This window comes from Caretta caretta, chromosome 5, assembly GCF_965140235.1.
Source record: "Caretta caretta isolate rCarCar2 chromosome 5, rCarCar1.hap1, whole genome shotgun sequence".
In the NCBI taxonomy this organism is placed as follows: domain Eukaryota; kingdom Metazoa; phylum Chordata; order Testudines; family Cheloniidae; genus Caretta; species Caretta caretta.
The window spans coordinates 21,132,468-21,254,363 of NC_134210.1; the positions used below are offsets into that span (position 1 = coordinate 21,132,468).

General features: G+C 42.4%; 2 protein-coding genes and 1 long non-coding RNA gene across 5 annotated transcripts; 2 read left to right on the plus strand and 1 right to left on the minus strand.

Annotated features, from left to right (window-relative positions):
- Positions 1-5,840: 5,840 nt before the first annotated feature.
- On the plus strand, positions 5,841-20,896 carry ST8SIA3 (ST8 alpha-N-acetyl-neuraminide alpha-2,8-sialyltransferase 3). 2 transcript variants are annotated; one of them, XM_075128395.1, is made up of 5 exons: positions 5,841-6,282; positions 7,654-7,776; positions 9,998-10,555; positions 11,493-11,734; positions 18,337-20,896. In XM_075128395.1, exons 1-5 carry the CDS (start codon positions 6,104-6,106, stop codon positions 18,345-18,347), a joined length of 1,113 nt encoding a protein of 370 aa, XP_074984496.1. In that variant the 5' UTR covers positions 5,841-6,103; the 3' UTR covers positions 18,348-20,896. The 2 variants fall into 2 exon arrangements, with proteins under 2 accessions (XP_074984496.1, XP_048706828.1); XM_048850871.2 differs by having other exon boundaries at positions 5,842-6,282; positions 11,493-20,896.
- A 25,535-nt stretch (positions 20,897-46,431) lies between these two features.
- On the plus strand, positions 46,432-103,125 carry ONECUT2 (one cut homeobox 2). The gene is made up of 2 exons (XM_048850936.2): positions 46,432-47,793; positions 92,961-103,125. Exons 1-2 carry the CDS (start codon positions 46,641-46,643, stop codon positions 93,245-93,247), a joined length of 1,440 nt encoding a protein of 479 aa, XP_048706893.1. The 5' UTR covers positions 46,432-46,640; the 3' UTR covers positions 93,248-103,125.
- Positions 103,126-107,229: 4,104 nt separating this feature from the next.
- LOC125636984 (uncharacterized) lies at positions 107,230-113,762 on the minus strand. 2 transcript variants are annotated; one of them, XR_012668375.1, is made up of 4 exons: positions 113,229-113,762; positions 112,172-112,243; positions 107,997-108,071; positions 107,230-107,360 (listed from the first exon to the last, which is right to left on the minus strand). It is a non-coding gene; the product is annotated as an uncharacterized LOC125636984 (long non-coding RNA). The 2 variants fall into 2 exon arrangements; XR_012668374.1 differs by lacking the exon at positions 113,229-113,762 and having other exon boundaries at positions 112,172-112,262.
- Positions 113,763-121,896: the final 8,134 nt, after the last annotated feature.

A 121,896-nucleotide genomic window follows, 5' to 3' on the forward strand; every position in this document is an offset into this window, starting at 1 on the left:
GAAACTAGTCTGTGACTTTGTAAAGGCTGGGGGTGTATAATACAAGTGAAATAAAAATTAACGTGGTATTTGGTATAAATCAATATCCAACCTTTTAAATATTTTTAGCCAAGAACCTTTAAACTGTCATCGCCTTAAATCTCACGTGCTAAACAGGATTGAACCTGTTTAGGATTTCAATGGGAGACTTCCAGTGATAATCAAAGTGGTTCCAAGAATTTTTACTGGTGCTTCAGAAACTGATTCTTTTCCCTGCATCTCAATGGGACCCTCACTCTCTCAATACACAAAGTTCAAGGGTAAGGGTAGTGATGCTGAAGTTGCTGCTTTTAGGATGAAACAAAACCAAGCTTCTTCTGGAGATGGTCAAAGTTCATATAGCTCTTTTTGCAAAACTAGTTGTGTTAGCCCCATTGTCCTGATCAAATCCCAGTTAAAGTGATTGAATTCTGCCTATGTACAATTCCCCCCATAGGTGCAATTGGATTCAGTCCCATGGTTCATGTAGTAAAGCCTTATACTATACAGAAATATTGTGTTGATAGTTGTAGACTGCATTATCTTCCTTACCTTAGTCCTTGAAAAGTATGGTCTTCGGTGTTTCAACAGTCCTTCAATCTCCAGATATTTTGGCATCAGTGTGATGTCAGTCTGGATGTACTGACTATACAGTTTGGCATTCAGATAACATCACAAGTCACTTACAGTAAAGCCTACTCTGTATCTTGGTTTACCAATTGTTACGAAATCTTCTTTGCCTATGTACCACAGACCAAGCAGAATGCACTGAAATTGATTTCACTGCTGCTGCTAACACCTTGAATTAATACATGCTTCCTTCCTGAACTATTGTTTGTACATAAATTGGAAATGTCCAACATATTTGCTTTATTTCATCATTTGTAGTGACATCATGTTGTTCACATACATAGAAGATGATGATTAAAACAACTGATGAAAAAACTATGCTTTCCATGAGCCAACATGAGGCAGTGTATGCAGAAGGAACTATAGATACAGCAGCATACATGTGCATAATTCAATAAAAGCCTCTTTGGTTGAACCACAAATACTGTGTAAAGACTTTTCGTGTTTTCTGTTTGACTTGTGATAAACCACATCTGATTCACTCATACTTTTCACTGGAACTCCAAGAATTAAATATTTAAAATGCATTGTAATATCATGTTAAAACTCTTTTCAGGGGTCATTTGTGGAAGGGATAGGCGCTACTTGGGCACGTCTACACAAACACTTTGTGACAAGCTGGGGTGTCAGTCTATCACACACTAGCATGCCATGCTTCGAGTGTCCTTGTGGAACCTGCTACCACACATCAAATGTTCCCTAGTTTGCTTTGAGCTACCCTGCTTTTAAACGTGGGATAGATTTACACTATCCGCAAATTAAATGTTTGAGTAGACAAGACTATGAGCAATATTCTATTCTCGCTCTTTAACTTCTATTAATGAGAGTGGGAGTTCTGTATAAAAATCAAGAGATGGTCCTATATTTCCTGTATGAAGCCCAAAAGTAGTGGTAGAGATGTGCTAAGACAGATACATACTGTTACTTTTATGGAGTCCTAAGGCCCAGGAGATACTTGGCCTTGTGGGGGCGCAAAAGTCCCAGAAGACTTCATCTGTTTGTCAAGATATTTATATGGCCCTCATTACTGTAATATCTGAAGGTGTAAGCTTGCTTTGTACTGGGATCGCCTAGTCTTGGAAGACTGATTAGGCACGCAAATGGTGCAGGACATTACCTTTTCCATGGCAAGGAATAGGAGAGTTGACCAGAGGACAAAGAAATCATATAAATAAGTCTATCCCTTACTTCCTAAGCAACCCTACTTCCTAATTTCATTAGCCTTTCTGGACTCCACTAAAGCCACTAAAGGTAGTCAGGAGGTACTATATCCGACAGGGCTCAGGTCTTTACACTGAAGCCTGAAGGATCAGTCTCTTTTTGTGCCATAGGGCCAGCCCCAGCCACTTGCTGGACTCTGGCAGGAGCCAAACTGTCTCTAGCTTGGGGAAGAGGATGCAGCGTGGGTGGGGCCAGGGCTTGGCTAAGGGGAGGCTTAACCTCCCTTGGCCTACTTATTTTAATTGGATGAGAATAACTTTATAAACGTGACATTGGATGATCCACTGGAAGGGTTGCCTTAGAGATCTTGGAGCGCAGCAGAGCCACGCTGAGCATAAGATCAGCAGAGCATAAGATCAGCCTGCTCTTCTGGTATTGTGCAAGGACCTGGCACATACAAAAATCTGTGTTGACATCACACTGAGCCAACCCCAGTCAACAGATTTTCCCTTGGATCAGGTGGGATGTTCCTCTTTAACTCATTCTCCTGGTAGGTGATTTTTCATATTGCAGCACTGAGACACAAAGAGGTGGTTTAGGAGGGCATTTCCATAAGAACATAAGAATGGCCCTACTGGGTCAGACAAAGGGTCCATCTAACCCAGTATTCTGTCTTCCAACGATGGCCAATGCCAGGTGCGCCAGAGGGAATGAACAGAACAGGTAATCATCAAATGATCCATCCCCGGTCGCTCATTCCCAGTTTCTGGCAAACAGAGGCTAGGGACACCATTCTTGCCCATTCTGGCTAATAGCCATTGATGGACCTATCCTCCATGAATTTATCTAGTTCTTTTTTGAACCCTGTTATGGGCTTGGCCTTCACAACATCCTCTGGCAAGGAGTTCCACAGGCTGACTGTGATTGTGTGAAGAAATACTTCCTTTTATTTTTTTTTAAACCTGGTGCCTATTAATTTCATTGGGTGACCCCTAGTTCTTGTATTATGAGTAGTAAACAACACTTCCTTATCTACTTTCTCTACACCAGTCATGATTTTATAGACCTCAATCATATCTCCCCTTAGTCATCTCTTTTCCAAGCTGAAAAATCCTAGTCTTATTAATCTCTCCTCATACGGAAGCTGTTCCATATCCCTAATTATTTTTGTTGCCCTTTTCTGAACCTTTTCCAATTCCAATATATCTTTTTTGAGATGGGGCAACCACATCTGCACACAATATTCAAGATGTGGGTGTACCATGGATTTATATACAGGCATCATATCGTCTGTCCTACTATCTATCCCTTTCTTAATTATTCCAAGCATTCTGTTCACTTTTTTTGACTGCCGCTGCACATTGAGTGGATGTTTTCAGAGAACTATCCACAACGACTCCAAGATCTCTTTCTTGAGCAATAACAGCTAATTTAGACCCCATCATTTTATATGTATAGTTGAGATTATGCTTTCCAATGTGCATTACTTTGCGTTTATCAACATTAAATTCCATCTGCCATTTTGTTGCCCAGTCACCCAGTTTTGTGAGATCCTTTTGTAGCTCTTCACAGTCTGCCTGAGTCTTAACTATCTTTAGTAATTTTGTATCATCTGCAAATTTTGCCAACTGTATGTTGAATAGGTCTGGTCCCAGAACAGACACTTGGGGAACACCACTACTTACCTTTCTCCACTCTGAAAACTAACCATTTATATCTACCTTTTGTTTCCTATCTTTTAACCAGTCACCAATCCATGAGAGAACCTTCCCTCTTATCCTGTAGCAGCTTACTTTGCGTAAGAGCCTTTGGTGAGGGACCTTGTCAAAGGCTTTCTGAAAATCTAAGTACGCTATATCCACTGGATCCCCTTGGTCCACATACTTGTTGACCCCCTCAGAGAATTCTAGTAGATTGGTGAGGCGTGATTTCCCTTTACTAAAACCATGTTGATTCTTCTTCAACAAAGTATGTTCATCAGTATCTGACAATATTGTTCTTTATTCTTCACTTCTTGCTCCCTCCCCCTTTTTTTAAGCAGTTAACCTGGGCTAGCAACCACCTCCAGCAAATGAGCTCTTTAAAGGATCTTCCTAATACTGCATTTGTATAATCTGTGTAAGTGTCTGTAGACTCATTGTTTAAAGGCCAGCCTCTAATAAGGCACATTAATTCTGCTGGTATTTTGGGGCTCTATTCTGCCCCACCCCCAATATTCATGGGAGTTCTAGTGGTCTTAATTCACACACATATGCCTTTGACTTCAATGTGACTACCTGTTAAAGGATCTGCAAAATTGGACCCTTGCATGATTGCTTAAAACAGTTTTAATGCACTTTTGTGTGTGCAAACCTTTTTATTTAAAGGTTACTCGTGAAAAATGTATACCTTGTGTGTTTATGAGACTTTACTTGCTCTTTGGATGATGGAGTCTGTAATGTATGTAGAACAGGATTTAGACACACTGTTTGTAGATGGGCAAGCAGTTTACAGAGACCCTTTAGAGGTACTGGGCAATTTAAAAACAGATGTTGACTTCAAAGTCTATTTCAAAATGTAGCATTTGGCTACTTTTTCTTTAAAACTTACCACAAGTCCTAATTCTTTAAACAAATAAATAAATGTAATTAAACTGTTTCATCGACAAATCACTGAGCAAATTTCACCTGAAACCTAAGCACATCTGAGTTTTGTAAGTGGAGGAATATTTGATGTTGATTCCTGCGCTTCCTTTTGCTCCACCAGCCTTCCATATACCGCTCCCCCGGCGGTGCCGCCCTGGCGGAGCTCCTAGCACCACATTCTGCTTTTTAAAAACTAGTCGTGGGAGCACCAGCATCATCCAGAGCTGAACCCCGCAAACCCTTCTTGGGGGGGGACTCTCAGTGGAAGTTCTGAACGCGGGAGGCCGATGGGCGGCCCGGGGCGTCTCCGGCCAGGGCGGAGGGAGGCCTCGGGCGTGGGGGGTTCGGACGGTGGGGGGGGGGCGCGGGCGTGGGGAGCTGTGAGGGGGGTTCAGGCGGTGGGGGGAGCTCAGGTATGGGGAATGGTGGGGGGGCGGCGGCGGGAGGGGGGCCACGGCCATGGGGAGCAGTGGGGGGGGGTTCCGGAGGTGGGGGCGCTCGGGCGTGGGGAGCAGTGGGGGGGCTTCGGGCGGTGGGAGGGGACGCTGGGGCATGGGGAGGGGGGCCGCGGGCGTGGGGAGCGGTGTGGGGGGGTTCGGCGGTGGGAGTGGGGTCGCGGCCGTGGGGAGCAGTGGGGGGGGTTGGGCGGTGGGAGGGGACGCTCGGGCATGGGAGAGGTGGGGGGGTTCGGCGCTTGGGAGGGGATGCTCGGGCGTGGGAGCTGTGCAGGAGGTTCGGGCGGTGGGAGGGGGGTCGCGGGCGTGGGGAGCAGTGGGGGGGTCGGGCGGTGGGAGGGGGGTCGCGGCATGGGGAGCAGTGGGGGGGGTTGGGCAGAGGGAGGGGATGCTCGGGCGTGGGGAGCTGTGGGGGGGTTCGGCGGTGGGAGTGGGGTCGTGGGCTTGGGGAGCGGTGGGGGGGTTGGGCAGTGGAAGGGGGGTCGCGGGCGTGGGGGGCGGTGAAGGGGGCGTCGGGCGGTGGGAGGGGTCGCGGGCGTGGGGGGCACTGAGGGGGGTCGGGCGCTGGGAGGGGGGTCGCGGGCGTGGGGGGCGGTGGGGGGGTCGGGCGGTGGGAGCGGGGTCGCGGGCGTGGGGGGCAGTGAAGGGGGGGTCGGGCGGTGGGAGGGGGGTCGCGGGCGTAGGGGTCACTGAGGGGGGGTCGGGCGGTGGGAGGGTTCCTATGCCTCTGGCGATCTGCATCCCTCCCCACCCATCTGAACGCAGCCCCGCCAGGCAGCGTGTGGCCACCGTGGCTCCTGCGTTCATTCGCGCCGCTCCCCCCCGGGCTGTTTGGGAGGCGAAGGTTTCGTCGTGACGGCCCGGGCACGCTCCTCCCCCGCCCGTGCCCCCGCCGGCGGGAACGGGCCTGGCCTGAGGGGCAGCCGCCTCGCCTCGCCTCGCCTCGCCCGCGCGCTCCCCGCGCAGCCGGCTGCCATCTCAGCGCCGCCCGCCGCGCCGGCCCCTCCATTTTATCCGTAATTCCGCCTCGTGCCCGCCCGCAGCTGCCGTGGCTCCGGATTGTCTCTCGGAGTTGCCTCCCCCGCCCTCGCCCCCCCAGCGCACACACAGCGCCATCGCTGCTCGCTCGCTGTAACGCCAATGGGCCGGTTTCTCTAGCTTCCCCCCCCCCTACACACACACCCCACCCCTTGCAACTCCATTGCTTTCCCAGGCATGAGAAACTGCAAAATGGTCCGGGTGGCGAGTGTGCTGGGGCTGGTGATGCTCAGCGTGGCTCTGCTGATCTTATCCCTCATCAGCTACGTGTCCCTGAAAAAGGACAATATCTTCACCACTCCCAGATATGCCAGCTCGGGGGTGCCCCGAATGTACATGTTCCATGCTGGATTCAGGTAAGTGCCTGCTGGTTCTCGCTCCGTTTTAAGGCGGACGGGTGCACACGGGGGCGGAGGGGGGTCTTGCATCTGGGCTCTCCCCGTTCGCCCGGGCATCCTTTGAGCGTTGCTTTTAAACTAAAACAACACCCTCCGAGTCAATCGATGTGCCCGCTCTGCTCTGGGCTTTCACATCAGTGGCCACAACCACAGGGCCCCTTGGTCTGCCTGTGTGGTGGGGAGGATGCTGCTGACTGACCTGGGGGAAAGGCTTCTATTAGTTGATGATCATGGTGGCTCCACGCCCGGTTCATATATATTCCAGGGGGCGAGCTAATGGCGCAGGCGCCCTGGTCCCCTGGATTGAGGTGGGGAAAGGCTGGGAGTTTCCCCCAGACGTCTTCCCTTGCAACCCCCTCCACCCTTTGCAATTCCCTCCACCAGGGAGATTCCAGCCCGGGGCCCAGCGCAAAGCCACTCCCGGCAGAGGGATCCAGGCTCGGGGCACAAGGTGCGCCCTGGACCCCTGCTCCCAAAGCGGTTCCCAGCTCTCCTTCCTCCCCAGCCTGCTGTTCTTCCTGCTGGAGGGAGAGAGAGAGAAAAGTGGCTCAGATCCCCATCTTGCGTGGCGCTTTGGATTCTGCTTTGCACTTCATGGGGAGCCGAGGGGACAGCACTGCAGCATCCCCCGGAAATCCGAGAGGCGAACGGGTCTGGGTCACAGCGGTGGGGCTGGAACTCCTTGCAAAAGCGCTCTGTGCTGGCTGATGCCGTCCGTGTGCAAAGCCCGTTGCATCTCTAGGGGACACATGGAGAGAGATTCCCTTCCCTTCCCCGCCCTGCAGTGCTGAGCTTTCTGAACAAGGGCAGACTACAAGCCAGATCCCTCCGAGAAATGCGGGACACTCTGGTGGAGGGGAAGGAGAGTTGTTAAACTGCTGGAGTGTCTGAGGCTGGAGGAGTGGGGGGTTGGGGGGAGAGAGAAAGGAAAGCAGGATGAAATGAACAGGCAGAACCCTCTTATCATAATAACCCAGGCCCAGGGAGCGGGGCTAGCTGCTGGAGACTGCCTGCTGGTCGATCGCTGTCCGTGGTGCTGATTTGCTCTCTGAACCTGCCCATCTATTTGATTTCAATTCCAGCACGGTAATATTTTTGACGGCCATTTTATGAATTCTGCAGTGCACAGAAATGTGTAAAGTCTCTCTTTCCCTTCGTTCAGATTGATTTAAACAGGGAGACCAGACTATGACGGGGGAAATGGAGGTTTTGTTCAGTTAGTTCCCTGCCCATTAAGTCATCCGCACTGAAACAGACAGAATCTTTAAACGCAGCCCTGAGCAATTTGTTAATTCTGTGTGTGTACGTGCGTGCGTCCTCATTTTTCAGGTCCCAGTTTGCACTGAAGTTTCTGGACCCTTCATTTGTACCAATTACAAATTCTTTGACACACGAGCTGCAGGAAAAGCCTTCCAAATGGACGTTTAATAGAACAGCATTCTTACATCAAAGGTGAGAGAGAATCAAACACAGGGACTGTTTTGTTAGGCCTGGGGCTCTAGTCTAGCCCCATGTAGTGCAATTATCACTCTCCCTATGTACCTGTGGTTGGTGTATATTTAGAAAATAAAATCAGACAATTATAAATACCGAACTCTGAGTAACTTGTCAGCAACTCTTGAGACAAAGAGTGAGTCTGAACATTTCCCAACAAGGTGAAGTGTTTAAAAAAATACAAAATAAAATACATCACTGTCTTAGGGTAATTTATTATTTCATTAAAGAACAGAAGTTGTTTTACAGCAATGGAATACTAATGGGATGTGACCAGCTTTATCAAAATGATAATTAATTTGCTATTATTTCAAGATAATTTTTTTAAAAACCTTTAAGAGTCAATATATAAAAATATCAAATATTATATTCATTAAAATACAAAAAATTGTTTTAGTGAAACTTCTCAGCCAATTTGCAACCAGTAATTCTGTAAAAATGCAGACTAGCTATGTCTTTATAACCATAGTTGTTTCTGGTTGTCTAAAACATGGGGAACATGATGGAAACATTTCTGATCCAATTAAAATTAATTCTTTCCATAACGATTTTCATCTCAACTTCACCAAATTCCATTTAACAAGATGACAACATGGCAATTGAAATTATTCCTCAGTTCCCTTCATTTCCTCAAAACTCAACATTTGCAAGAATTTAATATTAGCTGAAATGCTTTTTAGTTGATCATTGTTGCTCTTCTTGAACTTGTGATACTAATGCTGGTAAATGCTGGGCCAGTCTTCTTGCTTTCTTTATTTATATATGTGTTTAGCCATTGATCATCAGTCAGTGGAGATTTCTGCCTAGAGATTGATGTCACAATCTAGGCCAATAACATTATCAGAATACAAATTTTGCCTGAAAATTGCCCACTGTTTTTAAAGGCTAGATTGTGTCTTGGATTACACAACCAGGTAAAGGAGTAAGAACTTTCTTAACACCCCTATGCAGCCCACCCGGTCTTGGGTTTTGGAACAAAGGAGAGAGCTGAGCAATGTGCCTACTAACTGTTTCCTTGGAATGGGTAGGAGAGGTGGTGAACTTTAGCTCTGCTCCCTCTACTCTTTGGTCACTAGTCAACACAGCAGATGAGGCAGTGTGAGGCTGTGGGAAATAATTTCTGGCTGGTATAGCCCAACACTAAATTACAACCCTTCAGGGGCCAGAAAGGAGCAGAGAGGAAATTGTGGTTCTTCCCTGGGGTGTTCCTGGAATGACATCACAATGTGCCACCACTATGGCCTGTGTTCTTGCAGTACAGTCTACCCTAAAAGAAATAGCTTAGCTGCACCTCTATGTTGATGTTAGTTAATGCCTCAAGATCTGCCTTGCATTTGTCTGTTAGCAATAGACCATAATTAGGGTACCCACTGGGATTCCATTAATGCTTAGACATTTGAGGATGAGGAGCTGGAAGAGAGGTTGTTTGTTTTTCATAAACATGAGCAAATAAAGCAGTAATGGTTCATTTTCTAGTTTTATCCACTGCAGACGAAATTCCAGAGTGTTTTTAGGATTCATAATAGCCCTTTTCAATATTCCAGTTTGCTTGTCCAAATGAGATATTATGGTATTATGTTTATGTAAGGGAAGACAGTTGAATATCATTTGTTTTGTGACTCAAAGCTTCTTAATGAGGTACAAGAAGCACTTGTATTAAAAATTTAGCTACATTACTGTTAATACAATTGAATATTCTTGACTGCTTCATTTTGTTTTAAGTACATCTTGGCATATGAGAGCTATCCAGTCTCACCAAAGCACATCAGTTCACTACCACGGGTGAAATTTACCCCTATCCAGAGGATCAGCACAAGGCCAATGCATTGCCCTCAAGTTAGGGTTTAAATAGGATTTAGTCTTTTTGCTGAGTCTCTGCACAGCAGTGAATTTCATCCTGTGTAAACAGTACGCAGTTACAATCATATACCTCAAACTCAAATCAGCATCCTCCATTAAAGTCAGTGAAGTTATGAAGGTTTGAGGATCTGGTCTCACAGCTCTTGTCACTTCATATCCATTTGAAAACTGTTGCATTGCAACCCTCAGCTGGAATAACTTTACTCCAGTTGTTTTTTAAATAAAACCAATCATGACATAAGAAATAAAACCTCTATTTTGTATAAAGGAGAGAAATATAATGAAATGTTTTATTTTGTTCTTTTGTATTTTATTTTAGGCAAGGAATTCTCCAGCATGTTGATGTAATAAAAAATTTTTCTTTGACCAAGAATAGTGTTCGGATTGGACAGCTGATGCATTATGATTATTCCAGCCATAAGTATGTTTTCTCTATTAGCAATAACTTCAGATCACTGCTTCCAGATGTCTCACCTGTCTTGAATAAGCATTATAACATTTGTGCTGTTGTTGGAAATAGTGGAATCCTTACAGGGAGTCAGTGTGGACAAGAAATAGATAAGTCTGATTTTGTTTTTCGTTGCAACTTTGCTCCAACTGAGGCTTTCCAAAAAGATGTTGGAAGGAAAACCAACCTTACAACCTTCAATCCCAGCATCCTGGAAAAGTATTACAACAATCTTTTGACCATTCAGGATCGCAATAACTTTTTTCTAAGTTTAAAAAAGCTTGATGGGGCCATTCTTTGGATCCCAGCTTTTTTCTTCCACACTTCAGCAACTGTTACAAGAACATTGGTTGACTTCTTTGTTGAGCATAGAGGGCAATTAAAGGTCCAGCTGGCTTGGCCAGGAAATATAATGCAGCATGTTAACAGGTTTGTATTTTCCACGTATTTCACTCATTGAAACATATATCACTAGTCAACTACTTTATTGATTTTTCATTCACAATTTGCCTTGATGTGCAATGTCTAAAGGTTAGGACCTAATCCTGCTCCCATTGAAGGCAATTGAAGTTTTGCCATTGACTTCAATGAGAAGCACAATTGGTCCCTTAAGGTGAAGTTCCCCCCGCCACCGTGCAAAAGAGTAGCACAAGGTCGATATGGCATGCAATTCAGCATAAGTGGGATGTAAGTGGTTGCGTGGGTTTTGTGCTGTCCCACTGCACACAGGTGAATCACACAATGAATATAGCACTAGAGCACCATCAACCTTGGCTGTAAGTATTATAAGCCAGCCTATAGCCAAAGTGATCATATAAACAAGGTGGCTTGACATAAGCAGGGTTGCAGTTCAGACTAGTTTAAATTCTAGGCACTCTTATTCAGGTTGAAGACTGTAAATGCAATGCAATAATATTGGCATAAGTAGTGCATAGCCTTGTAATGGCTGTCTGCACAAGGGTTAATTTAACCCTACAACTATGATCCTGCAGTTGCCTCGACATAGGCATACGGAAGCCCATGTGTAGCCCAGATGGTGTCAGTGGGGTTCTGCAAAAGTGAAGGAATCTCTCTGGAGACAGGGAATATTTTGCAGGATTGGGGGACTAACAAACAGATGTCCTAATGGGCACCATTGCAGAGAGGCACAAAAAAAGTCTGTGATAAACTTGTGCAAGGATAGTGTTTTCAGTAACAGTATGTTATATTCATGCTATTTTAATAAGGCCTAACCTGAATAGTAACCCTAATATTATTCATATGATCACTTATGAATATTGACATTCTCCACCCGCTGTCCTGTTTTCTTATAAATCGTTATATACAGAATTGGTACCTGAATCAGCCTCTGCTTATTATTTCACAGGTACTGGAAAAATAAACACTTGTCACCCAAGCGACTGAGCACAGGTATTCTTATGTATACCCTGGCTTCTGCAATATGTGAAGAGATCCACCTGTATGGGTTTTGGCCATTTGGATTTGATCCTAACACCAGGGAAGACCTCCCATACCATTACTACGATAAAAAAGGAACAAAGTTCACTACCAAGTGGCAGGAGTCCCACCAGCTGCCTGCAGAATTCCAGCTGCTCTACAAAATGCATGGTGAAGGACTAACTAAACTGACTTTGTCACATTGTGCCTAAGAACTTAAAACTTGAAGTGCCAAATGATTGTTTAAAAAGTGCCCAAAACTGAATTAAACATTCTTTAAAATATAATCCTAAAAAAAAGAAAAAAACCTAAAATATTTTCCATAATATAAAGATGCTTTTTAATCGCCCTTTTCACAGCTCATCAAAAGGTTTCAGCATATTTAGCAATGCAGAAGTGTTTATCAAAATATACTGACACTATTCATGGACCAGGAAAGTTTAAACTCTTTAAGATAGATATTTTGCATTTATAGATATGCTACTAAATACATGTTTTAAAATATTTTCATATATATATTTTAACATTACACTAAATGCCTCTAACCTCCAAATTTTAATGTTCCATGCAGATTAGAATTAGAACCGTTAGTTTAAAATATTTTGCTTATCTTACAGCTATTACTATTAGTAGTGAAACATACACATGTTGCCATGGCTAATTGGAGAAAGCTAATTAAGCTTTCCATTTACTATCAAGTTCTAGTTCTTTAGAACAGACTCTGATTTTCACAGCTTGCATATGATCTGTGGTATTGTATTTTACATATTCCTAGGAATAGTATTAAAGTGATGGGCCTTGTCATAGCTAGATACATAAATTGTTCTTAGGTTACTTCAGTGTTTTAATTCAGTTTGAGACAAATCCTAGAGACGGACCCATTTAAATCAATGGGAATGTTGTCATTAACATCAGTGTAACAGAATTTGGCTGTTTGATTTTAAAATTAATGTATCAAGATTAATAATATAATTTTTTTTAAAAAAAATTCTTTTCTGTGATGAGGAGACCCCTGGAGACATCCAAGGAAGGACCCTTTCTAATCCTATCCAAACATCCCCAAAGGGGGCTGGCAGTGATTTTAGGAATATAGATCCTTTGGAAGAGGAGCACAGTTTATAATAGTCTCTTTGACCTAGGCTCTTCTATTCCTAAACTCCCCTTCATCAGTGTTCTTGCTGCACTCCCAGTCTTCACAAGCCTAACCCACATATTCTAAAGCCATTGCAAGAAATGGGTTTTCCACTTCATAGCCCATTCCATGACCAGCCAAAGCCCTGGTCCTGCAATGCATTCTGCGCGGCCTCTGGAGTCCACCCATGCAGGTCTCATTATAGGATCAGGGCTCAAGATAGAAATTAGATTTTCACATACATTGTTTCTTTTTCCTTTTAGTGCTACTGTACCTCAAGCACAGTTATTCTATGTGTTTGGGTGATACATTGTGTTACGTTCTAAAAGTCGCATCCATATTGGAAATACTATACCCCATCCTGTTGCTCCTTCTCCGTGTCCTCCTAAAAAAGATGTGCAGAAATTAGGGTAACCATTACATTGCTCCTGAACCAGTGCATATAGTTATGTCTAAAAAAAAAGTGTAATGATGAAACATAATTCAACAAAAATCTTTGATCATTTTATTTTTATTTGGGAGCAATGAGGATAAGCTCAGTGCCAACAATGGGAACAGATTAAAATTACTGGCTAAAATTTTCAAACGTAGGTGCCAAAAGTTATTCACCTAATTCCATATTTAGGTAAATAAAAATTCACTGAAGTCCATGGGAGATACAGGTTTCTAAACCACTTTGAAATTCAGGCAACTTATCTATGGACCTAACTTTTGGGGACTAAGTTTGAAAATGTTGGCCATTGTGTCTCAGGCCAATTGATTGTAATATTTTTAAATTAAAACCATTATACTTTAAAATATTCTAACAATTTTATATTATTTTATATGGCTTTAAGTGAAGAATAACTAATAATGATGTAAAACATCACACATGCTGCTATCTTAATTTTTCCAAGATTCTTTATCTACAAAGTAGAAATAGAATTTAAGAAAGGAAAACTCCAGGGTAATATAAAGAATGTTCTAATCAGTGAGGAATGGTCTCCCTCTTCCATGGAATCCACTGAAACCTCTGCACCTTGGCTTGAGATGGCCATGCCGGGACTGGTGAAGGATGGAAATGGGGACCACTGCTTTATTTAGCATACTCCCCTAAGCATCCATGGTGAAATGCTGACCCTAAAGAACTCAGTGGGAGTTTTGCCTTTGATTTCAATAGGAATTTCTCTCTCAGTTCTTTTCTGAGTGAAAATCTGCCTGAGAGTTAGGGTGAAATTCTGGCCCTGATCAGGTTAATGGGAGTATTAGCTCCCTTTCTAAGCGTTCACCTCCCTCAGGATTCCCATGTGAGGGGAGCACAGAGCCACTTTGCAACAACTTTAAAAAACTCTGAATCCCAATGCCTTTTGGTGGAAAAGCAAATTCTATCCAGCTGACTTTGCATCATCAGACTCAGCCTGTGCTATGTAGTGTTCTTAAAGTGGCATTTCCACCAGTGAAGGACACCAGGCCCATTCACTGAGTGGAAATCCTGAAACAGCAAGAGTTTTAAAACCATTTTCAAAATTCTTCTTTGATTGATGGAGAGGACATAAATCACCAAAAATTTGCTGGTTTTGTTTTGTAAATAGAAACTTAAAACTGAAAGTGTTCAGGAGGAGGTTAGCCTGTATCCAAACTCACAGAGTATAGAATATGCCATCATAGTGTTAATGGATGACTTCAGACTCTTCTGAAGTCTGAACATAGTATTGCTAAAGTTTCTTGCCCAGTTGTGTAAGCCTGCATCTGCTTTCCTGGTATCTTTTTCTGTCCTGCTCGGTATTCTTAAGAATTCATACACTAGAATATTATTACAGGTATTATTATTAAGTGGCCTCATAATGGTGCGGTACCAATGTATCATGGCTCCATATGATTAATTATTGCTATTTTACTTATTATTTGCATTGCAGTAACATGTGGGATCCCCAATCGGGGATTAGTTCTCCATTGTGCTAGCCACTGTTCCAACACAAGACAAAAAGACAGTCCCTGCCCCCAAAGAGCTTACAAACTAAGATATACTCAGGTTAAGGAGCTAGGGCCCAGCCCTGAAAACCTCTACCTTCTGACTAGTCCTACTGAAGTCAGATGAGTAAAGGTCTACAGGATTGGACCCATCCCTTGTAACTACTAATCTGCCATGTTACACTGTGAGTGTGATTGCTATGGTACTCCTGAAGTCCAGTGGGATTCACAGGCCACTTCCTTCTAGCCATGGAGTGGCATTGCTGTGTCCTTTGGGAGAAACTGCCTTTGATGCCTTGCAAAGTGAGGTGTTATTGTGACTGAGGAAAGAGTGTGGGGAGTGTTCTATTAATTTAGATGGAATAGATGGGCTAAATGTGTTAGCATAACCCAGGCACTGTCCAATATTAAACAGTGTTAAACAAGGTCTGGGGTTTGGTATGCAGAAACCTCAGCCTACTTAGTACCATGGCAACCACACTGTTAACTATCCCTTTTAACCTTTTATTAAAGATACAGCAAGGAGAGAAAAACAGTTAAAGGATGCAAAATACAAAGTATTGTGTAAGGCTTTCATGTTAACAACATCCCTTGTTCCCTTTCCCTTTAGCTGAAGAGAATTTTAGACAGAAGAAGAATCTTTGTTTGACAGTCATTAGATGGTACCAAATATGATGTTAACTGTCCTTTTGGGAAAAATTGATGAAGATAGTTGAGATGGGCTGGAGCTGTTGTTCCTGATACTATTGTTAAAGTTTGATCCTATTTCATCCCAGATGGTGTTTGGGATTCAGCTGGAGCCAAGTAGAGGTTGTGATGTCTTCTGGGTCTATCTCTCTCTCTCTCTGTCCTGGTCTGGTCAGGACATCTCTCAAGATCAGGATGATGAAGGCCCAGGGGTCCCAGGAGATGGTGGGGTGGCAGCCATGATGGTGAAGCTTGCTCTGGTAGCAATTTTTCTCCCCAAAGTCTTTTTCTTTTAAGGACCCCAAAAGTGGATGGAATAGCATGTGGGTGGAGTAGCACATCCCCTCATTATTTTGTCCACCAATTAGGCCTACTTCTGGCACACCAATTTGGGTTTACTAATTTCTGGTTCAACATTTTTCTTGCTTACAAGCAGGATCAAAACACAGTCCTTGAGTTATATCAGTAGGCCTTTTTGTATGGACTAATTCTGTCTTTCTCCCTTTCGTACCTTTTCCCATCAGCATTTGTTGCTATTGTGACATCTTATGAACTTACACTGACTTTTTACAATGGAACTCACAATTCAGGTAAATTTGTAGGCCCAGTTATCGCAGCTGGGGGTGCAGAGTGGGTAAAAGAGGAGCAACAGCCCCAGAATTAAGTTCTGAGCAATTGTGTTTTTCTGGGTGCCTGTGTCTAAGGAAGGTGAAAACATAATTTACATATTTTTCAAAAGGGAAGAATGAGAGTTAGGTAGGGTAGGGTTCTGCACTAATTATTAACTAGGTACGTCAATTAATCTTTTCCAGTGTACTTTACTATTGGATTGTACAGTATGTGTGTGTTCACTATGGAATCTAAATCCATTCTTGATTCACTGCTATGAATAATAGAATATTCTTAGTCTAATTTAATATACACACACAGTCACCAATACACACCTAATTCTGTAAACATTGTATCATATTTTGTACTGTGTGGAACTCAATCACTGGAGAACAGAAAATATTATAGGAGGGTTCATAGTTGGTAGCTGGCATTTTAATTAAGTGATGGATTATTAATTTCAACAGTGGGAAACTATAATTTTAATCTAGTTAAGTAAATATGAACAATTAGCATCATATTTGTTTTAATGCTGAGGCCAAAATGTTGTATATATTTTTCAGTTGCTGGCTCTCAACAATAAGAAATTATATTGGCCAACAATGTCAATGTTTGGCTACTGTACATTGTTTACATTACATAGTTATGTGCAAGTTAGGTACATAGTTATGTACAAGTTTAGATTACTAATGAATTTAATTAGATGTAATCACAAGCAAATATGTACTCGTCTAAATGAATGTTCTTTCCATCCAGTCCCGTAGAGCATCTTCAAGAGACATTTTCACAAAGGGGAACAATCTACTTAGGGCCAGATTCCAACACCTTTATTCTAGTTTAATATCACCTTACTGCATGGGTTATTCCACTGTCTTCTTTCCATTGACTTCAATGGGAATTCTCATGAAGTAAGGTATTAATGAATCTGAATAAGAGTATCAGAAACTTTTAAAATGCAGTGGACCTTCTTATGATGAAGTCATCATTTTTTCACAGTGCAGCATCACTCCAAGCAGAAATTCTCTAGATCCAAAACTTCGTCTGGTACATTTCAGTGAATTGAAACCATTTTGGATCTAAATCCACTTCACTATGGAGTCCCATGCTATCTGAGTTCACTGTAAATGTCACTGTTTAGCATAGTGGCAACATTTGGATCTGAATCTGTATTTTGGGTTGGTGTCCTGATCTGGAGTTTTGTTCTGCACTGCTCTACCATTCCTTGTTCAGAAAGTGGATTTATTTCTCCAGTAGAGCTAGTCAGAAGAACTTCAATGGAACTATTTTCCATTGGAAAAAGAGGTTCCACTGAAATCAAAATGCTTCATGAAATTGTGTTTGAAAAAAAAAGGAAAAAAGTTTCAAAAATGTTAAAATATCCCATTTTGATATTTTCAGAACAAAACGTTTCAGTTTTTCCTTTTGAAATGGTGTTTGTTTCAATTTTACATTTTGTATTCTATATTACATATATATTATAATATAATATCAAGTAAAAAGCCAAAATTGAAACGAAACATTTCATTCAGCCCCAATTCTTTGTTTTCTGAAATTTTCTTTTGCAAAGAATTCTGAACTGTTCAGGTTTCTTTCTTTATCAGAACAAAAACAAATTTTGAAAACTCAAAATCCTATTCAAAATGGAAATTCCAATCTCCACACAGATGTAATCTCCAGCTTTCTTTTCTCATAATTTTGCTTGCTATTATTTTCATCTGCGGGCTGGATTCTGTTTCTGTGCTTGCTCTTTTGCACCCACAAAATGAATTGCAAGTGAAAAATTATGGGGACAAACGGCTCTGTAAAAGGAAGGTCACTCTTCTAAAACTATATCCCTAATTGTTGAAGGAAGTAGACTATGGAGTTTTGCCACTTATACCAGGGCTGAATGTGTTTAGTTTAAACAAATGTTGCCTCCTTTATAGCCTGTTTCTCTTCCCCCCCCTTCCCCCCCCCCCCCCGCTATCCCTTGCAGTGAAGTTATGGTACTGTAGGGCAAAAGTCTCCTCTCAAAGGCACACAGTAGAACTAGACTCCAAGTTCTGCTCTCTCCACAGGAACAGAACTCCCAAGAGAAGAATATCAGGGGTGGGATCCACTCTGGGCACTTGAGAGGAGAATTTTGCCCTTGAAAACAGACTATGGTTTGATAAGCACTAAAGTGATGCTATAGCAGGGAGAAAGAGGCAGTAGGTGCTAAGTGAGAAACATAAATTGGTTAGTCTCTAAGGTGCCACAAGTACTCCTTTTCTTTTTGCGAATACAGACTAACACGGCTGTTACTCTGAAACCTATAAATATCTTTAAATATCAGAAACAGGAATTCAGAAAATTATTGACAAAGGGCCATATCATACCATTGATTTTTATGCATAACTCCCCATTGTTTTTTCAGAGCCCCATTGAATGTTTCAGAGCCATCGATTTCAGCTGGGAGTTCTGCTTCAAAATCAATGACACAATAAGACCCAAAGAAAATTGCTTTTTGGTATCAATATTCTTTGTTCAAGTTTGCTGCAATGTGGAAACCATGCTTTAAAACAATGTATTACTTGTATCCTTCTGTTTTTCTAGATGGTCTTTCAAATCTGCTTTTGTTTAGAGACAAAAGTGATAGGATTCATTATGCAAATTAAAGGAACCCTATTTTGGGGGCCAATACTCTTCTCATTGGAGTGAATGGAAAGACTCCCACATGATTCATTCAGAGCAGGATCAAGCCCCTCTTCTTGTCCTAAATCTCCATTTTCAAATCAGTTTGTTTGGAGAAACTCACATTAAGAGCCTGATCCAGAAGTATCTGTGCTGGTAAACTCCCTTTGACGTCAGCAGGTGTTTTGCCTGTCAGAACTGCAGGATTGAGATCAGTGTCTTTTTCCTATTGTGTCTCGCTCATGGCCCATGTAACCCTTTTCAGGGGGGTGAACCTGAAAAGAGTCAAAGGTCCTGTTTGACACCTCAGTGTTCACAAACCAAAGTCATTGAAGGTCCAGATTCTGCCACTTTTACAGTGAGTAGTTAGCACCTAACTCCATGACTAATCCCTATGGCAGACTCTGGTTGTGTTTTATGGAGAGATCAAAGCAAAGTGGTGCAGACAAGCAAATGAATGGGGTTGAACGGGGAAGGTGCAGGGCCAGGAGCACCCAATAGGTGTCCTGACTCAGCACATCTCCCAAGCAGACTGACAGGGAGACCCCACATAAATTAAAGCAACTCGTCCAGCTGCTTGCCTCCAGCCGATCAGATTCTTTGAGTGTCAAGTGGCAAAAATTGCACCCCATCCCAGGTATTGAGGAGGGTAAATCATGCCTACATTTGTTATCTTGTTGGCTACACTCTTCCTGCCTTTCTCTTGCAATCTGAATTCCTTCTTGTCTATATCAATCTAAATGGATTCCTAATGGTGAAGGGTAAATATGCACTAATACAAGTGAATGTTTCAATAGATAGGCATAGATGTATGACACTGTATGCACATATGTGTCATTTCAAAACATTTTTGTTTAAAATATTGAATCATGGTTACTGGTTCCAAGGAGAAGGGCATGAACTGTTCAAAACCAATGCAGCCCTGTCTCGTGAGGGTAGAATGCCTACCATGGGACAGGTAGCAAATGGAGACGAGGTAGGATAGGGTTATAAGGTTCCTGGGTGAGCACAATGTTGGGTTGGATGCTGTTCTGCAGCAGTTGACTGTGGTGCCATGGAGGGCTTTCAATGCACGATATCCATTAGGGTGAATTTTATCTATAAATAGTGGCCCTAAGCTCTTTCAAGCTAAAGTTTTAAGAACTTAGCTCTGATCACCTCAGGACTTGTTGATGTTCATGATACTGTTGCACAGTCCATAAAGGCCTAGCCTACTTCCAGTAAACTCAGTGACTGAATTTATGTGAGCAACTGCATGCCTATTTCCTTTCTCAGTGGGTATAAGCCACCTATAAAGAAGACCTGTGATGGAATGAGGATATGCATGTGTAAACTCACAAAGAAATGTGAGAGTGTAACACAGGAGTTGTGCTGATCTAGATGTTAGCTTGTATATTGGGGATTGGGCAGGAGAGCAGTAAAACAAAAAAACAAAAAGTGTACATAAAAATTGGAGATGTATGTATACTACTTCTGTTACTTTATATATCTTTATTTAACATTTTAGTATTTAGCATTTTTTCAGTGAATATTACATGTATGTAGGGCACACACAAAAAGTCATTCTGGCTATCACTTTGTTTATTTAACAGTTGAGTATACCAAAAAGTGAGGATTGTGAAATATAACTAACTGTGAATAGAGGCTGCAAAAAGAAATGATTTAGAAAGCAGGTTTTCTGTAAATGAATGTGTCTTTATTCCAATGACCATGCAGTTCAATGCTTGATGGAGTTGTTTTAACTAAAAAACATAAATATAAAAAAATTAAAAACAGATCTGCCATAATTGTAATAAAGCATTTATTAGTTAATGGCCATATTAGAAGTATTATTTATTTTTAAAATAGTATTAATGTCCATTATGGGCCAGGATATAATCTCAGGTGAATGGCGTGCAAAGCTGCACATGTTGCAAAATGTGTTGCATGCAAAAGCTGGTATTTGATCTTGCTCCCACTGAAGTCACTATTGGCTTCAGTGGGATCAGGATCAGGCCCCAGGGCATTACTTAATATGTACTTGATGTGGCCACACATCTGAGATTTGAATGTGGCCTGCACAGTGTAATGTATATGTAAATATGTTGTCATATTTGTGAACAAGGAACCTGTTTCCTTTTGTAGAGAAATCCTGCATATTTATTGTGACTGTAGTTTGTGGGGGGGGAAACACAATGATTCATTTTGAATCTTTTCACAATGTTATTGTTCGGTGTGAATGTGCCTGCAACATTGACTCATGTGCCAAAACACAATATTGAATGCATTGTTTTTAAATAAAATATTTTATTGTGCATTGGAAATCTGTGAAACTCAGCAGTGTTTATTTCTTCCTTCCTATATTTTTTAACTGTTTGTAGTTTGTATCCTGCGCTTGACTGCTTGAGCTGTGTCAGATGCCAACACTGTATTGAATTCCTTAACATCATTTTAATCAAAAATTATTTTATATTTTGCAGGACACAAAATAGGCACAGAAGTATCTGAGAACATATTATACAATAGTATGTCTTCTTGGGGTCTGATTTTAACATCTGAAAGCTACACACACCAAAATTAATTTCATTCTTACTGGGCGAATCAAGAGACTGATAATGGCATACGTAGCCTTTCATTTCAAGGTCATTAATATGGATTTCTCTCAAGAGGAAAGTGACCGAACACCTATACATGTTCAGTGGCCTAAGCACAATAGGGCTGATTTCCTCAGTCAAGGACATAGTAGACAGGTGTCCACAAGACTGTATTAAATGGTATCTTTTTAAACAGTTTTATCTGCGAGACCAAGGACTGAGCTGCTAAGCACTCCTAAGTACCATTGGTTTTAACAGGACTTGACGATGCTCAGCAGTTTTCAGGGTGGTTGTTGTCATTTGTATTCCAGTAGCACCTACAGGCTCAACTGAGATCAGACCCACATTGTGCTCGGGCTCATCAAACACACTGGAGAGGACAGGTGCCATCCCAAAGAGTTTATAGTCTAACTGAACACATATTATGGCTTGTCCGAGGGCACAATGGGAAATCTGTGGCAAGAGAGACAAGAATTGAACTCTGCTTTCATGAATCCCAGTTCGCCTTAACTCCAAGACCATCCTTCTTTTGAGGGCTTGAGCTCCTATGACAATAGCAGATGAACTAATCTCTCAGCCCTGGAGGTTGCCTCTCCCAAGTCAGAAGTTGAGGTACATTGTTGGGCTAATGTGGAACACTTGCTGCAGCTACTCTGTTTGATAAACAGTCTTCAGGCTTGTCAGGTCTATTCTTCTATGTTATTCTAGCTGGAGCTTTATGCCATGCCCAAGACTGTTATATCCGAGTGCATCATCACACCAAGATACTTCCCAAGAACTAAATTCACGCAGAAATAATGATTTAAAAAATTACCACCAGTAGTTCTGATCACTGCAAACTACTGTAAAATGACACAGTGATCTTTTTCACACACTTACTGCCTCAAGTTGATTAGCACAAATTAAATTTCATGATAATGACCCTGATCAGCTAATACACTATCCCAATATCAATTATTATTTTCTAATTGAAATAAAAATATGTTCAGATTATTTGCATGAATAAAGCTAAACTATTTTTCCCAGTGTACAATATTCGGATAGAAATATTTCTCTAAATTACAGAGCACAACAGAGATGACAAAAACCAACATTTTCAAAAGTGCCCACTAATTTTGGAAGTCTCCATTTGTGGGCACCCAACTTGAAATGTGTTTATTTGCAAAGATGCTGAATGCTCCCATTGACTTCCCATTGACTTCACCTGGAGTTGCAGGTTTTGAATCTCAGATTGTCTCAAATTGGGCACCTATAATTAGTGAAGACTTTAGTAATTTGAGGCAAATTTTTTTTCAAATGTCAGGAGATGGAATTTTATTTATTTTTTTCCATTTATGCAGTGTAGCTATCAATCCACCGCAAAGTCTACATACAACAGCATTTTAAACACTTTACATCAGCTAAATCAATGTTAACCAACACCAAAAACTCCCCCACTGCACTCAGAACTAATTAACTCTCTAAAATATTTGGTTGGATTAATGCCTGTGTGAACTAAATAATTCAGAATTTATAAAGTGGCTGTGATCAGATTGGCTCAGAAAGATCCCAGCCCAAACAATTGACTTCTAATGAATGCACATGTTCTAACTGTATTGTTTTTCTGTATACAAAGAGCAAAATATACTATTTCAATCTAAGGAAAGTCTCTGGGAAACAGCGGAGTGTGTGTCTTCTCTGCAGCTTAAAACAAAATGGCTTCTCAGCTCATAGGGTCTGACCCACAAGTAGCCTGTGACAGCAATCCACTGGTTCACAACCCACAGGTTGAGTGGAAAAACAGCATTCAGAGACCCTTGAACACTGAGACCTGGTGGCAGCGAGTAAATTAAGAGGAGGGAAGGAATACCTCTTCTCCTTATTGCTGTGTTCCTGCCTTGTTCTCAGTCCACCTCCAATCCACTCCCACTGGAGCTCCACAGCTTTATGTGGTGCTGCCCCCAGAACTGAGTGCTGTGTTGGCAGCACAGTGAGAAGGGGAGAAGTGACCCCTCTCTCCAACACCAGCACCCCTCCGCAACAGCCCCACCTGCCCCTACCATACACAACCCCAATCTCTACACTCAGCACAGACACCCAGCACCTTTCCCATAACCAGCAGCCCTGAACTCACCCATAATTCCAATGGCCTCCTCATTGTCCACTCCAAACATAGAATAGAATCATAGACTATCAGGTTCCAACCCCCTGCTCAAAGCAGGACCAACACCAACTCAATCATCCCAGCCAGGGCTTTGTCAAGCCTGAAATTAAAAACCTCTAGGGAAGGAGATTCCACCACCTCCCTAGGTAAACCATTCCAGTGCTTCACCACCCTCCTAGTGAAAAAGATTTTCCTAATATCCAACCTAGACCTCCCCCACTGCAACTTGAGTCCATTACTCCTTGTTCTGTCATCTGCTACCACTGAGAACAGCCTAGAGCCATCCTCTTTGGAACCCCCTTTCAGGTAGTTGAAAGCAGCTCTCAAATCCCCCCTCATTCTTCTCTTCTGCAGACTAAATAATCCCAGTTCCTTCAGCCTCTCCTCATGTGCTCCAGCCCCCTAATTATTTTTGTTGCCCTCCACTGGACTCTTTCCAATTTTTCCACCTCCTTCTTGTAGTGTGGGGCCCAAAACTGGACACACTACTCCAGATGTGGCCTCACCAATGCCAAATAGAGGGGAATGATCACGTCCCTTGATCTGCTGGCAATGCTCCTACTTATACAGCCCAAAATGCCATTAGTTTTCTTGGCAACAAGGGCACACTGTTGACTCATATCCAGCTTCTCGTCCACGGTAACCCATAGGTCCTTTTCTGCAGAACTGCTGCCGAGCCATTCGGTCCCTAGTCTGTAGCAGTGCATGGGATTCTTCCGTCCTAAGTGCAGGACTCTGAACTTGTCCTTGTTGAACCTCATCAGATTTCTTTTGGCCCAATCCTCTAATTTGTCTAGGTCCCTCTGTATCCTATCCCTACCCTCCAGCGTATCTACCACTCCTCCGAAACATCGGCAGAATCTCCACCCAAAGCCATTGTCATTACCATACTCAGTGCTTAAAGTGATCTGAAAAAGGTCAGTCATGCAGACAAAGAGTTTAGGCAGAGCAGTTTTGTTGAGAGCGTGCTTAAAGTGTTCAATTACCATGATGACTTTAATTTTTAACTAGGGCTGTACCCCTTTATGGACCTCCTCCTGCCCCCCCCCCCCCCCCGCACACACACACACACACTTTAAGCACTGACACAGTCCCATGATCTTTTGTACCTGCAAAGGATTGTGGGATTTGTATGTATTTCTGCAAGCAAGTGTGGGAGGATTTTAGATCCCAAATGAAAAAAGCTTGGGACTGGGAATAAGAAGCTTCTGATTTTTAGTTTGACATCAGATTCTCATATGGCCATGGGCAAATCACTTCAACAAACAATTAGAAAAGAAATCTCAACAACAGTCATCACTATTGCTCTCAGTATAATACTTTATACATTTCATTATATATTGCAATAGACTTAAATATGATGGGCTAAATTCTGCTCTACTGTGGAATGACAGGAGTTATATGGGTGTAAATCAGCACAGAAATTGACTTAGCAGATTTGTTCGTAAAAGTGAATTATGTTCTTAAGAGCATGTCATCATCCACTTCCATTACCTACAATATACTGGTGATAAATATTGATTGGCTTCCTCTAGTATGTGAGTTTTATCTCTCTTTGTTTATTTGTATTATAGAGTAATACACCTTAAAATCAAACTAGGGACACTTTGTGTCTAGTTTGAATAACTCTTTCACTTAGGCTGTCCTGTAGAGAATCAGAATTCCAGACCTCTATTCCCAGCTCAACCATTGACTTCTTGTGTGATCTTGGGCAGCTCGCATTCTGCAGTCACATAGAAACTACAATGGTAGACCAAGTCAGGGGTCCATCTAGTCCAACATCACATCTCTGACAGAAACCAGTACCAGTTGCTTCAGAGGACTAGCCCCTTCATGGACAATTATTGAATAAATTTCCATGGGGAAGTCTGCTAAGCCTGGCAGTCAGCGGTTGTTTGAATCATGAGGGTTTTTTCATATCCCTTATTTTTTTATTCTACCTGATGTAACTGTGGATATTCTCATTATCTAAATAAATGTTTCATCCATTTCTGAAGCCTATTAAGCTCTTAGCCTAACTGATACCCAGTGCCAGTGAGTCCACAGGCTAATTATGCAATTTTTTAAAAATAATTTCCTTTTTTAGCCTTTTTCTAATTATTGTCTTGCATTCCATTGGCTGTCCACTTGTTCTTGTGTTCTGAAAAATAGGACTGTCCAATTTACCTTCTCTATCTCATTTATTATTTTACATATTTCTCTCATCTACCTTCTAATTAATTTCTTTAATAAACTAAGCAGTCCCTCACTTATCAGTCTCTCCTTATATGAATCCTTAATCTAATCATTTTTGTTGCCCCTCTCTGAACTCCTTCTGTTTCTCTAGCTCTGTTTTGAGGTGAGGTGACCAGAAATGAACGTAGTGCTCCAGGTGATGGCCTACCATCTTTTTATCTAATGACATTCTTGTATTCTCTGTACAATATCTTGTCCCAGAGGTGGGCAACCTGCTGCCTGTGGGCCGAATGCAGCCCATCAGGGTAATCTGATTGCAGGCCGTGAAACATTTTGCTGACATTGACCATCCGCAGGCATGGCCCCCCGCAGCTCCCAGTGGCCATGGTTCGCTGTTCCCAACCAATAGGAGCTGCGGAAAGTGGAAGCCAGCATGTCCCTCACCCACCTTGTCTCTCTTGCATTTGTCAGAGCTGAATTGAATGTGTCATTGTGTTAGTCATTCATAAAGCTTTGTCCCTCACCCACATTGTCTCTAGTACCTTACATTTGTCAGAACTGAATTGAATGTGTCATTGTGTTAGTCATTCATACAGCCTTTGAAGTTCCCCATTCTTCTGTAACCTTGACTATCCTAAATAATTAATGTTATCTGCAGATTTTACCACATTATTGTGCCTTCTTCCAGATCATTGCTGAATATTAAAACACTACCAGTCCTAGAAGTGAACCTTGGGCACTGAACTGTTATAGTTTTGCCAGGTCAAAATTGATAATTTATTCTTACTCTTAAGTTTTCTGCCTCATAGCCAGTTTCTAATCTGAGAAAAAACATACTTCTTTACTCATAACTGCTTAGTTTCCTTACTAGCCTCTTGAGAGGGACTTTAACAAAGGTTTTGAAACTCCAAATAAATTAATAGTTTTATAGTTTTTAAGGCCAGAAGACACATTTATGTTCATCTAGCCAGAGCTCCTGTATAACACAGGCCAAAGAATCTCATTCACTAATTCTTGCATTAACCCCATATCTTGTAGCTGAGCTATAACATATCTTGTAGAAAGACATCTAGTCTGGATTTAAAATCAACTACATCCCTTGATAAGTTGTCCCCATGGTTAATTACACTTACAGTTAAAAAATCCGTACCTTATCTCTAGCCTGAATTTATCTAGCTTCAGCTTTCAGTCATTGGATCTTGTTATGCCATTGGTTGCTAGATTAAAGAGCTATCTACTATCAGAAATCTTCGCCTTGTATCTACCAGGTCTTCTTTACCCACCATTTTTATACCAGGTATAAGAATACTTAATTCCCTCACATGGATGTTATAAAATATAAGGGGGCTCTTGGCCCCTCACTGAAACTTAATGGGGGGTTTTGGTTGGCTTTCTCCAAAAATCAAAAGAAAGGGGAAGAGAAATAATCAGGAACCTGAGACTGACAGTCCCTGGGGCCAATGGGGAGAGACTAATTCTCCAGGTCAACCTGACTGACAGGGCAGGCAGACCAATGAGGGATTCAGGAGCCCGGGGGCCCAACCTCTGTGTGAACTGAAGCTGCCTGAACCAGAATGGGGCAGAGCTAAGGAGAGAGCAGCAGCAACCAGAACCAGAGGGGCCAGAGAAGCAGCCCAGAAGGCAGAGCTGGGCTGGATCCAGAGCAGCAGTACTGAGGCAGAGGAGCCAGAACTGGGGAGCTGAAGCAGCACCAGTATCGGGTTTACAATGGTGCCAGTGGTGCTGGGCCCACACTCAGAAGGGACCCTGGGGCCTGCAACGTGGCCCCACCCCCGCATCCACCCAAGGCCATGCCCCCCACTCGACCTCTTTCCCTCGAGGCCCCACCCACCAATCACTCCTCTCCACCCCTCCTCCCTACCCATCCGCAGCTTGCTCCTCTCCACCTCCTGCCCTCCATGTGAGCAAGGCCTTAGGAGGAAAAGGCCGAGCGGGGACGGGGCCTTAGGGCTAAGCATGGGTGGAGCGGGGAAAGACTGACAGTCATAGAATCATAGACTATCAGGGCTGGAAGGGACCTCAGGAGGTCATCTAGTCCAACCCCCTGCTCAAAGCAGGACCAATCCCCAATTTTTGCCCCAGATCCCTAAATGGCCCCCTCAAGGATTGAACTCACAACCCTGGGTTTAGCAGGCCAATGCTGAAACCACTGAGCTATCTCTCCCCCCACCACTGAGCTATCCCTCCCCCCAGGGGACAGGAGCCACAAAAGGTTAATCAAGCCCTGGGCTGCACAGACTACCCGCGCCGACGGTGAGCCAGGGCTACACAACAGCAAGGAGCTGCAGGGCCAGAGCCAGGATAGTGGACACTTGCTGCCCCACAGCTAACACTGCAGCCGAGCACAGTGAGCAGCGGGGGAGAATGAGGAGGGACCCTGGTAGAGGGGGCGCAGTGCAGAGAGATGTCACCAGACAAGAAGACCTTGAAGGCTGGATTTGGAGGGGGCACATGAACCCAACTGGAGGACCAATACAGTGCATCCAGGGCCTGAGAGGAAGGCCTGGGATGTGTGAGGAATAGATTGTGAGCTTTTCTTATGTCGCAGACACTGCTGTTTGTGGTGTTCCTTATGCCCAGAGAGTGGGGTCCCTTGTTCCTTTAACCTTTTCCATTTTTTCTTTATATTTTTCACTGTTGTTGTTTAATAAATTGTATTTTGTTTGAACTATAGCTATAGGTAATGGCCAGTGGGTCAGGGAAGCCTCCAGTGTGGCAAGAGTACCCCAGAGTGGGGACCCCTAGCCCCTATCCTAAGTGACCATGACCATGGGGGTTAAGCCTCCCATAAATCTTAGGCCCAGCCTAGTAGGGGTTGCAAGGACTCTGCCGGACAGGAGAGTGGAAGGGGAGTCCTTGTGATCAGGCAGGCCACCAGGTAAAGGGAGCTGAAGCAAGGACTCAGGTCCCTTCGCTATCAGATTCCATCAGGTAGTGCAGAAGCCAGGAAAGTTCGCCACAATAGCAGGACCATTCCCCAACTTACAAAAGATTAATATAATATCCTCTGAATTTAGATTCTGTGAATGAAATCCTGTCCCTGTTGAGGTCCATGGAAAAACGCACATTGCCTTCAGTGGGACCAGGATTTCATCCCTCAGTTGTTGGCTCCCCAGAGTAAGCAGCCAAAAAAGAGGATTTCCAGACTGGTAGGTACCTTTGAAAATGTAGGCCTAAATAGTTGTAAAGCATATTTAGATACTCATATGAAAACTTCCATATGAGTACAAACATTATAATTTATTACTAACTATTTATTGTTTTATTTTATTTATTGAGCCACTAGCCATCACTGAAGCCTAATCTACTGGCAAAGCAATTTACATGTTTAGGGTTCTTTTACGTGTATATATTTGCACAGAAAAATAACAAAAGTAAAAATGACATGAAGTAGTAGTTTGGGGACCCATCAGTATCTGTGGTTTTAGTAAGAAGCTGTCTGGACTAGATGGTTTATTAGAGAAATGGGCTGTTAGATAATCTAGTTCATCCCCTTCCAGTTCCAGGTTTGTTGTACTATATATTTTCTACCATTTTATTCAGTCTGGTTAATAAAAATATGTTTTATTACATCAGAAAAATGAACCTTGAAAATGAATTTATGCATAATGAAAATTAATGTCAGCTTATAAGGTTCTAACATACCATGATACACATGCATATTTCTATTTTGTTATATATATGGTGTAAAACCAAAATATAGAGGACCATATTTTCAAGACACTGGAATCCATTTTTGCAGGAGCAAATGTTGAACCAAATTTTGACCTGACACATATTTGCCCATGTAATTTAAGTCAAGTAGATACCTAAGCCCCTGAATTGTCTGTGCAGCCGTGTGGCTTGCCTAGCAGGTAAAAATAATTGCATCTGTAGCTTTGCTTTCTCAGAAGTGGAGTCATAGGCCAGATTGAGAACAAAACCTTCATTGCTCATAAAAAATCTGAGACATGCTGTGATGTTCTAAGTCTCTACCACTGTATATATCAACATCTGAAATAGCCAGTTTGGTTTGGTGCACAAATAATGATATGTACTACTCACTTCTTAGCGTATGACCAGATAAATACATTATTATGGTTGGAATGCTTTAGTGCATTCACCTTTATTCTACAGAGAGTTGAGTTTAAATCCTGGTTCTGGTCACAGCTAGTTGTAGTCTTCTGAATGCTACTCTGACTTTTTTTTTTAAAGACAGTGAGTAGATACTCGGTTTCCTGTGCTTGCGTGCATGTTTTTCATTTTACTTGCATAATCTTCTTACCCAGAACTTGCTGGGTAAGGCTAAAAAGAACATTTCTTGGCCCTGAGGACATTTTGAAATATACAGAGCATCCTCAGTTGCTGAAAATTGTCAAAGCTCCATTGAAGCCAATGGAGAATCTGCCCACAGGGTCCCTTGCACTTGTACACACGTTTGTTTACTGCTACATGCTCCCTAATTATCCTGGGCTCCCTGTCTCCATTCCCACCCGAGCATCCTTGATCCACAGACAAAATTTTCATTGCTGTTTGGTTAAGAACAGTGTTATTTGGCAAGAGGCTGAAGTCAATGGAGTGTCAAACAGGTGTAAGTGAGGACAGACTCAGGCCCTCTGACCTTGTTTGCTGAAGTTCTATTCCATTGAAGATTACTGTTCTCTGAATACCTGCCAGAATTCAAACCCATCTGAAAGACATACTTGTCTGAGCTGGCTTTTTCTTGATTTGTTCTGATGTGTAAATTGCCTTTGAGATGCTTGCATGAAATACACTGTATAAATGCAAGTGAGTTACTGAATGATTAGACATGTATTTTATGTCTGTGTGCATTAGGGACTCTGCTATCAATATTTTTTTAACCACACATGTCCCAATAAAACTAACAGCATGTGGTCCCAACAGATGTCCATGTTGATATCCAGAATACAGCCGATAGCTTGTGTAATCAGTTTGAAAAGTGGTTTAGGATCCATCAGGATGTACTGTGGTATAAATAAATGTGAGAACTATTATCTATCTAAGGTACTTATAGGCCCCCCATTACTGTAGAATCAAAGCCCATTGCAGTCTTTAATGTATTTATCCTCACAACACCCCTACGAGGCAGGGGGGCATGATTGTCCCTATTCTACAAATGAGGCAGAGAGATGAAGTGATTTGACCAAGGTGCCACAGGAAATCTGTGACAAGGCAGAGTATTGAACTCACATCTTTCAAGCTTCAGGGCAGTACCCAAACCATTTGGCCAACATCCCTCTTTATCATACTGTTACTTTCCCAATTCGAGTATAGATTTAATTTTCTAAATCCTATTCTGCCTCACAGCCAAATTCTGGAACAAATAATTTACTTGTTGCCCAGTACTGTTTTGCCAGTTGTTCTTATTACAAAATTGACTGTCCTGTGTGACCATAAAAAGGTTGGGAGAATCATTGCTGCTCCCTCCTCCTGAGTGAAACTCACCCCAGTGCAGGGCGCCCACACAAGGTCAAAAGTTTGACTAATGCCTCCATTATGGCCCAGTTCAGCTCTCACCTAACCAGTGAAAAGACTCCCATTGATTTCAATAGACGCTGAATCAGGTCCTGATGCCTTGACACAGAAGGGAAAGAAATTGCAAATGTTATGTAAACGTATTAAAAGAAAAGACTCAAAAAAGTCTGTTTAAAGGAGGCAAAAAAGACCTGTCTGTGTCTGTCACTTGCCAGTTTGTTGTTGCTGTTTTGGAGGCAATATTCCCTTTAGTGCCTGTGCAAAATCTCACATTTATGCTAACAGGACATGGCCATGTGTTGCATGGAGATCATGTGTTCCCTGGATAAAAGGAGAAACCAGGGATCTATAGAGCTTTTCTTCCTCTAGAGTTTGGGGAAGAGAGTAGATTTTGCCGTGCTGAAGGGCTGGTCCCATATTCCTTGGACATCAAAAGCTTCCACTAAAGGCAATGTGAGCTTCGGGTGTACAAGGGAATGGAAGGCCTGAGCTCTTGATGTACAAAAGGGAAACAAGGTAAACACGAAAAAACCCAGTGGAGAAGTAGCTGAAATGGTAATGAAGGGAGAATATATAGGTGTAATAGAGTCAGATCAGGTCAGACCCCAATGGTACATCAAATCCTGTAGGCTGCCTCAGGCACTGTCCAATAGCTGATGTTTCAGAGGAAGAAGAGAAAAAGAAATGATATTGTACGGAGCAATTGGGCATGGGGGAAAGGAGAATCCTTCTCACACAGAGAGGACGGGGGAAGGGATGAAGAGAGAAATAGGAAACAAAGAAATACAACACACACACATGCTCAAGAGAAAGAAGAAAAGCCCCTGGCAAATGCAGCCATGTGTCAAGGAAAACATCTCTTCCCACTGGATAGTGAAAGCTTGTTACAGTCTAAGCCCTAAGCTAGTTGCCCTGGGTTTCCAGCATCATCTCCTTCCAGTCAGCCCCTGTGCTCACTGTCAGTGACACCAAAGACACCACCAATTTGTTCAGTGATTTTACTGAATAGAGACTGAGGAGTTACTGTTATTCACTGACAGAAATTTATAATGATGAAACAAAGCCTTGGTCAGTCAGAACCCAGACTTGGTACAGAAGCAGATGGCACTTTTTTGAATGAAACTGCGCGCCAGATTTCACAAATGTGTGCTTATCACCCCTGAGAGGGGTTCGCATAAAAACCTGGTCCTCTAGTCTGATGGATGAACTGGTCCTTGATGTTGAGGTTTGCCTGCACTGGGAAATGTAACACATGTTAACTAATGCAAAGTAAAGCACTATTTAGCACTCAGCAGAGACAAGGACTATCATGTTTAAAAACCATTGCACCTGGTCAAGCCAGCTTCTGCTGCCATACAGAGCTTGTGCATCCTTTACTGTCACTTAAGCAGATCCCAGTATTCAGACTTCCAGGAACCACTCTTGCACCGACAGTCATTAGGGTAAAATAATTAAATCAATGCTCAGCCAACCTGTGGAACTCATTGCCAGGCTAAAAGCATAACTGGGTTCAAGAAAGAATTAGACAACTTCATAGAGGATAGGTCCATCATTAGCCAAGATGGTCAGGGATGCAACCCCATGCTCTAGATGTCCCTATGCCTCTGATTGCAAGAAGCTGGGACTGAACAACAGGCAATGGATTACTCCGTAATTTCCCTGGTCTGTTCATTCCCTCTGAAACATCTGGCACTGGCCACTGTCGGAAGACAGGATACTGGGCTAGATGAACCGTTGGTCTGACCCAGTATGACCATTCTTATATTTTACATTAGTCCTTTGAAGAGAGTATAATGTCCACTTTTCTTTGTACCCAGCCAGATCTGCTGGCCAGTGAGGGGGAGGTCGAAGGAGGAAGGGCCATGGAGAGGATCTTTGATGGTCTCTTATTGAGATGCTTGCAACTATCTTTCGAGAGGTAAGTACAGCTGGTGGTGCTGGCTCTGTAGTGTCCTGGGGTCCCTTAATAAAAAGATTACTGTTGTTCCTGGGACTTGCACTGTGGGGGCCACAAGATAGAAGGAAACTTTTTCTGCTCTCTCTGTTCCCTTTGTGCTCCCATGCAGAGGCTGAACACAATCTTGCCTTTAATACTTCAGTACAATACTTTGAGGATATAGGCCCAGATGCTTAAGTGTGCCAGAACCTTATTCCGCATAGCTGCATGGGGTAATCAAAGGCGGAGTTAAGTCATTTTTGCACTCCCTTGAGTCCTGGGAACTGATTGATTCCTCAGTGCAAGTTAGAGCAGCCTCAGCCATCTTGTAACGGCCCTGGAGGCTACTATGCCTGCACAAATTGTCAGAGTACATCATGTGCCATTTCCACATACGAAACAAATCTTACACCAGGGACAGTAAATCCCCAGATGCCCTGCTAAGGCAGCAAAGGGGCCAGAGCAGAGGCTGAGGATCTGTCCCATAAAGAGCTATATACCAATTTTGTTGTTTGGTATTTTATTAATTATAATTTTATTTTCTGTACATTATTATTTTATATGTATATTTTAAACTTTTATTACCAGCCACATTTGATGTAAATTTGGCGAGTTGCCTGTATTAGACATCAACTTAGACCACATGATGTAACTGCAAAATGCAATAATCGTAATAGCTGACAGCTAAAAAAAAAAATCAAAAAATCAAATTCAATGTTTATAGTCTGAATTTTGAAAATATCATTTTGTCAACAAGCTCATTTTCTCCTTTTTTCTAGTGTTAATCTGAAGAGAGTATAATTGATCTAAACAAAAGGCTCAGTCTGCTCCCATTGAAGGCAATACAAAAGCCGCTTGAAATTCAGTAGAAGCAGGACCAGACCCTAAAATCTTCAGATCACTTGGTATTTTCAGCAATATATATTTGAGACTGTTGCATTTGCTATTCTCCTAATGAAACTGTAACAGTTCAAAATGGTGTTTGTCTAGTGCATATTGCACAAATCAAGAATACATTTTTGGGGCCCTTTATTAAGCCTTTAAAGGAAAATAAAGGTGTAAGTAATGTAGCCAGCAGTCACTGAACAGAATACTTGTTATCATCATGATTACATTTGAAGCCCCCAATTCTGCAATAACATTTGATTGGACTATAGTGCTAGGGCTCCATGTGGGCTGCAGCAGCCCAGCCCTGCTCTGTAAATGGCAGGATTGTGGTCTTATTATACAATGCTCTTTGTAAAAAAAACCTCACAGCCTTAAAAGCAACAGGAATGCAGAAAGTCAGCTGAAAATGAGCTGAATAATAATAATAATTAATAATATTCAGGGTGTATATAGTGCTTTTCATCAGCAGCTCTCAAAATGCTTTACAGAGGAGGTTGGTATCATTATCCCCATTGTACAGATGGGAAAACAGAGGCTCTGAGAGGCAAAGGGATTTGCTCACAGTCACCCAGATGACCAGTGGCAGAGAGGGGAATAGAATCCTAGTCTCTGAATCCTAGTCCCATGCTCTATTCCCTAGGCAACACTGCCTCCCTGCAAACCCAAGGGAAAACAGATTTGAAATGATGACACTTCTTCTGTATTCTACCACCAAGTGGAAGAGCATTCCACTGTGGAGGGGTTTGAGTGAGCAGTAGATCCGCTGTTTTACAGTTACGGTTATACAGCCTTCAGCATCACTCATGCTAAACAGCAGCACTCTGACAGTATGGTCATATGAATGCTGTTAAACTGGGTGAGGTTGCATAACTCATTCAAGGGTCAAGCCTGCAGGGTGCTGAGTACTCTGGCACCAGTCCATCAAAGCACTTAAGTGCTTACTTAAATTTAGGCATATGCTTAAGTCCCATTAAAGTCAATCGGACTTTGATATCATAGAATCGTAGGACTGGAAGGGAACTCAAGAGGTCTTCTAGTCCAATCCCCTGCACTCAAGGCAGGACATGTGTGCTTAAGTTAAGCATATGCTTAGGTGATTTGTTGAATCAGGGCCTTAAGCAGGTGTTGAACTCTAAGCATGAGTTAGTTTCTCTAGTCCTACTGAAAAGAATACACATCCTTTTTCTTGTCATGACCCATTAACTGGTTTTCCCTTCTTTGTGGTTTCAAGTACCTGACCGGGTGATATGGTGAAAGCTTTATCTCCCATCCTGCTTAGGAGAGTTGGTATATTGCATACTTTGGTGGCTAATGATATTCTAAATGTTCAGGGTAGGACTGCTCCACATTGGCAGCAAAATGGCTCCAAGGTCTTGTTATAGCTGCCATTATTGTGATTTTTAGAAAAATAATTAAATCCATAATGTTCACTGAGAGGCCAGATGGACTAAACCCTCTGAAAACAATGTTTCCTAACTCATGGGGTCTGTTCAAAGGCACCCAAATGAATGGTGCACTAACAAGCCCCCCCACCATACCCAGGGCAAGGGACAAACCCCCCCTTCACCAAAATCTAGCCCATTGATTTCAATGACCCTGTGGAGTAAGGTACTTACTATGATGAGGGGGGACAGAATCTGGCCTTTATATGGAATTATGTGCACAGAGCACTGGCATGATCAGAACCCCCTTTTTGTAGCACCTAGATGTACACTTGAAGTCTCCTATCCAGAGGCTAGATTCTGCCACCCTTGACCACAATCGGTAACACCTTACTTCTTGAGTAGGGTACTACTCTCTGTGAGCAAGGGTGGCAAAATCTGTCTCTCAGGGCCTGATCTGAAGCTCATTTAAGTCAATTGATTTAGAGCACAGAGGGATCAAAGAACATTTTTGCATTACAGTTGAGATAATCCATCATCTCTGCCACTAATCTCAGATCTGGCTGATGGATCTGAAAAGAGGATACAAGTACTAGGCTTACAGCAGCTAACTACAGAACCTTAACAAATATGAACGCTGCCCCCAAACCAATTATAGGGTGATTTGTGGTAGCAGGACATAGAAGAGGAAGGTGAGGGAGGGTGGATAGTAGGCTCTTTAGAAATAAGAAAGAATCAATAAGCAATAATGTAAGGGAAGCACAGTTAATTTTTGTTCTATACAAATATTTTAATTCACCTAAATTATGCAACAAGTATTGTAACATTTTTACAAATTTGTGGGCCTGATATTCAAAAGATGCATAATCTTTTTGAAATAGCAGTTTATTATGTTCTATAGACGAATACACAGGTAGATATGATGGTGAGTGAATGCACAGTTAAATACATAAGCAGGTATTTTACAGTGATGTTTTCCCTTTTGCTACACAGAAAGGTACCTTTTCAGTATACAGGTAAGTAATTCACATTTTTCTCATAACACAGCTGAGGTCTTAAATCATTTTTTCCCCTGTTTTAGTGGGCAATGAGTATTATTTGCTAAGTGTTGTTAAGTGAATCACTATTTCATTGTTGTCTTATTTTTTCATGCAGCCATGAGGCCATAGCTTTTGAATTAGGAAATTGTCACTTGGAAAGTAAATCCCTTATTTTTGTTAAGGTGCACTTGCTTGGTATGAGCAGCAAATAAAATTGATAGAAGAGAATATTTTACTAGCCTCAGACCCAGGCCTCAGTTGTTTGCACTTGGGATGATGGTGGCTAGCAGTCACTTCCTTTGTTTCTTATCTATCAATGCTTATTGGTTGCTGTCAGTCTGGTCTGGGTTTTGTTTTATGTGGACCATGAGCAGTCTGTGTGTTGGAGCCCATTACTCTTCAGACAAGATCGGGGACTGTCTAGCTGGTCTTGTATAGTTTAACTGCACTGTAAGGCTTTTCAGTGTTGTTCTGTCATAGAGAATGGTGGTGTCACTTTGGGGAGCGAGGGTTGAGGGAAGCTGTAGGGAAGCAAACAACTCTACAAGCAAAACATTTGAATATCCACTTCAAAGACAGTCTGTGAGCCAGTGGAGCCAAGGAGCCTGCCACCCTGAGTAGAAGTAACCTACTCAAGAGCTGCTGAGGTATCCAGGCCCCACCCCTCCTGTCTTTGGCTTGACTTAATGGCTGCAGCCACCACCCTAATATCAGAAAGACACTGCACATACACTGCACCTTCCCGTCTCCACTGGGTGGAGCAGGTCTCCACAAATGGTTGGCAGTTAGAGAGACAGGGTAAACCCTTGCCCCTCTGAAGTCTACAGGAGTTTTGTAGTTGGCTACAATGGGACCAGGAGTTCACCCAGGGAACCTGAAAGGAGCCATGAGATCTATCCATCTATTCCATGGTCTGACAAGCTTCTGTGCCTCTTACTCAGACACAGTATTAGTTAGGGTCAGGGTTTGGCACTTTGCCTAGGATAATTGAATTTCTCCCTAAGAGATTAATGCTTGTTGCTTTTCTCTCCAGTACAATTGAAAATGACTTACCTTTCCCTGGCAGGCTTACATGGGCAATACCTGAGAACAGAATGTTAAGCTAGCTCTCAGGCAGGGAGACTGGGAATCCCGATATCACTCTAAGCACACACAATGTGCATACAATACAATTGCTGGTGACATGGCTGCATAATTTATTAATGTAATGAAGACAATCGCTTTGTATTGAAAGTTTGATTCTTCACTAACATAAATGTTTTCTATCAGTGTAATAAGCCTATTGATGCTGTTATTGTTTTATTTGTTCTTATTTGTTTTATTTGTTCTACTAATCTTTTAATCATTTATAATGAAATGTCATTATTTATCAGTAACAAACTAAACCTTCTAATAGAGAGTTTTCTCTTCTGCAATTCTAACCCTACAAAATATGTTGAAATAAAGGTTAGATGTGACTTGTGAGCTCCTTCCTAATGAGATAATGCATTCATTTTCCTTCTACCCAGGGCTCTCCAAAATGAAAGGCCCATGCTAATAGGAAAGCAAGTGCTGACCAGGCCTGAAGGTGCTGACCTTTGCTTCCCTGTGCCCTGGAGTGGGGGCGGAGGAGGGGGAATCTGGCAGTCCATGGATCAAGTGACCTCTGAGATGCTACAGCACAGTGTTCCCATGTCCATCCTTCTCAATACACAGCTCATCCTTGCCCAGTGAATGAGGGACATTGCCAGTGAGGGCGACAACTTTACTGGAATGGGTGGTGCCATGTTAGAAGGAAATTCTTCCTGTATACACACACAGAGAGACTCACAAAACCATTGGGAATTTCTGTGCAGCTGCTGTGAATATATCATGGCAGGCTGTGATCTATAAAGCTATTTACACAGGGGTAGTAGTAACAAGCAACCTGTTTTGAAGTTAACCTGATCTCTGTGCCTTTTCCTAGTTTGCTCTGTGTGTGTGTGTGTGTATTGCAATACAGACCTTGTTTTAAGTTCTGTTTTAGAGAGAAAGAGAAATAAAATAAAAATATATAAATTGCATTTTGCATATATTCATGTACATAAATATACAGAAGGAGAAAGAGGAATTGCACCGCAATTATTGATTTAGTTTTGTTGAAGGAAATAATACTTGCAATAGAGTACGGTGGAACTGAGACCCTAATGGAAAATAGTTTTACAGTGTACAGTGAGTCCTGAAGATTATCCCAGATCTCTCCCTGCCCGACCCGCAAAATCACCCGATCTAATTAGTTTCATAATGGGATGCTACTCCTCCAATTGCATCAAGGGATTAGCTGCTTTTAGGAGATATAGGATTATGTCCCTCACACACCAGCGTAGAGCGATGGAACACAAAGTTTTCAATGGTCCAAACCGCTGTTTCACCTGAGTAGGGGACAACCTGAGGACCCTTGTTAAGTTCTAGCCAAAACCGAAGCGATGGGACTTGCTGCTTTTCCACAATAATTGTAGCTGTCTGTTGCATCAGTGAATAATTAAATGGAAGAAGACCACAGGCCTCCTGGCATTAAGAAAGATTAGGAATTGGGTGGCGTGGTCTTCTTCTGGGATATTTCCTAACTTCATCAAATCTGCCTCTAGGGAAGAGGGGAAGGGGCCATTTATGCAAAATATTCTGCGTTAGAAAACCCAGGTGTGCGCTAAACACATTCGTTCTGGGTGGTTTCTTCTTTTTTCAGTTTGTCGCACGATGTCCTTTTCAATGCGTCCCTACCCTGGGTTGTGTTAGACATTTTATTGCTGCTAAAATCCAACCCAACCTGAAAAGTGGCTCTTCAGGGTGGAAGGAAGGAGTTAGTTTAATTCCCTGTAAAGCTGAGCTCTTCCGCGCTGTTACTATTATGCTTAAAGCAGCTGGGGAGTCGGATCCTGTGTTCACACTGGGAGCTCGGCTGAGTTATTGTTACTGGAGTTACCTCCCAAACTAATCAGGCCAATTAACCCAATTTTTGCTCCTTTAAGAGTGTGTGGCTGATTTTCCCCTCCCCCCATCCTTGATTGTTTGCAACAGAGTTGCAGAGATCCCCCCGTCCGGACTCTGGGATTTGCTTCTGGAGAAGATGAACACAAACAAATGGACATCCACAAAAGCGTGTCACAAAGTGTTTCCTCCCCGCGGCGGGCGTGCGGACATGCGCGTTTCTCCCATAGAAGTCAAGGGTGGCTTAGAGAGCCTCCTGGGGACCCAGGATCGGACCCCAAGTCTGAAAATGTTCCCCTTTTCAGTGGTTCTCAGGAGAGATCTCCCTTTTCAGTTGCCTGCGGCTACATCAGCAGCCTCAAGAACACACCTGGAAAAGGGTCTCTTGCTCGAAAACATTTTCAGGGTTGCTTTTCTTCCTTCCTTGTTTGTTTGTTTGTTTGCAGCCGGCGGTGCACTGTCCTTCCACTCTTTGCAGGTGCCTTTTTAAAAACCCGCTATTAGGAGCCTATACAGGCATATTCCCTTTGAATCAGGCATATTGCAAACCAATACTGCATGGTGCACCGGGGGGGGGGGGGGGGGGAGAGGGAGAAGCAGGCAGGGAATTAATAAACCTGGGTTGATTTTTTTTCCCCTTTTCCCTTTGAATTTGCTTTCTCCGACCTCACCCCCGCTTCCATGCCTTCTAATCCAAGATTTTTAGGTAGCTGGAAAACCATCGATTCCTTCAAACGCAGTGGTTTGGATCTGCCAGCATAATCCCCAATGGGTTTCTAAATAGTATTTCAAATCGTGAAAGAGCTTGTTACTGCAAAGTACATTTCAGAGGAATAAGTTTAATTGCATGTATATGTATATACAGCACTTCTATGCGTATTTGGTAATATATGTCTCTGAGTATGTACACAGCCACATATATTCTCTTATATATCCCATTCCCTATATATACTGGCTGATTTAATTAGAGGTGCCATAAATATCTTATTAATTTGGCCAGTAGAAATTAACATTTAACCACCGTTAAAAAGCTATTTATATATTTTCCCAAGGCAACAGATCAAGACGGCTTTCTGCAGAAACGGCTGCACTTTTGTGACTGTTTGAAAGTCAGTGAAAAGCTCCTAAACCTTCAGTCCCTTTTCAAAGTTTTGTACAACAGTACTAAAGACGAGCTGCGCTAACTAGCCGTCTTTGCTTTCCTGGTGAAACTACAGCCTTGTGGAAATCCGAAGATCATGGTAATTATGCGGCTAAATAACTAATCATACAGCTGTAAATGTCCTTAAGTGTGAAGGTTTTACATAGAAATCTTTGGATGTAGACACACGTAGATGTAGATATAGATAAATGTTAGCAAACGGTGTGTATACAGAGATATAATGTTAACAAAATGTTCACGTTTAAAATCGAAACAACTTTTTAAATGTTTAACATCAGTTGAAAAAAAAAAACAAACCAATAGTTCCACTTTCCTGTTAATGAATAACCGGGAAAATTGTCCATATAGAAGTCATTAGTTGATGCTGTAAGCATTCAATGCACAAACATTTGTATTAAACCTCTTTTTTTAAAGCACTTTCCTGTTAAACTTCTATTGGCGTGGGTCGGTTGAATTTCCATAGTCAAAAAACCCTGTGTGCTTCCAGGGCAAATGAAACATTTAAAGAGGCAATAAATTAAAAGCGACGCCAGAATTTAGTGTCTACGGCCAACTTTAGAAACATTTCCGCTTTCAGAGAGTTAAATTTGTCTTTTTTACAATCAACTGCAACTTTTGCCTTTCTTTAGAAAGGACAACAAAAAGATTTCACGCACAACTTGCCCTGAACAAAGAGACCTCACGCCAGTTTCTTCTGTTGTAGGCTGACAACAGGGGTGGGGGGAGGACCTAATTTTATACACACTTGGGGGGCTAGTTCTGAAAACTAACTTGAGCTTTATGAATGGCTATATAGGACAGATATACAGTTAAGTATCTGAAGCGCGTTGGGATCGACAGAGGAAAGCGCAGTATAAGAGCTAAGTTTTATGATAGGTAAAGTGTATGTAGCTACACTAAGTGTATCCGTAAAGTAGAATAAAATACATCTAGCTAGATAAATTAAATGTATCTGTAAAGTATATTAAAGTATATCTAGCCATATACAAAGTATATCTTGATATAAAGTATATTTATAGTTAAACCTATATGTCTGTTTTTCTGTATAGCTATTTACAGATATATATGTATGTAAAATGAAAACAGACTGGTCCAACTGCTGACCATTTGTTTGTTTTTTTTAATTAGGCGATGGACAATGTCTCCCTCAAAGTCACAACAATTATCCCTAACCACAGAAAAGGGATACTTTTAAACTTGCTTTAAATTGAATCCATGATGGATACATTTTAACGCACACCGTGAGAATTGGCAGAGCTGTAGTTTGCATATGCACAAACAGAACGGATACCAATTTATAACCTTTCCTTTCCTTTCCTTTCCAAAATACTGAGCTGCCTTAACGTTGAGGGATTTTTTTCTTTTCTTTTTCCTTTCTCCTATTAGGACTTTTCCTTCCTGATATTCTCAGGGATCCAAAAAAGACTGAACTTTCTCTGGTCCTGTCAAAAAGGGGCCATTTTCATCTGCCTCACCAAAATAAATAATTAAATATGGCTGCCACCCTAAAAAAAACCCCAAAGCTGATTATCAGGGTCCTCGATAAGATTAGCATAACGCACAAGGACAACGTTTCTCAAAGTTATCGTCTCTGCGTTACTGATTAAAATGGAGGAGGCGGGAGGCTGCAGCGGGCAAAAGCGTAACATTGGTGTACTGGGGAGCAGCGAACTCGGCACCAACGAAGATTCAAACAATCCCCACCGCCCCGGCACCCCGCTCCCTTCAGCTCAGAGCCCGGCTCGCAGCCTCCGCGAGATCAGGCAGAAGCAGCGGGTCCCGCTGGTGCTGGTTCCGCAAATGGCCTCCTATTCAAAGCCAGCAAGTCCCATTCCTAACTCTGTGCCTAATTTGCGTGTGGCACGATTTGCTCTTTTCCCTCCTTCTTTCTCGAGCTCCCCGACCCCCGCATCCCCTTCCATTTATCAAAGTTGTAGCGGGGGAAGTTCCCGAATCCGTGCGAAGGCCAGAGATGTCTCAGAACGGGCTCTGGTTACTTCCAGGTCCAACCTGGAGCTAAGAGAACTCATTGTCTGGTGGTCCAGTACTTTCCCGGCTTGGATTTACAGTCCAACCCCGACGTGATGAGTCCTGGCGAAGCAAAAGCATAGCAAGCAACAGTGGGATTCAAAACCGCACCCTTAGCCAAAACAAAAACTTCTCGCGTTTGGTTAAGGAGGGAGGCGATCCTGCACAATTCAGCCATTCCTCGGCTCCCAACAGTTACCCAGGGCAACAATTCTTGGTCGTGATCTAAATGATTTTTTGTCTCTAGGCTGATCACACATTTTTTCACTTGCAGGCTGGCTTTATGTACTTTTCCTCTCCTCTTACACCTATTGAATGGTTAGATATAAACAAGCTACATGTGTCAGAAGCTACAGGGATCTCCTTTGGAGATTGTGTGTGTGTATGTATACACCCCCGTACATATGCATATAAATGGCTGCACACTCTTCAGCATAGTCCTCTTACTAACATAGAATTTAGTGGTTAAAATGCAGCTCTTCATTTTTAGGTAGTATAATGATTCTTCTGCCTCTCCTAAAAAATTCCCCTACAATAGTGAAATTGAATTTGTTGTCAGATTAATACAAACGCTTGAGGCCTGTCTGGAAAACCATTATCATTCACTGGCTAGAAAAAAATGCTCTCATTCCTTTAAAACCCAACAACACAAACTTTCTATCTAATTCTCCTTAGCAGAATCAGAAAGGAAGAGGATTGACTTACCCCTGAATGGATGATTACGCTGGGGAAGGGGAACTTTTTGGAAGATGTTTGTTTGATAGCAGTACAGACAGATGCAATTCATTGGCGAAGCTGATTGCCAGTAACGCTATAGATTAGCATGGGGTCTGCAGCACACAGATTCTGATCAATACCCCTGCACTCACATGCCAGATGGTTTTGGTAAGGACAAAAATAAAGTAGCTCAAATCAACTCACTATTATTGTATCTTTTTGTGCTTCTCTCATAACCCTAGTTGGAGAATAAATGTGTTTCTGGTCTTTCTACATTCAAAGAATTGCAGGCATTTTTGAATATTCTGAAAATGGCTAAAATAGTCTCTAAAATAGGTGTTGTGTGTGTTATCAGCAAGATAAGTGAAGACTGTGAGATTTGTTTACTTCTGTAAATATATATGTAGTTTATTTTACATTAATCATGTATATCTGCCAAGCTTTAGTTGCTGATATATTTAATCTAGTTGGAAGTATTTATATCTCATTAATTTGCCCGATATCTTGATTTAAGAACAAAATAGAGCATGAAACACCTTATTTTCAAAATATTTGTATAATATCTTCTTTTATCACACTGTTATGCACTGTGATTATACCCTCCAACTATCTGTATCATATTTAAAGTGGAATATTACATGTGCTTTGCTATACTATTTTACAGGATAGTTTGGCCAAATATTATTAATGAAGGAATTGTATTGACCATATATCACAGTTTCTGCATTGTTTACCAATATATTGAAAAATCATTCCAACGGGGGAAATAACTCAATGGAATCAAGAGAGTAAAATATGGACTCTTAAATTCTGCAAAGTGCAGTTTGCAAAGCTCTTCTCGTGGCCTTTGGAGCTGTAGTTTTCATCTAACGGTACCATTACAAAACCCACAAAATAAATTAACACTTTAAAAAAATGTGACTGCTATCAAAATTGCCCCTGTATAAATGAACCTGAATGGGAACACACAATTCAATATTTTACTAAAAGGGGAGGAGAGACTTCATTTAAAACTAGGACCTTAGACTGTGGTTCATTCAGTCTGTGCATCTCTCATGTAAATGTTTGCTAAGGGTAAACCTCAAAATGTCCCGTTTCCATTAGAAACTAAACGTGAAACCTGTCGAAATCCTGCCCGGTTGATACACAAAGGAAGAAATAGGATTGCATGATTTCACAGAGAAACCCAGTATTGATCCGGAGGTGGGAGCGTGCAACAACTCACCTTTAAACTCCGTCACACGTGATCATTCCCAAGCCCAGAAGTGCAGCTCACAGGGTATATCCTGATCATGAGAGAAAATAGGTTTATTTTACAGTTTACACACTCCCACCCCCGCACCTCAAAACCACTCCCAGAAAAGGAAGAGAAATAATATGCTAATTTATTGATGTAAGAAGAGCTTCTTATTTGTGCAAGTGTGAAGTTAGTTGGGTTAGACCTTTGCATATGAAGCACAGATTACAAAAGCCATTAAGAACAGCTGTACTTCAGGATGGCTTTTTTAAAACTTCATGGTATGCTTCAGGAAATGTGCAAGCACCTTGGGTATCAATGGTGACACCAACCAACTAGGGATTATGACCTTGCAATAGCATGAGCTTTTGTAGTGAATTATAGATGCCTGACAACCAAGGCGATCCACCTTTATAAATATAGAGAATGAAACAATTTACTAAAAAGATCTGGCGCAAGAGGGAAGGAAGGGTCAGTTAAGAAAATACTTGCACTGACCAGAACTCTCTGAAGTTGACCCCATAACATTACTGTATATTCATGTGAGGGGATGTTTTCTCCCTGTGCAGATAGCAGGAGAAAGGGAAAGATCAAGGGAGAGTCAGAAGTGTTTTCCAGATTAATCAAACCTTTTTCTAGCCAAGGTGGCACATACAGTATTTTGGACACTTTTCCTTCTTTTCTTATCAAGTTTTCTCTAACAGCTGGAAGTGGTTGGAAGGGGCTGCCTTAAGAAGACCCCCTGCTCTTCTTTTGACAGCTGATAAAAAGAAAATAGGTCACGCTTTTCAAACTTATGTCCACCCTGCCCTTAATTACTGTCTCTGTAAACAAAGGCAACATCTGCGCAACCTCAGCCTGTTCAAACCTCCAGAATAACACAGGGAGAGCAACCTGCTCCTCAAGAATCTGTTACTTTGGGGGGCAGGCAGGGGCTGTTGGCTGCAATGCCCTTTCTCTTGGTGATTGTCTTTCTTCACGGTTTACAGAGGACACAGATTCAAGGAATAGATATGGAGAGGGGCTTTTGAAGAGAGAAGGGAAAAGTGAGAGACAGGCCCTGGTCATGCCTTCCGAATCCACTGATCCATTTCAGAACAGAATTAGGACTATGCAAAAAGTGTATTACCTTCTGGAACGCAGAGATTGCAGAGCCATATGGCAGCGTGTGCTGCATAATGCCTGGCTTTTCTTGAGAGAAAAAGTGGTACACAGCTTTTTAAAAAGTCAAACGAGCCCGAAGCAGGCTGTTCAGACGTGCTGCAGAACTGGGGGGAGCTGCAAAACTTCGTCACTACAAGTAATTAGAACATGAAGCTAGACTCTTTGGGGGCATTGTGTTTACGGGGTCCTTAACTTTAGTTTAAAAAAAAATCATATCTGGAGTGCCGAAAGATCCAGCTTTGTTTTGCAGTCTGCAGGGATCCAGAGAGACGGAATACTGTAATAAAGGAGCGATTTGTGAGAATAAACTTAAAACAATGCCTCTGTCCTAAGTTGGCTGGCGCTGTGCAAACGCCACCCGCCCAGACTTTGTGATGGGGTTAAAATAGTGACCCTCGGTTGGCAAGCACGGTGCAGAGACAGTTCAGAGGGGGGTGCCCTCTGTGTGACACTGAATTACAAGACAGCAGCAAACGGCCGCTTACACGAGTATTTGTGTCAAGTCACGATTGTAGCATCTTACTTTGGACTATTACTGAGAGCAAATTCTGCGTCCTGATTCGCGGCTGCTGGGGTGGAGGTGGAGGGGGGCGCTTTCCCAGGCTCGGAGAGACAGCGCCTGCCTTTCCCCCGGACAAGGGGGACGCTGCATCTTTAAACTCGCTCTCTCGCTCTCTCCTTGACGTTTGAGTCCAGTGTGTGTGTGGGGGGGGGGGGGGAAGGCGCTCTGAAATCTCAGCCAAGCTTTAAGCCTCCAGTCCCACCCTTCCCCTCGCCCATTGGAGGGCTCTCCCCGACAAAGCGAGGGCTCAGCATTCCCTCCCTGGGCTCTGGCTGGGCTGCCTGTCAGTCCTGGCCCAAGCCCTGCCCAGCCGGGCTAAGCTAGGTTGTTTGAGCAGCAAACCCACTCTGGACAGCTCCAGCTACCTAAACAGAAGACGTAAGAGGAGGAAAGCGCTAGGACATGGCGAGGGAACGGCGCTGGCCCGGCTGATAGAGACTGGTGATTCCCCCCCACCCCCACCCCTCACACACACACACACGCACACACCCATCCCCCTGCCCACACACACACACACACACAACTGAGAGGCCTTATTTCCCCCCCCCCCGCCCCCCAGCTCCGAGCATCCCGCCAGCCCAGCACCCCCATGGACTGAATGAAGACTGCCTACACCGCCTATCGATGCCTCACCAAAGAGCTGGATGCCTGCGCCATGAACCCGGAGATGACAATGGACAGCCTGGGCAGTTTGCACGGGGCAGCCAGCCATGAGCAGGATTTGCTGGGCAGCCCCAGCCCGCACCACCCCAGCCGCAGCGCCGGATCGCTACGGGTCCACCCTCCTCCTTCGCACCAGGACTTAGCTTCTGCCTCGTCCCGCTCGGCCATGGTGTCCAGCATGGCTTCGCTGCTCGACGGGGCAGGGGACTACCGCCCGGAGCTGTCCATCCCCCTCCACCATGCCATGAGCATGCCCTGTGACTCCTCGCCCCCTGGCATGGGCATGAGCAGCACCTACACCACTCTGACTCCGCTCCAGCCCCTGCCGCCCATCTCCACCGTCTCCGACAAGTTCCACCACCCCCATCACCACCCCCATGCCCACCACCCCCATCACCACCACCACCACCAGCGCCTCTCCGGCAATGTCAGCGGGAGCTTCACCCTGATGAGGGACGAGCGGGGGCTGCCGGCCATGAACAACCTCTACAGCCCCTACAAGGAGATGCCCGGCATGGGGCAGAGCCTGTCCCCCTTGGCTGGCACCCCCCTGGGCAACGGATTGGGGTCCATCCACAACACCCAGCAGAGCCTCCATACCTATGGACCCCCCAGCCACGACAAGATGCTCAGCCCCAACTTTGATGCCCACACTGCCATGCTGGCCAGGGGTGAGCAGCACCTCTCCCGGGGGCTGGCTACCCCCCCTGCGGCCATGATGTCCCACTTAAACGGTATGCACCATCCTGGACACCCTGGCCATGCTCAGCCTCACGGGCCCGTGTTGGCTTCCAGCCGGGAAAGGCCGCCCTCCTCCTCCGGAGCTCAAGTTAACAACTCTGGGCAGTTAGAAGAGATCAACACCAAAGAAGTGGCCCAAAGGATCACTGCAGAGCTGAAGCGCTACAGCATCCCCCAGGCGATTTTTGCCCAGAGGGTGCTGTGCCGTTCTCAGGGGACCCTTTCAGACCTTCTAAGGAACCCTAAACCTTGGAGTAAGCTGAAATCTGGCAGGGAGACGTTCAGGAGAATGTGGAAATGGCTGCAGGAACCCGAGTTCCAGAGAATGTCAGCCTTAAGACTTGCAGGTGAGTTCTGGCACCCGTAATACGATCTCTGTGCACATGCAAATAGACAAAGCGTCCCAGGGAAAGAGCCACTGAACAGTGTAGTGTGATGCTGCCGGTACAGGCTTTAGGCACAGCCTAGTGCTTGATGTATTCAAGGGGCTGTTTTTTTAAGGAGCTGCACGATGAGTAGATTGCCCTTGTCTTGGTTTAACGTCTCCCTTTAATAGTCTTAATCTGACTACTTCGAGCTACTGGGTGCTACCAGACTGGCTTGTCTGGTGGCACTGCTAAGAGGACAATGGTTTGGATGTTTTGTTTTCACCCTGCTCTGTAATCTTTACACATGATCTGGGCTAGAATAGTGCCGAGTTTTTGACATTTCCTATTGCACTTGGAAAATCCCCAGTACGCCCAGCAAAAGGCTCTTCAGTTTTGACCCACGATAAGGATGCATGGTAGGTACATTGCATCCTTATTTCTAGGGTAGATGTGTTTTGTTTTGTTTATTTCTCTCGGAAAACTTCCTTGGACATAACGAGAGGTCCCGGGGTGGTGTCGGATGTATTTTATCAATTTTAGGAGAGGAAAAAGCAACAGATCCTGGGAAATCTCTTATAAAGAATGACGCATTTTGTGAGGGGCAGTTTTAGAATAGCTGTTCTCCAGGCTTTGAGTGCTTCCGTTTGATATTTTTTACCCACAGCGCCAGTATCTTTCATTTCTGGTAGTAGTAGCTGTCGCATCAACGCATTTATTAGACAAATCACAAAATGTGTATTTCCTTTGCACGGCGGAGGTTGTGTGAATCATTTCCAAGTCTCCTAGATTCCTCAGTGAAAGGAAGCACATTAGGAGTGTGATACATTACGCGCCGAGAAATTAAGCTATAGATTATTGCATGCAAAAGTGTAAGGCTGCAATACCCTCTTTGCAGACACGGGCGCTTATTTTTGTAAAGAGCAGAGAGCTGGATTTGAAGCCGAGGGAGAAGACAATCACACTTGGTACATTGTTCTAATGTGAGGTGAGCTGTTTTGTGCTCCCTCTGCTGTAATCAAAGAGAAGTACAACCCTCTATTGTTCTAAGATTACAAGAAATCGTCCATTAAGGTTGCTATTCGAGGGAGAGTGGGGGATAATAATACAGATGGTTGGAAAATAAATCGCTATCTGGAAAAGTGTACATGGGATTATGTATAGATGTTTCTTTGCTGGATATAGTGTGCAGTGGAGGAGCGAACCGATAGAATATTTATGCTTCAAAAAATAGACTTGTCAAGACTGGAAAAACCTATATTCTGGGGAGGGGGGGAGATCTCTTTTCATACAGAGAGGAGAAAGTGACTGCCTAGAGGAACATCTGCAGTCCTTTGAGCATTGCTTTGGCTCTACATCTGGAAAGAAAGACATGCAGGCAAGAATTAACATATCTGCATTAATTGGAATTTGCTTCGCTGTCCCATCACATTTTAACATAATACATAAAATATTGGCAACCTGTTTTTGACACATACTAGCCCTTTACCACAAACTTGTTCCCATTATATATAATAGTGTGTGTGGCTCGTTTTTATAATGTGACAGCTGCATATTTACAAATGCATTTTAGAAGGGATTTCTACTCTGACAACTACCTAGTTCACCTGTGGTTGGATTGATTCCAATCTGTACCAAGTAATCGTTTGGTATTATTGATTAGCAGAGGGCAAATAGGAAACAACCTTTCGGAAAGATTACTTTTTGCTTCAAAATCCACCCTCCATTTGTGCGCAGAGGGGGTCGTGGTGGTGGTTGTGTTTTCCTGGTTGTGTCAAATCCTGAGTGAAGTTCTTTCTGGAGCTTCTGATATGATTTCTTACTAATTATAATTATTGATTAATATTAATTGTTATTATTACCTACTACATCGTGGAAATAAACGCAAAAGGTAGGGGAAGTTGTGTGCGTTGTTGTTCTTAACAATGTCCCATTGAAACCTGGTGTGAGATTTGAAATCCTTTGTTTCTAATTGTGTGTGTGTGTGTAGTTGGCACACTTTCTAACAAAGCTATTTGGAAACACTATACAATGAAAGGCAAGTTCCACTCCCTTCCTCTTTTCTCATGCGGTCTTAGGGACAATTCATGTGTGAGAAGTCCAGAGTGAATAGATCTCTTCGGCCTATCTCAGTGGTCGGTGGGATTCTTGCAGTGCGTCTCTGGAAGTGGTGTAGCTGATATGGCAAGCTTTGTGTGAACCACGATTCCCCCCCCCCCCCAAGTGCAACGTACAAAACAGAGAAGTTGGGGCTCTATTCCGATTCATTTAGAGATGCCGTTTGGAATTGGTCAGAGTTGCTAAATTTGCAGGATGAGGTCTGATCGTTCACTTGAAGTCCTGAATAAAGAAAAGAGGCGTATAAAATATATTGCTCTTGAGAGGCGTTTAAATAGATGCATACAAGTATCCGGATTGTATCTAGTATCTAAAGTAAGGTGAGATTTTGCCATTTATTGTGTGGTTTTATTAGCAACAACAAGTGGGTCAAGGACTTCCTGTACATCAGCGGAGACTATTTTTTCGGTCAATAGATCACACTCCTGTCGTAAGATATGCCGTAGCGGGGATTTGGGTGAGCAGGTATTATGTACTCAGTGTAGCTACAGGGGCTGGGGGCTGGGGGGAGAACAGAAGCCATCTCTCCATGCATTATTGATAGAAAACTCTGCACGCCCCACAACCGGAGATGCCGGCGTCACTTTGGTTTGGGTTAAACAGGCACAAACCCGGAGCCTCAGCTTTCGGATCTATATCCACCACTGAGGGCCTTAGAGATTTTCAGGGGGAAGGCGGCGGCCCAAAGCCACCTGGGTACATTCATTTTTACAGCAGTGCTGTGGGCTTGGTTATTTTTCTCCCTTCAATTCCTATGGCCCCGTCTGGCCAGGGGAGGAGGGAAAGAGCACGGGACTGGGAAGGTGATTTTGTTCTTGACTTCGTCGGCTATTAAAAATTCATGGTATCTTCTCTAACACACCCAGGGCGAGAGGGGGTTGTGTATTTATCCCTTCGCCTTTTCAGCATTATGAATGTATCTCGCCGCAGAGTCTGTGTGTGTCTGCGGCGCTGGGATCCTGGAAGTAGAATCAATTCTGGGATCTTTTCGGAGGGAGGCTCTCAGGAGTGCGATGTACATTTAATGTTACTAATCAAATTATGATGCCTTCGAAGCGGGAGAGATCACGCGTTAATGGTTTTCACCTTTGTGATACAATCACTTAGGCGCGCGCACACGAAATTGAACGATTTTCAATTAGGGAAACATCACTAGTGGAGGCAGAGGAGATCTGCATACAGTAATGTGGTGACGAATATGCCAGTCGCCTTATCTACGTCGGGGAAGAAAATTAAAACTAAAGCCAGTCATCTGCTATAAGAAAAGGAGGACTTGTGGCGCCTTAGAGACTAACACATTTATTTGAGCCTAAGCTTTCGTGGGCTACAGCCCACTTCATCGGATGCATGCAGTGAAAAGTACAGTCATGAATGCATCTGATGAAGTGGGCTGTAGCTCACAAAAGCTTAGGCTCAAATAAATGTGTTCGTCTCTAAGGTGCCACAAGTCCTCCTGTTCTTTTTGCGGATACAGACTAACAGGGCTGCTACTCTGAAACCTGTCATCTGCTTTTGCTTTCATGGGGGAGGGGTAACTTGCGGCGCTAATTCTAACATGCGACTTTTCCTTCAGTTAGCTCATTTAGGACATTGTCATTTCGATTAACATCCAGCGTGTCCCAGCCTCCGTCCCTCGACGAAAGAGTGCCGTTCGCGTGGCGGATGCACACGCCAGATCCCTGCAACTGGCGTTGTTTTCTCGGCCCAGTTAGACACACGGTCCCTTTGACACCAAAGGAAAGAGCAATCATGGTTAGGTGGCGAACTCCACATTCCAGACCCTGTCCTGCTCCTGTTGAAGTCAGTGGGATTTCGGCTGCTTTCTGGGACGGCAGGCTTGGGCTGTAACTTTTCATATTTGAAGCCCTGTTAATTTATGCTAACCGCCCCCCTTCCAGCTAAACCCAGAGAGGGTAGAAAAGAGGTAAAGGGACACATCTAATAGTTGTTAACGATTATGGATAAGATTTCCTAATATTTTAACCTATTCCTATAATTACATTAGACAGAGAGTTCACATTTCTCTGCAGCTGTTTCAGTGAGAGAACAGACATTTATGAATGTGTGTGTGTGTGTGTGTGTGTGTGGACACACAGAATCTCAGCTCTGGCTGCACATATGGGAATAGCCTTATGCCTGTATGTGTAGCCACATCTTATCCTATAATATCATATTGCAATATTCTATTATAACCAATGAAAAACATAATCCTGTACCTACGGTGTCAAGTCACTTGAGTCAATATGCACCTTGCGCCCTATAGAAACGTGCATTAACATTTGTACATAACCCAGACATACTTTTGCTTGATGGTCTGATCAAATTAATAATTGAAGGGCTAGCTCACTACTGTCCTTGTTTTTTCGAGTCCCCTGTGAATCAATAACACCTTTCTAATATGCATTAGTGCTGGGTCCCTGAGAGCATTGAGGGTAGGAGAGAGAGAACACCACACGCGAAATAACCTGGGGAACAGGATCTCATAAAGCGAGAAGGCTCCAACATTTATTTTTATTCCAGTCTTTCCAACCATGTGGTTATGTCACTTTTCTCAAACAAATGTGTATATGGAGGGAGATCGATGCTGATAATGTTTAGAAGATTAAAAGAGCATTAATGCTGGCAACAGTAACATAAACGTGTGGACCCAGTTTTCATTGATCTGGAACCTGATCCGGCTTGTTTCCAGTAAAGCTGATGGCGCTGGCTTTCCCAGCACAAGACTCCCCTATCGTGTGTGTGTGTGTGTGTGTGTGTGTGTGTGTGTGTGTGTGTGTGTCGCAATCCTTTCCTCTCCCCATACCTTGCGAACCTTCCCAAAACATTGGCTGAGCAGATTGTGAAAGATAATGGCCAACATGGCGATTCACCCTACAAGCCACGTTTCGGTTCCCCGAGGGAGCCGATCCTGCAGCCCTGTGGGGAAGCAGGCTGCGGGGCGGGCCTCGGGTTCGCTCTCAGCTCTCCCCTAGGAGTGGTGCCAAGAGGCGACCATACGGCTGGGTGCTTTGCTTCAGTGCGGTACTAAGCTAGCAGAAGGACAGGCCGGCGTTAGAGGGGACGCTTTTCACTTGGACCAGTACAAAATGACCCCCGTGCCTGTCTCATCCTCCTAGGAGATGGCTCTCAGTGTGAAAGCTGCCAGCTCCGGACAGAAGCTGTCTGACACGGCGTCAGGCTAATGGGGACAGATTGAAGTGGGGCTTCCATCACCCCTCTTCCCAATGCCTTCTCTCAGCCCCCAAATCTGGACAGTTGCTGCGGTGCATGCGCAGTCGTTGCTTTCCCTAACTGTTTAAAAACTCTGCATACTATAAATGACTGTATGTACGTGATGTCCATGTACATACAGCAAGCCAGCCTTAACTAGTCACAGGAGCTAACAAGGAGTGTGTGCTCTTAGACCAATACAGAGGGTTTTAAAAACTCCCTACACAGGTAAATTACACAGTAGACAGTTGCTCTCTGAGCAATAACAAACATTTTACACACTTCTAAATAATCGGCCTTCTTTTTGTTTTTCTACTTCTTTGTGCTCATTTTTTCAAAGCTTCAATACAATCAAATATTTTGGGGGTAACGATCCGATGAAACCACACAAAAGTTTCAGCGTTAAGAGTTTATTTGACATCCCTGTGTAGTCTAGTGGCGAGGGAATGGAAATTATTTCACTTCTTGACCCCAGAGGACTATGGCCTCTGAAAGCCCTACCCAAAATTGTGAATAAGGAGGAAATTCCAACTTTAAACTTGGATTTCTTTCTTTCTTTCTTTCTTTCTTTCTTTCTTTCTTTCTTTCTTTCTTTCTTTCTTTCAGGTTTAGGTAAAAATTTATACATTTGCTCTCTCTCTCTCTCTCTCTCTCTCTCTCTCTCTCTCTCTCTCTCTCTGTGTGTGTGTGTTTGTGTCGCACACTCACGCACAATACACACGTTCTTGCTATATAGTTCTTTCCACCCTTCTCCCAAAAATATTTCAGTTCAGAACAAAACCAGATGTATACAGTGGATCCGAGTTCGTTTGTTTGTGGCTAAGATGGAGCCTCAAAATGAGATGGATGGTGGGGTTTTGCGTTTGTTTGTTCGTTCGTTTGGTTTGTTTGTTTGTTTTGATAATTCGTTTTTAAGGGTATTTAGATCGCCATCTAAAGAATTTTGTGTTTTGAATTGGAAGTATCCAAGCATTATTTAAACAAAAAAAACCTTTACATATGACAAACTAAAACCAAACATAAAAACTCAGCAACGACAAATCTGTCTCCCCCCGATTCTCCTTCTGAATGGTGCTCTCCAGGTGTTTTTTCCCTCGTGGGTAGGTGGATAGCCTCTGGGACGGAGGGAGTTCTGCAAAGGACTTGTTTGTCGTTTCATTTTTGTGGCTTCCTGCACAGAATAGTTTGGCAAGTCCCTCAAGCCGTGGTTTTCAGCTGATATGAGCCGGGCTCCCAGGCAGGTAAAGTCTGCTGGAAGATCCTAGCTAGCCGGGTGTAGAAGAGGGGAACGGCTTAGCCCAGACCTAGCCCCTGTACAATGTCCGATGAGAGGTGATGGGGCAAGGCAGCTTTGGATTTCCATCCGTGCCACCAGTGTGTTCCTGCCGCTTATCCTTCTCCAGTCGCATTACAGCATTGCCACCGGCTCTGGAGCTAGCTGCTGTCTGGAAATGCGAGTCTCCCCCAGCGCTGTCGGTGCAGGGAGGGGTCACCTCCACAGATCCGGGATGCTCTGTGAACCTGCAAAATCTCGGAGCGGATGGGAGCGGGCAGATGGGCTGGAAGATACAGATGGTCTATACTGTACTCTGGCTCCCCGGTAAAACCAGGGCGCGTTTACTCCCTGACCTCAGGTGGTAACAGTGAAACGCCCTTGATGGGTTTTGTGTGTGTGTGTGTGTGTAATATATTTAATTATTGCTTTTACATCCAACCCCCTCCCTCCAGCAGCCCACTTTCTGTAACCGTGGCCTACGCATTTTGTTGCTTGCCTTTAGGGCATTGCAAGCAGGGAGCCCCACCGGTTCAGGGAGCTCGTTGAGGGCAGACCTTTCGTGCCAAGAGTGCCCTGTTTCACGCACATCCCACCCCAGCACCCATCCGTGCCATGTGCCCGTCCAGCCTGGCGCCTGATCCTCCCGGGGAGAGGAGACCCGCGTAGGCAGGCCCGGAGAGAGTCCCAGCGGGGAAGGACCTTTGTAAATGACAGCGTCCTGCGGGGCGTGGATCTCCGGCCAGCCCGTGCGACTATGCAGCCTCGCTGCCTCAGTGTTTGCTTTTCCCTTCTCCTCTTTCTTCTTCTTTCGACCCTGACTTTCCCCTTGAATGAGAGGAAGAACCCAAACGCCGCCCAGGTTACAGTAACACTGCGACCGCATGCCGTCCTCTTTCCTGCCAGGTCTACTCAAATGCAGCTAAGCTGTGTTATCTTCCGGGAGAACCCCGTCCCTGCTCTCAGGTAACGCGAGCGGTGTGGCTCTGCCTAGTGTTTATTTTTTTCATGGATTATGAAGAGGTCGGTTGCTCATCTCCAACCGTTTCTGTACTTGAATTATCAGAATTGCTTAATAGCTTTATGGCCTTCCGTGCATAGTTTGATATCTATCTGCAGTGTTTGCCCAGCTCTTAGAGATGTGTAAGAAGCTCAGGCGGGACAGATTTCAGTCATGATCTGGGATTTATGGAACATAAATATAGCTAAAGCTATACATAGATCTCTATGGGTCAAATCCCATTCATTTTGCAGCTGATTTTAATAAGGCCAAGATCTGGCTCCCATGTCTCCCTTAAGGAATTAGTTTGTTCATCAAATGTTTTGAAGACACAAGAACATTATTTCCCTTGTCTCAGTGTGTGTGCATGTGTGTACAAATCTTTCCAAAAGGTTTCTATAGTGTGAGGTCCTATAAGGATTAACGGGAGGAAGCTTGAGATAGTAATATTCTAAGGAAAGGCCAGAATCTCAAATAACAGTTGTCAGAATGTCTAAAAATAGACATAAGAGTTTATGCACCGCATTGCACACAAAGGGACCAGTTTGTAATGCCTACCAGGATACAACTCCCATTGTTTTCACTGGGAATTTTTTATTTCTAAGGCCCGCAGAATCAGGCCCAAAATATTCAAAGGGAAGACATATTTGTATTCATGCAGGGCTGCTCTATATCATTTTCGGATGAATTATTCTCAACAGGCAGGCAGACATTGTTTGGGTTATAAGCATACCTCTAAAGTAATTTAATCACACTTGGGCCTTAGCTCATGTAATCAAATATACATATACTTTTTCCTGTAGGAAGAAAATAGTTTAAATGTATATAGTCTATATTTACGTTGGCAGCATGTCACAAATACTAATCATATGGAACCAGGAAAGGGAATGGGAACATGTCAGGAAAAAGAATCATACTTTTTGTAGAGGACAAAATAACTATATTTGTTTTTAATGAGGAAGGAATGTGCATTCCTGTGTATCCACCTCCCTTTTTCAGAGTGTGTTTATCATCTCAGTATGTAACGTAGGTGCTCCTGTCATTGATTAATTTCTGTTAATATTAAATTGATCAGGAACCTGCAATCCTTACTTAACCAAAAGTCCCACTGAAGCCAGTGGGACATTTGCCTGAATAAACAGTGCAGGATCAAGTCTTATGAATAATAAAATAGCCATTTGCAATTGGAGTCCTGCCTGTTGAGGACTGCTGGCTCAGGAGCGGCCAAAGTGCTGGTTCTACAGAGCTGCCCAGTAGCTTCCCCAGTCAGCTGGTTTTGGTTTGGATTCTTTGGACCCGCTTCTAATCTCCCTGACACAGAGTGAAGTAGCAGCAATGCTACTGAAGTTCATGGATTTACACTGGTGCAAAACAGGTAAGAGATCAGAGTTAGGCCCAGTACATTGGTTTGAATGCTCAGACCCTGACCCTGCTCTGTCTGAAGTCATTGGCAAAGCTTCCGTTCATTTCAGTGGGAGCAAGAGCAGGCTGTTTGTTTAGTGATTGTGCATTACTACCCTTTTTGAATTTTACTGATTTAAATGTACTTTTGGGCAGTGTTCGGAGGTGCCTGTGTTATTAATTAGTTAATTATGCCGTTAAGTGAATGGCTAAAGTCAATTTGTTAAAAATAATAACAATAATAATAATGAATAATAATAATGACTCAAGCATGGCCTGTGTTGACTGTAGGTTCCAATGTTCCTATGTCCTTGGACCAGACTTTCACATTAAAGATAAGAGGGCAGCTTCAATCTGCTCCATTTTATGCACATTGATATGACCCTGGGACTTCTGCCCAGTTTCCAGTACAGCTCTCTCAACTTGCAAACTTCTCATCTCCCTGGTCTACACGGGAATTCTCTGAGTCTGTTAGAGAATCTGTTGTAAACACAGATCCATTGGTTTGCATTTGTCAGAGAGGAAAGTTAAACCAGTGAAAAGAGAAGCTCTTTACTGTTTTATGCAGGGCCAGGGAAACCTTTTGTGTTGATCCTATTGATCCAATCTTTCCCTTTAAGGAAACCACATAGTTAAAGACCCCCCATTCAATAGATTTAGCCTTCATGCTTGCAATATTCTTTTAAGTGGTCTCATCTAGGGTAGTATGGCAGCATTAAACCTGAGATCTAAACAAAAGGCAAGATAGAAAAATACAATGGGATTTTAAATATTAGAAAACTAAGGGCCCATCCTGCAGCCTTTGCCCCAGTAAAACTTCCATTGAAGTCAATGTTGAAGCCAGTGGGAGTTCTGGCTGAGAAAGAACTCGAAGGGCCAAGCCCTAAAATATTTGCCAAAATGTGCAATTATTTCTCCTTCAGATATGTTAATTTTTATTGAGTCTTTAGTGTATTTACATGTACAAATATTCTTACAAATTGTAAGGTATCCTTAATACATGTGTTTTTCACTTGTATTTCAATGACAATTGGTTTTTCAAATGTATGTCCAGGCCAGAATTTTGAACTGCTCTATTTAAGTATAGAATATATTGAAACCAATGGATTTGCAACCATTTACATCAGCTGAGATCTCTTCCATACAGTTTTCATGTGGCATTTTGGGGGTAGATATGATGTTAGATGGGCCCTGGGAAGAGTCCATAGGATTGTAAGAATAAGATAATACAGGACATAGTACAGGAATGACTGCTACATTCCTTGGATAATACTAACGTGTTATGCTAATTCCAATAACTACAACCTGTGAAAGGCCCTTTTGCTTACCGCACTAATCTGCTAGATCAGCCTCACTAATTCTGTGGCCTTTTAACTGCATGAATAACAAATAAGGAGACATTCTGTTTTAATTCTCTATTTGATCTGGGCTTAATAGTGCAGTTCTTAAATTTTTGTCAGGATGAAAAATATTAATGATCCCTAGGTGAGTTAATGTATTTATCTGTTTAGGGAGTTCAAAGGGCAGAGTTCAACTATGGTTCAGGTTAATTGAACACAAAGCCATATCCTAATGTCTGTGTTGACTGTGAGGTACTAAAAGTCTGAATATTATCACTTAGAAGGTGCACCAAATCTCTGTTAAGCAAATACTGCACCAAATGTAAGGTAAGCAGACATATGAAGAATGCAATTTAAATGGCTCTCATTACAAAGTCTTAGGCAAGCTACCAAGCTCAACTTGGTTATGAAATGCCTGGTAAAACCTTTGAGTCCCCTTGGGTGAGAAGTGTTTTCTCATTGGAAAATTGCTTTATTGGTACCAGTGACCTGTAGAGCAGCTGCTGCAGCTTGGACTGAAAATCAGCTCTCAGAATAATGTGCTCCTATTAAAATGGATAAGACATTTGTTTACACAGTCAGGGCTTGCAGAAAGTGCAGTTAACCCCATCCAAATTGTTTACTGCTTTGAAAAGTCAATGGTCACAATTAGCCCTCTTGTACAAAAAATGATAGTTCACAAGGAGGGCAAAACACTGTGTAAGACCAATCCTGCACTCTTTAAATACTTCTGATTTTTCTGGGCTGATCAGCAAAGTGCTTGCATAACTTGTTTGCATTTCCTGATTGCTGAATCATGTTACTGATGATGAAACATTTTTGTACCTAAATGCCATCAGTGATTCATCTGTGCAAAATACTCCCACTGACCACTTTTTATTTACATTCACTTGATCACTGTGCATTTCAGCAAACATGAATGTGCAAACAGTGCTTTTATTTGGAATATAGTCTGGATAAATGCAGGATCAAGATAAAGACAAATATGCAAAAACTGCTGGAGACAGGCACTGAATTCTGAGCTACTATTTTCCCAGCAGAGGTGGAAGAGAGTCCCTTCCAGCTCTGAACCATAGCACCACCTATTGGTGGCTTTATTGTCACACGAAAAACGCCGCACCGGGTCAGACCAAGGGTCCATGGAGCCCAGTATCTGACAGTGGGCAGTCCCAGATGCTTCAGAGGGAATGAACAGAACAGGATAATTTCAAGTGATCCATCCTCCATTGTCCAGTTGCAGCTTCGAGCAGTTGGAGGTTCAGGGAAACCTGAGCATGGGGTTGCATCCCTGGCCATCCTGGCTAATAGCCGTTGATAGACCTATTCTCCATGAACTAATCTAATTATTTTTTTATCCTTGTTATATGTTTGGCCTTCACAACATCCCCAGGCAATGAGTTCCGCAGATTTCCGTATGTTGTGTGAGGAAGTACTTCCTTATGTTTTGTTTTAAACCTGCTGCCTATTAATTTTATTGGGTTACCCACAGTTCTTGTGTTATGTGAAGGGGTAAATAACACTTCCTTATTCACTTTCTCCCCACCAGGCATGATTTTATACACCTCTATCATACCCCCACTTAGTCATCTCTTTTCTAAGGTGAACCCATTCTCTTTAATTTCTCCTTGTATGGAAGCTGCTCCATACCCCTAATCACTTTCGTTTCCCTTCTCCAATTCTAATATATGTTTTTCGAGATGGGCTGGCTAGAACTGCATGCAGTATTCAAGGTGTGAGTGCACTTTGTATTTATATAGTGGCATTATGATATTTTCTGTTGTATTACCTGTACGCTGTTTATCTTCAGAAAGTGGGCCAAAAAAGTTAAGCACTTAAATCCATATTCAAGCACCTAAATAAAGGAAGTTTAATTTTCTAAGGTGCTGAGCATGCACAGCTTTGCATTGACTTTAACGGAAGCTATTAGTACTCAGCACCTTTGAAAGTTACTGAGGCCCAGATCCTCAAAGAGATTTAGGTGCCTAAATCCCATCGATTTCAGTGGGAGGAACATCTGGGCCTAGCAGCTTCCATTAAAATCAAAGGAAGCTGTGGATGCTCAACATCTCTGAAAATCAGGCCACTTTTAGATAGAGGCCTAAATAAGGACTAAGGTGACTGTAAGAATTCTGCTTTGAAAATCTTAGCCATGAACAACATTCACTGTATGCACAATTGCTAGCAAAATCTGTTGTATTCTGTTCTGGTTCTTAGACCACCCTCAACACCATGGTATCTGACCACCTTCCATTAAGAGATATGGCTAATATCTGTCATGTGTGGTTTGCTCTCACTCTCTCTTTCATGCTTTTCCCAAGGGAGAAATTGTGTGTGCTATGGCTTTTATTATCGTAGTTGTTGTTAAGTGATAGATGTATATTGCTATTAGCAAAGGCAAGGTCAAAGAAGTGTACCTTGCATTGGGTACAGAAAGAGGTGAGGTTTGTGGTGGTACTTCGTTCCTGTGGAAGTTTGTTCCACAGTCTTGAACCAGCACCCAAGAAAACTCTTCTTCCTCTTCTTTTATTATCTGCCTACCTGCTACATAGCTGCAGTGGTGATTTCCCCAAGATTGCTACTATGCTTTGTTGCTATATGGTAAAATCATTTATTTGTATGTAATGGGCAATATCATGGAACTTCTGTTACCAATATAAGATATTCACCAAGATTAGAAAATTCAATATGAATTTTTTAATCAACAAAGGAAGATTCATAGATTCATCGATATCAAGGTCAGAAGGGACCATCATGATCATCTAGTCTGACTTCCTGCAGAATGCAGGCCACAGAATCTCACCCACCCACTGATAACAGATAGAAGTTCATGACGTTAAATTAATTAAAAGCTAAGACATCTTAACAGCAATTACAGCGAAATTAGAGGAGCACACTGCGATACATAACAGCATTCTTTGGCAATATGAACTGAATGTCGTGAATGCCATTGCTGTGTGGAAGGCAAGTGTGTGCGTGTATTTCTTTGCACAGTAATACTGAGCATACAAATACTTTTTGCAACTGGATCTTCATGTTAATTTCAGTACCATGAACAGTTACAGCTTTGCAACCTTAAAAATATCAGGTCAGTGTTCTTCCCAAGAGACCATGTGGGGTAAGAGCTGGGCCAGCATGCGACTGTGGGGCCCCAGATCTGCATGTTCCTGCAGACCAGAGGGCTCAGTCCTAGAGGCTCTTTCTTCTCTCTGGGATGTTGCTAAGGGTATGTCTACACTACGGAATAAGGTCGAATTTATAGAAGTCGGTTTTTTAGAAATCGGTTTTATAAATTCGAGTGTGTGTGTCCCCACAGAAAATGCTCTAAGTGCATTAAGTGCATTAACTCGGCGGAGCGCTTCCACAGTACCGAGGCAAGTGTCGACTTCCGGAGCGTTGCACTGTGGGTAGCTATCCCACAGTTCCCGCAGTCTCCGCTGCCCATTGGAATTCTGGGTTGAGATCCCAATGCCTGATGGGGCTAAAACATTGTCGCGGGTGGTTCTGGGTACATATCGTCAGCCCCCCGTTCCCTCCCTCCCCCCGTGAAAGCAAGGGCAGACAATCATTTCGCGCCTTTTTTCCTGAGTTACCTGTGCAGACGCAATACCATGGCAAGCATGGAGCCCGCTCAGATAACCGTCACCCTATGTCTCCTGGGTGCTGGCAGACGCGGTACAGCTTTGCTGCACAGTAGCAGCAACCCATTGCCTTCTGGCAGCAGACGGTGCAATACGATTGGTAGTCGTCCTCGTCGTGTCCGAGGTGCTCCTGGCCGCGTCAGCTGGGAGCGCCTGGGCAGACATGGTCGCAGGGACTAAATTTGGAGTGACTTGACCAGGTCATTCTCTTTAGTCCTGCAGTCAGTCCTATTGAACCGTCTTATGGTGAGCGGGCAGGCGATACGGACTGCTAGCAGTCGTACTGTACCATCTTCTGCCAGGCAGGCAAGAGATGACGATGGCTAGCAGTCGTATTGCACCATCTTCTGCCAGGCAGGCAAGAGATGGGGATGGCTAGCAGTCGTACTGTACCATCTTCTGCCGAGCAGCCATGAGATGTGGATGGCATGCAGTCCTTCTGCACCGTCTGCTGCCAGCCAAAGATGTAAAAGATAGATGGAGTGGGTCAAAACAAGAAATAGACCAGATTTGTTTTGTACTCATTTGCCTCCTCCCCTGTCTAGGGGACTCATTCCTCTAGGTCACACTGCAGTCACTCACAGAGAAGGTGCAGCGAGGTAAATCTAGCCATGTATCAATCAGAGGCCAGGCTAACCTCCTTGTTCCAATAACAACGATAACTTAGGTGCACCATTTCTTATTGGAACCCTCCGTGCAGTCCTGCCTGAAATACTCCTTGATGTACAGGCACCCCCTTTGTTGATTTTAGCTCCCTGAAGCCAACCCTGTAAGCCGTGTCGTCAGTCGCCCCTCCCTCCGTCAGAGCAACGGCAGACAATCGTTCCGCGCCTTTTTTCTGTGCGGACGCCATACCACGGCAAGCATGGAGCCCGCTCAGCTCACTTTGGCAATTAGGAGCACATTAACCACCACACGCATTATTCAGCAGTATATGCAGCACCAGAACATGGCAACGCGATACCGGGCGAGGAGGCGACGTCAGCGCGGTCCCGTGAGTGATCAGGACATGGACACAGATTTCTCTGAAAGCATGGGCCCTGACAATGCATGCATCATGGTGCTAATGGGGCAGGTTCATGCTGTGGAACGCCGATTCTGGGCTCGGGAAACAAGCACAGACTGGTGGGACCGCATAGTGTTGCAGGTCTGGGACGATTCCCAGTGGCTATGAAACTTTCGCATGCGTAAGGGCACTTTCATGGAACTTTGTGACTTGCTTTCCCCTGCCCTGAAGCGCATGAATACCAAGATGAGAGCAGCCCTCACAGTTGAGAAGCGAGTGGCGATAGCCCTGTGGAAGCTTGCAACGCCAGACAGCTACCGGTCAGTTGGGAATCAATTTGGAGTGGGCAAATCTACTGTGGGGGCTGCTGTGATGCAAGTAGCCCATGCAATCAAAGATCTGCTGATATCAAGGGTAGTGACCCTGGGAAATGTGCAGGTCATAGTGGATGGCTTTGCTGCAATGGGATTCCCTAACTGTGGTGGGGCTATAGACGGAACCCATATCCCTATCTTGGCACCGGAGCACCAAGCCGCCGAGTACATAAACCGCAAGGGGTACTTTTCGATAGTGCTGCAAGCTCTGGTGGATCACAAGGGACGTTTCACCAACATCAACGTGGGATGGCCGGGAAAGGTGCATGATGCTCGCATCTTCAGGAACTCTGGTCTGTTTCAAAAGCTGCAGGAAGGGACTTTATTCCCAGACCAGAAAATAACTGTTGGGGATGTTGAAATGCCTATATGTATCCTTGGGGACCCAGCCTACCCCTTAATGCCATGGCTCATGAAGCCGTACACAGGCAGCCTGGACAGTGGTCAGGAGCTGTTCAACTACAGGCTGAGCAAGTGCAGAATGGTGGTAGAATGTGCATTTGGACGTTTAAAGGCGCGCTGGTGCAGTTTACTGACTCGCTTAGACCTCAGCGAAACCAATATTCCCACTGTTATTACTGCTTGCTGTGTGCTCCACAATATCTGTGAGAGTAAGGGGGAGACGTTTATGGCGGGGTGGGAGGTTGAGGCAAATCGCCTGGCTGCTGGTTACGCGCAGCCAGACACCAGGGCGGTTAGAAGAGCACAGGAGGGCGCGGTACGCATCAGAGAAGCTTTGAAAAACAGTTTCATGACTGGCCAGGCTACAGTGTGAAAGTTCTGTTTGTTTCTCCTTGATGAACCCCCCCGCCCCTTGGTTCACTCTACTTCCCTGTAAGCTAACCACCCTCCCCTCCTCCCTTTAATCATTGCTTGCAGAGCCAATAAAGTCATTGTTGCTTCACATTCATGCATTTGTTATTCATTCATCACACAAATAGGGGGATGACTACCAAGGTATCCCAGGAGGGGTGGTGGAGGAGGGAAGGAAAATGCCACACAGCACTTTAAGCACAGCACTTTAAAAGTTTACAACTTTAAAATTTATTGAATGACAGCCTTCTTTTTTTTGGGCAATCCTCTGTGGTGGAGTGGCTGGTTGGCCAGAGGCCCCCCCACCGCGTTCTTGGGCGTCTGGGTGTGGAGGCTATGGAACTTGGGGAGGAGGGCGGTTGGTTACAGAGGGGCTGCAGTGGCAGTCTGTGCTCCAGCTGCCTTTGCTGCAGCTCAACCATACACTGGAGCATACTGGTTTGGTCCTGCAGCAGCCTCAGCATTGAATCCTGCCTCCTCTCATCACGCTGCCACCACATTTGAGCTTCAGCCCTGTCTTCAGCCCGCCACTTACTCTCTTCAGCCCTCCACCTCTCCTCCCGGTCATTTTGTGTTTTCCTGCACTCTGACATTATTTGCCTCCACGCATTCGTCTGTGCTCTGTCAGTGTGGGAGGACAGCATGAGCTCGGAGAACATTTCATCGCGAGTGCGTTTTTTTTTCTTTCTAAGCTTCACTAGCCTCTGGGAAGGAGAAGATCCTGTGATCATTGAAACACATGCAGCTGGTGGAGAAAAAAAAAGGGACAGCGGTATTTAAAAAGACACATTTTATAAAACAGTCGCTACACTCTTTCAGGGTAAACCTTGCTGTTAACATTACATACATAGCACATGTGCTTTCGTTACAAGGTCGCATTTTGCCTCCTCCCACCGCGTGAACGGATTTTGGTTGAATGCCAGCAAACATACACTGCAATGCTTTGTTCTACAGTGATTCCCGAGTACGTGTTACTGGCCTGGAGTGGTAAAGTGTCCTACCATGAAGGACGAAATAAGGCTGCCCTCCCCAGAAACCTTTTGCAAAGGCAGAACCACAAATGCCAGGGCAAAGTAATCCTTTCACATGCTTGCTTTTAAACCATGTATAGCATTTTAAAAGGTACACTCACCAGAGGTCCCTTCTCCGCCTGCTGAGTCCAGGAGGCAGCCTTGGGTGGGTTCGGGGGGTACTGGCTCCAGGTCCAGAGTGAGAAACAGTTCCTGGCTGTCGGGAAAACCGGTTTCTCCGCTTGCTTGCTGTGAGCTATCTACAACCTCCTCATCATCATCTTCTTCGTCCCCAAAACCTACTTCCGTATTGCCTCCATCTCCATTGAAGGAGTCAAACAACACGGCTGGGGTAGTGGTGGCTGAACCCCCTAAAATGGCATGCAGCTCATCATAGAAGCGGCATGTTTGGGGCTCTGACCCAGAGCGGCTGTTCGCCTCTCTGGTTTTCTGGTAGGCTTGCCTCAGCTCCTTCAGTTTCACGCGGCACTGCTTCGGGTCCCTGTTATGGCCTCTGTCCTTCATGCCCTGGGAGATTTTCACAAAGGTTTTGGCATTTCGAAAACTGGAACGGAGTTCTGATAGCACGGATTCCTCTCCCCAAACAGCGATCAGATCCCGTACCTCCCGTTCGGTCCATGCTGGAGCTCTTTTGCGATTCTGGGACTCCATCATGGTCACCTGTGCTGATGAACTCTGCATGGTCACCTGCAGCTTGCCACGCTGGCCAAACAGGAAATGAGATTCAAAAGTTCGCGGTTCTTTTCCTGTCTACCTGGCCAGTGCATCTGAGTTGAGAGCGCTGTCCAGAGCGGTCAGAATGGAGCACTCTGGGATAGCTCCCGGAGGCCAATACCATCGAATTGTGTCCACAGTACCCCAAATTCGAGCCGGCAACGTCGATTTAAGCGCTAATCCACTTGTCAGGGGTGGAGTAAGGAAATCGATTTTAAGAGCCCTTTAAGTCGAAATAAAGGGCTTCATTGTGTGGACGGGTGCAGGTTTAAATCGATTTAACGCTGCTAAATTTGACCTAAAGTCCTAGTGTAGACCAGGGCTCAGTAGGCCCTTTGAGGGCTAGTTTAATAAAGAACTAGAAAGGGGTGAGGAATGCTGGTTAGGATACTGGGACATCTTTCTTATTTAGATAAGGAGAAACCTGTTGGTGCAATTTCTAGGACACACACAGACATTTATATTTATTTCACTGCCTTCAGCAGTAAGAATAAGAATATAGTTTTGCTATGACTTCCTTATCCTCTCTAGATGGTCTTTGAATGCATCATGATTCACTGTTCATTGGTGCATTTTTACCATCTATGTCAGCATGTCTGTCTATATTTTAGCTAAATTTTAATGGATTTGTGGGACTATATATTTTATTTTCTGTAGATGTAGCTCAAAATTAAGAAGTAACAACACATATAAATGTTAAAGGAAATACATTAAATATTTGTAAATAGTATAAGTTTGTAATAATAATCTCTTGAATTATATTTTAATGTTGAACTAAATATCTCAGTTCTTATAAACTGTTTTGAAGGTGCTTAGTGGCTCTAAATGTTAGAAGTAGTCTCACCAGATATGGATTGGTGGGTAGTACCTGCCATCCATGTAAGAAATTGTGTTGCCATGTGATAAATTGCATTTATCATGTGCCAGCTTTTTAAAGTCCTACCTTATTGCTCCATCTGATCCCCAAATACACCTATCACAGTTCTGCTCTCCTTATAAAAACACACTGATCACAATTCTGCTATCCTTTTAATTGAAGGTCATCTCTGTTAACCAATGAGTTTTTGTCAGTCTCTTGATTGGTTGCTCAATGAAGGTCTGACTCTAATTTTCATTAGATGTATTTCTATCTCCCTCTCTCTCCTTTTGTTTAAAAAAAATCACTCTCTGTATTTTTTTTCACTCTGGTTATTTCTGGTCTCTGTTTCTTCATTAGATATTTTTCTCAGTCACTCTTCTCTTCTTCCTGACCACTAGCATTCCAGCTGAACTTCTAGAGCTCTAATGTTCTAAAGTAGAATCCTAGAATATCAGGGTTGGAAGGGACCTCAGGAGGTCATCTAGTCCAACCCCCTGCTCAAAGCAGGACTGATCCTCAATTTTTGCCCCAGATCCCTAAATGGCCCCTGCAAGGTTTGAACTCACAACCCTGGGTTTAGCAGGCCAATGCTCAAACCACTGAGCTATCCCTCCTTTGCCCATCCCTAATTCACATTCAGAAAACTTGTAAAAAGAGAACAAAAGTGTTCTTTGGCAGTCACTCTCTATTGTCTTTCTCCCCTTGTTCTTCATGAGGCCAGGTAGGCTTGACTAAGACTTATACTGCTTCAGAGTGCCTGTAGGTGCACTCAGAGAAGCACAACTACTGGTGGTCCTTGCTACACTTTCGGAAAAGGTATAATATGTGTGGCCCTCAGCCGCAAACTGGAGGTCATGCCTCCATCCCTTCCAGACACACATCACTCAGCTATGGTCAGCCTCCCCCCCGCACCCTCCTCTGGGGCATCTATCTCTAGTACTAGCAGGCCCCTCCTTGGTTCAGAGAGACGAGCAGGTCTTTTATGGCTGCCTTCAGAATGAAAGCTGTTAGGGTGGAGAGGGCACCTCTAGCACAAAGGCAGTCATAAGTGGGACATGAATATGTTGAGACAACATTAGGTTTGTGTGTACTAGATGTTACCTTTTTCTCCCCGGTGAAAGATCCTGGTGTGCAGTCCCGCTTCTGCATCCTTTTCCACACAAACTTCTCATTGATTTCTGGGTGAGTTCTGCATGCAGGATTCTGCTCCTCTCTCAGGTGGATTCAGTAATAAGGCAAAATATTCAGGAGTCAACCAGCGATTGCATTGATTCTGAAGGAAAATGCAAAAGAAAAAAGCCATTAGGGTAAAAAAAAGCACAAAAATCAAGCAATTCCATTGTGAAAAAGTGGGTTCAAAATACTGGTGAAGTGCACAGCTGAAAATGTGTTGGGCTAGCACTGGATTCAGGCTGTTTTTTACAACCCACATTACCTTTTAGACCAAAATTGTCTCTAAATAACTGAGGAATGTATTGATGAGCTGAGCATGATTTTTTCCAGCAGATCCCCTCTTGTCATATGGAGAGAAAAAAAGCTAAGGGGCTGGACTGAGCCATTAGGCTCAGCCCGGAGTCAGGGATGGTGCAAAGGAGAGGAAGAGGTGCTCTAGGAAGGGATGGTTCTGCAGAGAGACAATTCCTCCCCTGCTCCTCCTTCCTCTGGGAGGGGGGAAGTTACTACATCCCTTTCTGGAGGTGCAGATTACTCTCCACTCTACTCCCCTCTCTACCCCTCTTTGCCCCCACAACTCACTTGCTCACAGTCAGATGTATGAGCTAGGGTGACCAGATGTCCCGATTTTATAGGGACAGCCCTGATATTCGGGGCTTTGTCTTATATAGGCACCTATTAACCCCCACACCCTGTCCCCATTTTTCACACTTGCTGTCTGGTCACTCTCGTATGAGCAGCCCTGTTAGTCCCCTCAGTAGCAAAAAGCTACAATCTGACTGAGTTGGCCTTCCTCAGCTGAGAAAGGTCCCCTCCCCAACCATCCTTAGCAAGGGCTAGAGACAATCTACATAGGCCCTGAATAGAAAGAATCATAGAATCATAGAATCATAGAATATCAGGGTTGGAAGGGACCCCTGAAGGTCATCTAGTCCAACCCCCTGCTCGAAGCAGGACCAATTCCCAGTTAAATCATCCCAGCCAGGGCTTTGTCAAGCCTGACCTTAAAAACCTCTAAGGAAGGAGATTCTACCACCTCCCTAGGTAACGCGTTCCAGTGTTTCACCACCCTCTTAGTGAAAAAGTTTTTCCTAATATCCAATCTAAACCTCCCCCACTGCAACTTGAGACCATTACTCCTCGTTCTGTCATCTGCTACCATTGAGAACAGTCTAGAGCCATCCTCTTTGGAACCCCTTTCAGGTAGTTGAAAGCAGCTATCAAATCCCCCCTCATTCTTCTCTTCTGCAGGCTAAACAATCCCAGCTCCCTCAGCCTCGCCTCATAAGTCATGTGTTCCAGACCCCTAATCATTTTTGTTGCCCTTCGCTGGACTCTCTCCAATTTATCCACATCCTTCTTGTAGTGTGGGGCCCAAAACTGGACACAGTACTCCAGATGAGGCCTCACCAATGTTGAATAGAGGGGAACGATCACGTCCCTCGATCTGCTCGCTATGCCCCTACTTATACATCCCAAAATGCCATTGGCTTTCTTGGCAACAAGGGCACACTGCTGACTCATATCCAGCTTCTCGTCCACTGTCACCCCTAGGTCCTTTTCCGCAGAACTGCTGCCTAGCCATTCGGTCCCTAGTCTGTAGCGGTGCATTGGATTCTTCCATCCTAAGTGCAGGACCCTGCACTTATCCTTATTGAACCTCATCAGATTTCTTTTGGCCCAATCCTCCAATTTGTCTAGGTCCTTCTGTATCCTATCCCTCCCCTCCAGCGTATCTACCACTCCTCCCAGTTTAGTATCATCCGCAAATTTGCTGAGAGTGCAATCCACACCATCCTCCAGCTCATTTATGAAGACTCTCAGTGACTTCGGATCAGGCCAATAAATGGCTTAGTTGCTGACCATAAAAGTTTTCTGGTCCAAAAATTACACATAAGGACTCAAATGCACAAAAGTCCACTAGTCCCCATTGTATCCCATTAATATGAGCCGTTCCGAGTAAGTCATTATTATTTCTTATCAATTATGAATCACAATCTCTGGAAAACATAGGACTAGGGATCTGGAGATCTAAGTACTGCTCCCACCACTGACTTCCTGCGTGACCTTTGGCTGGTCTCAGTTTTCCCTTGAGTATAACAGAATTATATTCACTTCATGGAGGTGTTGGGAAGGCCTAATTCTCTGCTGATTCCAGAGTGTTCTGAGACCTTCTAGTGAGTACAGAGGGCAAAGTCATTAATAATTAGCAATAATGAACATGGTTTGAACCTACTGTGCTGAATGGCACAAAATTATTCTTGATTTGATTTAGTAAATGTAGCATGAAAATCTAAACAAACATGGTGAGCTCCTTCCTCATTTGTGCCCCGTGAACATGGCATTCAGCTAAGAGAGGAAAGCTACAGCAAAGATGTTTGACCTCAGCTCCCCCGGTCCTGAAGCCAGTTCTGTGCCAGCCCTGCCATAATTGTGATCAGCTTTAGGGCGAACTGACCCATGATAAGAAATAAATTCAAAATGTAATTAGTCAAATTCAATCACCAAACTTTTTTGTTTAATTGAGAGATGGTTTCCATGACTTACAGTAAATGTGTTACTGTCTTCAATTTGTAAGTTTTATTTGATTTATTTTAGGCCTGCTTGCAATGTGCTGTTAAAGCAGAATCTGCTATACAATCTACCTGAAGAATTGTAACTCAGGAACAGATTGGTGCATCAATGAATTGTACAGAGCTATACAATGGATAGCACCAATTCTTACATTCAGAATGATGAAAGAGTTTTGAATGCAGCTACCTTTAGAAGGTTCTACCAGTACACCAAAGCAGTTTAGTATTCCAAACCAGGGGTAATACATTTTTAATAAGTAGAGGGCAAGTTACCTGCCCAGTGTCAGGCTTGAGTAACAGGTGTATAAATGTATTAGGGGCAGGGTCCTTGCCAGGACGCAGAGCGGAGCTGCTCTGTGGAGCCTACACGAGTCCAAGCTTGAGGCTCACAACCACTCAGTGGGAAGGACGACACTTAAATAATCTTGTACCCACACCACACCTCAACTCATGCTTGCATTAGAGTATAATAAATGGGCCCAATCATTATTGTTGTTGTTGCATATTACATTATTGCTTAGACACCCTAGTCAGGGATCAGCACCCTATTATAATAGGTGTTGTACACACATATAGTAAAGAATAGTCCCTACCCCCAAAAATAACAATCTAATCTAATCTAATCTAATCTAATCTAATCTAATCTTTAAATTATAGGTCATATTTATAAGGGACCTATCACTGAGCTACCTTGAGACTTGCTAAACACAGCACATGGACTTAAAGAAAGAAACACCTCAACATCTTCCTTTTCTTCTCTTTCTTCCTTCCATCCTTTCTTTTGTTAATATTAACAAAACAGTTAATATTTTAAAAGAAGATGAAAGGGGAGGAGAATAGTCTTTATGAATATATTTTAATACAAGAGACGAATACATTTAGGATCTGATCTGAGGCCCATTAAAATCAATGGGAGCCTATCCACTGGATTTTAGTGGACCTTGGAACAGGCCAATAATAAATAAAAGTGTAATTTCTATGGAGTGAAGTACCTTTCTAAAATTATTAATAACGTTAACAAGGTGCTGACTATTAGATTTAATTGCTAATCACTTTAGAACTGGCTTTGTTGCTGAGATTCCAAATATCGGAAGGGTGGCAAACACCGAGGGTAGAGAGGAATTATTTCACGTGGTTCAAGGTGTAGTTGGGATCCTTGAGATGAAATGAAGAAAGGGAAAATTTAGGCTATCAGGACAATTTTCCTGATAATGAGATCTCTGAGGCTGTGGGAAGTCTCCCAGCCTGGGTTAACAGGCTCATGCTACAGGGGCTCAAGATAGCGTGGTAAAAATAGCAATATGAATGTTCTAGCTTTGGCTGGAACTGAGGGTCTCAAGTCTACCTGTCCCTCTATGCTTGAGATCCTGAACTCCAGCCCAAGCCAGAACAGCCACATTGCTATTTTTACCGTGCTACCTGGAACAATGCTAGCACAAGTCTGATAATCTGCACTGAGAGACTTGCATCCAGCTGCAGTGTAAGATATACCCACCTGGGGCAGTGATGGAATCCCCATATATTGGGGCATTTGAAAATAGCCTGGGAAAAGCACTAGAAAATATACCATAGGAACATTCCTACACTGGCATGGGGATTTGGTTAGGTGACCTAAGAGATCTTTCCAATCCATAAAGTCCATTGCCTGATCTTCCCTGAAATAACAGAATCCACACTGGATACTGCATTTTCATTTGTGTGTATTTGATCATGATGGACAAGTGCCTTTAAAGGGCATTCATAGGGATAAAAAAAAGTCAAGCATGTTTAATGTATGTGTAGCTGACGGAAATAAGCAGATAAACATGTACATGCTGCACACCCTTACAATGTGTTTATTTGTGTCTTCATTCAAATTGTTTCTTGTTACATAATGGTTTTGTACACAGTGGAGTACTTAACCTAATTTATATTGATCTCAATTGCTCTCATTTGTGCATACTTAATTCAGAGAGATAATCAAATTGATTTCTGAGGCCTACTTTTTAAGAGATTGTACTAACACAGACATACAAGAGGTGCCCTAACTAAATTATATCAAAAGAAAAACATTTTAAATCTTTGGAAATTGTTTTGATGGTCATTTCATTGTGTTTAGTATTACTAACATAATTACATTTCCTCCACACTGAGTTCTGTTTGAAATCAAATTGAGAAACATTTTTAAGCTCCATCAGGCAGATAACTTGGTTTAGCTGAATTTGTACTGCACACATATAAAACAACATATGAGAGATCAATATGCATGTCTTACCCTTGCAAAAGATATGAAGAAATTACTTAAATTTAAATTAGAAGGACTGTTTAGTTTTTCATAATAGGTTTGGCTCCTTTACCATTTAGCAGTTATTTCATGTGTTCATTTCACAGTTCCAAAAAATTGTGGCTTCTTTTGTCGCTATTGTTCTAGTACTAAAAATCAGCAAGTATTGGGGGGTCTATGCACTGAGGAAGGAGAGGATTTGTTTAGGGAGACTGAAGGGAGTAAAAATTAGGAGTGGGGTGATGGTGTGAAATTAAATATGAAATTAAATAGTAATAAGTCATCAGGACTAGATGGTATTCACCCAAGAGTTCTGAAAGAGCTCAGATGTGAAATTGCAGAACTACTAACTGTGATATGTAACCTATCATTTAAATCAGCTTCTGTACCAACTTACTGGAGGATAGCTAATGTGATGACAATTTTTTTAAAAGGCTCCAGAGGTGATGCTGTCAATTACAGGCCAGTATGCCTAACTTCAGTACCAGGCAAATTGGTTGACACTATAGTAAAGAACAGAATTATCAGACACATTGATGAACACTATTTGTTGGGGAAGAGACAATATGGTTTCTGTAAAGGGAAATCATGCCTTACCAATCTACTAGAATTCTTTGACGGGATCAACTAGCATGTAGACAAGGGTGATCCAGTGGATATAGTGTACTTAGATTTTCAGAAAGCCTTTGACAAGGTCCCTCACCAAAGGCTCTTAAGCAAAGTAAGCTGCCACGGGATAAGAGGTAAGGTCCTCTCATGGATTGGTAACTGGTTAAAAGATAGGAAACAAAGGGTAGGAATAAATGGTCAGTTTTCAGAATGAAGAGAGGTAAATAGTGGTATCCCCCAGGGGTCTGTACTGGGACCAGTACTGTTCAACATATTCATAAATGATATGGAAAAATGGGTAAACAGTGAGATGGCAAAATTTGAAGATAATACAAAACTCCTCAAGATAGTTAAGTCCAAAGTAGACTGTGAAGAGTTACAAAGGGATCTCACAAAACTGGGTGACTGGGCAACAAAATGAAGATGAAACTCAGTGTTGATAAATGCAAAGTAACGCACATTGGAAAACAAAATCCCAACTATACATATAAAATGATGGTGTCTAAATCAGCTGTTATCGCTCAAGAAAGAGATCTGTGAAAACATCCACTCGACATGCAGCAGCAGTCAAAAATGCAAACAGAATGTTGGGAACCATTAGGAAAGAGGTAGATAATAAGACAGAAAATGTCATATTGCCTCTGTATAAATCCATGGTACACCCACATCTTGAATACTGCATGCAGATGTGGTCGCCCCATCTCAAAAAACATATATTAGAATTGGAAAAGGTACAGAAAAGGACTACAAAATGATTAGGGATATGGAACAGCTTCCATATGAGGATAGATTAAAAAGACTGGGACTTTTCAGCTTGGAAAAGAGAGGACTAAGGAGGGATATGATAGAGGTCTATAAAATCAGAACTGATGTGGAGAAAGTAAATAAGGAAGTGTTATTTACTCCTTCTCATAACACAAGAACTAGGGGTCACCCAATGAAATTAATAGGCAGCAGGTTTAAAACGAACAAAGGGAAGTATTTTATCACACAACACACAGTCAACCTGTGGAACAATTTGTCAGAGGATGTTGTGAAGGCCAAGACACTAACAGGATTCAAAGAAGAACTAGATAAGTTCATGGAGGATAGATCCATCAATGGCTATTAGCCAGGGCGGGCAGGGATACAAAACCATGCTCTGCAATGTCCCTAGCCTCAGTTTGCCAGAAGCTGGGAATGAGCGACAGGGATGGATCACTTGATGATTACCTTTTCTGTTCATTCCCTCTGGGGCACCTGGCACTGGCCACTGTCAGAAGGCAGGATACTGGGCTAGACGGACCATTGGTCTGACCCAATATGGCTGTTCTTATGGTCTAAAAAAGGAAAATGTCAGATGAGGATATGAAAAGTGCCCCTTCTGTGAAATGTTCGACACTGTTAAATAGTCTCCCAAGAGACATGGTTAAAGCTCCCTTGCTTCATTTATGTAACATTAGAGATGGAATGAGGAGGGGTTCAGAATGGATTAGGTTTATGTCGGAGTTTGTATTTAAAGAAGAAACAGCAAGGGCTGTGTTCACCCATTTCATCCCTCTGCAGTTAATTGGGCAGGAAGGAAGACAGGAAGGTGTGCAGACTAGGCAAACCCATATAGATCCCTCAAACCCAGGTTAGACTTAGCAGGAGGCGTATGCTGCCTCTTGTAAGGGCTGATGCAGTTCCCTCCCCACCAAGTAAACAGAGGGATTGTGCCTCAGAGCTGCTCCTGGGGCAGTGCCACCGTGTGCTTTCCCTTACTTAGCTCACATGCTTATATGCTTTCCTGAATCAGAGCCTAATATACGATGCGTCTTGCCATATGCAGACTTTATTGTGGTTATACTAATGTGTGTGGTTTTGAGTTGAAGCTTTATTTTATTCAAAATCAAAACAAAAGAGAACCAACAAGACGTGTATATGTCAAAGCTAAGTAGCCACATGATCTTATGGTTTTAGCCCTAGACCTTTCTCAAGACTCTCATCCCTTTCTCCTCATTTGCTGCGTCATGTCTAAAATCTAAATTGTAAACTCTTTAGTGCAGGACCCCGTCTTTTGTTTTCTATGCAAGGTGCACAGTTAGTGCACAGGATAGCTGCACAGAGAGACAGAATTAAGGTTGCAGAGACAACCCTAAATCTAGCTTTCCCTAACTTTCAACTTGACTTTGCAATTTAAATAAGGTTCCTTTAACACAGCGTTTTGGTGTGTAATTATTATAACCAAGGTTTCAGAGTTACAGCCATGTTAGTCTGTATTCGCAAAAAGAAAAGGAGGACTTGTGGCACCTTAGAGACTAACCAATTTATTTGAGCATGAGCTTTCGTGCATCCGATGAAGTGAGCTGTAGCTCACGAAAGTTCATGCTCAAATAAATTGGTTAGTCTCTAAGGTGCCACAAGTCCTCCTTTTCTTATTATAACCAAGGTAGCTTTTGGGTGAGCTTGATAATATCTAACGATAAAATACACTAATACTTTGCTATAATATTTTTGCTTCTACTTTCAAATAACACTACAAATTCATAGTACTCAATGGTGGCCTTTGTCAAACCTGTTTCATGAAAGATTTTTCATACTAATTACCTCAGCTTTCCAGTTAATATATTTTTTACGACTCATTAATCACTTATGCTTTTTACATGTATGGTCACCTTCTTGCAATGCATGCAAGAGTTGATGGCATTTTTTATCCACGAATAAGGGCTCCACTGTGCAAAACATTGAGCTCTGGGCCCCAGCCCTGCAAAGAGACACACGTGCTTAACTTTACATGTGGGAGCCCCCAGTGTCCACCACTGAAGTTAACTGGAGTTTTTCCATTGACTGAAATGAAGTGGGTGCAAACCCTTTGAGTAGTTCCATTTAAATCACTGGGACTATTAATGAGCTTCAAGTTAAGCTTGTTATGCTTCATCAGGCCCAGAATGCTCACTATGCTCCTGCTCCCATTAGTTACTTTACCTAGTGGAAGAAGATAAGATCTGAACAACTCTGCTTGGTGTGGCAAAGGCTGTACCATGCTGAGCACAAAGCATATCACACTAAGGGGAGCTGGTTCTGCGTATACCCTTCAAATATGGGAGGGAAGTCATACTGAAGGAGACAAATGGGGCCTAAAGGCCAAACTAAGAATGTGATCCCCAGGAGAGATATTCCTTCTCTTATAAGTCTGCCTTTGTGTAAATCCTGGATTGTTCCTAACTAGGATAAAGCTTACTTGGAGTCGGACAGCCACTTTTCTATCCTTTAGAGGTGTCAAGATAAAAATCACCTAGAAAATAGATATCCATTGCACATAACAAAACATGAAGGCAATTGCAGTGTACAAAAAATGTGAACAGCTCTGTCAAAAGTCAGGTCTAACCAGCTCAAAAAGGGGCAGCTCAGAAAAGTGCTTTAATCCAGCATATGAAAAAAATAGAAATCAAGATTTACAAAATAAAATAACAACAATAATAAACACAATGAAACTGAATTTTCTCCCATGAATACTATCTATTCAAAATGACATATGTCATACATATTCCTGTGTTTGTTTGTTTTTTTGTTTGTTTGTAAAGAAAATCCCAGTCCAATCTCATTTTTCAGGGTCTTTTTTTTTTTTTAAATAAAATAAGTTTCCACAGTAAAATATATTGCACAATGCAGGCTTACTCTATATAGAATTTACAGAACAATTGTTCTGATTTTCTCTTTTTTTGTGGGGTCATTGCAAATAGATTTAAATGGATTTCTTGGTGATGATAGGGTTTTTTTCACTAAGAAGATATCCCATCAGAAACTCTTGGGCTCAGTTCTGATCTAATTCAAATTGCTTTAAACCAGGATTGAATCTATTGAAGTCATATTTAGATTGTAAGCTCTTCAAGGCAGGGATTCTGTACTTCTCTGTGTTTGTATAGCCTGTAGCCCAATCAGGCTCCAGACTTGTTTGATCCCCAGACACCACTGCAATAAGAATGATTAATAATAGTAATAATTAATAATTGGAGTTACAGTAGTATAAAACCAGTGTGAGTGAGAGCAGTCATGCCTTAAAGTTTCAGACATATATGTTTTATATTTTCAGTGAATCATTTTACTGGTTCTTTAATCAGTTTTATGGTTGTGACAAAAACATCCCCAAAACAGATCAGTCTGACTTATGTTCATTGACAACTGTGGGCTTCATCCTCAGACATTAGCATCTAAATAGAACATCCAGATGCCATTAAAAGTGTCTCATCAGAATGGAAAATGGACTTTTAGGTTTCTAAATAAGCATAAGTGCCCTCATATGAAATGTGGATGTTATAATTAGCTTCCCAATTGAGTTTGGAGTTTTCAAATTGCCACCATGAGTATTATTTTGTTATAGTTTATTCCTGGGGCTAGATTCACAAAGGGATTTAGGCACCTAGAAAATCACTGGGATTCACAAAGGCTGAACCTAGATTACCTATACAATGAATGGGGAGAGACAGAGTGCCTAAGAATGGGATTAACAAAAGCCAGCTTGCTGCCCCACTTAAGATCGCCGATGGGAGAGACCAAAGAAATGGTTATGTGCTAAACACTGCCCCTCTCAGGGAGATGGACACTGGGGTGCAGAGGGGCACCTGTCTTCACTTGGGATTCACAGTTGTGAACCTTCTCCTGGAGTCAGACATCTAAATGTTCGCAGCAGCAGGATGTAGAGTTAGGTGGCTCTGAGTATACGTACATGATTCGGCCCTGAAAGCAGGGAAGTGCCTATCTTCCCCCAGTTCATGAATCTCACTGGGGCTAAGGTATCTGAATACTTAGAGTGAGGCAGCCATGCACCTGCTCAGAGGCAGAGACATAGGTGTCTAGGGAACTTTGTGTGCAATAACTTAGGGGCTAAGTGAGTTTAGGTGGCTGCCGAGAGTGGAGTTTGTCAATGCCAGTGGCACCTAAGTCTGGGACACAAAAATCTAAAATAGCTGTTAGGCTTTTAAGTGCCTTTGTGAATTTAGCCCCTGCAAAAATAATTTATGTCACATTGCCAGAGGTTGGTGGAGAAGGGAAACAGTGTCTAGCCACTTGCTCCAGCTTTTTACATGTACGTCTGGTGGGGCTTACTCGCTTGCATCAGTGCGGAAGGTTGACACTATCTTTGGCTCCAGCCCCTTCTGCCGACCGCCTTCCTCTGGCCCCAGGTTGTCGGGGTCTCAGGCCTTGGCCAAGTCACCTAATTTCACACCCCTTCCGCGGTATCATAAATCCAGCCAAAACTGAATAGTCCTCTGCCATCTTGAGATACTGAAGTCTTGTCTTCTCTATTTACAGTCCCTATCTCGGGGCTTCCTTTCCAGTAGCCTGCACTGCCCCGGTTGTGTCTGTGTACCCCAACCCTGGGATTCTCTCCATCAGACATACCTGTCTCCTCCTCTGTCATCTCTCTCTCAACTGAGCTCCTTCAGTCTACTTATTATGGCTTAGCTCCTTCCCCTCCGGCCAGGTGCCAATTAGCTACTCACCTCCCCAGGTTCCAGTTCCTAATTGGGCATATTCACTAGCAGACCCTATCTCAAGGCTTCTCTTGCAGGAGCCTATGCTGGCCCTGTAGTGTGCTGCCCCATTGCCTCTGTTTGTGTATCCTAACCCTGGGCTTCTCTCAATGAGACACACCTGTCTCCTCTGCCATCTCCTTCTCTCAACTAAACTCCTTCAGTCTACTTATTATGGCTTAGCTCTGTCCCCTCTGGCTGGGAGCCAATTAGCTACTCACCTCCCTAGGTGCAGAGCACGAGTAACTGGATGCATTCGCTAGCTTTGCAGATGATGGGGGTTAAGCCTCATGACAGTACCATAGGGCAGAATGGCCCCATATGACATTTCTTTTCCTTTCTTTCAAGCTCCAGCAGCTTCTGCTTCTGAGATATATCTTTGTGCATTGACAGGCTTCCTGTATTGTTGTTAAAGTTAATAACTCTGTGAAGGATTTCACCACATCTCAGAGCCACACCATGTTGTTTTTCTTAATGATGCTCATATTTGGCTGTTCCAGGGAAGTGCCTCATAAAGGCATTACATTCTTCTTGTTTCCAGTGTTCTTCTCTTAAGTCTGGGCAGATGACTACATTAGAGTGATCTGAGGATGGACATTGAACTGCCAACGGAGTGACTTATTGCCTTCAAGAATTGTTCCAAAAAAAAAGTTTTATTGAATGTCAGCTGCACCTATCACATTTGCCAGTCAGAGACAAACTGGATCCTTGATAGAATAATTCTTGATACTTTCTCCTCCACTAACCCTTTGTCTGCATTTTCTGTTTGGATTATAAGCTTTTCTGGAGCAGGACTCTGTTTTTCTATGTGTATTGTACGATACTTTGCACAGTTGGGCCCTCATCTTAATGGAGGCCTCTAGGCGCTGCTATAATAAAATAATAACACTAACAAGGATGATGACGAGCAGGAGAAGTATATGTTTTTGTCATTGTGCTTTCATCTTTCTTACATTTCTAGGTTGTTGAACAAATTGGGACTTTTTGATATTACTAAAGAAAAGTGACATGCAATTTTCCCTGTAAACTAGTGCCGGTATATAGTGCCAGTATTTTGTATTGCTTCAAACAAAAAGGCATTTGCCTTAATTCCAGTCATACCTGTGCTCTCCTAACTATTTACATCTAGAGCTGTGTGGTGTAGTGTAGTAACTAGTTTCTGTGGATAATTCTTTCTTTGTAGATTGTGCACAAGCAATTTGTTGGGAATATTCAGTCCTCAAAGTTTGAGTTATTTTTTTTTTAGTTTTGACTGGATATATAGCCACATGCTATGTTTCTGCTGGAAAAAACATAACTCTTCGAATCAAGTTTCTAGTGCATGTATACATGTTCCAGAATTCGAAACAAATTGCAACATTCTTCATTATTTGCTTTAAATTCACTATTTCCACAAATATTCCTGCCAGCTGACTCATTCACTAGAAAAGGGGCATAGGCATGGGCAAAACTGATTCACATAAAAATCTGAACAAATATTAGAGGAAAAGCATTTCGCACTAAATGTCCAGTTCTAATGACAACTCCAGAATGTATCTTGTGATACATACACAGTAAACTGGTCTCTTAAAGATGCCTTGGAATATGTAATATAATACAGTAAAATTCTCAATGCCAGGTCGTCTGGGTGGCTCAGAGGATGTGTACTAGGGTAGGAAGATTTTCACCTCTACATTATCAGTTTGTATCTAGTCCTGGGTGATAGTGACCAAAAGTCATTACCATCTTAAAGCCATCCAGTGGCCCAGATGGAATGACTTGGTGGTCTTAGTCTAAATTTACTGGACACAGGTGTCTCATCACAAAATCACCACTGCAGATGATGCTAACTGGCAGCCTTTTTGGCAAGCTCTGTAGAGAGACCAAGGATGGAATGAGCCTGGAACAAGAATTACCCTCTCATTCCTAGACTTCATCCCACCAAGTCAGGTCCCATGAGGGGAAGTTTGTACTGTTGTTCAGAGTTACTGTACCTGTTCAGTTGATAAACAGAAGACTTCATCCTTCAGGCAGCTTTCATGAACACTAAATTCACATATAAAAGTAATATATTCAGAGCAAAGCTATGTAATAGCTGCTGTATATGTTAGAAAGGAAAAAATGAGAGCCTTATTTTGCTGTCACTGAGTTCTAGATCCAGCAAAGCACTTTAGCACATGCTTCACTTCTAGCCTGTGAGTCGTCTCACTGAAGTCAATGGAATTAAATCGGAACTTGTGTGTAAGTGCTTTGCTGGATCAGGGTTTAACACCAGTTTAACTCCATTGACTTCACTAGAGTTTCTCTGGGTTTGCAGTGGTGCAAGTGACATCTGTGTCAGAACCTGAGTCTTCGGCCAAATTTTGATACAGTTAGACCTGTGAAAAGCTGGAGTAACTATGAAGATTATTCTAAATTGTAACCACTGTAACTGAGATCAGAATCTGGCTCTCTATGGTGGAAAAAATGTATCTTTTAATCCATGAAGGTTGATTAAAAATACATAACTGCACAGCTTGATAGACTGGCTCCATTTGCTCCTGTCTCAGCCTCACTTTTCAGATTGAACTGCAGACTTCCCACTTTGATTCTGCATTCCAGCGCCTTCATATCTAAAGTGACATTATAAGAAAGCAACCATGACAAACTTTGTTTTTTTTAAGTTCTGGTGATTTTTTTTAAAAGTTCTGCTGCTTTCAGATCCCATTATTTAGTTTTTTGTTGTTTAAATCAAACCCACTGTCCTTATTTAGGAAGGACAGTCCTTCTTTTACAGAAAAATGTTGAAGGCCTGATTCACCACTGTGCTGCTACCATTTTATGCTAGTGTAGCTCCATTGAAGTCAATGATTTTATGCATGTGTAAAACTGGAGTAACACAGTGGTGAGTCAGGCTATGACCCTTTTTCAAAGTGTTCCTATAGAAACTCCTATTTTCTCCAGTGCAGCCTAGTGCAAAGAAAGATGCATCTGTGTTTCTTGCTCCAAATGTCCACAGTTAAAGCTCACAGTTATTGCCAACTACCTATTGTCTTTTACAGACAACATTCAATATTAATTCCAGTACATAAAATCAAGACTTTTCTGAAATCAAGATGGCTCCTTCCTCTCCCTCCTTAAAAATGAATCTCGCTCTCTAGGCAAGTTTCCTAGACAATAACTGTATCTCACAAGAGAGTTCCCACTCCATTTTTCCTTTCTGATAAATGCACATCAAGGAAAACATTTGCCTTTATGGTTCCTTTTCAAGAGCAAACTTAACGGTTCAAGGAAAGTATTTACTGAATGCATTGAGAAGCACGTAGCTTTGCATTATTTATTATTAGATACCAATAACTGTAATACACAGAATGTCTTTGGACATAAATTAGTGATGTTAGAAAATATCATAGTCCTCCCAATGTCCCAAAACCTATTACAAACTGCAGTGAATATGTAAGAGCGCATCATATTCCTTGCCTTTCATTGGCATATCATGGAATTGGATTTGAGACAAAAGACTTAGTAAAATACCGTATGGAAAAATCCAGTATGACTACATTAAAACCTTCTTTTTCTCTCAGACATATAATAAAACGTTATTTTGGATAGCATTATCTGGTAGCTTAAGGGTGGAATAAAAGCTTTGGGATACAGAAGAGACCCCTCAGTGGGAAAGAGCATGAGTTTGAAAGTATGTTTATAGAGAGCTCCAGAGGGAATAAGGAAGGAGTTCATGGGTGGCAGAACTTGTGTGGAAGAGAATACTCAGGAGGAGAACTAAGGAGTGGGCCGGAGATTAGACAAATGGAAACCCTGTGGGGAAGTACTGGGAGAAGTTGAGTCGAGATCATGGAGAAGTCTTGGTGAGGGGACGAGAAAGCTCAGTGGTCACTGGGGGAACAGATGGCAAACCAGGTTCCTCCTATGAGCCCTTACCACATTAGCCGGGGAAACCAGTGGTTTTTAAATCATACATTCTCCACCCTCAAATTCCAGACATCTTTTAGTGCTTTAGATCTGGTCCATGACTGAAATCCAGTCATGTCCTAAGGCTCCATTTACTCCAGTGTAGCTGCACCAGTTTACACCAAGGCTGAATTAGGTCATTGCATGTTTACCTCTGTCCGAGACTTCAGAATGCTTTTTTCCCTTTCTGGACTACCTGATGATTGGAGGAAAAGGTTGTCTTGTAGCAAAATTATCACAATGAAATCTTCTGTTTTCATTGGGCCTGATTCTCCCTTGATTTACAACAGTATGAATCAGGAGTAACCCACTGAAACCTTTCATATTACACCAGTGTAAAACCAGTGTGAGATCAAAATCAGGGCCATTGTGTTTTCAAAGTAATATCACAGGAAAAGTTGTGTTTATGTAAAAAAATAGTGTGAAGTGTTTTGTGATATGGTTTGCATTAAATGTGCCATACAAAATATAGTTTTGTACCATATCACACAAGATAATTCATGCAAAATTTCACATGATGCCCAGGAAGAAAATGATGGCAGATGATAGAAGGAGAGAAAAGGGACAAAACTAAGAGGAGGAAGGAAAGAAGAGGTGAGAAAAGAAAAACATGGAGAGAAGGTACAGTAAGAATGGAGAAAATAGAGAGAGAGAGCAAGAAAGAAAGGAGGAAGAAAACCAGTTGGAAAGTGGAGAGAGAAAGAATAGAAGAAAGAAATCAACCTGAAATAAAAATTAATGAAAAATTTAGCTAGTGAGATGACACGACGAATGGAAAAAGAAAGGCAAGTTATAAAATATAAAAAGCAACAGGCGAGAACAGGTTGCAGCCACACATATAGAGACAGTGACATGCTGACAACATTTTAATAAGGGGTTTGTTCAAAAAAATTTGGCCAGTCTTCATCATGCGTGAGATATTTCCTGAACTAAATACTGGAATATGCTCCCCAGTGCACAAAAACAAAACAAACAAAAAACACCATCAATTTCATACTTTTCCCCTCTTACTCTACTCTCCACCCGTTGCCCCAAATATGTTAGTTCAATAGGACTTGGTTATTTGGAGGTGGGCAGAGGGGGAAGGAATGTGTGAAAAATTATTTCTGTCCCATAAGTCCATAATTTCCATAATCTTCCCCCATCAAAATAAAAGTCATTAGTTCCCAAACCAAGTCTAAGAAGAAGTTACAATATAATACAAAAAAGAATCCGGGGAAAGCAGAGATGTAAAACAATAAGACAGTGGAGAAATAAACAAGACCGGGAAATATAATGGAAATTAGATAAATGAGGGTAGGGGACATTTATTTTTATCATAAATAGAAGAAAGAGCTTTGAGCTTTGTTTTGTTTGTTGTCATAATTAGAGAAGGCCCCCAAGCTATACCGTTCAGATCCAATCTAAGCTTTTCCAAAGTTTGGGGGTGTTTGGATCAGGAGTTCTGATTCATCCCTTTAAGTCAGAGTCATGAAATTCTGGATCCAGGTCTAAACTTTCCCAGGGTTTGGGGTGTTTAGATATCGGGATATAGTTTAGTCCTGTTATGGAAAAAGAGGCCAGTGGGAAAGCTCAGGTGGGGCACTGAATCCCACTCAGAACTTGCCCAAAGTGCATGGCTGTTGAGAGAAAGGACTGGTTTGTGGTAAGGCACAGCACTAGGCCTCAAGAGATCAGGATTCAATTCCTGGCTTTGCTACAAACTTCCTTTTTGACCTTGTGCAAGACACCTGGGCCCAGATTTTCAAAAAGAGCTCAGGACCCAGAAGCTACCACTGTGACACTTACACCTAAGCTTTCAAATGAGCTCAACACTCCATCTGCTGAACTCTTTTGAAATTCTGGCACTCTCTGTGGGTGCTGAGCTCATTTTGAAATTCTGGTCTTTAGTCTCTCTGTGCCTCCATTACTCATCTGAAAATGGAAATAATCATTCTTCCCTTCTCTTTTGTCTATTAAATGTGTAAGCTCTTCAAGGCAAGGCAGTCTCTTGCTTTGCAAATGTACAGCACCTAGCACAACGAGACTCCAACTTTTGTTGACTATTGTAATACAAATAATAATAACCTGGTGGGTTGGTTTAGGCCCATCTCTAGTACCAGAATAATATAATAATAACATTACACATTTAAATGGTCTTTTCCAGCCAAAAGCACTTTCCAAATGCTGGACAAAATCTGCCTTTTGTTAATAGTGGCCACATACTGGAGGAGGACAAAGGGAATTGGCTTTGCTGTAGGTCTCAGAGCCACCCTCCTGAGGTAAAGTAGGGTGACTCATTGTGACCAGGGGGACACATGCTGTAGTGCATGTTACCTCTGCTCTGAAATGGAAATATATGTGTCCCCACTCAGGTATGTGCTGCAGCATATGCAAAAAGGATTAAGAAATCATGGCTTCAAACCAGCAGAATTTACCCTGCGGGTCTATGGATCACCAGCAGGCTTGTTAGTAAGGTCTTCTCCTAGCACTCAAAAGCTCCAGGAAAGTGTCCTCCACTGGTGGATTGTCAGAGAGGCACTCCTTGAGCACCCTTTCGCCACTAGTCCATCCCTGCTACAAAAGTGCTGCATCTCTTACATGCCGTCAACTCTGGAGCGGGAGGGTGGACAGCAAGTGTGGCCCTGACTTTGCCTAATTTTACAGTTAATCTCTCCGTTTGGACATGCGTAGGATCCATATACAGTTATGGGTCCACTATGACTTACACTGAAGTCTCAATGTGTTGCATGAAAAGGAATCATGCCATGTGCACTAGTTTTCTTTCTGATGCTTATGCCATAAAAGCAATTCCCACTTACAGTCTCTGAGTAATGCATTCATTGTCCCCGCATTTGACATGGCAGCTGTCATTCTGGCATAATGAGGAGCTCTGTGAAGCTCAAAAGCTTGTCCCTTCCACCAACAGAAGTTGGTCCAATTAAAGATATTACCACACCTAGCTTGTAACTCTGGCATAAGTAAGGGCAGAATTGTGACCATTCCTTTCCTTACTCCTCAGCATAGGCTAAGAGCGCTGCAGGTCACAGCATGAGGAGTCAGAACAGCCTCCTGCATGCCCATTCCTCATTCATCATAGGTGGGCAGGAGTGGGCGGGCAGGGAAGGGAGGAAAATCAGGGAGGCAATAGTGACTCTGAATTACAATCTAATCCAAAAATACAGGTAGAGATAAAGAATTTCATTTCAAAGGGCCTGACTCTGACCTTACACTCAGTGTAAAAGAGGAGTAACTCCACTGAAGTTAATTGTGTTACATTGGTATAAAACTGGTGTAAGAGACAAATCAGGCCCAATTAATTCAATTAAGTGCACACCTTCTTGCACAAATCCAAAGAAATATGGTGATGTGCAGAAATGATCTTGTCAGTGCAATTTCAGCTATATACCCAACTGAGCAATCAGGCACACAGCTGTGCCTTATTGCAATAGGTGCAGGTGGATGCACCTCCATCAACATCGATTTAGTTTACGCCCATTTCCATCCAGTGTGAAGGGAGGCAGATGAGTCAGATCCTGTTTCCAGTTCCAGAGATGCTAAATTTTCAAACTTAAGTGCCTAAAGTTAGGTTAGCTCCAACAGCACATCTGCAAATCCAATCACTTATCTAATAGGAATATTTTGGTCTTAGCATGTTACCTAAGCATGTCAAAATGTGGATTTTGTGCAGTTACCTCCCTCAGTCTAGTTTTAGCCTTGGACACATTATGAAGATGACATTGGTTTTCCTGCTAGAAGGTCTCCTCCTGCTAATGGATAAAAAATCAGCTATTTATACTGAACTTTTTAAGATCCATTAGCAGCCTTTGATGTAATTGATCTGTTGACCCACCCACCCTCATGAATTCTGACAGGCGTGGATGGAATTCCTCTTGGGTGGCTTCCTCCTTTTCTTTGTGAGATGGGTAATGCTCAGTGTGAGGTAATTACACTCCCTTACCCCAGGCTCCCTTGTGTAGGATCCTGCACAGGGGCACTGGGACAATTTGTATATTAGGGGTGCTGAGAGCCAGTAAACCAAACTGTAAACCCTGTGTATAATGGAAACCACTTCAAGCCAGAGGGTACAGCAGCACCCCTAGTTCCAGCACCTATTATCTTCAGTACTTCTATTCTGTCACCTCTGCAGTTCAGTTTATATGAGTCTGCTGGCGGGATTGGTCAAGACTGACCAACCTGATTGCTTTTGATGATGAGATAACTGGCTCTGTGGATATGGGGAAAGCAGTGGACGTGATATATCTTGACTTTAGCAAAGCTTTTGATATGGTCTCCCACAGTATTCTTGCCAGCAAGTTAAAAAAGTATAGATTGGATGAATGGACTATAAGGTGGATAGAAAGCTGGCTAGATTGTCGAGCTCAAGGGGTAGTGATCAACGGCTTGATGTCTAGTTGTCAGCCTGTATCAAGCGGAGTGGCCCAAAGGTCGGTCTTGGGGCCGGTTTTGTTCAACATCTTTATTAATGATCTGGATGATAGGATGGATTGCACCCTCAGCATGTTCACAGATGACACTAAGCTGGGGGTGAATAGGTAGATATGCTAGAGGGTAGGGATAGGGTCTAGAGTGACCTAGACAAATTGGAGGATTGGGCCAAAAGAAATCTGATGAGGTTCAACAACGACAAGTGCAAAGGCCTGCACTTAGGACGGAAGAATCCCATGCCCCGCTACAGGCTGGGGACCAACTGGCTAAGCAGCAGTTCTGCAGAAAAGGACCTAGGGATTACAGTGGATGAGAAGCTGGATATGAGTCAGCAGTGTGGCCTTGTTGCCAAGAAGGCTAATGGCATATTGGGCTGTATTAGTAGGAGCATTGCCAGCAGATCGAGGGAAGTGATTATTCCCCTCTATTAGGCACTGGTGAGGCCACATATGGAGTGTTGCATCCAGTTTTGGGGCCCCCACTACATAAAGGATGTGGAAAAATTCGAGAGAGAATCCAGCGGAGGGCAACAAAAATGATCAGGGGGCTGGGGCACATGACTTACAAGGAGAGGCTGAGGGAACTGGGCTTGTTCAGTCTGCAGGAAAGAAGAATGAGGGGGGATTTGATAGCAGCCTTCAACTACCTGAAAGGGGGTTCCAAAGAGGATTGAGCTCAGCTGTTCTCAGTGGTGGCAGATGATAGAACAAGGAGTAATGGTCTTAAGTTGCAGTGGGGGAGGTTTAGGTTGGATATTAGGAAACGCTATTTCACTAGGAGGGTGGTGAAGCACTGGAATGGGTTACCTAGGGAGGTGGGGGAATCTCTATCCTTAGAGGTTTTTAAGGCCAGACTTGACAAAGCCTTGGCTGGAATGATTTAGTTGGGGATCGGTCCTGCTTTGAGCAGGGGGTTGGACGAGATGACCTCTTGAGGTCTCTTCCAACTCTAATCTTCTATGATTCTATGATTATGAGATGTTTTGAGCTGCAGAACCATCAGTATACTGTAGTCAATTGAAGTTAATGGAGTTGCATCGACCTACACGTGTTTGAATAGGGCACATCGTACACCTGATTGCTCAGTTGAGTGCACAATTGGGATTGCGCTGTGGAGCTCATTTGTGCACATGACAATATTTAATTGGATTTGTTCATGAACGTTCATTTCCATTTATGTTGCTGACCATGGTCCTGTTAGGAGGCTCCCCCATTCCTCACTTAGGCTGCAGAGGGAGTTTAGCCTGTCAGAAGAGTCAGATGCTTTGGAGGCTGCTTCCATCCCGCTCTAATCAGCCCGGACAAGCAGGTCCTTCACTGACTCCCTTTGGAAAGCCTCATAGACTAGTCACAGGCAGTATCTTAGTCTGCACAAGAAGTTCTAAATGCTTTCCTATGGGGCCCCACGTCTGTAATCACCCTGTGCTTCATCAAACAATCATGGGCCATCCAGAGAGCTGTGGATGGGCCATGCATGAGGTGGCTGAACGTATATACAGAACAGCCTATATGCACTGTTGTGGTGGACAGAATCCAGCCCATTCTGCAGCCAGCCCCAGGCTGAAACAGGAGCCATGACACCTAGGCACCCCCCTTCTCCTCTCACTTACTATGGAAGTCAATGGAGTTTTGCTACTGTAAAACTGGTATCAGAGGAGAAGCAGCCCCCCCAGCTCTCCTCAGCCTGATACTAAGGCCCGCTGTATTCTGCTCTAAGAATAGCAAGCATGGAGCTAGTCATATGGAGTTCCTCAGCTATCCCAGTCCACAGTTGCCTTATCCAGTACATTGGAAACACTGATTCCACTGAATTGGGGCCTGCTATGGCCCTTTGGCCTTTGATGGAATTTTGTCGCTAAACTGCTGATCCACCCTAACAAATGACATTGTAAAAAGAGCCTCCTGGAGTTCCATATTCATTGTAATATGCAGGCCAAATTATGCCATCAGCCGCATCTCTGCCACCCATTGTCTTCAGATTGAGCCCTCAGCGACACCTGTGCAACCCCACTAGCCTTAAATTAATCTGAGGACATCAGTTTGCCTGAAGAACCTGTGACAAGTTTCAAGCAAACCAGCTCTAAATAGGGTTTCGTTGAGCCTCATACCATAATTGACAGGTTATGTTGGATTTTAAATTAACCATAAAACCTGTTTCTTTACTGGGTGTGAATCAAATAACCAGTTTATCTGTTACAGACAGAAGGGGGAGTTGGGAATGGTGTCTCTGCTCATGTTGCTAGGAGGCTGGAGAGAGGTCCCTTGTGGAGCGTGGAGCGGGGTGATTTAGGAAGAAAATGTTAATTCCTAATAGGGCTGGTTGGAAAACAATTCCATTTTGCAAAAAAAAAAAAGGGGGGGGGTTATGAAATGGGAGGCTGTCACAGATACTCTACCCCCGAGTGTGCATATACTTGATGTGGATTATTTAGCAACAGCAAAAAATGCCATGAAGGGGTTATCTCATATGTTTTTTTCTTCTAACTGCAATTTACAGTAATCCGTGGAAGCTTGAAACTGAAATCTGGTTTCATATGACAAAATTTTGTCTTCTGTCGCACACAAATTGATTTGCTATTGTAGGGTTGTTCATGAATTTGGGGCACCTACGCTTGATCTTTCCTGTTTCATAAGAAGATCATTGAAGTATTTGTGATTTTGACGGGGAGGTTTGAACTGACATACCTAGCTCAATCTTGCAAGGTGCTGAGCATTCTGGTCCTAATCCAGCAAAGTATTTAAGCATGTGCTTAATTTTAACAATGTGATTAGCCTCATTGCTTTCCATGGGGTTAGTCATTTATTTAAAACTAAGAATGTGTTTGAGTGCTTTGGTGGATCAGGGCCAGAGTATTCAGCACCTTGCAGGATCAAAGCCAGAAAGAATTGCGTAGAGTTTGCAGACAGACAGAGGAAAAGAAAAGGTGAGTGACATTTCGGGCCTACTGACCTTGACAATGGCCCTTTTAAGTTGTTGATCAAAAAATGTTATTCTGAGACTGATTGAATCAAGGTTTTAAAGGGCATGCTGATAATTCTCTATCTAAGGTAGCTATCTAGGGTTTCTCCATAATGCTCAGCATCATAGAATGCAAGCACTGCATCTAGATCACCTCATACTGCACAAATAAATAAATAAGAAGGATATTGCATCATTAAATGTACTTTTTAAACAGGGGTTTTAGTTTTAACTGAATTTTCTTGGTTTTGTGTTTTTAATATTAAATAATTAACATGGGATAATACAATCTGCATATCATTTGAGGAATTTATAATTTGATGTGGGGAACTGGGAGGTTTTTTTTGTTTGGATATTTCTGGGGTTTGGTTGGTTTGGTTTTGGTTTTTGTGGGGAGTTTGGGCTAGGCTAGTGAAAATAAAATTGCTGAACTTTAGGTCTGCTTTCCATTTGAATAATATTAAAAGACTGGCTTGACCTCTATGTCTCATTCATGTTACACCTTCCCAGTAGCAATGCAGGAATTTCAAAAGGTCCAGAAGTTTAGTTCATGGTCTGATAAACATCAAGACTTTTGATTCTTAGCTGAACTTTATTGGAACATCTCAAGTCTGCAAAATGTGCCTGGAAATCTCAAGAGAATAAACATGCTTGACAGCTTTCTGGTACTTCTTGTCCCCATTTGGGCTATAAATAGCACCACAACTCTTGGCATGTTTCAGCAGCTCTTTTCCTGGTTGTAGCTGATGCAGATATGGATGAAAATGACAAATAATAGGAGATGTGGAGAAAAGTATCCAGACAGTTCTAAATTTCAAAAAATGGTTTAGTTCGGCTGAAGTTTGGGGTAAAGTTGGGGTAAACCCTTCCAGATTTGCATCTACGATAAGAGCTTTAAATGGTATGAATGAGTAATTTGTAAAAAAGTAATAATAACACTTTTCACTCCTATAGGGCCTTCCATGCGAGGATCTCAAAGCGCCTTAGAAACATTAATGAACTAAGTCTCCCAACACCACTGTTAAGTAGGTATTCCTTGTCCCCATTCTACAGAGTGGGAAGCTGAGGCCCAGAGAGATTAAATGGTTTGCCCAAGGGCACACAGAACTCTGTGGCAGAGCTGAGACTGGAACACAGCTCTTCAGAGGCCTAGTCCTGGCCTGTCCTCTAGAATGCGTCCTTTACTTTTCCACATTTCTAGTTAGTGACACAGGTGTCTGACAGCATTTGGGGCCAAACCATCCTCTCTCGTGACAACACACAGGAAGAGGAAAGCTAGGGAAAATTTGAGTGCAGAGCACAGAGAGCCAGAATTTTAAAGGTATTTCAGTGAGTGAAGATGTGATAGGTGCCAAGGGGGATTTTCACACTAAGGTGCTTTTGAAAATCCCACTAAGCCCCCATCTGCATTTTTAGGCACCAAAATACCATTAAAAATCTGGCCCAGACTTCATAGTTCAAGGCATAGGAGTTGGACATAGTCCTCTATCCAGACGTATGTCCTGAGGTCTGTGGGGGAGTTCCATAGATTTTTAGGGGATTTGTGCAGACAGCCTCCTCTCCATGCTAAACTGTGAGCATCCCTTCCTAACCTTGGTTTCAGAGTAACAGCCATGTTAGTCTGTATTCGCAAAAAGAAAAGGAGTACTTGTGGCACCTTAGAGACTAACCAATTTACATGCTCAAATAAATTGGTTAGTCTCTAAGGTGCCACAAGTAATCCTTTTCTTTTTCCTAACCTTGGTGAGTCCATGCCTTTCTACTCCCTCTTCAAGGTTTGCAGCAGGAATTAATGCTGGAACTGTCAGCATTCACTCCCTCTGGAATTTCCCATGGAAATTACGTTGATTTGCTAGCAGATAATAGTGTGGAGGGCTGTCTGCTAGATTCAAACTGCTACCATGCTGACGTATCCTTTCAATCCGCAGAGCTCCAGATGGATGGTGTCTGTGTGGTGAGGCTTTGTAAGAAGGGGGGTGGATTATGCTGGTTCAGCTCTCTACCTTCTCCTGTACATTTACACAGCAGATTTTTACCTTCACCTCACCACTGCAGTGCCTTTTGCAGTTCACTGGAGTGCATATGTAATTTTAGACCTAAGAAAAGGCTCTTTGCCTCAACATGCCCATGGAGTACATGCTCTGCATGCATATAGTAGTCATTTCCATTTTGTATTTCTTCTGTGCATAGATCCACTTCCTAAATGGTTCCATTGACATAATGGACTAACAGCCTCCACAATTTCGTTTGCAAAATAAAATCTGAGCCTATTGTGTGTTATAAGAGCACGCAAAAAGTATCTGAAAACAGTGACACTCTCTGTTAGCTAGTGGGAAGGGCGAGGCAGATATAGTTTGAATTTTCTTTTCTAGGCTGAAATTTTGTATTCTACATTTCAGATCATGAAGCGAATTTTATGGAGGAGTTATGTTTCTGAAAGGGGGCCGTTTATAACAGGAATAGACCTAAAAGCCTACAATTTTTAAAGAGGATAGTGATTTTTTTGAGAGCCTTAATTTTTGGATGACACCTGAGGGTGCCTAATTTTCAGTGGATGGGTGCTCAGCGCCTAGAATTGGAGTGACTCAAAATCACTAGTCATTTTTGAAAAATCAGGCCTTTTAGCTGTGGTTGGGACCAAAGTCACCCCTATAGGATTCCTCCTAGAAAGCTTTTTCAAGTACTAATTATTTACTCAGTATTAATTCAGATCATTGATCTCTTTGGTTTTACTGCCCACACTAGGCATATCAGTGACTCGCATTCTTAAGAGATGAACCTGAGAACGGTGGTTATTGACAGCGTTACAATTCGCACAATACAGTTTAACAGTCTACATCCACTGTACAGTTTTATCAATGTTTTCACTGTATCCCCTGCTCAGTTTATTGGTACTTCTGCAAACATTGATTCTTTTTCTCTCTCTCTCTTTTCTGGTTATCCAAGCATGCAAACGCAAAGAACAAGAACCGAACAAAGACCGGAACAATTCCCAGAAGAAATCTCGTCTGGTTTTCACCGATCTCCAGCGCAGAACACTTTTTGCCATCTTCAAAGAGAACAAACGTCCATCCAAAGAAATGCAGATCACCATCTCCCAACAGCTGGGCTTGGAACTTACCACTGTCAGTAACTTCTTCATGAATGCTAGGAGGCGCAGCCTAGAGAAATGGCAGGATGATTTGAGTACAGGGGGATCCTCTTCAGCCTCCAGCACTTGTACCAAAGCATGATTGAAGAAAGGAATCTAAATTGGGCACAACTTAACCATAAAAAAAGGAGGAGAAAAAAAAAGGAAGAAAAGAAAGAAAGTATGGATTCTGAGTGGGGCCCTTCACTGGTGATTTGAAAGCACAATTCTCTTGGAAAGTAATTCTAGTCTAGCTGTAAACATAGGACACCTTTTTTTAATGGCTATTTAGTCAGTTTTAGAAGGTGCAAATCACAAATTAATCACTTTCTGTATAGTATTACATTCAAGACAGGCTAAGCATATTCAAAATATAAGTGGGTCATTCATGACACCAATTTTTCCTGAGAGCCAGTGAAGACTTACACTGTGGATCAGCATTGAAGGTGATAGGAGTACGGCAGGATTGCCCAGAGTTGGTAGCTAAACAGAAGTACGAACATGTCTGACCTACTTTGTTTTCCAAATGCTTAGGCTTGCCACACCACAATATACCAAAGCTCACACCCATAACATGACAACATGAGAACTGAGCACAAATTTTAAAAGATGGAAATTGAAAAATCCAAGAACCTGTTTTGCAATCTCAGGCATTGTTTTGGTTAGATGTTTCAGAAAAAAATGGATCCAATTTTATGTTTTGGGTTTATTTTTTAAACTTATCAATGAACACTCACATGGTCTTGGATCACTAAAATTCAGTTCACTTAAGCTCAAAGTATCAAGCACAAAGACAATAGATACAGAAATAGAATGGTTCTGGACTTGCTACACCTGTTCTTTCAAGACACTCTAATTTATGAAGTTGTTAATGAAAAGTATGTGACCACACAAGCTTCAAGCACATTTTGCTGTTTGTCACAAATTCTGTGTTTGTACATAATGCAGATGCACACTCAGGAGGTCAATTTAACTGCTACAGTGCATGGAGCAAACACAACACTTTGAGAAAGCTAGATTTCTTTAGGTCATTCATATGTCTTTTTTAGTTATTAGCATCTAGTTTCTCCTTATAATTTCATTGTTACTGAAGTCTATTTAGGTGGGGGTTTTTTGGGGGGGGGTTGTTTTTTTTTAATTGATGCATTCTGTATTTGAGTTCCTTGGTATTTTCTTAGCAGAAAAAAAGCATCCACTTTCAGGATGTCACTGACCATTTAGATGTGCTGCATATGACTTAAATATGACATCAAAATCTATCACATCTCCATTACCAGTTAATTTAACCTGAAGAGACCACAGTACACCAAAGATGCAGTATATTGCAAGCCAAAGACATTTATAACTTGCCATTTATTTCCATCATCATCATCACAGTATTGTGATTATTTTAGAAATCAGAAAGCCTTGCAAACTCCAAAAAAAGTATAACTCTATCATTTTAGTTTGCTGTACAATTGAGCAGAAAGTGGATGCTGACAAAATTAGCAAAGTCGTGAGTGGAGTAGCAGAGCTAATAGGGCCATACTAGCTGCAGTTAGAGTAGTCTTCAAATAGCATAAACAATCCTTATCACTGAAATTGTTACGGTCACTTGATGTGCATATTTACCAGTGAATGGCCCCTTTTGAAACACCAATTGAGTGTTCAAAAGCAAGCCAAACGCTGTAACGATTCTTTAAAGACACTTGAGACTTTTTTATGTACTACTTAATCGAAACCAAAGAAACTTTTTCTGCACCTACTTCTTCTGCAACAAACTGTTCCATTTTAATAAAATAAAATAAAATAAAAAACCAAGGAAGCACGTCAGGAAACAAAAACAACACAACACACTGTGTTTTGACAGACATCTTGGACATTTTAGGAAGCAGATTTCAAAGAAAGGGTTGACAAAAATCAAAACAAAGTAAAGCCAATGTGAGTGCTGCTTCATCTGACAACTCAGTAATCTTAAAGTTGAAGATTGTCTTTAATTTGTGCCTATGCAGTTTTTTCAAAAGAACAAGGAACAGAGCAACCGAAACCTCAACAGCTACAATACCAAAGATGAGGATTTCTCACAACTTTTGTTTCAGTTCATTATCTCCTCTTGCACGGCTAAAATGCTTATAGCACCATTGATCTGTGTAAAGGTAATCAGTTCTGTTTCTTTGAGCAACAAAAAGGGTGGTTATTAACTTTTTTTTTCTGTTTCTCCCCCCACATGGAATCTTTCAAGGATTCCATGGACTCCAAGTATAAGGTGTTGGGATACTAAACTAATCTCTCTTCTCTGTCCATAAGAGTATGTGGGAAAATGTCAGTTGAATATTATTTGTTTTTAACAGGTAGAATTGTTCTCTTGTATGTTCAGAGCTTTAAACAGCCATCCCAGATCCTCTTCCCCTTCCCCTTAAATGAATCCCGCAAGATAGGTACTGAAATACTTCGTTGTAAATACCGCTTATCACTAGAGATGAGCCTGAGTCACAAAGATCAGATCTAGAATTCAAACTGGATCAGAGCTTCCAGTAGTTCAGGTGGTTTGCATTCATTGTTCTGGTTTGAACCATTATACTTCCAAATAATGAAATTTGGATCCAGGGCCAAATCTGAATTTCCTCAAAGTTTGGACGTGCAGGGGAGGAGGGAATCTGAGGAGGGTTGCAACCAGTGTCTCAATTCAACTTCATCTCTACACATGATTTAGGGCTTCTTTTCTGCTAACACTGCATATAAAAGTAATATAATCGGTTTCTACATTTTACTTTTTTTTTTTTTTAAGAAAAGAAAGACAAACAGAAAAGGTTTCTGTACCGGAAGGATAGTTAAGGACCTTTCCTTAGAAATAAATTCAAGATTGCTACCCGGGAATCAGTATCAGCAATTAACCTGATAAATGCTAGCTTTGGGGGGAAATTATTCTTTCCACATAACTCTTTCCTAGAGAAGGTTGGTCATACAAAAGTCTCCAAAGAACAAGTGAAGCCTCATTATCAGAGATGGAACTGAGTTGCAAAAGTCAGATCTGGACTCACACTTTTCCAAAGAATCAAGGTGTTGGGGTTTAAGGTTTTGATTTGGCCCATAATAGAAAGAGGGTCCAGCTTATGAAGCTTTGATCCAAATCTAAACTTCACCTTCAAAGTTTGGCATGAAGGTAGTGTTCAGATCAGGGTTGGTTTGAGAAGGCCGATCTCCACACGTGTCTTGAGTACGATCATTGACCATACTAGCAATTTGCCATCCCAATACTGTTGTTCATTTTCTAGCAGTATTATACAATGCTGCTTTTCTTGTTGTTTTTCTCATATCCCATTCCATAAAGTTATATACCCTTCGCTGTTCTATAAAGGGGATGGACACAGTACTTTAGTTAAAGCACAAAATGTCATTTCTTAACCTCTTTTAAATTACTGTCAATTTTCCTGATGAGTGCAGTGAATTGATGTGTATGTCTGACAAAAAATAATATCCCAGCCATCATTTAAGGAATGTGGTCAAAATGAGCTGTCCATGCCAAAGTAAGTTTTCCATACAGAAGGCCTTCTAACATTAAGCACATCCACCTGATGATGAGTTCTGCCTTTTGTTTAATGTCTCCTTTATAATCAAGGGGAAAGTGCCATGTTTCCCTTATGAGGCTTTATGCTTGAAAATTAGAGTGATTTGTGAACTTTTAACGAGTAAAAGGAGAAAAGTGAGTGAGTAAATTCTCACAACTTCAAAGACCATTTTACTTCATATGCACTGAATCTCAGTGAATTTTCTAGAAATTCCTGCCACATCTCTTTCTCGTTGTTTGAGGCCAGATTCGAGTACCCTGACCTTTGCTGAGTAATATTGCATTCTGTGAGCAGCCTTATGAATGTCAATGGGACACCTTGTGACATATGTTGCTACGCAACATGACAGAAGCAGAATCAGGTCCTTGATTGTTTCAGACCAAAATAGAACAATTTATTGTCTAAAATCTAAACACCTTTTAGGCTTTATTTGTCTCATCTCACCAATAAAAAATACAGCAGATGCCCAACTATCTCTGGAAAGACCGTGGCCAGGAAATTTGTGTCTAAGCTTCATATCTCATTGGGGTATGCAAAAGCTGTTAACCACGCAATGAAAAAAAAGCTATTTTTATTCAAGGAGGAGTGTAAGTCTCTTTTTATTTGACTCTAGGCCAGCAGCTGCAGCCAGAACAATCCAGGTTACATACTGAATTATTAACAAACCAAAATTATCCTTAAGATAAAATGTGATATTTTTGATTCCCCACAAATGTTTAGATGTGCTTGGTAGACAAAATAATGGCTCAAATTCCAATCTTTAAATTTAAACTACTGGAAAACAATCACACACTGGAAACAATATATTGATTGAACAGTGGTGGCTCCCTGATTTTGCTGTTATGATTAGGGTTCCAACCCTGCGGCCTTTGCTCAAGCAAAATTGTAGTATAAGATTTTGCCTGAGAGAGGATTGCATTTTGAGGCCATGGCCATGTCAATGTTCCTATTATATGCCTATTTGTCAAAATTATTTTGATATGGACATATGAAAATACTGCTGCATTTTTGACTCCCATATATTTTATCAACCCATATTAAGTCTTCCATTTCATTGTCAACTGTAGCAGGCTTTTTATGTAGCGTATAACTCAGAAAATGAGTGTTAATAGTATAAACTGATTGTAGATATATATGTGGGTATGCGTATACATATGTATGATATACAGTATATCCTGTTTATACTAAAAACAATCCAAAATGTGTGTGTTACATTTATATGCCATCTGTTTATAACTCTCTACAGCTATATGGCTAAAACTTGTATCTTTTTTGTTTATTTGTTCGGATGCAAAAAAAACTAATGTAAAAATAGTATCCCAGCATCTTCTTTACTATATACTTGGAGTCACTATCATGGGCACATCCAAGATGAATTCAACTTTCAAGAACCCTTGGATATTGTTTAATCATCTCTGAAGGAACAAAGAATGTGCTTGATTACTTCGGTTGAATAGCTTTATTCTGGATCTCTCTTAACTAAAGCTAAATCCAAAGACCTGAGAAGGACTAAACCAGCAAAGCAAAGCTCAAACCTACTTAAGGGAATAGGAATCTCCTCTTCCAAAAGGAGACATGGTAATGACATAGCTTTGGAAAAGTTGTGCTAGCTATGGGGGGGGAAATCTGATGTTTTTCTTGCTTGTCACAACACCTGAGTATTTTTAAAAATGGGAAAACTTTATAGATTATACTGGGCCTAATTTATATTTATTAAGGGGAATTTTTATTGTTTAAAAGTTTTAAAAAATGGTAATCTTTGAATGATTTTATTTTTTTCCTGACTCTTTTGGGTTGTGACCCAATATATTAACTATCAGTGATGTAATTTATTTAAATTAGTCTCAGACCAATCCTGAAGTCTTTATTCAGGCTAAATCCCCATTTGGTTTCATTTTATTTTAATTTTCAGTGGGAGTTTTGCCTGCTTACAGACTGCAGGAACAGGCTCAAGTGATAATCTTTTGTAACTATTTAATTTAATCATTCCTGATTACTTTGTCATCTGAGTTAATTTTACGTATTTATCAGTTCTAGAACTGTAGCGCATCATAGATGCAATGCTTATATTAGTATATACACTTTAAGGTTAGTATTGCTTCATAAAGCAGCCAAGTTCTGTTACAGACGGGAAAATAACAGGTTAAAAAGGGATTTTTAAGTTTTATTTCTTCTTTTAATCGATTTAAATTGTTTAAATATCAATAATTAAATTATTTAAGTTAATCCCCCTTCCCATCTCATTAGAAAGTGGGAGGTACCTTTAATTATTATGACACATGAAGCCTTCCCAATATACCTTATTTATTTAACTTATTCAGCATCTGCGGAAGATGCCCTTGTATAGTTTTATATTTTTTATTTAAAACAACTTAAAGCACTACAGTTTTTTTGCTGTCAGAACAACAGAGCGAATTTTGTGGACAAGCAATGAATATTCAACCTATAACTGTGCATTCAGAAACAATAGAAAAAAGACACTGAGATACTTTGCCTGAACTTTGTGGCTTCTAAGAACTTAAGCTGGGGATGGGGGGGAGAGAATATAACGACAAGCAAAAACAGAGAAACCCTTAAACTAGCTGCTTCCAAGAATGAACTCTGCGTGTGGGGGGGGAAAAGAGGAAAAACAAAGAAAAAAATAAAGAAAAAAACCTTTCTATTTCTAGTGAGAACCAAAGAGGCTACCTCACTGACTTTTTCCATTTGTAATTTTAATCGTGTTGATGATACCAAAGATACCAAAGATTTCTTTCTCTGTGCGGTCTGCATTTTGCTCATGCTCTTTTATAGTTTTCACCTTTCTCTCTTACATACAGTAATGTACAGCTGCAACTCAGATACCCCAAAGAAATTCCTGTAGTGGGGGACTGCTAATTCTGATGAGGGCATTTTCTGTGTTTGTCTTACTCATTCCTGCCAGCTAAAAATGTCCAAGGCCAAGTCAGGCAAGTTCAGAGCCTGGTAGAACCACTTTACTTCTCCCACCTGTCAAATTCAGACTCTGGGTTGGTATCTGATTTTTGTTCTTTGACTGTTACCTTGGTAAAATAAATCTATATCCTGTTATCTTGCCAAATGCAGAACTCCAGCTGAAATATTTGGGGTTTTTGCATTTGAATCCATGGCAAAAATTGGACCAGTGTCTCTATCTCTGTTTAACAATGTTATGGGTCTGATCCTGTAGTCCTTATTCAAGCGAAACTCCCATTGATGGTCCTTAGAGATGTAAGTGCAGTATCTGGAGAAAGCCACACAGTTAAGAAGGTACTTGTCTCTGCTCATTGCATGATTTAGTAGATACTCCACACACAGGGCTTCCATTGACTTCAGTGGGAATGATATACGTGGGGCTCAATCCTGCAAACTCACACAAATATCTCTAATTCACGTAAAGCCAGATTCTCTGAAGTACAGCACTATTTTTAGTGGATGGTAGAGAGGTCAGGAAGTAATTGCTGCCCTATGTAAAGCGTTGCGCATATGACTGTGTGCATTATGGGATTTTTTTTTTTTACTTCCTCTAAAACATCCGGCATTGGGTGCTGCAAGAAGCAAAATACCAGATTAATTAGGGTATGTTTACACTGCAGTTAAGAGGTGTGATTACAGCATGTGTAGACATACCCGAACTAGCTTTCCTCAAGCTAGCTTGAGTAACAAAACAATAGCAACAAATCCAGGGCAGCCCAGTCGACTGCATGGGCTGGTGCCAGCTGGGTACGTAATTGAGCAGAGCTGTCGAGCGTGCCACAGATTCACTGCTTTTGTTATGTCTACATGTGCTGCAATCACACTTCCCAATTGCAGTGTAGACATATGTCAGTGAAGCAAAGGTCAAACCTAGTACAGTAAATCCTCTGGACCAGAGTCTTATCTGAAGAGCTCCACTGTAATCTGGATATCTCCCAGGAAGTCATGGAATTACTGTGACTTTACGCCAGTGAACCAGAGATCAGAAACAAGCCCTGAGATTCTAACCAACATATTAGATAAGAGAGAAACAAAGACTGCTTTCTCATTTTTTTTTTTTTACAATTGCATTTTTTCACATTCTCATCTGTTGAGTTAATTATTTTTTCTCAGGTTAGCAGAGAAATGAAGACACATTATGCTCCATTAGTAAGATGCTTCTAAGTGATTACTTAACAGTTGTTTGCCTATTTTTGTCATCAGGGAATAAATAGTGCCCTTTTGTGCTTGTTTCTTTTAGCCTGTTATATGCTTGAATGACTATTAAAATCCATGCATCAGCATGGTTTACTTTCTGTATACAGTGTTTAACACTTCACAGGTTTATATCAAATAGGTTTAGACATAGAGGGCCCCAATTCTGCATTCACTTGGACCCTGCACAATCCCATCGACTTCAATAGGAGTTTTGCCTGAGTAAAGAGAGCAAGATTGTGTCAACATACGCAGAAGATTTGTAGAGAAGTAAATCCAAACTCTGAGTTCAGTTACACAAGAGTAACTGAGTTCGCTCTCTGGCCTGTAGAAGCTAGGGCCTGCTCCTGCTCCCAGTGACACAGAAAACTCCTCAATCGAAGGAGAATCCAGCCTTGCAAAGATACAAAGGCCCTGGTTCTGTAACAAGGATTGTACCCATGCAGACTCTCACTGGGTTCAGTGGGACTCCACTCAGGCAGATATGTCTGCTAGGATCAGGGACATAAAACTGTGTAATAGTCTAATGCACTTGCATATATTATAGTGATATTTGAGCTTTACAGTAAGGTGTTTGCATCAGCAGTGCATTTTTGATTCAAATTATTTTCATCATCAGCTCAACCCAAAAGCTCCATTTTTGTATTAAACTTGCTTCCCCCTTCCTTCCCCCCCAAAAAATAACAAGTCTTTTCTTTCTTGGAAAAGACAGTGGCTTGATACGTGTGCTTTTGATATCTGTTTCTTATCTATCTGTCCACCTTCTACATGGAGCTATAATAATTCTCAGGATTCCTTCTAGGTATGGAGGAGATGATATATTCCTTGTGTTAAGTGAAATCTTCCATACTATACCACCCCCTTTTACCTCCCAGCATACATCTAAGACCATTGACAGTTTGAACACAGAAAATAGTCCGAATTGGCAGGATCCCCTACAGCAATTGCATTCCTTACCAGACTCATGCTTCACTTGCAAAGTGTGACATTACCACGGGACGAGTGCCTTCCTTGAACCAAAGCAACGATTTTGCCAGTCTAGACCTCTCTGTGCTTTTTTAAATTCTTCCTGTGAATACCTCAGCTTCAACTGGGCCGCCATATCGTACCTGGTGGGCTTATTGTACTGTGGTGCTTTGCAATGCAACCCCACAAAGAACAATATTTGTAAAAATACCAAAGGTTCTTCTTCTTCTGCTGCTTCTTCTTCTTCTTCCTCCTCCTCCTCCTCCTCCTTTTCTATTTCTTCACGGTTCCAAAGCTTTAATATAAAACTGGGCATGTTGGCAACGCAGACCGCGCAATTCCTTACCGAATTTTCTCAGATATACCTCATAGATAATAGTGTTTAGAGTAATGTTATTATAGCGTATGTAATAAATTATTCACTGTTTCTTTTTGGTAACTGTGATTTAAAGAAAAAAAAAGCTTTATACGTTTTAGGTTGTGCTTTTGTAATAGACAAAAAAGGTGCGCTAAAATAATGTACGTCCGTCTTTTTTCCCTTTGGATTTTTTATTTATTCTGGATTGGGGAAAGTTGCAGAATGAGCCCAAAGTTTACAGTTTCATATTTTGCTGAAGAAACAATCTGTGTTAATTTGCTCTGTTGAAAAAAAAAATGATTATTTTCTACATTTGTGCTACTTGGTCTGAACAACTAATTGTTCTGTGTTACAGTGTAGTATTCTAATTAGCAACTGCCAATCAGTGCTATAATTTGTATGCATGAGGCAAAAAAAGTTTAGCAGTGTGATGCATTGTGGTTCTTAATTGCAAATTTTTTTTTCCGTTCAGAAATAGACCTTAACCTTTGGTTTAATGGAATTTATGCATGGGAGCCTGTTATCTGTTAGCAGTTGTGGAACAATTGTGTATACATTTAAACTGTGAAAACATGCACAGTTCTGCCTCATGCAGTTGAAATACTTGTTTATATGAGAAGTTACATCACTATTCAACTCTATCCTGATCAGGCCATGTTTAAGAAAAAACAAAATCAAATTGGATTCCAATTATAAAACAAGAAATTTTATTCAAAGCAAAGTTTGACCAATTGGCAGTTCCCCGTTGCCAATAAATTTAATTTATGAGTGGGTCATTTCAAAATACATCTTAGTCAAAATTGAGTCTACTGTGCATTTTTCCAAAAATAAAAGGAGTTATTTTGGCTTTATGGCGGAAAGCTTAGACATAACATGTAATACCCTCAAATGTAAATGTAGATATTATGGAGCTTCATAAAAATTCCAGACTTCTTCCACTGATCTTGCTGGAAATAACCATTCTGATTCCTTTTGTGCTTGGTTTCTTCTTGTATTTTATAATAAGTCAGCACTCAGCATGAACCAAAAACTTCAGTATTAGCCGATCTAACGTAGAACAACAATTCAGACTGCCTCAGTGATTCAGTCTAAAAAACATAGTTAGAATCCCCTCCCATCTGTCTTGCCTATGCAACTGTATTTCACGTCTCTCTCTCGTCTGAAGTGCATACATTGGCTTTATTTGAATCTTACTGAAAAAATACTGAAGCTCTTTTTTGTTCAGTCCCTTTGGGACACACCCAACCCTCATTGCCCTCAGTTTACGGTTAGTATTTAATAAAATACTTTGTACCCAATTTAAAATTCTCTCTATATCCTAAACTAATCCACCCTTCAAGAACGCACAAAAACTAATTTTTGGCAAATTTAGTGTTTTTTATATTTGGGTTCACTCACCCACTTGCAAACTTTTACATAAACCTAACTCATTGATCATGCTAAACGTAAAGCCAAATCAACTGCTAAATACACTTTACTTTGTGTAGGAGAGTGCAATTTAGGAAACAGAAGGTATAAAAGCGGCAGTCTACTATACACAACATCTAAATTTAACATCAGTACAGTGTTTATATTATCTGGCATTAAGAATATATTGGAGATGTGCTTTCATTAGTGCAAAGAAACATATTTTTATTTGGCCTTATGAAGTAGATTGTGATAATGGAAGCTTTGTAATATAGTCTGTTTATTTTTTCCCCTTATTTATCTGCCAAAGATGATAATGGATACAAGAATTTTAAATAGGTTTTGTAAGACAGTTAATGATTGTAATAGTGTTTAATCTTCCAGAAAGCTTTATATGTTCTTCCGCAATAAACAGAATCAATATTTGTTTCAGTAAATTCAACTCATGCTAACAGATCCACAAACTATTCCTGCTTAATGCAGTTATTATAATATCTATACATTAAGTTCAAATTAATTTTTCAGTCCAAAGGAAACCAGGGGTATGTGAGACAATGACAATGTCCATTACTGTTTATAACAAACAGTAGATGGTCCAGCTTACTAAGATTTGCCAAGGTACTTGTATTATGAAATTTAAGGTATATTTTATTATGCCATTTTATGTCTTTTTTTTTAACTTTGTGGAGGTGATATGTTGAATTGAGTGTAAGCTGAGTTTTCCAGACAAATAAAGTAGCTACAGAGTGAATGTTATTTTATTATTAAAGGTTTTTACTCAATGATTTGTGCCAATAGATGTCCTTTATCCTAATAACAAATACTGTATAATTTTCAAATTTTTATTTATAGCTATTGATGTAAAAAACCACACCCACATGATTTGCCAAAGTTCAATAAAGGAGGAAAACCCAACATTTTTGCTTCCTTGTGCAATGAAAAGGTCCTTTATTTTCAGGTGCCTTTTATAGTTATTAGAAACCCATCTCGAGTCTGATCCTGCATCACTGAAGTAAATGGGAGCTTTGCTATTGATCTCAATGGACACAGGATCAGACCCTGAAATACCACATTTTGTAGCAGACTATAAAGCAGAGCTGGGCACATTTGGAATACTGCAGAGCCTGATCCTGAGAAATGCAACCTTGTATGCAGGATCAGGCTCCAAGTGAGCAGATGTAGTTGTAAAAATGTCATAGATTTTAACCTAGGACTGTGACAAACTTAGCTAACACCAGAGGTGAATTATAAAGGAATGGGGAAGATCAGGGCATAAAGGAAAAAATCTTAATTATGCTGCAGACTCTCTCTAATGGGCCCCTTTTCCAAACCTCTTTTCCAAGGCCCCAATCCTGCAGTGACTTACATATGTCCTTAACTGTATGTGCTGATTGTCGATCCATTGATCTCAATGGGACTACTCAGAGTCCTTAAAATTAAGCATGTGCACAAGTCATTTCAGGCTCAGGACCTACTATGAAGCTTGAGAATGAGACAGGTTTGCTTGCTGCAAGTTTTATGCATTCTTGTTGGCAATGCAACAAGTCTTGGCCTTTCACTAGTCCATTAAATGGCAGAGGAAAGGACAATAGGCAATTGATGACATTGTTGGCACAGCTGCTGGGGGAGATGAGCAGGACATACACCTTAATTTTTACTCTCCTCACAGGAGTCACAGGATGCAGACCCCTCCATCTTTTTCTATACCTCTGCATCTCTACTGTTGAATACAATTCACACATAAAGGCCCAAATACGTCCCTCTTGTAGTAATTGGACTCCAACCCAAGGATGAATTTTACCCCCAGGTTGTCTTTATAGGGCTTTTGCCATTGCTCAGGGCAAATCACCACACAGAAGTCAGCCAAGGTAGAAGTCATAATTGTCCCTTTATTTTTTTTCCCAACAGTCTCTCTGGTCTTCTGAACCTGACATTCAAACCCTAATTCCCTGGGGTACCTCAGCTAGTATTAATTTGCTATCTAGGCCAACAATGACATACTTCAGTGACAGGCATAAAAAGCAAATCACCGTGTCACCGTATGTGGAAGTTGCACGGTATTGTGTAACTCACTTTATCACAAGAAACTGAAGTAAAGTACACACAAGCTAACCCCCTGAGTCAGCCTTTACTGTGTGAATCCACCACTGTAGCAGTAAGAAGCAGCAGAGGTGCTGCTCTGGCTGAGGTCCCATGTCTTGTTCCCATAAAATGACTTGCCCTTGTTAATGTTGTGCAAGTCTCTGATCATGGATCTTCTCATTCATGATCTTCTCTGATCATGGTTCTTCTGAATCTAGGATATAGATTCAGAAGAACCATGTATCATTATTCTCTCTCTTCCTGCATGGCTCCTGGTTTATTCTAAAAGAAAAAAAATAATTTAAGGATGGGTGTTGGGAAGGTACCACAAATTCAGTTAACCTTCATTTTACTATAGCTATGGAACGTCTTATTCTCCTTGAGTGGCCTCATTCAGAGTTGATAAGATGCAAAATAAATGAACAAGGACATGCATTTAAAAGGTGAAGTTTTCCTTTGTTTATCTCTCTGAGTAAAAAAGGCATTTAAAAATAGCCCTTTCCTTCCTTGGTCTCTGGGAGGAATTGGAAGATACACCCCAGCCATCATTTTCCATTGCTTTTTCTCTGAAGTAAGTTGACCTGTTGTGTACCACAGTTGTTAGTAACCAGGCCTGCTGAACCTGTGCCCAACAGTCTACCACTAGCACAGATGAGACAAAACGCTGGTACCATGCTTCAAGAAAACTTCCTGCAATGGTGCTGAAAGTAGTTTTGTCCCATCCAAACCAGCAGTTACACTGGTTACAGAACAGGTCAATTGTAACGTGTTATTGACAACCATTGTCAGCAAAAGGGTAGTTTGGGCTTTAGAGTCTAGAACATTTTGGGGGGACTAAAGCATTTTAAGTGTGCACTTTGGTGCTAATTCGCTTCATATTCCTCTCTTGAGCTCTTTGACTCAGATGCTGCTCTCATTTAATTTCATTGGGTGTTACTTGTCCGTCCCAAAGCAGAATATCCCTTTTGTGTTTGATTTTAAAGAGCTCAGGATGTCATTTTGAGTCTCCTCTCTCTTTTCCTCATTTGGTCTCGTGGATGCTTTGAGGCTGATGGGGAGAGTAGAAGAATCAAATTCTCTTTTAGGCATCAAATTTCATGCCCACAGATCTGCTGTTCCTTAGGTGCCATAGTTCCGGGCAGGTCTACACTTAAAACACTGCCGTGGCACAGCTGCACCAGCGCTTCAGTGAAGATGCCGCTACTCTGACCGAGGCGGCAGCTCTGGCCTCCTGTTGACGTGGCGCTGTCTACACTGGCGGTTAGGTCGGAACAACTGCGTCGCTCCGGGGTGTGGATTTTTCCCACCCCTGAGCCATGTACTTATACTGATGTCAGTTTATGGGGAAGACCTGACCTCAGAGCAGTCTTCTAGATGTTCCATCTGTGCTTGCCTTCATGGCTCCACATTTTCCTGGCACAGCTGTCCCCTAAACTTGCCTTCTACATGTAACAAAATAAAACAATCCATTTAAAAACAAAGCCAATACCATAGTCATCTTGTTTCAACCATTTCCTTTGGCAGCTCAGCTGGTGTCCAGGCTTTGCAAACCAGCACCACGGGTCTGAAGTAGCAGTTTGTAACTTCTCTTGTCAATGCAAGACAAGACTTGAGTGCAGACCCATTGTCCACATGCAGCTGTGTGACTAAAAGTCATTCCACTCTGGGAGCGACACAGCAGGGTGGGCCTGGAATGAGAAAACAGAGGGGAGCAAGAGGGACTCTGCAGCTCTGCTTTAAAGCTCTGCATTAATTTCTTATTTTAAGAATGAAAAAAATGGCCATTTATGCACCAGAAACTGAAAAAAAAAATCAAAACATCCATCACTATGGGCCCAGTTCATAACCCATTTAAAGCAACAGTACGTGTCAATGACAACACAGCCAAATTCTATACTGTATAGACCCACACTCTATAGACCCATTAAAGTTAAGTGGAGAATCCAGGCCAATATATATATTTTTAAGCACTTTTTAAAATGACGGCACCTAAATTTCCTAACACTCTGTTTTCCTTGAAAAATGCAAATCAGAGGTGCTACTTTTCAGGCCAGAGCTTGCAGTCCTGACACACGCAAACTGCCGTGGGTTGTGGTTTCTGTATTGTTTGGAGCGGTGGCAACTTGGCTACATGAAAACTGCAGGAGAAAGCTCCATAAAAAGGGGTTAGGCGCCTCTCAACACAGTACAGACACTGGCATGACCATCAATGGGAGCTAACATACATGTGTGTGTGGAAAGGAGTATTCCTCTCAAAGGTTAATAAGTGCTGTTAATTAGCCGTCACACATGCAACTATAAGAACAATGCATTTTCTCACATACATCCTTTCCTTCAGTGTAGGGATACAACAATTCTTTCTGAGCTTTGTTCCAACAGGAATGTTCCTTATTCCGCATCTGTAAGTCATCAAATGAAGAAGAAAAAAAAAGTTTTGCAAAAAGCTGTTACTGGGGTTATATGTTTCAACAACTGCATTGACTAAAACTTGAACATCGTGGTAGTTGTTGACACATTGGGGCACTTTAAACCCTTTGCTAAATTCCCAGTCCTTTCGATAATTTGGTTGAGTTTTGAGAAGCTATTTTCTATTTGCTGTGTTTTCATCATGATGCCATTATTCTCCCATCCTGATGTTTTTGTCTACAACATTGCTTACATTGGATTCTTTATATTTTTATTCCTATCATTAAATGGTAGTGCTGTAAATTCTGCAATTAATGTCAAATAAACAGCTTTAATTCACCTACAATGGATCACAATGCCTTCTTTTCCTTTATACTGAGGTAAATTTAGCCAACACTTTCTTAGAGGACATTTAAGTCACATTTGTGCTACTGAGCCAATAAATAATACTCAAAGGTTCAATGTCTTTGACTAGGAAACAAGACACAGAGATCTCCCAAATGGTAACAGTTCTTAGTGAAACCAATGTTTGTGTCATGCTTCATATGGAAGAAATAATCTAAATGCGCAAGGCCAAAAGAGTACATAGCCAAGTAACAAGCATTGAACAACCCTGTCAATGCCAGCAGTGAAGAACATCATGTAAAGTTGTTTGCTCCTGGTTGCACCAAGTGAAGGTAAGGTATGTGGATGTATGGTTTGCATGCATAGAAAACCTTTAAATAGTTATGACCTGATATTCTGAGGAAAGCAAAAGGAAAAGTTTAGAAAGGCTTTTGACACAATCCCATATGACATTTTTATAAGCAAGCTAAGGAAAAGTGGTCTAGATGAATTTCCTAAAAGGTGCGTGCACAACTGGTTGAAAGACCATGCTCAAAGAATAGTTACCAATGGTTCCCTGTCAAACTGGGGTTTCACAGGGGTCAGTCTTGGGTCTGGTACCAGTCAATATTTTCATTAATGATTTGGATAATGGAATGAAGAGCCTGTTTATAAAATTTTTGGATGACAACAAGCTGGGAGTGCTTGCAAGCACTTTGGAGGACAGAATTAGAATTTAAAATTACTTTAACAGATTAGAGAATTGGACGGAAACCCACAAGAAATTCAATAAAGCCAAGTGCAAAGTCCTACACTTAGGAAGGAAAAATCAACTGCACAACTGCTAAATGGGGAATAACTGGTAGGTCGTAGTACTGCTGAAAAGGATCACAAACTGAGTATGAGTCAACAATGTGATTCATTTTTTAAAAAGGCTAATATAATTCTGGGGTATATTTAACAGGAGTGCCATAGGTAAGAGAGGGTAGGTAACTGTACTAAGTACTGGTGAGGCCTCAGGTGGAGAATTGTGTCCAGTTCTGGGCACAGGACCATCTCTAGAAGGGTGCGGGGCTCAGGACATAGGCACCGAGTTTCTATCTGCCAGGGGGTGCTCCCCCTGGCTCTGCCCAGGCCCTGCCCCCACTACACCCCTTTCCCCAAGGCTCCACCCCGCCTCTTCCGCACCCAGTTCCACCCCTTCCCCTGAGCGCGCTGCACCCTAGCTCCTCTCCCCTCCCCCACAGCACCTCCTGATGCCGTTAAACAGCTGATTGGAAGCTGGCGCTGGGAGGGAGGGGGAGGTGCTGATTGGCAGAGCCTGCTGGCGGCCATGAGGCACCTGGGGGAGGGGAAGGTTGGTAGGGGGGCTCCTCCTCATCCTCCCTGCCCACCTCCTCATGAAGCACGGGGCCCCGCCAAAGCAATGAGCCCAGGATGGTCACCCTGATTTGCCGTACCCTAGGGACAGCTCTGTCTGGGCACCACACTTTAGGAAAGAGATGACTACATTGGAGGAGAGCAACAAAAAATAATAAAAGGTTTAGAAAACCTGACCTATGAGTAAAGATTAAAAAAAACTGGGCACATTTAGTCTTGAGAAAAGGAGACTGGGGGGAACCTGATAACACTCTTCAAATACATTAAGGGCTGTTCTAAAGAGTGATGAATTGTTCTCCGTGTTCATTGAAGGTAGGACAAGAAGAAATGGCTTTATACACAGATTGAGGTTGGATGTTAGGAAAAACTTTCGAACTAGAAGGGTCGGTAAGCTCTGAACAGGTTTCCAAGGGACGCTGTGGAATCCCCATCATTGGAGGTTTTTTAAGAACAGGTTGGACAAATGCCTATCAGGGATGATCTCGGTTTACTTGGTCCTGCCTCAGTGCAGGAGGGTGGATTTGATGACCTGTCAAGGTCCCTTCCAACCCTACATTTCTGTGATTCTATGAAAATGCATCTGTATCTCAATTAAACTATGGTTCCATATTCCAACCATAGGGGAATTTTGTTTGTGTACGTGTGCATGCATATGGGCTTGGGGGGGGGGGGGTCTGTTTGTTTTTTAACAGCTTGCAGAACCAACAGTTGACAATAACAAGGGAATTTGATGTTTTAAGTTTAAAAGGAAAATTTCATGAAATAAGCTGCCAGTATGAGCTAAGGCTACTCATCTTCTTGTGCAGTGTTTGAAATGTGCACAGATTTTTGGAATAGACGGAACAGGTAAAAGCAAGATTTTGTCAAAATTCTCTCCATCATGTGGATCATTTCCTTATAGTGGAATCTAATAGCATTTGTGAATGCAAGAGATTAGTACAGGCTTCAAAGTTCATGTTTTGGTTCATCCATTATAAAGATACATTCACTCAGATACTATGATGAGGGGCAACATAAGATAAAGCTAAGATATTCCCCTCTGGGTTTGGTTTCTGAAACCATCCCCACCGCAATGCATAAGAGTTTTGATTCTGGTCCATGTCTAGTGACAAGGTGTTAGCAAAGCCCTACAACTGAAGAACCTCCATCAGTAAAATGTATGGTATAGGAGAGAAAAGTGGGTTCCCACAGCAATAATAATCAGAACAACTGGAAGGAGAGTTGACAACTGGTGAGGGTAAAAAGTGCTTTGCCAGCAAAAAATAGAATAAAATAGATTACACTGAGACAAATGCAGTCTATGGTGGGTCATTTCCATTTCTCTCGCAAGTTCATTCCCCTGGGAAAGCATTTTGCAGGCACTTAACAGTGGCCACATCTGGAATAAGGTGACCGCACCATTTCATTAAGCTGACAAAAAGCTGAGAGATGACCTGAGTGCCTGGCAGGTTTTAAGTCAGCACTGCAATGGCATGTCACATGTGGCAATCAGGTTGACTTCAGTCAGTGAGATATTTATATGCACAGATGCTTTGAGTGGAAAGGATTCATTGGGTCAGATTCTGCTCTGAGTTATACCAGTGTATGTCTGGAGTAACTATTAACTTTCATCACTGGCTTCAATGGGAATAGGATTGCAGCCATATAATTGGGGGGGGGGGAGGTTGGGGGTTAACCACTTAAAACATTGGGAATCACAGTTAAATCCCTGCATCCTACTTTGAAAATTCTGCCCTCTATTTGCCCATTGATTTGTAAATGTGCTTGTATTTTTGAGCATTTACCAGCAGAGTTGCATGCTCTGCCTGGGAAAAATGTAGAACTGTCATTTCTGACAATTGATTTCAATAGGAACCGCACCTGTGCTACTGGGGTAAAATGTAGCTCTGAGTGATCAATCTTACTGTGTCTTGTCTTTATAGCAGGGTACTAACATACATTCTTTCCTGCAATAACACTTTGCACTTATATAAGGCCTTCCATCTATAGACCTCAAAGATGTTCATGAAAGTGGATAAACACCATCATCCCCCTTTTACCGATGGAGAACTGAGCCATGGGAAGTTTTAACAATCTGCCTCAGGTTGTTCAGTCAGTCAATGGCAGTGCTAGAAATAGAACCCAGACCTCTGGACTTTCACTCTCTTGTCCAGGCTACCTTGAGACTCTGATGTCTTTATTTCTGCAGTGCCTTCTCAACATTACAAACACGAGAAAACAGCCGTTATTCTTTGCACGCTAAGTATATGGTATTTGGCAGCATGGAGAGATTGGCGAGGAAATCTTTCCGAAACATTTGTAGGCGTTGTTGTATCTCTTGTTATGATGAACCACTTAGTGGAAAGATTTGGGATCTAGTTACTCTCCCTTCAATGATTATAACTCTCACCTCAGGCCAGCAGGGCAGAGCAGTGAGGGTCCTCTGTGTCCTGGCATTATGGGTTTGTCTGCTTCAAGTTAACTGAAAAAGTAAAAGTACAAACAAACCCCAGAGGAGGATCTCTCAAACCTCTCCTGCCCTTCCCTTTACCCACCCACCCAACACACACCTTACATGCCACAGAGTTCCCCCCGAGAGGTTGGAGCAAGGACCAGAATTTGGCCCTAAAAATGTTTAACATGCATATTGTATTCTTACTCCATGTTATGAGACCAGTCCTGCCCCACTGAAGACAATGGGATTTTTGCTATCAACTTCAGTGAGAGCATCTTATAAATGTAAGAAGGGAGATGAGATGATACTCACCATAGCTACTTCACAGAGGTGCTGGAAGAGTTGTATGAACTGCTTTGAGATCCTTTGCCCGAAGGCACTACACAAGCGCTAAGCTTTAGTATTATTATTTCATGTTACTCTATGTTGCTTTCTACAGACATTCGATTACAAGATTTTCAGTCTTGGAGTAATCCCATTGTCTTCAGTGCAGTCACACCAACATACGCCTGGCCCTATGACAATCTCCCCCCCACCGCTTCCTCCCCCACACACAGATAGAAGCAAAGCAATTTAAACTCCTGTACTGGCTATCATACCTTTCAAATTCTAAATCTTCTTTAAAATCTAGGTGTAAATTGTCAGCAGAGGGATTTAGAGGTACAACTTTAATTAGTGGCATTGGGAGTCACGTGGTGAAAATCCACCTACTCATGACACTGAAAATACCTCTCCTTCCCCTCCTGTACTCGCAAAATGTTAATAAAAAACCTCACAAAACAAAATCACTTTTCTGTCACATTGTTCTTTCTATCCGTTTGAGGTCATGCCATTTATACTCAATTTCCATTCAGTGCTAGCAGGATTAACTTCCCCCATGTGCCAACAGTTTATTCCTATAGCCTTGCCCTCATCTCTCTACTTCTTGACCCTACTAGGTCTCATACGATTATTCCAAGTTAAACCATGTTACAAATCCCAGTTTTGTCCCTGGAGCCAAAAAAATACTCACAGAGAACGATTTGGCATCTCTTGGTTGGCTGCAATTCGGAAGCTCTAGGGAAAGCGGCAGCTCTTGCTTTGTGAAATGTTCACAGCTGATAAAACATGTTATTATTTGATATTACAGCAGGGTAGAGTCGCCAACCAAGCTCAGAGTCCCATTGTGCTACTACGTACTTGTGCGTACACATAAAGACAGTCCCTGCCCTGAAAGCTTGTCTTCCTAAATTCATAAAATTTCATGCTGAGACTATGGAAGTCTGCAATTTTCTGTCGCACTCATCTTGAAGGGAATTAAATCAATGGGAAGAAATGTAAAATAATGCAGGTGGGTGGGTAATGCTGCAGTGGTGTATAACACAAACTGCGGCACCATTTTTGTATGTAGGTTACAGAACTCTGCACACCTACAATTTTGTGACTGATACTAACTCTCCTTTTATTGCCTCTCTGCTTTGGGTTTATACACACCTGCCTTCCAGGTAAACCAGACACCTATATGGCCTGATTTCTAGAACTGCTGGGCACCCACAACTTCCACTGAGGTCAATGGGAACTGCAAATGCTCGGCACCTTCGAAAATCAGGCCAGTAGTGGCATTACTTTCCGTGCATCTTCCCTCTGGATTACAAGGTGGACAGATAAAACGGCCGATGTAGGAGAGAAGGCCGTCATGTTGAGATGCACGTGGATAGGTAATATAGGAGGGGACACGATTTTACATTAGTGTAACACCTGAAGTGGTGTGTTAGAGAAAACTTGATTCACGTATCTTCTTGATATACTTGATAGCTGTTGTTTTTAAAACATGTACATCTCCATGGTTGTGGAGAAAATGTGACCAAGTATACCTAAAGCTTAAAAAACAGAAAATAAATTAAAAGGAAAAAAAAATGTAGGGAGGGGGGAATGTCGGGTTTTTGTTTTGTTCTGAAATCTCGTGATTTTTAAGCAAATCTCATCATCTGGGAAAGCCTGACTCATGGTTTATGAATGCTTGAAGTTGGCAGTACTGTGCTACACATGCCTTACTTCTGATTGGCTCTACAAAAGCACATGGTGTGAGATCCTCATCCCGGCTTCAGCCTCTTTACACTGTGTAAAAGAACCAGAGCAGCATAAAGCGGCCCTGAAAGTCCCATGTCCAGCCAAGGATTCCTTGGGGCAGACAGTGAGGAAGGTAGACATAAAGCTGCCTCCCAAGGACCCCCTCACAAGCTGTGGCCTAGGGGACATGCCTGGAGTGGGGACAAAGCACATAGCACTGAGGAGATGCCAGGAAGTCCACAGAGTAATTTAGGGAGACAGCTCGTCATAATTTACAGAATCTCACCCTTGGGCCTTTAATTGTTTAGTCAGTGTGTCAGGGTTCCCTCCCCACTCTGAACTCTAGGGTATAGATGTGGGGACCTGCATGAAAGACCCCCTAAGCTTATTCTTCCCAGCTTAGGTTAAAAACTTCCCCAAGGCACAAATCGCTATTTGTCCTTGGACTGAGGTATGCTGCCACCACCAAGTGATTTAGACAAAGAATCAGGGAAAGGACCACTTGGAGTTCCTACTCCCACAAAATATCCCCCCAAGCCTGGGGAAGCTTGAAAAATAAACAAGGTGAACACAAACCAGACCCTTGGGTTTGTAGGACACTAAAAACCCAATCAGATTCTTAAAAAGCAGAACTTTATTATAAAGGGGAAAAAAAATAAAAGAAGCATCTCTGTAAAATCAGGATGGAAGGTAATTTTACAGGACAATCAGATTCAAAACACAGAGAATTTCCCCCTAGGCAAAACTTAAAAGTTACCAAAAAACCAGGGATAAGTCTCCCTCTAGCACAGGGAAAATTCACAAGCTAAAACAAAAGATAAACTAACTCATTTTCTTGCTTTACTTACAATTTTTGTAATCTAGATGCTTAGTTCAAGCAGGGCTTGGGAGATGTATTTTTCCTGTCCTGATTCCCTGCTGACCCGAAGAGAACCAACAAAGAGAACAAAGCAAAAACCTTCCCCCACAGATCTGAAAGTATCTTTTCCCCTTATTGGTCCTTTTGGTTAGGTGCCAACCAAGTTACCTGAGCTTCTTAACCCTTTACAGGTAAGGACGGATTTTATGATACCCTTAGCTGTATGTTTATGACACAGTGGAAGAGGGAAGAAGTCCTTGGTGCTTTTCTTTAGCCTCATTTTTGGCTCTCTTTCACATTGGTGTTCACAGGCATACCACAGCAGACAATACTTTGCATTTCCATAGCACATTTCACATAAGGATTTTAAAGTGGGTAAAGTAGTCTCTTCCCTATTTACACATTGGGAAACTGAGGCACAGACTGGCTAAGGATTGAAGTTCAATGAACCATAAGGAGGTCACAAGCTCTGCAATTTGATTTCAATGGAATCTTGAGGCCTAAATACCTTTGGGGATCCAGGCCTAAATGACTTGCCTAAAGTCACACAGCCTAAAACAAGTTTGTGGCAGACACAGCCTCCTTCCAGACCCTCACTCTAGACAACTACTGTTTCCTGAATGTCTAGATGTAGAAAGATCTGCTCTAGGTTTGCTGCTACTCATGCCCAGTTGTGCAAATAGCCTTAGACAATGTCATATTTCAAGACACAACCCCACAGATGACAACATTTTGAGGATTTTGCCGCTATCCGTGATAACTAGTCTGTCTCATGGACCATCAGCAGGACTACTTACTTTTTTATTTAAAACAAAACAAAAACAACTTCCTTTGCTTTGGAAGCCTGAACAATACGCACCAACATTCCTCAAAAATCACAATAGTTAACTCCCTAGGCCTTCGATTTAGCCCCTGAAATATGTTTTGTAGATCCCGCACTGAGCTAGCCATCACAATTGCTTTTGAGCATTTCCCTTGAAATGTTGTTCTTTTAAAAGTTTTGGCCTTTGACTGTATCTTTTCTGGACAGGCCTCAGATCAGGCTCGCTCTTCTGTGTGTTACACGGGCTGCAAATTATTTAGTTCTTTTTACATCTAAAGTGCCACTTTTCCTGCTTCCAGAAGTTCATTGTGTGGTAGAGAATAGAAATAAGAGCCAGCTGACTTAGTTTTGTTTAACACGTCAGTGCTGGTTTACTCAAGCTGACAGCTGCCTGCTATATAACAAGCACCTAGATACTCTGATATTTTCTAGACTCTGCAGAGAATAGATCTGAAGCATCAGACTCGCCACAGTTCTCTTTGATTGGAAATGCTGCCTGTTGTTGTCATGTAGAATGGTTGGTTGCTCGGGTGGGTGCATGGATGGGTGCTGTATTTTCCGTGCTGCATTTTCAGGAGGTGATTTTTGCTGGGCAGTTCACCAATGATAATGGCTATATTGGGGAGCGGCAGGTCTGGACCTTAGATTTATAGAATAGGCATGCATAATTCCTAAGGTGAACTTTCAGAATCATTACCCTCTCAAAATGTCTCTCTTTGATCTTTTCTTATTTCCTTATGGCACAGTTCACATCTGACCCCAGTGTTTCCACTTAATCATCCAGTGTTTTTTCTTAGGAGTCCAAGACCACGTAGTTTCCTTGTGTGAATCAGCTAGGGATTTTCCCACTCAGAAAAATACCAATGGGCTTTTTTTCCAATGTAGTGAAATATCTGAGCTTGGGCAAAGCCAGTTTTATAGATATTTATTGGTGAGAAATGTTATTAGATCTGAGCTAAGTTCCTATTTCTCTGGTGTCTCCTAAAGCCCCTTGGTGAATTATTAAGGATACTGCTACCATAAATAAGATGGTTAGTAGGGCACAGCACATGCCATTATTCTTTCAGTTAGTTGCAAAACTGACATTTGTGCAAAAATCTTCATGGGAACAGGATTTGTGACCTGCGATCTCCTTAGCAGGCTGGAGAGATCTCCTTAGTTTAGCAGAAACTATCCTGATTTCATCTAAACATTATTTGGTCCAATTTACGCATATATAGGGGTTGTATTATTATCCTCTTCTAGCACAGGTTCTCAAACAATAGGATGGGGTTGGAGAGAACTCAAGACATTTCAAAAGAGAGGGGGAAACCTGGATACTCGTGAACAGTGGGCTTTTGAAAATCCCTTGGCTGGGCTATCATGCATGCCAGATATCCTATGCAGCCAGACAGCTGACCTGATTATCAGACATGCATGAACAGCTTTGAAAATTCCCCTGCTTTTGGAGGACGTGAAATTGGCCACAGAAAAACAGGTTCACCCAGATGAGACCCTTTGAACACATGACTGTGTTCCAACATACTCGATGGGATATATGTTGTCAAAATCTCCTCCTCATTCACCAAAGCCTGAAATAGCAGACTATTTGGTTTGCACTCAGTGTAATCTATGGAACTTAATAAACTAAAATGTTCAGTCTGTCACATTAAATAAACCTTTAAGTACATACTTATTTACTTCTGTTTCTCTCTGTTCCCAAAGACTGAAGCTCCATGCAGTACCCCGTGATTCTATTAGGAGGGACTTTATAAAACTGTATTGCAATTTAAGACATGGAGATACTTTAATATTACTATGACATGGATCGTTTTTGGTTGCAGATCAAATTATTTGGAAAGGATCACCTCATAGATTATATCAATAGGCAGACTTTCTTCAATACTTTTACTGTACCCAAATCAGTGGAAGAGAAGGAAAATTGGAAAAATGCAATATTCACCCTGAAAACAGGATACTCTTTTGCCTTCTGTCAGCAGGACATGAGGTGAGATGTACATGTACAAAAGAGAATCAAGAATGTATAAACAGATTCAGGCAGAAACACAAAGAATGAAAATTCTTAAACATCAGACGTGAGTCTCTTTCTGAGAGATTTGTCCCTATAGGGAGTTTCACAGGAACCAGGATTTGGCCTGGAGCGAGAACCTGTCACTGATACCACTGGCACTTCCATGGCAGATGACTCATGCAGACGTTTCGACATAATAGCCAACAGGGACAATGCTTACATAAGGAAGGGCAAACTGTTTACCATCTCATGCACAAACTTGCTTCCCTTAATTCACCTATTTGTTTAACAAAGAAACGCAGTGGCCGAGATGAGGAACATGCCACTCTCTGAGTATGAGCCCCAGTCTGTTTACCTTGTACTATCTCTGGATATGAACACTCAACAGGATTATGTGCCCCTCCTATGTCTTCTTGGTAGAAACGCCTTTCAACAGCCTAATGCAGACTTCAAAAGCCTCCAGGATGTATTTCACTGGGCACTGATATTGATTCCCCCGTCCTCACATGTGAAGACCCCATGGATCACATTTTGAGGTAGTCACGTGCAGTTTACACACACGACACTCACCCAGCCTATCTGTGGGTACACATACCCCATTGTACGTTTGTGAATCACCACATATTTGTTCCTATAGATTGGGCATATATAAATGTGCCAGTTGTGTATTGTAACTTGGAAAATCTGGCCTTTGTGTGTCCTTGGGTTCATTGCCTAAGGATGGGTAACAGCACTAATGGCACAGGATGGTAGGACACCAGAGATGGCAGCGTCTGGCTATTGTTGTAGCTTTGTTTCAAGTCACTGGCACATGCAGACACCCACACACCCTGCCATACATAAAAGCCAGAGGAAAATAAGATTATCGCTGCTTATTATAGGGCAGGCGCATCTGAAAAGTGCCCTTCAGATTCTGTACATATAAGACCTCGGCGAATGACTCTAGGGTCCATCTCAGAAAAGCTTAATGGCAGGAAGCCATAATATATTAAAACAGTAGATTAAAAACAAACAAGAGCATTTTGGATCAGATTACACATCACTTTCCTCACGTCTGACAACAGAAGAAATCAAAGGCAGTAAAAGACAATCGTAGACCATAATGGTCTAATAACTCTCTGATAAAAGTACTTGTGGGACTAGGCTGCTACTAGCTCAGCACAGTCTTCAGGATACAAAACAACCCTTAAAATCCACAGTGATGCGCTCAGGAGCATTACAGCCTAAGTGCTCGTTTAAGACTTCCTCGAAAATGCAACATGCTCACTTGAGAAACGTAATTAGGCCTCACTTGTGGGTGATGTTCACACATTGTGGATCATCCTTAAAAATGACAGGGGAGGGGGGAAATGTCCCAGCACACTGAAGTGTGCATTATGCCTCTCTCTCCATCATTCCACATGGAAAAAAATCCACTAATAATGCATTGCCTGAGTGTGTCACTCCAGGGTTGCTGTAGCATGTGGCAATGGCTGAAGGTAAGAAGATGGTGCATCTCAGTCTAATCTGAAAATGGATAATTGTAGTAAATTAAAATAGTGGAGTGAGGGAGAGCTGAGATTTTTAAACATTCCATATTTAACACACAACAGCAAATGAACAGCAAAAGTTATTACCTATATTAGAATAGACCTCAATAGGCAGTGGGGCCTCATTGTGCTAGATATCGTACGAATATATAACAAGAGACAATCCCTGGCCCAAAGAGCTTGCATTCTAAATAGGCAAGACAGACAATGGACGAGAGGGAAAACAGGATCACAGAGAAGTAACATGCCCAAACTCACACAGCAAGTCAGTGGCAGAGCCAGGAATAGAAGCCACATCTTGTGAAGCCCAGTCCAGTGCTCTATTCACTAGAAAACCATGCTGCTACTTGACTAGTAAGTGTCTGATTCTACAGATTCTTACTGGCCTGAATAAAGACTACTCCAATGACTAAAAGGAGTACTTGTGGCACCTTAGAGACTAACCAATTTATTTGAGCATAAGCTTTCGTGAGCTACAGCTCACTTCATCGGATGCATCCAATGAAGTGAGCTATAGCTCACGAAAGCTTATGCTCAAAGAAATTGGTTAGTCTCTAAGGTGCCACAAGTACTCCTTTTCTTTTTGCGAATACAGACTAACACGGCTGCTACTCTGAATCCAATGACTAAAGTTTTGCTGGATTGGATTTCCCCCCCTATAAAGAGCAGTGCACATCTATAGACCTGCATAAATGATCATATATATATATATATATATATCATTCAAGGTATTTCCAGAACTGATTTGGATATGATGAATATTAAGTAGTTTTTAAAAACACCTATAAATATTTAAAAAGAAGCCAACTACCTTTAAAATATTTTTAACTTTGTTTGCAATGTCCTTCTAGCATCTCAAACACAAAATTAATTTAGCCCTGAAATGGTGACAGACCTTTTAAACTATCACATCACTGCCAGTTATGTTCTAAATGTAGAATTCCAGGGAAAATACATTTCTCCAAGGTACCTCCTGACACAGAATTTGATTAATGAGGCTGTGTCTTTGGAACTCTACAGGGGTTGGAATTCACCCAAATCTCAGGCACGATGCTGTTTATAAGAGCCCTTTTACAGATTCTCCCCCAACCTATAGATCAGAATACCCCCTTAATTGATTTTGGATCACTGGATACACTAGTTGTAGGTTCAGCAGTCCCCACCCCGGGCCTCCTCTCTGAAAGAGAAAGGATTCAGTACAACAGGCAATTTTCTCAGACCCAATTGTGAACTGCATGTATAGCATTTTGTTTTGATTATTTAGCTGTGTTCAGGGGCAGCAAGTTATATGGGCCTGTGGGGCCCATGCTCCAGGAATATTCAGGGCCCGGGCTCCACCAATGCTCGGGACCGGGTCTTTCCCCATGCCCCGCCTGCCAACCCCGCTCATCTTTCCCGGAGTGTCTCCTGGCCCTGCCTGCTGGCCCCCCAGGCAATTTAAAAGGGCCCCAGGGGCCCCTGGCCACCACCAGCAGTGCAACATGGCTAGGCCTCACTCTGTGCCACTCCCGGAAGCAGCCGGAATGGCCCTATGGCCCCAGGGGGGGAGGGTTCTCCATGCACTGCCCCTGGCCCAAGTGCCAACTCCGCAGCTCCCATTGGCCGGGAACTGCGGCCAATGGGAGTGATGCCTGCAGGCAGCGGCACACGGAGATACCCGCCTAGCAGCTGCTGCCAGAGGGATATGCGGGTCGCCTTCTGGAGCCACCCGAGATAAATGCCGCACCTCTCACACTCTCCCGCACCCCAACCTCCTGCCCCATCCCAGAGCCCGCACCCCACACCCAAACTCCCTCCCAGAGCCCGACCCCTCAGCCCTCCCACAGCCAAACTCCCTCCCAGAGTTTGAATCCCCTCCTGCACCCAAACTCCCTCCCGAACCCCATCCCACAGCAAGTACCGAAACTCCCTCCCAGAACCCGCACCCAAACCCCCTCCCAGAGTCTGCACTTCTCTCGCACCCAAACTCCCTCCCAGATCCCAAACCCCATCCTGCACCCAAACTCTCTCCCAGAGCCTACACCCCTCACTCCCTTCTGAACCCCATCCCCCTGCCCCAGCCCAGAGCCCACACCAAGCATCCAAACTCCCTCCTAGAACCCACACGCCTCCCGCACCCAAACTCCCTCCCAGAGCCTTAGGCAAGTGTGGGGGGGGGGGCGGGACTTGGACCCATTCTGGGCACCACCAAAAATTATACAAACCTGCCGCCCCTGGCTGCGGTTAGGTTGCATTGTTTGCAATGGTTTGTTAATGCCATTTAATTGCACAGTATTTGACACATTACTCCTCAAAGTTGCTGTACGGGATACATTTAATCTGACTGCAAAACCAGTAGTCTTTCCTCCACTGCTGAGACTAAGATCTGATTTCCTTCTCATCCTCCACAGTATTTTGTTTGCAACATTG

What these genes read in the sequence shown, in the direction of transcription:
- ST8SIA3 (XM_048850871.2), top strand. Translation starts at nt 6,104, where the DNA reads ATGAGAAACTGCAAAATGGTCCGGGTGGCGAGTGTGCTGGGGCTGGTG. An exon ending in ATGTTCCATGCTGGATTCAG is followed by an intron (nt 6,283 to 7,653) that starts GTAAGTGCCTGC and finishes CTCATTTTTCAG; the next exon opens with GTCCCAGTTTGCACTGAAGT. An exon ending in ATAATGCAGCATGTTAACAG is followed by an intron (nt 10,556 to 11,492) that starts GTTTGTATTTTC and finishes ATTATTTCACAG; the next exon opens with GTACTGGAAAAATAAACACT.
- ONECUT2 (XM_048850936.2), top strand. Translation starts at nt 46,641, where the DNA reads ATGAAGACTGCCTACACCGCCTATCGATGCCTCACCAAAGAGCTGGAT. An exon ending in GTCAGCCTTAAGACTTGCAG is followed by an intron (nt 47,794 to 92,960) that starts GTGAGTTCTGGC and finishes TGGTTATCCAAG; the next exon opens with CATGCAAACGCAAAGAACAA.